Here is a 143,263-nt window from a genome sequence, read left to right as displayed (position 1 = left end):
TCAAACTGAAAAGAGTTAATGTATTATTAAAAAATTGTAAATACTAATGAGCACTTAATTAGAATTTTTTTTTCCTTCTTTGGATACCTATGCAAACACCAAGCTATTAGATTCTTAGAGTAATTTTATCATTTCTTTTATAAGAGGGGACCAACTTTTAGAAGACTCCTTTTTCTTCCTTCTCCGTTGTCATTTTTTGTTTTTTTTCCCGATACTGTTTCATTGTCATTTTTTCCTCTCCCCATGGCAACAACATGACTTTTGTCCTTTTTTTTTTTTTGAAGAGATAACTTTCATAATACTACCTCCGATCCTAATTATAAGAACCAGTTGACTAATTTGAGGAGATTAAGGAAGTAAGTTGAGTTAGTTATTTATCCTAGATAGGTGTTGTCTTTCCTAAAATATCCTTATTAATTAAATGTATTGACTAGAATTATCATTATTAGAAGGGTTACTTTGGAAAAAAATATATAAATATGAGAGACAAAATAAATTGGGATCTTATATTTAAAACCAAAATAAAAGTCAAACAGAGTCCTATATTAAGGACTAGAGGTAGTAATATAGTTTTTGGCTCACATGCCTTCCGATAAAAGTTGATCCAAACAACATGGTGGAATTTTTTTTCCTTCCTTAATGTGACTTTACTGCTACTCCAAAATCCAAATACACCCTAAATTGCTTTTGCCTGAAAATTCAATTGAATTAAAAGTTGATCCAAACAAATGTAAAGAAACCACTGGTGCATTTTGAAATTTTGCCCCACATTTGGTATTAAAATTTGCACCACCTGCCGACACCACCGTGATATAGAGGCATGCAGGCAAGGTCCGATCCCCACCTGCAGCCAATAAGCTTGCCAAACAAAATTGTACTTTGATGTTGGTTACTAGAATTGGATCCTTGCTTGTCAGTAATAAGCAATAGGCTTGCCAAAAGGAAAAATTTGCACCACCCGTCTTCTATACCGCTCTTAAGCTCCCCTAGATATAATACTACCTCTGCTACTTAATATTTATAATAAATAGATGTTCTCTTTTCTATAGTATTTTTATTAATAATGTGTATTATCTACCATTTAATGGACCCTTTTATGTATAACTATTATAAGAATTATTTTAAAATAAATAAATAAATATAAGAGATAAAATAAATTTAAATGTTATATTTAAAACTAAATTAAATGTTAAATTAATTATATATATATATATATATATATATATATATTAAGGAGCGAGGTAGTATTTTCTCTTTTTCTGTGGCTGCATTACTCAGTTTTGGGCACAAAGCATTTGAGCCCGTTTGACAGGGTACATGGCACCAGGGAACTGCTTTAGAGTTACTAGTGGACCCTTTGGGCATTTGAAACTCCCTACAGCACCCAGTGACATCTTGATCAATTTGGGCTTTCGAAGTCCGAGATTTTGGGTGGGGTCCTCACCATCGTCCACGTGCCGAAAGTCTTCTCTCTCTGTTGTGCTTTCTTCTCCGGCGACGGCAATGGTGGTCGCTGTAGCAGAACCGTGCTCGGTTCTCCATTTCTTGGTTCAGTGTGGCCGTGGGTTTTTCTCGTGGAAAATCCATTTGCATCAAAGTTGTTTCGGCCTTGAAGGTACTTGTGTGTTTTGTCATTTCCTTTGCATATTGTGACTACCATTCTTTTAAAACCCATTTAGATCAAAATTTCAATTTATTTGAAAAATTAACCATAATAGAAAAGAAAAAACCTTAAAATTTTAAAATCACTATCATAGTTAAAAGAAATAAACTTATATCACGAGCACATCGATATTTAACTTGGGCCTTAGACTTTCAAAGTCCAGAAATATCATTCCACCCTTAGCCCAAACAAAAACTTATACTTTCAAACGAATGTCACGTGCAACATCTCAGAGGCTTCTGACTTTCTAACAGTTCTCTCATCAATTAGCAATAATCAAATGTATTACTCCCTCCGTTCCTTATTATAAGAGACGAATAACCGAATTACGTTGATCAAAAAAGTAGTTAAAATTAGTTAAGAACAATCAATATAATTTTTTTTCCAAAAATGCCCTCATTAATAAGGAGAGAGAGCATGAGAGAGAATAATTAAATTATTGAAAGAAAGAGAAGTGAGAGGGAGAGAGAGTGTGAGTTGGAGACAATAAATATGGGTAAAATAGGAAATCAACACAAAAAAGTAGAGACAACTTTTAAGTGTCTCTTATATATAGGAACATGACATAAGCATCAAATGTCTCTTATAATAAGGAACAGAGGGAGTAGTTCACAACAACAAAATAGATGAGCCCTATGTGGCAATATATAATAAAATAACACATAAGACAGAAGAGGGGAGGCTATATAAGAAAAACTTGGTCCGCTATCTTCCCTGACAGAACAGCCTTAGAGCTATTACCTGAAAATGTTAAACTACGAGGGTGAGACAAACGCCTCAGTAACTAACTTTCCAACTCATCATACATACTAACATGGGCTCGTGAGGTGTCAAATGGGACAATTATTAATTCTCGAGAAATATAGATATATCCATAGAAATATAATTTCAATCATCCAAACCCTCACTATGGGGGCCAACACACAAGCCACATAAGTCTATCCCTCACTATGGAGATCAATCAAACATATGGGCCTATCCCTCACTTTGGGGGACGAATAAGAAGCCACAAAGGCCTATCCCTCACTATGGGGGACGAAGGAAGAAGCCAATCAATGTGCACCAATGGTGGCCTTACCACGTGGTAGGATCGAACTCAATCCAAAATCTAAATAACAACCAAATCATTCATAATATAACGAAAAATGTCTCAATCTTTTCTTAGTATAATCCATAAGATATAAATCATATATCTTTTCCAAACTTCTCAATCACAATTCCAAAAATCCCACAAGACAATTTTCATAGCTCAACAGATATAATATATCCATTCGAGTTCCAAATAACAAATATTATTCAAAAATAGAAAAATACTCACAAACAACATATTAGCACATACAACAAGTGGAAAGTAGTTACCTCTCGCCAAAGTAATAGAAGGATTACCACAAGGTCAATCCTTTGCTCAACCAATAATTAATCTACACAATTAATATAACCACATATTAATATAAACTAATTAATTAATTAAGCTTATATATTAGTTAAATTCCTAATTTAATTTAATTTTCATTCTAAATTCTCACAACTCTTATAACCCAAAATTAAGTACTTTAGAACTAATTGATAATTTTCTAACAAGCCAAATTATTTATTTACATCCTCCAATTTATTTACTTTAATAAAAAGAATTTTCTAAAATTTCTAAATATGAAATTAGTATATTCTAAATTCTAAAAATCTCATTTGAAATTTAAACCTCAAAACCGAACCATCAAAAATTCAATAGTATCTCAAATATTTATATATATAAATAATCTAATCAAAATTTTAATGGCATATATATATTTTTTTCATAAATAAGAAACTTTAACTACAATAATTATTTTAAAACCTCTAGTCACCCAATAAATAAAACTAAACCGATCAAAATTTTAATAATATGTCAAACAACCCAAATAAATTATTTAACTTAATTTTAATCGGTATAAATATGATATATCTCATAAATAACATATTTTTTTAATTAAAAATTAATTTTTAAATACTAAAATCAACAAATAGACAAATCTAAACCGGTAAAAATGATCTACTATAACAGATCTACAATGCTGTGGTTAACACTCATCAAAACTAAATACTTGCTCTGAACTATATATCAAAAATTTTCTCTAAGCAATACAAAATTACTATCATTAGATAGATCTGATTGAGTAGGACAACTTTCATGAAGGAAGTTTTGTAATTAGAAGTAGTTTTACTTACCAAAACTATTTGAAACGATGAAGAAAGAAGGGGGAGAGATGAGCGACGCTTCGAGAGGAATGAACGCGGAGAGAGAGAAAGAGAGAAAGAGAAAGAAGACGGGAGAAGGTAAAAAGAAAACACTTGAGGTAAAATGAAGTTAAAGACCCTAGGTAAAATGTAAAAAACAACAGTTTGAACCCTTTTTTTTTTTTAAAATATCTAAATCCTTAGAGTAGAATTTAAGATGTTACACATATAGCTTGCGGAATTAGACCGTCCAAGTGGAAGGAATATGAGCACCTTAAACATCATGTCCTAGGTTTTATTTTTAGACGGTATGTATGAAAAAATACTGTTGGGCTGGTCCGCTACGCTGCCTGATTACCGAACGCGGGAGGATACTCTGGCCAACAAAAAAAAAAAAAAGCTTGCAGAGTTAGGGTTCCAACTTTGCCGGTCTTGTATTAATAATAAGAGAAAGCTGACGCGGGCAGAACCCTTGCCCTGTCTCTCACAAGTCGTATCAATAACACTAGAGATATTGCATTTCTATGTTTTCTATGTAGACATAGCTGTTTCCTTGATAATTCTCTTGATTTTTCTTCCCATTTTAGATGAAGTGGCAACGCTTCTGTTTCTTACATTTTCAGATTCATATGTTAAACGAGGAAAGAACAGGGCAGGGTAGAACGGGGTGGGGGCAGTGGCAGATAGTGAATAATCCCTTGTTTCTCACCACTTGCCATTCCTAGTTTGAAATCCCAGTTGTTTTGTGTAAGTATGTTCCTCCGTAGATTGTTTTTGGTGTTGATCTTTGAATTGCGTGGCATATTTAGGTTTTTCAACTTGCCTATTGAGCTGGCCTTTCTGTGTGTTTACATAGTTGCTCATCGTAAATTTTCAATTTTTGGTTCTCCTTCTCGTTTTGAATTTGTGTGGCCTGCTACGAGAATTTTTGTTATATACGTGATGGGTATTCAAGTTCCTTAATAGGGTACCATAACTTAACGACATCCTGATGGGGAATAGCAAAGAAAAAGGAGAAGGGGAAGAAGAAAACGGGAGAAAGATAGAGAAATAAGAGTGAGAAAAAGGAAGCTGGGGGAGAAGCAGATTACAATGACTGGTCTGATACTTCAAATGTAAAGGACTAAATTGATAATAATGAAATTTGAGTGATCAGTGCATTGAGAATTGGGGATTTTAGTTGGATTGTATGTAAATTGTTGTTTAAAGATTTGATAAGAGCTTGATTAATGCTTGTATATGTTTGAGAATAGAGTTTTGATACCAGAATACTTGTTTCATGATGATTATATCAAGTGTAAACTAGATGTTTGATAATATGCTTGAAAGAAAATAATTATAACATTGTTGGTAGCTTATTGTGATAGTTCCCAACGCAACTTTGACTTGACCTTAATTGATGAGATATCCTAGCTCCTTATTAGTATAATATGTGATGCCAAAGCAAGTTCAATTTCAGCAAACTTGGGAATATTATTGGCCGGCAATATGATATTTTTGAATAAGATGCTCAAACTTAACTAATATACCATCATTATATAATAATCTTGAAGCAAAACAACTATAGTTAAAAATAATTGTTGAATTCATATATAGGTATGTATAAATTGAATATACGATCTTATTCATCTAAGTTGGGTTGGTTTTACACTCAAATCTGTATTAATACTGCTAAATTGATCTTTGAAACTTGACAGGCATGATTCAAGCTCAATGAAGCAATATGCTGATTCAATCCAAATGATACCAGAGTCCAGCAATAGCTTAGTTGAATCTTGTGTTCTGCTCCCTTAACATGACCCCTCCCTCATCTCCCCAAATGCAATTACCAACAGTTTCATGGCTTGGCGCTATTTCTTCCTGGACAGTATTTCTAGTCTCAAAATGAAACCCTCCAAAACCCTGACCTTACCAATCTCTGCATCTCATTCTCTTCCTTGGAACCCTAATCTTGATCTGGTTAAACTCTATCTTCCCCGCTTTATTTCTCCATTTTCCACCTCCTTCCTTCCCACTAAATCCCCTAAAAAGTTTAAGAAGAAAGGCAAGAAGAAAGAGAGCCCTCGAACCAAACTCATCCAAACCGAGGCCAATCGTATTTCTTACTTGGAACACATTGTCAAACGCGATATTGAGTTCAAGTTTCTCATCAAGTCTAAACAATTCCTATCCAAGCAACCTGAACACGTGCTACGCCTTGATGATGCTGGCAAGCTATACCATGAATTGGGATTTCCCCGTGGTCGGAAGGTTTCCTGCTCAATTGGGCGCCATCCTCTGATTTTTGAGACTTATAGGCACACTGATGGGAAAATGTGGTTTGGCTCGGCGGAGTTTATGGAAGAGTTGCTTTCTGAAGAGCAATCAATCATGGATGCCATGGAGATGGATCGTGTAGATAAAGGCATTTTGTCATTGGCCGTGTAAAAAATGGCTTGATTTGAGAGACGAAAGGTCAGCCTCTTGATACAGGGATACTTGTGGTGGACGTCAAATGAAAATATTTGCCATGTAACCTCGCAAGCTAAGATGTTTCTACAATTAAGGTAACACGAGATCTCATCAAAATCACGTCGTGAGCTACTAGGCTTATCATTGTGATATAGCCTTGGGATGATATAGTCATGGCCCTTACTAATTTATTTGAACAAATACTTGATAGCTCTTGACTGGTTTGTCTTTTCGACATTTAAGCGACCTTGGAAGAGCCACAGCAATTGAGCATTGTACAGCACGACATATTTGTTGTTCAACAAAATTCCTTTCTTTGTTGTTGTTCTACTATTATTTCTCCTACAGTATGTGGGATATCCCTCGTCGTCTATTGTTGTGTGTGGTACATATCTTCTGGGTAAGCACTTTGAGCACTTTCCATCTTTTATGCAAGGTAATTTTTTATTGGAGCTACCACAAAGTCCGTGCAACATGAAATTGGTGACAAGCTCGAATAGCTTCGAGTTTGTGTTATTGTCAGATATCTCTGCTAAGATGATTCTGTTGACATCTTTAGATGTTTTTGTTTTCTCATCTAGCTCTATGAACATAATGATTTGCGTATGCAGCAGCCCTCTATTTTGGAACTTAATTGTATATATCTCTTAAAATCCACATATCAGCATACGATGGGGTGTATTTCCAAATTACAAAAGTAAATGTAAGAATGTAACTATAGGTTCTGTATCAGTGAGATAGTTGGGATATTGTGCTGGATGGTTTTTGAAAACGGATTCTTTAAGTTCCACATACTTTGTGGAGAGGAAATTAAAGAGAAGTTGTATTGTTATTTGCTTTGATGGTATTGAATATTTTTTTATCCTTAACGCATTTCATCAGTTTTTATAAGTTTGAGGTTGAATATCCTTGTCAAAATGTTAGGTCGATTATATGTGTTGAGGTTATGTTTCTTGTAGAATCTTGTTATCTCAGGTTATGTTGGATTACAGGTGAAAGTTAAGAAGATGTCTAGGTATCCTGCCCATCTGCATATCGTCATGGCGTCTTGTTAGTTATGGATCATGTATCTGGTGCCTTCGGTGAAAGAAGAAGGTAGGATTATCCTCTTTTCTGTGTTAGCGCATCTATCTTGCCACTTGTTATTTCATCAGTGAGTGCTTTGTATAGGTCAACTCTGAGCTCTTTTTGGTGTCTCCTTACGTAGTCAAGCCTCTCATTCTCTACCATTGCAAAGCCGTCTGTAATGAATTGCTATAATAACTTCTTTGAGTGCAGTAATGCAGACTCCTTTATGTTTTTGTCCATCAGTATGAAAGCTAGGTACTCTCATATTGTCATATTCTTTTTCTTCTTGGTGCTAATAAGGACTACCTCATTGTGTTCTGTCTTTGGTATGAAACCGTTGTTGTTGTAGTGGAAGATAAGGGGATATTAAAGCTACAAGTATGACTTGTGTAGCTCATGGATGCACATTAGGGAGCTTAGGTTTTTTTCTTCTTCTATGATTATGTCTTTGTTGACATGTAATTCATTGAAATCTCTGACTATAAGTGGGTGTGAACACCCAATTTTGCCCCGGCCCCACAAAACAATATTAAATGTAAATAAAATTTAAAAAAAGGGACATAAAAGAATAATAAAAGATTAATATCCTTCTTGATTTTTTTTAAGAAAGTTTGAGAAATTCACCATGTGACAAATCAAAAAAGAAAAAATAAATAAGAATATCCCTCTTACAATAAATGACAATAAAATAAAAGATAAGAATTAAAAGTCAATTAACCTATAATTTAGGAAATGTGAGGTAGACACATTAAAGGAAAAAAAAATCAGAAAATAAAAATAAAGATTTCTCATTTAAGATGATTGGCTCTTCAATTTAGAAATATTTTTTGGAGTTATAATTGTGAAAATTTTAAAAAAAATGAACATTAAAATAAAAAAAATCAAAATTTCATGATGATTTGATGTTTAAATAGGAAGTTACATTATGAGTCATAATTGAAAAATTTTTTTTTAAAAATTAGGGAAAAATTAGAAAATCTTAGATGGAGCTTATAAATAAAAGAGTAAGGGTTAAAGGAAAGTATTGGGAATTTTCTAGTGAAAAAAGAGGCAAGATAGATTTCTTTTCTATCATCTTATTTCATGACAATGAGTTGGGTTGAAGAAAGAAAGAGGAGACTTAACTAGAGAAAAGTTCTTTGTTCATCTTCTTCTTTCTTCTACCTAAGGAAAGCTTATGCTCTTGTGATTGTTATTACACTTGTAAGCTTGAGTAGTGATGTCTAGAATGTTGAATCAAATATGATTTCAGTTAATTCTCACTACTCCCTTTCTCTTTGATTTATTCGATATATGTCCTTATCAATCTCCCATATGTACTTACTTTGATACCTACTTTCTTCTTCTTTTATTTTCATTTTATTTCATTTATTTTATTTTTGTCCATGACATTTTGCTAATATGTGTATATAGTTTTTTTATTATTGGCTTATTATATAATGTATTTTTTTAGCCAACTGATAAGTGGGGCATCAAATATGAATTTTCATTCTTATCTATTATGTTTAACTTAAGTTTCTTGTTGAATTACTTTTGAGTGTTCTTTCTTTTCATTTTCAAAAGCACTTCTTTTTTTTTTTTTTTAAATCTATACCATGTGAGGTTTTCAGAACCTCTACAGGTATCTAGATTTATTGGTAAATCATGTGAGACTATGAGAGTCTTTGCAGGATTGCCAATGTGGTTGTGCAAATTTACTTTTTGAAACAAAAAGAAAGAAAATAATTTTGGCCCCCATGTTTATAAATAAATAATAAAATAAAAAGCCCTTTTTAAATATGTATATATATAATCTCAAAATGTTTTTTAGAGTTATGTAAGGTTTTTAGAACCTCCACAGGCTCGATCGATTATTCTCTCGTGTGAGGTTATAGAGATCTCCATAGGGAGGGTAATCCAAACATTCCTTCAAAAAATGTTTTCTAAATAGAAATAAAAATTATTTTCATCTATTAAAAAATACCAATCCACAAAAAACCTTTTTTAATTGGATAAATATTTTGTAAAAATTACCAACCAAGTAACGTGCAATTTTATCCCCCAAACTATTTGGGGTTTAATCCCTCTAAAAGGTACGTAGGCATTAGGTTTTTATTCTAGATCAAGTCCAGCTTTGTAAATAATTTCTTTTTTCTTTTTGTAAATAAAAACTTTTCTTTGTTTCTATCTTTATTCTTTTAGAATAATTAAAACATGATAAAAAGGCCATATTAATTTTGAGTAGTTGACTTAAGGTAATCATTCTCTTGAACCGGTGTTGTGGGGTGCCTAACACCTTCCCCACACACAATCAACTCCTGAACTTTATTCGTTTTTCATACACCACATTTCTTTTAGGTTTTCGAAATTAACCTTTTAAAATTTTAGTGGTTACTCCTCTTTCTTTTTTACAGGACGACTAGGATTCGGGCGCAATAATGGGGCTACCTCCGACGCTATGGGCAGCTCATAATTTTTCTATCTTTTGATTCTCTACGGAGCCGTAGCCTAATTTTGACAGTCTTGTCTTGTTAGAGGATGTATGATACCATGCTATATTTCTTGACTAGGGCGTTACGTTGGTGGAGGCAATCCTTAATGTCCATAGCAACAGCTTCATCAATACTTGATTTGTCTAGATGGTGCCTGCAATTCAAAGCAAAGGGGTTTATTGTGAAGTATGCTGTAGAGGCAACATGATGATGGAGGACGTAATTAGCATGAAGGGGACATACCTGATCATTGCCATCTGATTCCTTATTTCTTTGTTTGTGTTGTAAATGAGCAGCTGTGAGTACATGTGGGGACATCCTTCATGTGGCAATAAGCTTCCCAAGAGATGATGATTTTGGCCAGACATGATGAAGGAGTAGGGGCCATTCCCACTGGCATTGAAGGAATGGTTAATCTTTCCTCCCATTAAGTTGAAGTAGAACATATTATTGTAGGCTCTGATGCTTGTCAATAAGTTTTTAGATTTTAGATGTTTTTTTTGGAAGAAAAGCTTCCTGAATTGTTCTGTTGGGGTTTGGAGGTAAGGCACAACAATCTTGCCATTACAGTAGATTGAGAAAAGCGAGTATTTAGCAGAAGAGCATCACTTGTGGTGCTCACCGAACCAAAACAACGTACTGCAAAATTGATACTTGTAGACGGGTTCTTCATATGGTCTAAGCAGCCAGTAGCAGACACACAAGGCTAGGTGTATTTAGTAGCAACGAACATTTGGCTGCCAGCCAGATGGAAACTTCTATGCTAGTGCCTATGTGCAAGGTAGGGCTTCAATCAACTTTTTTTCTTTTGGGCATCATTACTATATTATGGCATTATCGGGACGGAGGGCTAATTTGTTTAAATATCTAATGATTAAATGTTTGGGGAGACTGGGGTTCTTTGTTGCCTATTGACTTGTGGCACTACACTATGCTGTAGTTTGTGTTAATTTCTAATGGTATTATTGTTTCTGCAGTGGGATAATGCCAATGAATCTCTGATCCAACTAAAATAAATCAAAATAAATTATGTGCTTATTTGTGTACAGTGCAATAATTCATGCGTCCACGGGAAATTATTTATTATTATTTCAACTGATTATGCAGGGGGAATAAAAAAATAAGTATGCCAAAATATACTAGCATAAGGGCATAGCATTTCTAAATTGGCCGCAATTTATTATAAATGCATATTATTTTATTTGAAGGCGAAATGCTGAAATTTCATATTAAGCATAAGAAGCATATAATGAGCGCACAAAAATGGAGTTACCAAAATAACGCTGCTTGTCTTAATGGGGGAGAAATTTAATTATAATTGTCCAATATTTTTTTAAGGCAAATTTATTAAATTTCAAATCGCTTAATTGTGAACAGTAGACTAATACGACGGCATACGATACTCAACTAAACCATTCTTTATGTCCCCATGCTGAATTAATCTCTACTGTTGATTCTAATGATGATCCCCCCTTGACATATGTTTTTCGTATGAAAATGAAAGCCATTATTGACACTGGATTTTATTTATCTTGAATTGCTGATCATGGATTTTATTTGTGAACCGTTAGAATTAATAACAAAACTGGTCTTGCCCCTTAGCTTGAAAGTTATAGTTTTTCATTAAAATAATTTATTTACATGGTATCATAGCCTTTGTAATATATGCAGTTACAAGTACGATCCTTGCTGTTCCTATTATCATTGAATTAAAATTTGTTAATCTCTGGATCAGAAGATGGAATGATTTTGTCCGCATGTTCAAGCATGCAAAAGGTTCTATCCTGACTACTCTTTTAGATTTATGTTCAGTACATTTTAGTTATGATATTTTTTCTTCTATTATGAACTGTTATATGCAGACTAAGCTTATGACTTTTTCCATGTTCATCCTGCAATCGCTTTCTGTACTAGAACTTGATAAATAAATGTCTTATAATACATCTGATGCAAGCGTGCATGTGAATATTGCAGGGCCTGTAAATAATATTCTCGTTGTTATAGAAAACAGCTTTACTCAAGCAAGCGTATGTCTTCAACTTGACAGTCATGCTTAAGAAAGCAGCTGGGATTTTTATTACCCTTTGAATATAGAAATGTTAAGCCATAGGTGATTTATCCGGCAAGTTATTAGGGCAATTTTGCTTCGTGTCGGTACTTTTAAGTTTTGATTATACTCTTCTGATACTATTTATAAGTAACTTCCAACATGTTTCACATAAATCAAGAAAAACCTTAAATTTCATTAACTTTCATTTAAAATTAAATAACTTTTTAATTTTATTCCTATTTAATATACATTATACCTCATGTAAACAAAGTTAATACAATAATAAATGAAGGGTAAAATTGTACATCCATGTGAAAAATTTCTTTCAATGCCCTGTAAATAGTACCAAAAAATGTCTTCTCTCTCTATCCTATAAATAAAACCAATGGAGTACATGGGTTTTGGATGGGCAATTGAATGCTACATGTAAGCGGTGAAATGTTCGTCGTTTGTAGGAAATACTTGACTGAGCTTGTGGCAAATTGGAAGGGAAAACAAAGGAAATGGGATGACAAATTTTTGAACTTCATTAAGGAATTGAAATTCTCTCTACAGCATATTTTTCTGTCTATTTTCGCAACGCTACTCATCTAAATGGTAATGATTTATGTTAGTCGCCGTAGTCGCAAAACTGAATTTATTTTTGATTGGGAAATTCACCATTAATTCATTGAATTGGTTTGTTCGATCATGTAAAATTAATTTCTTCCAACTGATTGAATCACTATCGTCCGTCTCACTATATCAATGATGGAGTTAATTTCTTAAGAAACCAGGGTGAACATTCAGTTTTTCAGTTCGGTTATCAATGATAGCTGAATTAACCGAATAATCGAATAAAACAAATTTTAAACATCAAATTGAAACCAATTAACCGAACTAACTGAAATATTTTGATTTGGTTAACCGATTAACCGAAATACATAAATATGAAAAGTGATTTTATATTAAAAATAATAATAAAACACAATTACAACCATTAATTAATAAATATTTCATCATTCAATGTGATTTATTATAATAATATTTATTATAATAATATTTATTATAATCATATTTATTGAATATAAATATATTTAAAGAGTTCACATAAACCCACATATATATTTATTATAATAATATTTATTAAATATAAATATGTAATATATTTTTTCTGTTTTTCGGTCATAACCGAAATTTTTTTTCCTACTAACCGAACACCGAAACCGAATTGTTTAAAAAATTAAAACCGAATATGTAACCGAAAACTGAAATAACTGGACCGAGAAACTAAAATTGAATTCAGTTTGGTTCGGTTTTCGGTTACGGTTCGGTTTTGCTTACCCCTCTAAGAAACAGTTAAAACTTAACGAAATAAATACTCCTCTGGTCCTAAATATAAGACCCACTTTGTAATGTAATGTTTACATTACATTACAAAGTGGGTCTTATATTTAGAACCAGAGGAGTATTTCCATTTCATTTCCGATGAACTGTCTACTAGGACCTCGATGTATAAGAAGATTTTTTTTCTATATTCGAGTAAAAAAATAATTAATCTTTATTTTTTTCACCATAAGTGAAAAATAATTAATCAAACGAATATTTTGCCTGTAAGATGATAAAAATAACATCCGGGGAGGATGACATTTTCAAAGGACCTATGAGAGAAAGCATTTGGCTCACAAGACATTTTGTTAGGGCAAACTCCCAACAGATCATCATAGATAAGAGTGAGTTTTATTAGTTAGTTTTCATATTTAGTAGTATATAATTATAAAATTGGCAAAAAAAAAAGTATATAATTATAAAAAATAAAAAATAAATTCCAAATAATGCATTGATGTTGCGGGAAAGATAAGACATGTGAGAAAAGAAGAGCGTTATTGAAAACGTGAAAAAAAAAAATGTCAGACAAGGGACGTGTGGAGGAGAGGATAGGAGCAATCAACATCCCTAAATTGTGAGTCACCACTAATTAGTTAGCTTTGACAATATGAGCTTTCAAGATTTCCAAACGAAGCTTCTAGGGCTTTTTTTAATAATTTTTTTTGGACTGAATTTTTTTTTTTAATTTATATAAACCATGATGAAACATGTTGCAAGTCAAACGATTTAACAATGTTCTTTATTTTTACTCATCATGTTCAATCCTCATACGTAAAACATGATTTATTAAGAATTTATAATGAAATAATGTGGGGATAAGATCAATCCCCACACCTTTAACATGTTGATGTGAAAACATATTTACAGGATAGAGAGAGAAGACATTTTTTAATTCTATTTATGAGGTATTGAGAGAAATTTTTTATATAGATGGATAATTTTACTTGTCATTTATTGTTATGTTAACTTTATTTGCATGATGTATAATGCATATTAAATAGGGATAAAATTAAAAAGTTGTTGAATTTTAAAAGAAAATTAATGAAGTTTAAGATTTTTTTTTTGGAATTTGTATGAAAGATGCTTGCATTAATTAAACGTGTTTTGCAACAAATCATGGTCGTTACGGTCAAATGATGTACCATTCTGTTTCTAAATATAAGTCATTCGCATAAAAACAATTAACTAATAACAAATTCATTTAATTTGTCAATAAATAATAAATCAAAAGGTAAAGTATAATAACTAATAGCATTTGATCATTTTTCTTTTAGATAATACTCCTCCGGTCCTTAATATAAGACCCATTTAACTAATTTGATTAGATTAAAGAAGTTAGGTAAGTTAGTTAATTATAAGAAAAGTGACACATTTTTCCTAAAACATCATAATCATCTTTCTTAATACCTCCTCTCCATCTTCTACTTGATTATGGTTGAAGGGATATCCATAGGGGTAATTTAGAGAAAATTGATAAATATGAGAAATAGCTCTTATATTTAGGACCAAAATCAACTCAAAAATTGGGTCATATATTAAGGACCAGAGGAGTACTAGTATATTAATTGATGTGTCGTTCCGTATCTAAAGGTACTGGCTTTGTCATATTCGAAACAAAAATTAAAAAAAAAAATCATGTTTTGTTTTCATCATGGTCTAACATTATTTTTTTATTATTATTTCTTATACAAAAATACATGCGCTTCCACACATATTTTGGGTTGTGTGTTTTACTTATCTTTTTATAGAAGTTTTGTTTTTAAAATATTTATACTATTAACAATTACAATTTTGGAGGAAATGGCAGCGTGCTCCATGCTTCTACAATGATATAACCCGTCTGTTATCAAAATAGAATGATATTATCTTCTCTCTTAAATATAAGAATTAGTTGAAGATTTAATTTAGTTTTAAATATAAGACTTCAATTTATTTTGTCTTATACATTTATTTTTTTTCCAGAATAGTCCCAATATTGACTGCATATATAAGAAGAATTTCATTCTAATGTACATAATTAATAATAATATTTTAAAAAAATAACACTTATTTATTACAAATAACTAATTTAATTATTTTTAAATATTAATAAATTAATTATTTAATTTTTATATTAAAAATTGGAGGTAATATAGTAAGTCCGCCACTTAGAAGGTCAAGGAGGGTCATTACTCTAGTTAATTTAATTTTTGGATTACGACTCCAATTGGGAAACAACATAATAATAAACAGATTAATGTTTAGTAGCATCTAAAATATTTTTTAGTAGCATCTAGTATCATAAATTATTTTTTGATGCATTTAGTACTGTAAAGTATTTTTCTGATAGCCTCACTAACTAAAAAATAGGGAGAATACAATAAGATCCCAAACAAGGAAAACAATTAAAAAACAAGTCCTAGAGGTTGTCATTTTCACTATAGGACTTGTTATTATAGGCTGTTGAAGTTGTTATTAGGACCTTTCAGTAATTATTTCTCTTCTGTGGGACTAGGTTGTAATTCCCCCTAAAAAATACTCTGGATACACTGAAAATTAATTAGTCTAGAATAATAATTGTTACTAACAAAATATTTTAGACTATTGGATACAAATTAATCTAAATAAATAAAAAATTAATGAGAAAAAAAAGAGGTGGAAATCATCTCAAATGGTGCTTTTTACACTGTGTTTGGCTTGACAGAGGGGAGGGGAGGGGAGGGGGGAAGGGAGGAGAGGGATTTTAATAATCTCCTATTTGGATTGATTAGAATGGAGGGGAGGGAGCAATTTTAGTAATACCTTATTTTGTATTAATAGAAAATTAACTATTTTAACCTCATAAATTTAAATGAATTTTCTCACTTTCTTATTTTGTTAAGATATAACTATATATATAATACAATTCACCAATTTTGATTTACAAGACACAGTCACATACTTATAGGATATTAAGATAAAAAGTCATGAGTGATAGATTTCAATCAGAGAAAAGACCTTGAAGGTGAAAAAAAATACCGACGGCCTCTTGGAATTAAAAGAAGAGGGGGAAAAAAAGGGTTACAAATGCTCACTAATTTTGGAGACAATTATCTCAATAACTTCTTGCTAAATGCTTAAAAGAACTCTATTATGTAGAAATATTTACGACTGATTAGGGGTTAACAAATCGAAAAGGGTATATGAGGAATTAAAATATTATCTCTCATATCCTCTTAAAAAAAACCTCACTTTTGGAGGGGAGGCTAGAAAGAAAGAGGAGGGAAGAAGAGTTTCTCCCCTCTTTAAAAAATATCTTAACCTAATGAGGGGAGTTGAGTTGCTTTCCTGCTCTCCTAAAAAATTGCACCAGCCAAACAAGAAGAGGAGAGCAACCTCTCTCCCTTCCCCTCCGAAAGCCCCCTACCAAATATAGAGTTAGGGGATGAGCATGCCATGCTGAGCAATCCGGCCGAGCCTCACAATCTCCATCCTATGAAAGCTGACCTAATGAGTACCCCAGCTGCGGAGGTTTTCAAGTATTTAAACCAATCAAAGTAAATTGCAATATTTCTGTTTGCTGTTATTTGGAGAATTATATTTATCTTAATTTTCTTATGAATATCTTATCATTTAATCAAGAATTTTTTTAAATTTTTATAAAATTATATTTTCTTTCATGATATGATTTATCTCATTCTTGATTGGAGAATGAGAGAAAAAAAAAAGGACACAACCATGTTGAACTAGAAAACTTGATATAATAGACATAAAAAAAAATAATGTGAGTATTGTCTTATAATTGACAAGCCATGTGTTAAGATAATGTTAAGACCTCATTGATAAAAAAAATTATAAATATATGAGTATAATATATTGACCACTCTTTTGTTTTACCTAAATTACAAAAAACCCCTTTTTTTATTTTCAAAAAATATATAAATCTTTCTTGAAATTAAAATGCAAGTTAGACAACACCATTTTATGTTTGAGATTTTATTTCTATCCATCCATCTATTAGTTGACCATTAAGTTTGACTTTTAAACTTTTTTTGGACAAAAATATCCCTCCTTAACATAAATATTATTTAAACATTTATATCTATAAAAAATAATTTTTGATACAACAAAAATAATTATAGTACATGTATTTTCAAAATTTTTAATATGTTATAAAATTAATTAATTTTGATTATATTATAGAATTATATAATTTTAATTCTTCATGACATATGGAATTTTATTTATTTAGCTTTCTTTTAAATGGCTAAAAAATGTTTTAAATGCATATTTTTTATCATATAATATAAATTATGTGAGTTTGACACATTATATAAATCATCTAAATTTATAATTTAAAAATTTTAAATAAAATTTTTTATTTGATCAATTATATATTCATGTAAAGAATTAATCAAATCTTCATTCAATTTTTTATGTTTACATTAGCTAAATTACTTAGTTTTCTATCCCAATAAGATCAAAACATTAAACAAATAACTATTCATTAAAATAAAAAATAAAGTTAATGTAAAGGAGAAAATTTAAATTCTTTAAAATCGTTTAAGCTAAAATTTAGAGATTTAGTATTATGAAGGGTAAATTAGTAAACAAAAAGTGTTTCAATATAATTTTAATCAAAATATAGCTTTTTAAAATATTTTTAATGGAGTTAAGGGTTTGAACTTAAATATGTATTTTCAAAATAAAAAGAAAGTTTATATAATTCGGACAAAATACAAAAGAAGTTAAAGTATTTTACTCTTAATATTTTTATAAGCAAGTTTTGAGATATGTTGTAATCGTAATAACATCAACTTACTAATCGCTTGTAAGGAAAAATAGAAATAACATATAAATTTATTTTAAAAAGTTTTACTCAAAAGTGATGGGTACTCAGAATTTTTTTAGATATAAATTTATTTTAAAAATTTAAAATCACAATAATAATGTCCATTATTATTAAAAATATTAACGGTCAATATCACTATTTTAACAATTAATATTAGTTTTTAATGACAAGAAGCAAGATTACCATGATTTCAAATTTTCGAAGAAAATTTGCGTGAAAAACACTTTCAAGTGCCAGTACTTTTAATTTAAAATTTTAGAACAAATTTACACCTTAGTGAAAAAAAAAAAAAACAGTATGATTGTATCCTGAAAACGCAAGGAACAAAATTTTAAAAGGTTGTACGAAAGTGAAAAATGTGAGAAAATTTCATGCACTGTATTTTGACATATGAACCTCAGAAAATGATCCATGCTTTTGTGGATATAAATTGAGATGATCCAGTAAAATCTCGTTTCTGGCTCACGTCTCTTTCCATGCCTTTGTGGATATAAATTGAAAATGTCCCTCTCACTTAATCTGTGATGTCCATATTATTAACCATCACCGGTTTAAAATTTAATATTTTATTAAAAAATGATTGAAATATTAAAATTTAATGTGATTTTTACACAACAACAAGTTTAAGAAAAAACCATCTCGAGCCACATGTGCTTTTTTTTTTAACCCTACATTTTTTACTCAATTAAAATTCGATCGTGAATATTTTTCATAGCAATTCCTTAAATTTTAATTTACTGCAATCCAATATCTATAACTTTTACCTGGTCGTAGCTTAGTATCTGAGTTTTATTATATTACAACTCAATCCATGTATAATTTTAACCAATTAAAACTTTAATTTCTATATTGTAAATGGTTACAATTATAGTCATTGATTTAGAACGAGTCAATATATTTAGAAATCGAGTTACAATTTAATCAAAATTATGGGAACTAATAAGATCAGTCCTCCCTAATAATAATAAAATAGTTTCCGTGAAACATTCATTGGCAAATCATGATTCCTTTTTCAGCAATGATTTTTAAATTTTTAATATAACCGCAACATCTGTCATACAAATTATTTTCTGCTACTCCATCTCCTCGAGAGCTGACAATTGCTTTGTGATGATATTTTTGGAAGTGCAGATATCTTGATTTGATTAGTTTCAGATGCAAACTAGTTCCGGATCTTATAGTTAATTATATTTTGTTGTCCATTTTATTATATTTTTTCTTAATATATATTGTGTATTATATATTGAAGGGTACGTAGATGCAGAAATTTGATCAAATCAATCATTTATATTCTCCCATAAGGCACCTAAAAAAAAAACACATCAATTATATATATATATATATATATATATTATATTGTCCCCCATCTCACGCGATGAACCAAAATTTTCTCATTTCATTTACTGAGAACAAATTAAAGAGGCTCTTGTTTCACTTCGAATCCCTGTTGTATTAAAAATTAGGTTTGATCGAGTGCGATATGAAAAGAATTAAGTCGATTATATTAGCGATAATACTTAAATATTTTGAAATTATCCACAAAGGAGCCCTTAGTATCTGAAAGCTTTTTTGGGCTCTTATATACCCTGAAAGTTTATTTTCATGGCAAAAATATTATGATCGTTATTCACTGTTAAGTTTGATTGTTAAATTATGTGGGTTGATCGATGTCTTTAACGATCAAACTTAACTGTGGATAACGGTTCAGGACAGAAATGCAACAAAATAAAATTTGCAAGACATATAAGAGTAAAAGAAAAAAAAAACTCAGGTATTGAGTGTTTTTTTATAGATACTTTTAGGTATTTAAACATCTTATTCCATTATATTATTTTTGAAAAGGGCAACAAAGGTCATTGTACATAGTATGTTAATGGCGTTTTCTACGCAACATCTGCAATATGTCACATTTTTTAATATAGGTATAGATTCGTCGTATGTTTCGAAGAAAGGCAGAATCATTGATAAAGACACATCATGCGGAGAAATGGAGTAGAGTGATCTAGAACCTATAAGCTATGTATAAGTCTTAACTTTGTCAAATCATCTTAGAATTTTGTAATAATATTGCCAAAGGAAAATGTACGATGCTGGCCTCTTTGTCAAAGAGCAAAACTGGACTTATATTAACGTAGGGACGCCTCTTTATGTATGCTTATATTAACCTAGGGACGTCTCTTTATGTATGCATCATGATTTAACTAAGATGAATGAGACATATGTAATTATGGAGTTATTTTAGAGGAAACATTAGAAATTTGAGAGATAAAGTAAATTAAGATTTTATATTAATATTTAAAATTAAATATAATTTTTAATTAATTCTTATATTAAGAATCAGAATTATAACACTACAAAAAAAACATGCTTTTAGTGATGGAATTTAGTGACGGATTAGTGACGGAATTTGTTTCGTCGCTAATTCCTTTGTCGCCAATTGATTAGTGACAGATTAATGACGAAAATTTTTGTTGCTAATTACTGACGGAAATTTCCCGTTGCTAATCCGTCGCTAATTATTGACAGAAATTTTCATCACAAATTAGCGACGGAAAACTTCCGTCGCTAACCCGAATTTTTAAAAATAAAATAAAATGTCATGTGTCACCTCTACCAATTGTCATGTCATCACCAGGGACCACTTCCACGTGTCACTGCCACCTTACCTCCGCCTGTCACGTGTGCTGCCACCTCACCTCTACTGTCACATCACATGTCACCTTTGCCTGCCACATGTCACTACTACATAATTCTCTCCTCAAAGTGACTTCTCCATAGCTCGAACCCAGGACCTTCTTTGTGCGTGTGTGCAGCTTTACCAGTTGAGTTGCAATGAACCTGCTGATTTATTATGTAAAATTAAATATATAATATTATTCTACACAAATAATTATATATACATGTATATTATTAAAAACTAAAAATATACTATATGATAATTTTAATCATAACTATTTTAATGAAAAAAATAATTTTTAAATATTTTTTATAATTTTTATTTTAAAAAATATTTTTAATATAATTTTAATTTCTAACTACACTAATTTTGAATTTTAAATCATAAATAATTTTTTTATAAATATTTTTAAATTTATTTTGTAATTAACATTGATAAGATATACAATTTAATGATATATATATTATATTACATTATATCATATTATCTATATTTTGTTTTATATATTTGAAGAAAATCATTTACAATTAGTCAAAAAATCTTGTTATTCAAAAAATAACTACTATAATAAAATCTAATAAATTATTCTATATAAAAAATTAAATGATTTGAATAAATTATGAGAAATAGTATTCTCATACTTGTGTATATATCCTATGTAATTTATTTTCTTAAAATTCTTTGTATATACCATTTGTTTTTATATTGAAGATCAAAATCAATCTATATCATGGGTATCAATTATATCATGATTAAATTTTATTGTTTACTGATTGAAATTCAAAATTCACTTCAATATTAATTTGCATTCATATAAATTTATGAAATCGTTTTGAATTTCTATTATATATTATATATTTCAATATATTTTACATATGATAAACTTATTTCTTTCTTACATCAGTTTGTATAAGAAAGTTATTAATATTCTTATTAATAATCAAGAGGAATTTATTTTAAACAAAATATAAATAAGTTTTCTAAGAAATTGTTTTTCTATTTTTAGTATATACATAATGATGATATGAATAATGACGATATCATCATTAACACCAACTCCACAAGTATATAAATTTATTTTATAATTAAAATTTTTTTAAATCATTATATTCTTAATTGTTATTATATAATTTTTGTAAGATTATAATTTAAAATAAAAAAATTTAAAATTAGTGACAGATTAGTAGCGGAATAGAATTAGTGACGGAATTAGTGACAAAAACTTCTGTAACAAATAATTTAGCGACGAAAATTTCCGACCGAAAGAATTTCCGTCGGTAAATATTTATTGATGGATTTTCTGATAGATGAGCGACGGAATTTAGAGACGGACAGAAATTTAGTGACGGAATAATCCGTTGAAAAAATTAGCGATGGAATTTCCGTCGTGATTTCTGTCGCTAATTCCGTCAGAAATTAGAGACGGAATTTATTTCCGTCTCAAATTCCGTTGCTAATCAGCTGTTTTTTTTTGTAGTGTAGTTATTTAATTCTACTTTATTATCACTTTTAACTCACATTTACAGTCTTTATTTTCTATCACTTCATATTTAACGTCATGATGATGATATTTTTAACATGTTAGATCACACATAAAAATAGGACACTTCATTTATAAATTAAGATATTTAAGGATATTTAAGAAAAATACGATAGTTTGTTCTCATGTGTGTGTATATAAGGCACACACACGCACACTTCTCTCTGTAAACATTAACTAATTTTGGTGAGTTGGTCGTTAAGTATATGCTTTGTGGATATGATTAGTCAAACCGTTTCTCTGTACATGAATCGCATATCCTGCCAAGAAATATGTACGTGAAAAATTATCAACTCTTATATGTTTACGTGTGAGGAGGCAACTTGATTGATATTCTAGAAACTACTACCTCTGATGTTTAATATAAGCTTATTTCACATTTGGTTTGATCTTAAATATAAGATTTTATTTTATTTTGTTTATCATATTTATCCTTTTTTTTAAGGTTGTTCTTATAATAGTTGTATATGTTAAATATTTCATCATATAATAATTTTAACTGATACACATGATTAGCAAGGGTATTTTAAAAAAGATAATACCTATTTATTATGAGTCATTATAAAATTTATGTCATTTTCAGTCATTTTATATTTAAACTTATTTTTTTATTATCTATCCAAACAAGTTTCAATTTATTAAACTGACTTTTATAAAAGTAAGTCTAAACATAAATCACATTACACTAATTGCCTTTTATCCTAATTTATGTTTGCAAAAGTAAGATGAAATAAAAGTTATTTTTGTCACTGCTAATCTAAACACATCCTTAATTAATTACGTCTATTTATATATATATATATATATATATTCGTATTAAAGAAGCCGAGAAAGTTACGCGAAGATTGTGACATGGTGTTTGTGTATATGTAGGAACCGGTTTTAGTCGTTGTAGTGATTAGCACCATAATACTCATCAAATCTTAACTATTCAAATTTAATATGAATAGTTGAGATTTAATATTTGATATTTTAAAAAATACTTTTCTTTTAATAAGTATATAATATATAATAAATGAAATCTCTCAACTGTAAGTTTTTTAAAAAATAAATTTTTATTTAAAAATTACTAATTGAAATTTTAAATCTAGACCATTAAAACTGATTTTAAATGGTTTAGATTTCACTATATAATGATGAGTATCGTGGTGCTAATGACTACCAAGGTACTGAAAACCAGACCGGTCAATGAATCGGTCAAGACAGTGGGTCAAGAGTCAATGGGTCAGACCGGAATCAGACCGAAGTCAGACTGGTGTAATTAAAATAATATAATTTTTAATAATATAGTAAATATTTTAGATAAAATAATGAGAATAAAACATAATATAAAAGTAATTTTTAATTAATAATAAAAATATGTCGCAATATAGATTAATATGATCAGATTGTTAAACTTTTTTCAAATCTATAATATACATAGATTCAATATTACTTTTAAAATCGTTAGAAATTAAATCAAAGCGCAAAGAAATAAATAAAAAAGGAATTATGAGATATATATACAATTATTTTTGCACTAGACTTCAATCTATGGATTTAGCTATGTGTCGGAAGTTGGGAACCCGTGATTTGTGAGCTTTTCAAAGCTTTGTTTTCTCCCAATGCCCAGACTTACTCCATCTTTCCACGCAACCTCTCACCCTCCATAACTTTTCTCCTTCTTCAGTTCCACTTTTTCGTCCTTTTCAGCTTCAGTTCGCTCTCTTCCATCTTCCATCTTCTCTTCAGTAGTTCAACTGGGTATTTTATTCTCCTCGCATCAATGGTTGTGTTATCCTCTCCATTAACATCTGATCTATTTCAAACTAGGTAATTTCTTTCATCATTTTTTTAATCCTTTTAAGATTTGTTCTTCCTTGTAACATTTCTCTCTCTCACTCTCTCTCTCTCTTCATGCAAGCTTCTTTTTTTTCACCTTTAATGGCGTCGTGCCCAGTGGGGAAGACGAAAAAGGTAACCCAAGCAACCCATTCAACCCAGTGGGTTAGCCGGTTTATGTCCGAGTCACACCAGTTCAAAACGGTTCAATCCGGTTTAGATCTATTCCGAGTTAATACAAGAACCGGATCGGACAAGTGCCGGCGAACCGGCCAGTCCGGTCCGGTTTTTAATACCATGATGATTACCATGAGTATTAAAAGTGGACCCATGTGTATATATTCACTTTCCAAATATAGAAAATAAAAAATTGGGTTCGTGGCTGCGAACCATTATAGATAGGGGCCAAAGGGGCCAAAGCATATCAACACAAGCATTACCAAGTTTTGCAAAGCGTATTGAAGCCCAATGGAGTCCACAGCTTTCTTCTCCTTCATTTCACCATTTTGGTTTTATGCCATGATCTTCATAATTGCTCTCTTCAGACTCATTAAAACCCTAAAATACCGTCGCTCTACCCCTCCATTGCTCTGCAAACACAAACTCCCTCCAGGTCCCAAACCATGGCCTATTATTGGCAATTTACCAGAACTGCTTTGCAGCAAGTCTGCGTCCAATGGATACACCAGCTTGTGAAGAACTTAAACACTGAGATTGCATGTATCAAGTTAGGAAATGTCCATGTGATTCCAGTGATCGACCCTACTATAGCCTGCGAGTTCTTGAAGAAACAAGACGATATTTTCGCTTCAAGGCCTATCAGCATGTCCACTCATCTCATCTCTCGTGGCTATTTAACTGTGGCCGCCGTGCCCTATGGAGATCAGTGGAAGAAGATGAAGAAGATGATAGTGAAGGACTTGCTTTCTCCGGCCAGGCATAGGTGGCTTCATCACAAAAGAGTGGAGGAGGCTGATAACCTCGTGCGCTACGTTTATATGAGTCAGAATAACAATGAAGGAGGCCTTGTGAATGTGAGGATTGCTGCTCAGCATTTCTGTGGGAATGTCATCAGGAAAATCATCTTCAATCAGAGGTAACTTGTATGCATATATTAGTGTAAATAATAATAATAACCTAGTACTCCCTCCGTCATGTTTTTATAAGAAACCTTGGACTTACCTAAACTTTTACTGTACAAAAAAAAAGAAAAGAAAGTTGCACATTAGTAAGAAGTGAGTAGACTACGGCTTCATGAGAAAAGAAAGAGATAATTTTAGAGACTGCAATCAAATATGCATGCCTTAACAATTTGTTTTATATTTCTGTACGTAACAGGTGTTTCGGAGCTGGTGGCGAGGAGGGAGGGCCAGGGTTGGAGGAAATAGAACATGTGGGTGCAGTGTTCATAATTCTCAAATACCTGTATGCCTTCTGTGTTCGTGCCATGTTTGAGGGGATTTGACTTGGATGGGCAAAAGAGACAGTTGAAGAACGCTGTGAAGATAGTGAACAAGTATCATGATCCCATCATTGAAGCAGGAATCAAACAATGGAAGGATGGCACCAAGACGGAGACGGAGGACCTGCTTGATGTTATGATTTCTCTCAAGGATGCTGATAATAACCCCCTATTATCCATGCAAGAAATCAAAGCTGAAATTACAGTTAATGCTCTTGTCTACTTCACATATCCTTCAATTTTTTTAATGCTTTTTAAGAAGGAGAATTTTAGAGAACATGATTAAAGCAATCACAAAAATGAATCGGAAGAACTTTATTTATTTTGCAGGATCTTATATGTGCAACAGTCGACAATCCATCAAACGCTGCAGAATGGGCACTGGCAGAGATGATGAACCAGCCAGAGCTTCTTCGAAAAGCCACTGAGGAATTGGATCGAGTAGTGGGTAAGGACAGGCTTGTTCAAGAATTAGACATACCAAAACTCAACTACATCAAAGCCTGCCTAAGAGAAGCCTTTCGCCTTCATCCGATTGCTGCATTCAACGTCCCTCATGTGCCTATGCGTGACACAGTGGTTTCCAACTATTTCATCCCCAAAGGCAGTCACGTGATTCTGAGCAGACAGGAGCTAGGAAACCCCAAGGTTTGGGAGGATCCTCTTAAGTTCAAACCAGAACGACACCTCTCGGACGATGGTTCAGAAGTGTTCTTGTCAGAAACAGATCTGCGGTTCATAACCTTCTCTACAGGAAAACGCGGGTGTCCCGGAATGATGCTTGGGACCGCTCTCTCTGTTATGCTGCTTGCCAGGTTGGTCCATGGGTTCACTTGCAGTGCTCCACCTCACCAACCAGTTGAACTGGTTCAGTCCGAGACAGACCCCTTCATCGCGCAGCCACTGTTGGTCATTGCAAAACCAAGGTTGCCTCATGAGGTTTACCTGTTGGGTTAATTTAGCCAGGGTAATATAACATTACTACAATCTATTAGTATGATTTTAGTTGTCTCGTTCATCTCGGTACACTATATTATAGTGTACGTAATACTCTGATTTTTAATATAAGATCTCGTTTGATTTTTATTTCGGTTCTAAATATAAGACCCCAATCTATTTTGTCTCTAATATTTATGCTTTTGTTTGCCACAAAAAAAAAAGAAACAATATATTGAATGGTTTTCGGAATTCAGGCGGTGCCAAATCCAATATTGCAACCCATTAATTGTTTGGCCTAAGTATATGAAAGATTAATGTCCCCACTGATAAATAATTATTGTCGGCGGGTAAATAATAAAGGTCAAAATCGAACCACAAGAACACGGACGATCGATCGCCGCGTGGGTGGATAGAAAAGTTTATGCCTTCCCCGTCGACAAGGGCGTCCGAGCTGCAGGTCACGTCATTCTATGAATTTTCTGTCTTTTTCTGGGCAATCTACAATTACACATGCAACTATTACTTTCTATCTTAATTATAAGAGCTAATGGACTAATTTAAAAAGATTAAGAAAATAAGTTATATTAGTTATTTGTAATAAATATGTGTTGTCTTTCCTAAAATAGCCTTGCTAATCAAGTGTATTGGCTACAACTACCATTATTAGAAGGATCACCTTAGGAAAAAATATTTAAATATGAGAGACAAAGTGGATTAGGGTCTTATATTTAGGATTAAAATAAAAATTAAATGAGGTTTTATATTAAGGACCCGAGGTAGTATCATACCACTCTTGATAATTTTTTTTTATGTTTTTATTTATAAATCATGATTAATAATTTTTGGGTCAAAGTGCATCTAGTATCTTAAAATATTTTTTCGAGTCCATCTAGCACCTTAAACTATTTTGTGGTGCATCCAGCACCCCAAAGTATATTTTAGGAGCACCCAACGCCTTGAAATATTTTTGCCTTGGTGCTGGATCCACCGACAAATATTTTTAGGTGCTAGACACACCTAAAAAAAATATTTCAGAGTATTGGATGCACAACAAAATACTTTAGGGTTTTGGATGCAACCGAGAAAATATTTCAAGGTGTTGGATGCACCACAAAATACTTTAGGGTATTGGATACACCTGAGAAAATATTTTAAGGTGTTGGATGCACCTTAACCCATAATTTTTTTTTCAATAATACTATCAGTGTGTTATGTATACTGTTGAGTAATGATAAAGTAGAAAGGAATTGAGATAAACAAGCAAGGCTGAATTAAAAAATCGCATTTGAGGAGCGTCATATTGTGAAAAGATGGGATTTATAAACTATTCTTAACTATCTTAATTCATGTAAAATATATAGTAGAAAATGACTCATAAATAATTAAACATGGAAGGAATATTGATCTAATGATCTTTTATTCTTAATACTGCCCCCACTCCTAATTATAAAACTTAGGTTACAGTTTACAAACTAGGTCTTATAATTAAAACCGAAAGTAATGTTATTTTATAACAAGCCAGATGCTACACTTTTTGCCCTGCAGCAGCACTAAGTCATTAGCTAACCCCTATGAATAGCCACGAAGCGTTTATATATATATATATATATATATATATAGTAGTCACAGGCTCAACAATAATTTCCATTCATCTCTTATGGTGTCTACAGCCTAATCCCTTTAGTTTTCAAGCCATGGAGTATTCTTCCTTCTGCCTCTTCTCAGCCTTGTGGTCTTATTCCAAGCTCTTATCCCAGTGACTAGCCCAGCTACTGCGTGTGAGTTCTTGAAGAAACAAGACCTATGGGCATGTCATCTGATCTCATATCAGCTGGTTATTTAATGACGGAACTTGGAGAGCAATGGAAGAAGCTGAAGAAAGTGATAAGCAAGGACTTGCTTTTCCCATGAAGCATCAGTGGCTTCATGCCAAAAGAATGGAGGGAGCCAATATCCTCATGCATTACGTCTATAATCTTCAATAGAAGGTAATTAATACTTTGAATAGCTTGTGAGCAATACATGATGCGATATAATAAGGACCCATTTGAAATGGTTTATAAATAGCTTCTTAAACATGATTTAAAGAGTATAAGGTAAGTATGTAAAAAGAGTTTTATCTCAACTTGTATGAAAATGCTTATAAGTGTTCTGCAGCATGACCAAACAAGCACTAAGATGGTACCAACTTCAAAAAGTTTACAGTTGTCATCCATCCCTTATATATTGCCATAATAGAAGCTAAGAAAAGCATGGCGGGCAGTACATAATGTTTAGTGGAACTGTTTATAATAAGTAATAATAATAATTGTTGATAAAAACTGGTTATGGAATTATCCTAAATTAAATTAGAATTATGAGTTCTGATGCCAATTTGTTATGTTATGCGCGCTATATATTGAGGCATTATTTCTCGATGCAGTTCGTATTCTCATCCATTATTTTCACTGTAGAGTACCATCATTTTTCTCTATGCACCTTCAATCTTGCCTTGGAAAATAAGTATTGGTCAAATATTTGTGAACTGTATGAACGTGACCATAATAAAAGTTTATTTCATATGGATCTTTGCATTTTTTAAATATGATGAGTAAATAGTAATAACTTAAAAATTTTTATTTAATTTATCGAGTAACCTATAAGTTTATTCTATTAAAAGTCGATTTTTTGTTATTTTAATTCATTAGACAGTGCACAATCCAATTAGCTCTCCCAATCCAATTTTACTACTAAACTAAACTTAACTGATACTAGAACTATGAATTCGGATACTATTCAAAATATTGGGATGAAAAGATGTGTGGGCCGACGTCAAAATTAGCAAGACTCCAACATTTTCCCAAGGATACCATTTTCTGTGAAAACAGAAATGTTTGCAATTGACAATTTCGCAACTGGAAACCTAAAAATCAGTCTTTATATTCACATTTCTTTTTAGTGTTCTTTAGGGGGCTTCATAAAGCTAAAGAAAGAAAATCAAAGTGCTCTCGCTACGGGGAGCTTTTCTCTCATACTGAGAGTGTAAGGTACTGCCCGTAGTGGTAGTGGAGTGTACAGAGTCCACCCACTGGGGTCTTCCGCTCTAAGAGTACCCTGGTTTCCATTAGTGAAGCCGAGGTACTGGTGTGAGAGAGTCTGTGTGAGTAAGAGTTAGAGTGAGTGTTCGCTGTTTCACCTTCTTAGCTCCTAGTGCTAATCAAGCAAGTGTTTGTGATTTAAGCCTGAAAGGAAGGAGGTAGAAGCTACGAAGCTACAAAATGAACGACCCCGAAGGAGGAAGCCACCGAAGGGGCCGAAGGGTAGAAATGGTATGGAGAAACCAGGAAAGATCGAAGAAGAGTACTATGCTCATTGGCAAAGTCATTTCTGTCTGAAAAAAGGGTTAACAAGAAAGCTGTTATAGCTACGATCCGTAAAGGATGGAACCTGAACGAAACGGTAGATGTTGTTGAAATGGGTGAAGATGCTTTTATTTTTACGTTCACAGAGATGAAGGAGAAATGCAGACTAATGAAGGGACGACCCTGGTTAATACAAGGATCTCTCATGAGTATACAGGAGTGGTCAGAATTCAAGGTCCTGGAGGAGGTCTCCTTCGACAAAACCCCCTTCTGGGTCCAATTCCATAATGTCCCTCTAGGAATACTAGAATGTGAAGAAAACGTTTGGAGCATGAGCAGCTCAGTGGGAGATTTAGTCTGGTATGAGAGGCTGAAGATTGAAGGAAAGTTTACAAGAAGCTTTGCTCGTGCCAGAGTGCTGATCGACATTAAAGGCCCTTTAACTTATGCTTTTGGATAGCGAGACCCGATGGCTCAGAGGTTTGGATATCGGTGAAGTATGAATGCCTACAATCGTATTGTTATAAATGTGGCTTCATAGGTATGATGGAAGAACGTGCAAGAAGGACCTTATGGTCAATGAGAAAGGAGAACGAGCTTATGGGCCATGGACAACGACTGGAGCAGAGAGAGATAAGGAGGAGGCCTTAGTTCAGTTTGACAAGAACTGGCATAAGGGGGACTGCCGAAAACGGCAGGCGGCGCGTGAGCAAGAGCAAACGAAGGAGAGTGGGGGGAACCCAAAAGCAATCTGGTATGACTATGGGAAGGAACGTAGCCGTCATTCACCTAACAATAGGTAGGAGTAGATGTGGGAAGGGACTGCTACTTCGGCGTAAATCAGACTCCTACCCACCACAAAGAGATTGATTTCCCAGAGAGCTGGATTAGAGCTCATGAGAATCCAACGAATCCACTGGCTGCAAATATCACTGAGGGTTCTGGTGGCTGTCCATCAACAGCCACCCAACAACCATGAGTATCTTATCCTGGAACTGCCAAGGCTGGGGAAACCCTTGGTAGTAAAGAACCTCAGCAAGGAGGTAAGGAAAAACAATCCCCAAATTGTTTTCTTAATGGAAACAAAAAAACAAACCCGTTATATGGACCGTATTAAGCATCGATACGGATTTGAAGAAAGCTGGATAATTCCACCCTGCGGTCAGTCAGGCGGCCTAGCCCTCTGGTGGCTAAATTCAGTAGTGATTAACATCATCAGCAGCTCAAAGAATATTATACATACAAAAGTCTCCTCTAATTCAGTAAATCTACCTGAGTATATTTCCTTCATTTATGGCCCACCCAGAGAGGGAGACAGAAGAAAAATCTGGGACCAAGTACGACACATTGCCTCCTCTATGTTAGCGTCGTGGCTTTACGTAGGCGACTTCAATGATATATTATCACAAGATGACAAATGGGGTGGTAACCCCCATGTTCTTCGCCGAGTGCTGAATTTTCAACAATTTATCTCTGATTGTGAGCTACTCGAACTGATAGCTAAGGGATCAAGATTCACATGGTGTAATCAGCGAACTAGGGCAGACCATGTCAAAGAAAGAATTGATCGCGCTTTTGGGAACCTCTGTTTCAAGGAAGCTTTCCCGAAGGCTCTAGTGCTCCATATTGAACCTATAGCTTCGGATCATCATCTTCTCCTGGTGGAATTGTGCTACAACGACATGATAACTCCCAAGTCTTTCAAGTTTGAAGCTATATGGGTAACCCACCCGGACTTCCTGAATATAGTCAGAAACTGTTGGTCGGAGGAAGAAAGGTATCCAGTGACTGGAATCCAAGTATTTGTGGACTATCTGAACAATTGCAGAAAGGCGCTCATCCAGTGGAGCAAAACAGTGTTCCCCAACAACAGGAAACTGATCAACTCCCTAATTGGTCGAATCGAAGAGCTAAAGAGGGGAGTGTACACAGAGGAGATGAAACACAACATTGACTCTCTAACTTCTGAATTAGAGAGTGTTTGGCAAAGGGAAGAAGTGTACTGGTGGCAGAGAAGTCGTACTAATTGGCTCAAAGCAGAAGACCTCAATACTAAGTACTTCCATAGATCTACTCTTATGCGAAGACAAAGAAACCTGATTGTGAGAATTAAGAATCAAAATGGGGAATGGGTTGAAAAAGAGGAAGGGGTTGCAAACTTGATAGCAAATTTTACAACTCTCTTTTCAGAAGTTACCCAGCTTCACAGTTAGACCCAGTTTTTCTACACGCAACCCAAAATCACAGAACAGCAAAACAGGTGGCTCACTCTCCCAGTGATAGAAGCTGAAATCAAAGAAGCCACTTTCCAACTTGGGCATTCAAAGCCCCCAGCCCTGATGGTTTCAATGGCCACTTCTACCAGTTCTCATGGGACGAGGTAAAATCTTCTCTCTTAATCCTAGTTAGGGGTTTCTTTGAAAGGAATAGTTCAATAAATGCCTTGAATGAAACTAACTTGATTCTTATTCCTAAAGTGGACACCCCTGAATCTGTCTCCTAGTATACCCAATAAGCTTGTGTAACTGTGCTTATAAAATTGTGGCTAAATTTTAGCCAACAGATTGAGATTAGTGCTTGATAGTTGCATTTCTGAAAACCAGAGGGCCTTTATCCCCAACTGACTAATCCAAGATAACAACATCATTGTTCATGAGGCCTTCTACCTTAAGAACAAAAAATCTGGGATAAATATGAAGTGGCAGTAAAACTGGACATGAATAAAGCTTATGATCGCATAGAGTGGGGTTTCATTGAAGGGATGATGAAGAAACTAAATTTCTGTGATACATGGATTGCCTGGATCATGGATTGTATTAGTAGTGTCTCATTTAATATCCAGCTATCAGGGAGGAAAATAGCTCAGATTAAACCCCAAAGAGACTTGAGGCAGGGAGACCCTCTCTCCCCCTATCTGTTTATTCTGGCATCCGAAGTCTTCTCCTCAATGCTCTCTATCCACGCCAAACATGGTAACTTTAGGGGTATTAATATCACCAGAGGCGGCTCGATGCTTACCCATTGCCTTTTCGCTGATGATACCATTATCTTTATGCAAGCCGAGGCTCAAAATTGCAGGCTGTTCATGGAAATCCTCCGAGAGTACTGTAAATGTTCTGGACAAAGAGTCAACTATGATAAATCAAGCTTGTTTTTCTCTCCTAATAGGTGAGGAGTCAGATAGCTTCTTGTCTAAATATCCAAGCCACCTCTGATCCAGGGAAATACTTGGGTCTACCAATTCTGTGGGGATCTTCGAAGCAAGCAGCACTGGCTTATGTAAGAGACAAAATGGGAAGGAAAGTTCAAAACTAGAAGAAGAAATGCCTCTCTTTCACTAGTAGAGAGGTCATGATAAAGGCAGTGGTTAATGCCATTCCTATCTACCCTATGTGCTGTTTTAAATTCCCAAAACAAACCTACAAAGCTCTAGACCAACTAGTCTCAAACTTTTTCTGGAGCAATTCTGAGGGAGGAGGGAAAATACATTGGAAAGCATGGAAATCACTCTCAAGGACCAAGAAGGAAGGAGGAATAGGATTTAGAGACTTTATGGGCTTCAACGACGCCCTACTCGCTAAGACAGAGCATGGCGTATCCTACAGTCTCCAGAGAGTCTTTGGGTTCGAATATTGAAGAGTATCTACTTTCCTAATTCCTCCTTCATGGAGGCAAAAAAAGGTCCCAAATCTTCTTGGGTATGGGATAGCATTCTCACAGGACGTAATTTCTTGAAATAGAATCTATGCTGGCAAATTGGTAATGGGCACTACATCCAAATCTAGAAAGACCCTTGGGTTCCTGGAGCAGATAAATTCCTCCTTCCTAAGAAAGATGATGAGGAGGTTAATGAGGATTTGTTAGTCTCGAGCCTAATCAGTGAAAGACAGTGGAATCTGGACCCTATAAGGGAGCAAGTTGAGAGCAAGTACTTGAGCCTCATTTTAAACATACCTCTTCCCGTATTGAGTACAGCTGATAGACTTATTTGGGCAGCTTCAAAAGACGAAAAATATACAGTAAAAGCCGGATATAGAGCAGCCTTGACTAAGGTCGATTTAAATCTAGCAGTAACGAAAGCTACTCCATCACTAAAAGTTGATACTAGAATCTGGGCTGCTGTGTGGAAACTCAAAACTGCCCCAAGAGTAAAGAACTTCATTGGAGAATTCTAAACAGGGCCCTAGCAACTAAAGAAGCTCTATACCGTCGCAAAAGTGCTCCTGATCCTATATGTCTGATTTGTAGAGAAGGAACAGAAACTCTTGAATATTTGTTTCTGCTATGCAACTGGACGAATTTTGCCTGGTTCGGAAGTCCGCTGGGAATCATAGTAAACCACTGCAATGTCCGGAGCATATCCTTTTGGATGGAAAACTTTCTCTTGCATGAATTGAAAGATTCTGAATATGGGAAGGCCTACCTAGCTACTCTATGTTGGTTTATATGGAAATTCATATGCAAGTTGGTTTTTGAACAAGAAACCCCAAACCCTACCTTGGTCATTGAAGCTGCCAATAAGATGATGAGGGACTTCTGGGAAGCTAACGAACTATTGCCCACTAATACAGAAATGGCACTGCCTAAATCTGCTACTAGGTGGAGGAAGCCACATTTTGGGCGTGTGAAGTTAAATTATGATGGGGCCTACTATCGAAAAACAGGTAAAGCTGGCATTGGTATAATCTGTAGAGACTCCTATGGGCTGTTTTTGCGAGGGTGGTCAAAGGCTGTAGTGGCCTCTTCAGCGCTCCATGCTGAAATCTTGGCTTTGACTAAAGCTATCTCACTCTCTGAAGAATGGGGGCTCTCGAATGTCATCTTGGAAGGAGACTGTAAAGTGCTTATTGATGCGATCTCTGCTCAGTCCCCTTCTTCTTGCCCTTGGCTGCTACAAGGTCTAGTCAACGATATCATAGATCAGATTGCATCACGAAGTACGCTGACTTGTTCTTTTATTTCCCGTGCGGGAAACTGTGCTGCCGACTTTTTGGCCGCTTCTGCTTCAAGGGAGGTGGGACCCCACGGTCTGATACTTGTACTGCCACCTCCTCTAGCTTCCATTCTACTTCAAGATGCAACTGATAAGCACAATCCGGGGAACGACCAGACCTCGCTTGAAGCTGATAGGGAAGGCGTTGGCTGAAGTTTTGTTTCTTCCTTGTTCTAGTTTCTTTGCGTGTGTTTCTTTCTTTTCCCTTGTTGTACTGAACTCGTTGTGTTTTGTTTCTGTTTTTATGGATGTTTTTTCCCCTGGTCAAAAAAAAAAGGTGGCTTCATAAAGCTAGGGTTTGAAATTGATGGGTTAGACGACAACCTCGTCCCTTTATCAGCAACTGGGGAATCAGGAGGCTTTGTTTATGTTTGGACGTTGAGTTTGGTGAGCCAAGCAACTGGGATATTGAGAGATCATTATCTTTTCCCGCAATGCCACATGTTAGCGTTGTTGGATGCTGTGCAACTGAAGTGTGTTAACCATAAGCGTCTCAAGAGTGAGTTATTATGTTGTTCTATTAACTTCCCTACATAATTGTGGACAGTAGGTCTAAGATGGTGGATTGAAACATTTAATGCTAAGATTTAGAGAAAGAGTTGGTTGAATACTTGTATATCAGGGTAGGCAAAATTTGCGAGCATCTTTTCATTAGTTGTGAACTGGATCACTCCCATACTACTATTTCAAAACTTGATGTTTTTTTTTTTTTAATTTTCAACTTGACAATCATTTCTTTACCCATACAATTGCTCAATTCTTGTGGGAAAGAACTGGTTTTTTCCCCTGGAATCAGGAGAGTTGGGGAAGCGCAAATGTTTGAGTACGGTCAGTGAGTCCAAAACTTACTTAGTGCAATGTAACGTAAAAAATCACTCTTTCGCTTGCTTTGTTTTTAGGTCCTCATTTTGTAAGGTGCGTATAAATTAATGTGGAAAGATTTATTCAACCGGCATATGTCATTTTGTAAGGTGCGTATAAATTAATGGAATCAGATTTATCAAACGACATGAAGTAATATTTTAGTAAGATCTTCATTTTGTAAAGTGTAGTAAATTAATGGGGAAAGGCATGCTCAGTTTGGAGGTAAAATAACAAATAATGATACTTGAGCTCAATCATCAATATGTCGCCCGGGCAACTTTCGCATTTAAGTTCGTCATTCTCACATAAAGGTTTGCAACCACATGAGCACCCATCATGAGTCCACCCATAAGCAATCTCAACCTTCTGGATGGAAACCTTGGTTACAACCTCACATAGCTCTTTTCAAGAAATAGACGTCAACAAAGATTTCATGATGACAATTATGTGTGGAAGGTATGTGGAAGGGGGAAATTACATTCACCTTCAATTGAGAGTACAACCCTCTAAAATCAATCAAATATGATATATATATATATATATATTATATCAAGGTGCAATGTTTACTTTGCATGTAAAAGGCGGACATTCAAAGTTGGCTCACCATAGAATTAGCGTGTTCTCATGACCTGTAAACCTGTTTTTCCATAATCAGGTATTGTGAGATTTCATATTAGAAGTAGATAGATAGATAACTAATTTAATTAATTTTTTAAGTAACTCAAACTAGTTAATAAACTTTTTATGCTATGGGCTAGAGGCAGTAGGTTTTCTAGTTTAATTTGTAGAATATTTGATAACATTCTACATGGGAGCCACACCGTGAGGGATGTGCATACCTGTGGCCATAGGAGCATCCTTGTGAAGCTTTCATGGACTGGTATCGTAAAATTTCAAATGGGAATTTTCCTCCAATTTTCCCTAAATTTTATTATTTAATTTTTTTTCTTTTGTTGAATATTTTTATAAATATTGAATTATTAGGTCTTTTGGAGTAGTTGTTTTTTTAGTGAAAGCAAAGTGGGACCCACTTCAAAACTCTTCTCTTTCTTGTCATAGTCATTTTTTCTCTCTCGATGACAAGTGAAAATAAACCAAATCATGGTTTGGAGAATAGCTTCTGGAGAATAGATGAGAATGTTTGGATGGAAACCAAACCATAGTTTCAGAAGTGATTTTACGATCTACGAGGTAAATATGTGGAGGAGTTTATCTCGATTTGTGGAAAAGTGCTTCTGAGAAGCACTTTTCAAGGTATCCAAACACCCCCTCTGTGAAAAATAAATTTTGTGAAAAAGTGATTTTGAGAAGTAAGAGTATTTAGATAGTTGTTATTAGAAGTACTTTTTATATATACAAATTATGATAACTACATAAAAGATAGATTTTATGATAGATTTTAATTTGAAGGAATAAAATTGTCAATAATATATTTTTTACCAACATAATTAATAATACATGAGATAATATAATTAATAATTAATTAATATGTGTATATATATTTATAAGATATAAGATTAAATATGTTTATAAAAAAATAATTGAGGGATGTTAAAATCATATTATTGTTGAGATCTACTTTGATAGGCACAATCATACTCTCTAATTTGAACCAAAAGTAGAATGGATATACTTCTCCTGAAATCATGGTTTTGGGCTCCAAAACCATGGTTTTTGCCCAAACCATGATTTCAGATTATTTCTCCAAAATTGATACTATTTGAGTGACATGCTACTCAAACTATGGTTTTACCTCCAAACCATAGTTTTGGAGAGCACCCAAACAAACCTTAACTTATACTTTTAAGGGTGTATTTGGATTATTAGTAGTGATAAAAAAAAATTTTTATTTCATTTAACTTAATTTTTAAGTTATAATAAAAGTTAGTTAGCATAATATGATTTATATTTGAATTAGCTATTATAAAAAAAAAAGTCAATTGGACAAGCTAAAACTTGTTCGAATGATAAATTTAAAAATAAGTCTAAATGTAAAATGATTAAAAATAAAATTAGTTTATTAAATACAAAATATATTTATTGATATGACCATATAATTGTGTAACGTCCCGAATTTTTTGACTTAACAAAAAAGGAGAATGACAGAAGAAGCTAAAAATTGCAAATCCCACAGTAGGTTTCGTAACACAATTTTATTTGGTATTGACAAGTTTGAATTTGTAAATAACAATAAATTTTTATTGACATTCTTTATCTGGTATTTACAAAATTTTAATTTCTTTTTTTTTTATTGTCCCTAGAAAAAATGGAAAAGAACATTCATTGAAATTATTTAGTGTCTAAATAAAACTGGAAAAAATTATGAAATATTTATTTAAAGACCTACGAATATTTTGAAAAAATTCATTCCACAAAAATGGCTTAGATAATTTTAAAAGTTAATTTTCAAAACAAAAGTGGTTTATCTTCTTAGAAAATTCTGAGAAAAATACCTAGAGTTTTATATTTGATTTGGAAATTTTAGAATCATTATTTGATGAAAAAAAGGTGCTAATTGAGGTATAAAATCTTTAGAACAAGCTAAGAATTAATTTATGAAATTAAGGACTATTTGCTTAGCAAATTCAAGAAAAAAAAAAAGTTAGGAGTTAATTTTTGTCCCAAAATTGTTAGAAGAATTATTTTATGGGTCAATGAAGTTAATGGATAAGAAAAATCCATATAAAATACTATGGGTTAATCTTTAGATTTATTTTACAGTTTCATAGTAGTAGAGAAAGGATGAAAATAGAAGTAAGGAATGAAGTGAAGCGCATAATGGTAATTTCGCACGCCGATACCCTTACGCTCGGAGCTCCCGAAAATAGAGTGACCGAGAGTGAGAGTAGAGAGAGAACCAGAGATCGGCGAAGCTAGAGGAGTGACAGGAGGTGGTGAAGCTTACATGCAATTGTAATTTTAGGCTAAGGTGAGCGTTCTGAGCACTCTCCTACCCTTCTTTTCTCCATTCTCTGTGACATTTAAGAGTTGATGGGAAAATGAAATTTCTGGGTTACGAAGAAATGGGGGAAAACAAACGAAATAATGATGGAACAAGTAGATTAAATCTTGTGTAAGTGAGTATAAGTGTTGCCTTTTGATAATTGTGGTTGCATGTGGATTTCCTTGCTCTGTTTTTGTCGACCGGAACAGGGGTTAAAAGATTAATTAAAGTGGCATCGAATTGTGAGGGTTGAAGGAGAGGATACACACACAGCCACTCACTCATAAACCAATCGGCTCGCATGGTCATCGATATATGATACTAGCTAAGCTCCTTAATATAAGAGTTAATTGACTACTAATTTGAGTAGATTAAGAGAAGTTAATTATTCATAATAAATAGGTGCTGAATTTTCAAAAATATCTTTACTAATCAATTGTATTGGATAGAGCTACTATTGTTATAAGAACTATTTAGAAAAAAATAGATAAATATGAGAAATAAAATAAATTGAGATATTATATTTAGAATCAAAATAAAAATCAAACAAGCTGTTATATTAAGTAAAAGAAGTAGTATACGTGTATGTGTGCGTGGTTGATGTTAAGCCAAGGAATTTTCGAATTTGGCTTGTTGTTTTCGGTGCTGCAGCGTCAGATTCCACAGTGGGGAATGGAAGAAAGCTTACATGATGAATATGTGAAGTGTAAGTGTGGGATATGAGAATTTTCTGGAAATTAGAAGGAGGTGCCGTCCAAATTATAAGAGAAATTAAGGACATTATAAGCTATGAAGGTTATATGTGTCTATTTGTTTAGGCCTTTGTGGGAACTAAAAGAGGAAGTTTGAAACTTATCAAGTATTCCCAAGGTATTAAAATGTGATTAAAGTTTCTAAAGTGATAATTAAAGATGGTGTAATGGTTGGAAATTTTAGAGATTGGATGGTTAAGTTGAATTAAACTAATTAGGCTGTAGTTTATATTGCTAAAAGTTGAATGTAACTTGTTTATGCCGTTAAATCAAGTTTGAGGGCATTTCAAGGGTGACTAGGCATTGTTTTAAATCTGGAAATTTTCCAGATTTGAGTAAGGGGTTGAATAGAGGAGTTGCATAAAATCTTCATGGGAAATGTAGCATAGGTTATGGTACCATAATGTAAAACCGTGTGAGGATGATAGTTGGGAAAGCTGAAACTTTTGTGTAGCTTACTGTTGGGTTTAAGAACGTTAATCTTGAAATATTATAGGGGAATTAGATAATAATTAAGCTAAAGTTACTCAAGAAAATAGTGGGAAACTTATGTCCTATTATGAAAATTGAATAAAGGAAGGAAGGAGTTATAGATAAGATAAAGCTAAGCTATAATTGATTGGTGAATTAATAAGGAGTGAGAGAGGGGGGGGGGAGAGTGTGTGTGTTGGGGGGGGGGGGGGGTGATGATTTTCGAAGCTGGAAAATAATTTTGACATTTAATATGAAGTGTTAATAGAAAATATTCTAAAGATAGGAGACTTGTATGTGTGTGCTCTTGGAAGTTGGGAAGTTCAAATAAAGAGTCAAAAGAAATGAGGAACTTATTGATCAAAACTTGGACTTTTGAGCAAGTATTTAAAAATGTTGGAATATGCTTTCAAGTGTTAAGACATTGTTAAAGATTAAAAGTGTTATCAAGTGGGGTATGCGAAGGAAGCATTAAATGTCCTTAACTATATTAGATAAAATAATGTTATTTTGACCAAATTAACTAGTTATTAAGTAAGGTAAGTGATTGGGGTTATGGAGAGAACAAAAAACATTTGACAAGGCATATTATGATAAGAAAAGTTGTCCAAGATGATCAATTATTAAGTAAGGGTAAAATTGAAAAAAGTTAAAATTATTTAAAGAAAGTTATTTAACTTATAGATTATAATTGAATCAAGCAGTAACCTACCCTTACATACGTAATAGGTTTTGATATTTGTATAAGCCCACCAAGGACACAGCGCAAAAAGAAGAAAGCCAGTTTGATTTGGAAGCGGTCTCCCCAGGCACTAGTTCTTTTGTATCTTACAATTGTGATATGATTGCTGCATATCTGTTTGTGCCATATTGCTATTTTAAAGCATGAGAACATGTAATCTTTAATTTCTTGAATTGATTATTTAGCTGTGATCACATGTAGCTGATAGACATGGGGCAGTATTTGCCAATTATTTGCGCATTATTTATTCAACTTATCTATTTGTCATTACACATAAATACTTAACTACATTAGCTTACAAGTTGATGTTTTGTTTTGACATGTTTTGCATGTTTTATGTGATTTGCACTTTTATTTGATAGAAATTACTACTAGGGAATTCGTTAGAATCTCACTCTCATTTCCGTGTGATATAACTAAGGGAAGTGGTAGCAAAGGAAAGGAGATTGTACCACGAGAAGAAAGTGGGCTATGAGAAGAGTAGGAATGCCTGCCTCTTTATGTATAAATATGCAAAATATTTAATTATATCTATATCTTAGTTATTTTAGCAAGTAGCAATTATTTGTTATATATATATATATATATATATTACACTTTTGTACCCTCCATAAGGAGGTGTATACACCACTGAGTTCAAGTAAGTGTTATCAGCTGAGATGACCGTTATGTTTAAGCATATTAATAGTAGTGAGTCTGAATATATATGCTTATTATCTGTGAGTTGGGACCTATTGGTGTAAAATCATTCCTGGTCTCTTATTATTAGTAAGTTATAGGTAGGATTTGATTGTGATGATCTAGACAGGTTTTTGAAAGTTTTGAATTTTTTAAACAGTGAATTCTAATATTATTTACAGGTTCAACCCCTATATGAGAGTTTGATTTTTAAAAGTATGAGTTTTGAAAAGTTATTTAAAAAAAATTGGCTGATTTTTTCTTAGATTAGAAACCTGGCAGAAGTGGTTTACAGCCTTGATATTAACCTAATTAGTATATAAGAGTTAGGCGTTGCAGAATGGATTAAATTTAAGCATTATCAGAAGGGATATATGTTATGTTTATATAATTTGATAGCTTTAAAAATATTAAAATTATAATTATCAAACTAAAAAGAGTTAATGTATTATTAAAAAACTGTAAATACTAATGAGCACTTAATTAGAAAATTTTTTTTCCTTCTACGGGTACCTATGCAAACACCAAGCTATTAGATTGTTACAGTAATTTTACCATATCTTTTATAAGAGGGGACCAACTTTTTAAAAGACTCCTTCTTTTTATTCCTTCTCCGTTGTCATTTTCTGTTTTTTTGTTTTCCCCGATACTGTTTCATTGTCATTTTTCCCCCTTTCCATAGCAACTGCATGACTTTTGTCTTTTTTTCTGAAGGGATGGCTTTCATAATAATATAGTTTTTTGGCTCACATGCCCTTCCGGTAAAAGTTGATCCAAACAGCATGGTGGAACTTTTTCCTTCCTTAAGGTGACTTTATTTCTTGTTTACTGCTATCCCAAAATCTAAGTACACCCTAACTTGCTTTTGCCTCAAAATTTAATCGAATTAAAAGTTGATCCAAACAAATGTAAAGAAACCATTGGTGCATTTTGCAATTTCAGCCCATGCCAGCATCACCGTGATGCAGAGGCGCGCAAGCGTGGTTCGATCCCTACCTGCATCCAATAAGCTTGCCGCCAAAGTTGCACTTTGATGCTAGTTGCCAGGTTTTTTTTTTTTTTTGGGACTCAATGCTAGTTGCCAGGATTGGATCCTTGCTTGTCGGCAATAAGCAATAAGATTGTCAAACAAAAGGAAAAATTTGCACCAACAGGGTTGGGTCTAGCAGAAGGAGTTAGTTCCTCACAACATGGTGAATTAAGATTCGAATTTCCACTGAAAGAGGTATTCACATTTAGTACCTAACAGTACCTCAAATATGATTGCATTTAATAGGAGGATACCTATACTTAAAAAAAAAAAAACAAATTGTGCCACCCGTCTTCTATATAGTAACGTTCTTCAGCTCCCCTAGATATAATCCTACCTTTAGTACTTAATATTTATAATAAATAGTTCACCCAAAAAATATTTATAATATAAATATTATCTTCCCTACAATATTAATCTTGTGTATTAGTTAAACTATTATTTAATAAAAATTAATATGTATAATTATTACAAAGATTATCTTAAAAATAGATAAATATAAGAGCTAAAATGAATTAAAATATTATATGTAAAAGTAAATTAAACTTCAAAACCGACGTAGTATTTTGTTTTTTTTTTCTGTGGCTACATTGATCAGTTTTGGGCACGTAGCATTTGAGCCCGTTTGCTTTAAACTTCCACTAACAGAGCACATGGCATCTGAGGCCTGCTTTAGGCTTCGTTTGGATTACCGTCCCAAACGCTAAACGGCCCTAGGAAATTGTGAAACCAAGGTTTGCATCTGAATTGAAGAAAAATGATTGTTTGGCTGGGACAATTAACGCAACCAGCTTCTGAACCAAATGGTAAACGCTGGAAACGCAGCTCAGAGCTACTTTTGGAGCATTTGAAACTGAGATATACCGTTATGGAGCATTAATTGCATCTGAAAAATATGACCTACCAGTATTAACCCTCACTCCATTTCCCCTCCCCGAATCCACCTTCATTTCCATTTCAGGTCAACCCTTCGTCCGTAGAGCTCACCCCCAGGCTTTCATCTTCACCGTCACCGGCTGCTCTCCCTCCGTCCCTCTCGCCGGCGCTTCTCCGTCCGAGACTGTCACCGTGTGATTCTCCCTCCTTCACTCTCTCCATTTTCTCCTACACGGCCGAGCGTTCTCCCTTGCTCTTCTCTCTCACACTCTCTCGTGTTCTTCTTCCATTTCAGGTGGTCCTCCGGTTGTTCGATCGAGCTCGCAATTTCGTTTACTGTTGGATGTGCCAGAGATCAGCCGAAGTCGATTTGCTGCAGATCGGTGTGGTCTTCTCCCAGATCTTCATTTCATCCTCAGTTTTTTAGTTTCACCGGATCTGTTGAGCTTCACCGTGCTTCCCGTAGATCCAGCCATCTCTGCTCCATTTGATTTCTGCTTTACTCGATTTACCGTGGCTGCCTCAACTCGGACACAAGTCTTCAACTCTGTTCTGCTCCACTCGATTTGCCATGTCCATTGAAGTCGGCACTTCTCCCTCCGTCACTCTCTTCTGCTTGGGGCTGGTTGAAGGTCTTCAACTCGCAGCTCCAATTCGCGGCTCCGATTCGCAAGTAAGGTCACCGTGTGTGATGCATATATACATATATATTTGAGCTGGACTGATTGTTGTTCCAATTTAGCTTCAACTCGCAGCTCCCAGCTCCAATTCGCAGCTCCAATTATGTTTGAGTTCTGATTGTTGTTCTCCTTTTCGTTTAGATACACTGTGAAAGCAGAGGGAAGTTTTGTGCCTTTCGATTGCTACTGCTTCTGTCCGTTTAGCTTCACCCTCCTTCGAACTTGTCTGCTCCTCTGACATTGGTTTGTGGTTTTAATTCTCTTGTAGTATCTGATGAATTTGTTAATTTTTGTGTCCTGTTGTTTGTGATGAATTTCCCATTTTTGATTAATCTTGAATGTGATGAATTTGCCATCTGTGATGAATTTGCTTCACTCTCCTTCAACTCGGTGCTACTGCTTCTCTACGTTTGCCTGTGTGTTGACTTCTGCTTCACTCAAAATGCTGCTAGGAGCCATTCTAGGAATATAATTCAATCTTGAATGTCATATTTGTGCCCGGGGTTTAACATCGAATTTGTTTTCCTTTTTTAGAATATAAAATAGTTTTTTTTTCTAATTTGTTTTAGCATGTTGTAAATTCTGTTATTTTCAAAATATCATTCTTAAGAATATGTGAGACTTATTATTCAGGGGTTTCATTTAGAATTTTGTGATCTTGGTGAAGAGGGATGTGGTTAGGCTGCCCTATGGTGAATAAAGTGGATAAGATATATAAACATTATTACTTTAAAAATGTATTGATTGATTGCTTCTAAACAGAAAGTTTAAGCAGACACTGTTAATTGTGGGTTTATTCCTGTGTGTTACTGCTTGATTCTAAACTTATTGTGGATTTGATACATTTTTAATTTCATCAAGAACAATGAGTAACGATAGAGGCAAAGTGCATTGGGATGTAAGCACTACTGGTGTTTTTCTCAAAATATGCATGGACACAATTTATAGCAAACATCATCAAGGATCCTCGTTTACAAAGCAAGGCTGAGACATCATTCACAAAACATTCAATGAAAAGACAGGGAGAGGATATGAGAAAAGACAGTTGAAAAATAGGTTGGATAACTTGAGAAAAGAGTGGAAGGCATTTGAGTAGCTAATTGGTAAGGAGACCGGTATAGGGTGGGACCCTGAAAGGAACACAGTGGTGGCATCTGATGAGTGGTGGGAGAGAAAGAAGCGGGTATGAACTAGCTTCTGTTAATTTTAAGCAGTTAATGACTTTTGAAAATAATTTAACTTTTGTTTACTTTTGGCTTTGCAGGAAAATCCAGCATACGAAAAGTTTAGGCAGCATGGGTTAAAGTTCCGGACTGAATTGGAAACTATATTCAAGGGCACTGTGGCATCAGGACAGGATATGTGGTCACCTTCTTCGACCCAGCCTGAGCCACAGAGGGCTGATCAGCCAAATGATTACCGACCCACAATGGATTGGGAAGAAGGTTCAGGGGACAGTGAAGAGGGCTGATAGGTGTTGACACTGGACGCCGTGCAGGAGTTTCGGATGATTTGGACGGTATCAATTTAACTGCAAACACATCAAACACTGCACCCAATATACCTAGTGGTTCAGGGAGCCAAGGAAAGAGGAAGAGAGGTGGAGGGTTGGATAAGTAAAAGAAGCAAAAAATGCCAGCGACAAAAAGAATAGCAGATGCAGTAAGCTCGATTGAGAAGGCTTCCATTAGTACAGCAGCGGCAATAAACAAAATCTCTAATAGTGATAACACTACTGAGCTGACTGCTGATTTGTTGAGTATGGAGGAAATTGTCAATAACACTCATCTTTGTGTCATGTGTTGTAATCTGCTGGCAAACAAGACTTTCAGGGACATATATGCTGGTCTGAGAGAAAATCGGAAGGTATTAGTGGCTTGGTTGAAGCACAATGCTGAAAATCCACCGCCGTATGCTGCACCTAAGAATCCTTGAGTTGTGCCAGGGGACTTGTTATGACTTCTGTTTTTTCTACCTGAATGTTGTATTATGTATTATGTTTATGACGATGTATTTAATGACTAGGTTTAAGTTGTGTGTTTCGTGACTATGTTTAATGACTAAGTTTAATATTGTATGTTTCATGACTATGTTTAATTATTATGTTAAAGTTTAATGATAATTGTGTATTATCTTTTCTTTTCTTTTCTTTTTTGTGAAAATTTTTACTTACCTTTAGTATTTATCTATTCACAGGTAACACACATTTATTATGTCTGATTCAACGGAGGGTTTGGGGCGAGGGTTGGGGGATGATGGGGGAGATGAATGGTCTCAATTTTTCCCGCTTTACATGACAGAAAACACATTATCAGAGCTAAGTGTGTTAATGGGTCAGTATGTGACACCTTTTCTGTGCAAACAACCATGTAGAACTAGTGAACAAACTGGTTATTTGTGGGTTCAAGAACTTTTAGACGGGCATGAAGGACGGTCTAAGGATATGTTCGAATGGACATAGAGACATTTCATCAATTATGTTCTAAATTGGTTGAACATGGGTTACAAAATACTAAGTACATAGGTGTCCATGAATCTATTGCCATATTCTTGATACAATTGCGCATGGTCAGTGTAATAGGATGATCAGGAAAGGTTTCAGCGTTCAGGAGAAACCATCAGTCGGCATTTTCATAGAGTGTTGGCTGCTTGCCTCAATTTATCTCGAGAAAATATCAAGCCAACTGATCCTACATTTTCCTATTGTCACCCAAAAATAGCAAATGATCCACGATACTTTCCATTTTTTAGGGATGCAATTGGAGCAATTGATGGTACCCACATAAATTGTAAGGTTAGTCAAGCTAGGCAAGACAAATATATCCATAGGAAGGGATTTCCTAGTCAAAATGTCATGGCCGTATGTGATTGGAATATGTGCTTCACATTCGTGTTGGCGGGCTGGGAAGGTAGTGCACATGATGCTCGTCTTTCATTCTGCTATCTCAACTCCATCCATGAATTTCCCTCATCCACCTGAAGGTATATTTCTTTAATTTCCAAATTAATTATTTTTAAATTCAGCTTTACTTGTATTATTTTCACCTTAACATAATTGAGTCATGATTTTTTAGGAAAATATTATTTGGTTGATGCTGGTTATCCATCACAAGTGGGATACCTTGGCCCGTACAGACGTGAGCGCTATTATCTCCCAGACTTTAATCGTCACCCAGGATTTACAAATCAGAATGAGGCCTTCAATTATTATCATTCAAGTTTGAGATCCGCTATTGAAAGAACTTTTGGGGGGTGGAAGAAAAGGTTTGTAATCTTAAAAAATATGCCCAGATTCAAGTTTCAAACACAGGTCTGCATATTGTGCAACAATGGCTGTCCATAATTTTATCAGGCAAAATTCTCCAACTGATGATCGCTTTATAGAAGCTGAACATGGAAGTGTAATAGATGAAGACAATAATCATGCAACTGGTGAGGCATCCTCGTCAAGTTTAACATCTGCCGCACAAATGAATCGTGTTCGTGACTCAATTAGGGACCAAATTGTGCAAAGCTTACTATCTAATTAGTTATGTGATTTCATTTACTTTAATTAGAGAACAAATGAATTTTAATTTATATTCATTTTGTCCATTATATAATTCATTAATTATCTATGATGTGTTTTAATTTTTCTCCGTATAATAATATTTTATTTTTATAATTCACAAATAAACTATTTTGTTTTATCATAATAATTTTATATATTTTTTTTTAAACTATTATCAACTTAAAACATAAATTTTAAAAACTACTGTTCAATAAAGTCCATGCCCTTTTCAGTCATTTTACAACTAAACTAACTTTTCTATTAATCATCCAAACAACTTTCACTTTTTTAACTGACTTTTTAAAAGTACCTATCCAAACATACTCTAACTGACTTTTACTCTAACTTTAGTTATAAAAATCAGTTGGACTAAAAGTCAGTTTTACTCAACGCCAATCCAAACATTCCCTTAGACTTCCACTAACAGCACCCAGCGACGTCTGGATCGGTTTGGGCTTTCGAAGTCCGAGATTTTGCGTGGTTCTTCGCTTTTGCAAATCTTCTCACTCCATTGTGCTTTCTTCTCCGGCGACGGCACCGGTGACCGCTGTGGCAGAACCATGCTCGGTTCTCCATTGCTTGGTCTAGTGTGGCCGTGGGTTTTTTTCGTGGAAACTCCATTTGCATGAAAGTTGTTTCGGCCTTGAAGGTACCAGTGTGTTTTGTTATATGTGATGTCTTTGATAAAAGCTGTGTGAGAGACCTGTAACCTGGAATTCCATGATTAGTTGGTGGGTTAAAAGAGGGCTAGCAGACAAGGCATTGGATCTCTATTGGGAAATTGAGGTTGAGAAAGTGAAGCCAAATGAGATCACAATGACTGGGATGGTTTCTTCTTGTTCTCAGCTGCAGGATTTGACTCTTGGCCGGAAATTTCATCAGTACATCAAAGAACACAGGCTTGATCTGACAATTCCACTTTACTACTGCTCTTGTGGACATGTGTGTCAGTTGTGGGGATCTTATGGCAGCAAGACTTTTATTGATAATATAGCACAGAAGACCCTCATTTCATGGCCCAAGATGGCTTTGGGATATGCCAGATTTGGCCTTTTTTTTTTTTTTACTATTGCTCGGGGACCTCTCTATGAAATTCCGGAGAAGAATGTTATCCCATGAAATGCAACTCAGTAATATAAAACCGGATGAAGTAACCATGATTAACTGATTGTCAGCATGCTCATCCCATTAATCCTATGTCCATTCAAGCTGGGTGTGAAAAATTCTCTCGCAAAAGCTAGGTGTTTTTTTTTTTTTTTTTGGCTAAAGTATGGGTATCCTCCTAATAGAGGCAATCCGATTTGAGGCACTGTCAAGCACTAAAGATGAATACTTCTTCCGGCGAGAATTCAAACTTGGTTGGTCACATTGTGAGAGACTAGTTCATTCTGCTAGATCTAACCTTTATAACTTTGTAAATAGAATACCTCATTGAGCGGCCGATGTAACTCTCTGGAACTTGGGACATCACATAATAAAGATCTCCATATCATCAAGTTCCCCTATTGCCTTGTCATTTTTGAGTTTGCTATGAGGAGCTTATCATGTGGCCTATTTTGATATGCTCCAAGGCTTTGACAAAGCCATTTGGTTAGTTTCATCATAAATAAATCGTTTTGCCTGGACTCCAGAATGTTGTAATTAATTTTTTTGATAATTTTTAATTTGGAATATTTTTCTGCTCTTATTATTGATTTATTAATGATCATTTTTCTAGCAGCTAAATATCTGCATGTTGCCCCAGTAAGTAGCAAGCTCGCGAGTTGGTGATGAAATCTAACCAAAATGCATTGGAAATTAGATTATATTGCAGATTAGTGTATTTGAAGAAGTGATCTGAGAAGCTTCTGGCTTTCTGCTTTGCAATTATGAAGAATGTTCATAATCATACAGATTAACTTTCCCCTTTTTGATTATTTACAGTTATATATTTGTAAATAATATGTGTAGTTTAATTTGTTTGTATGGAACTTTGAAGTTTTAAAGTGCTTTTCAATGCTGTTCTCTGTGATGTCACCAGCCCTCCTTACTCCTTCTTCCTCCTATCGTTGTCTTTTTTTTTTTTTTAATTTGATTTGAAAATAATATTGAATATTTAACAATTCCCCTTTTTTAATCTGATTTTATTATTTAATTTATTTAAAAACCCACAATTTTAAGATACATTATCTTATTATTTTAAAATTGGCTAAAGAAGCATCTAACACCCTGATTTTATTTCCTATGTGCACCTAATATGCTACTCCTCGGTTCTTAATATAAGACCCATTTAACTAATTTGATTATTAAATAAGGAAATTAGGTAAGTTAGTTAATTGTAAGAAATGTGACACGTTTTTCTTAAATACCATAATATTTTTCTTAATACCCCTCTCTTCTTCTACTTGATTATGGTTAAGGGAGTATCCATAGGGTAATTTAGAGAAAATTGAAAAATATGATAAATGAATCTTATATTTAGGACAAAAACCAACTCAACAATTGGGTCTTATATTAAGGACCGGAAGAGTATTAGGGTGTTGGTGTGCAATCAGGTGCTAAATGCCTTTACCCTTTAAAATTTGATTTGAAAATTGATATTTTATGGTTAAAAATATTTTAAATTCCTTATTAATTCCGTTAGTAAACATGAATTCAAACTTAGTTATTTGATTCCTTATTTTATTATTTGATTGATTTAAAAATTTGCAAATTAATCCATTATCGTTTTATATTAAATTTGTTCTGAAAATGGTGTGTTTTTGTAGTTAACAAATATTTGTAAACTTTGTTTTTGATCCATTTAATAAACTTTTATTCAAAATTTTAAATTTCTTATTTAATTAATTCTCCTTGTTTTTTTTGCCAGCTTAATTAATTCTTCTTATTCTTATTTTACTACTTCATTTCTAATTCATTAAAAAATCTTCAATTTTCAGATCCAATTTGAAAATAAACATTCAATAGTCTATAATTTCTCCTTCTTGTTCATATTTTAAACTAAAATACATATAAACTTCTCACTTTTAACTCATTTGCATGTGGCCTCCCTCATCCCTAAAAATTTAAAAATAACACCCTGCTGAAAGTTTAGATCTTGAGCATCAAATCTCTATTGTTAAAATGATCTTTAAATTTAATAGAATGTAAGCCACCGAGATTACCTAAAATTACTTGGTAGATGACATGTAAATTTTTTATATTTTAATATTTTTATTATTTTATTCTAAATTAAAATTCAGAATTTAATAAAAGAATAATTCCATAGTTCTACTGGTGGTAATAATCCCCAATTGTCAAAATGGGGAACATACTGAGCTGAAAAAGAACTTTTTGGGTTACAATGGGCTAAAAAAAATCATTTCCTGTATTTTGTTCCATTTTGATTGGGCCTAACTCACATATGGGCCCAACCCAGTGGTTACGTGGATCAGGACGAAGTAAAAGACAAGACTGCAAAAATATCGCATAAATGTGGAGAGTGGGATTTGAACCCACGCCCTTTCGGACCAGAACCTTAATCTGGCGCCTTAGACCAACTCGGCCATCTCCACGTCGGCGCTAAGTGTTTGTTACGATTTTATATATATATATACTTACATGACACCCACCCGAAAAGATTAAGTTTGGACACAAGGCGATTCAATTCCACTTACACAACGATTTTGAAATTAACTCAGATTTTCCTAAATAATTCGACTGAATTTCAATTCATAAATGTGAATTTTAATTACACTTTTGTCAGGTAGTTTTTCTGCTGCATCAAAACTTAAATGGCTAAAATTTCTACTCGAATCCACGTCCATTGATGATTGATTGACGACCATATGATAAATAGAATTAAAGTGTAGATTTGTTTTGAAAGTTATTATTTAAAAGTACTGTGCATTTGAAAGTTTTTTTTACAAATTTATTTTGAAAGTTTAAAATAGTAGTAATATTACTTTTTATCATTAAAAAAACTAATATTAACATTAAAATAATGACATTGTTCGGTAATTTTTTAATGATAAATGATATCAATATTATGATTTTAAATTTTTAAAATAAATTTGCATTCTAAAAAATCTTCTGGATTCCCAGCACTATTGAGTAAAAACTTTTTAAAGAAATTTGGACCTTAGCCAGTTAACCCTAATGAGTAGTAATGAATATAACTTCAATAAATTAATATATCAACTATTTCCATGTTAGCGACAATCATATGTACAATGCATCTTATTGTTTACACAAAATAATGAAAACTGATGTGATTATCTTGAGAGTTTATTCACCCATATCATGTTATTCTTTTTAAAAAAGAATAGTACTCTTCCAGTTCTAAATATAAGATTCATTTTGTAGTGTAAATGTAATTTACACTACAAAATATATCTTATATTTAGGACCGGAAGAATATTATTTATTTTGAATTCATACAATATTTGGTCCTTAAATTTTCCCTCATTTGTATTTTGGTCCTTTAAGTGTAGAATGGTTCAAGTTTATATTGAATTATAGAGACAAATACTTTAAATGAAAAGAAATTTGAAAAACCAAAACTTATCATTTGAAATTTAAGGAATCAAGAGCAAAATAAGGATAAATTTGAGGACCAAAAATTATATTTTTTTCCATTTATTTTTATTCAAAATGACGAAATTAAGAATTGAGAAATTTTTATGAGATTAGAGGGGCCGAAAACCTTATTATTGCTGATAATTGTTTATGGAATATAATTATACCCATATGTATAGACTTAAATTAAGATACATGATTTAACTTTCAGATTTTGTTATAGAACTGATCATTAACTGAAATTGTGTAGTTAGCCCTATATATTTTAAATTAGGATATCCCATTTACCTTTTAGAATTTGGATTTTAATTAGGAAATATGACTTGACTTTCAGATCTTTTTATGCATTCATAGTTTTAGTTATAATCTTTTTATAAAGAAGGCAGTGATGTTAGGGCTGTTTATTTAAAAGTGAAAAATAAGTAATATTTATTTTTTCAAAAATTTTTTTATGAGTATCATAAGTTATTTTACATTTTAATTTTGGGTTAATATAATTTTTGGTTCTTCAAGTTTGTTATTATTTTGGTTTTAACCCCTCAAATTTCAAACAATAAGTTTTGATCCTTTAAGTTTCTTTTTATCTAAAACATTGTTCCTTATAATTTAATAAAAAATTGGATCATTTTGCCTATTGAGAAACCAAAACTTATGGTTTAAAATTTGAGAGACTAAAATCAAAATTCATGCAAACTTAAGCAACTAAAATCTGTATTAACCAGTTTTATAATTATAAAAATCACTTTTATTTTTTTTTGTTAAAAAAAATCCGATTTTCTCAGTGAAAAAAAAAATGTTCTTAATCCGTAACAAAAAATACAAAAATATTGCTATGTACTAGTTAGTTTCCATTTTTGCTGGGAATTTAGACTAATATCAAAATTCATGCAAACTTAAGCAACTAAAATCTGTATTAACCAGTTTTATAATTATAAAAATCACTTTTATTTTTTTTTTTTTGTTAAAAAAAATCTGATTTTCTCAGTGAAAAAAAAAATGTTCTTAATCCGTAACAAAAAATACAAAAATATTGCTATGTACTAGTTAGTTTCCATTTTTGCTGGGAATTTGGATGTGCCCCATGTTTCCTACCTATTGGGATGACTTCTGATTTATTTAGAACATAACCCCCCAATCTAAGCAACTAGATATCTACTGTTTGGATAAGCAATATTTACTTGTAATCATAATATAAATCTAAAATATACAATATGTTCATATAATTTTCTCAATCAATAACAGTTTAATGATTAGATGTTCGTGTAAATATATCAATATGATTTGACAAAAATCATTAACCAAAGAAAAATATACAGAAAGTCACAGGATTTTATTAAAAATCTAAACCACATCACATCTGTATCATCTCAACATATCTAATCTTCCTGGCTATCACATATATCTTTTTGGATAGTTAGAATTTAAATATTTAACTAAATAAGAGCCCTACCATATCCATCCAATATAAAAACAATAGCCCTTTTCATCACCCAAAAACCATATTATATGTTCGTGGTTTCCCATGAAGAAGATGAAGATGGCAGTAAAAGAAGCCATTGTTCTACTATGCATAGCTCTGATAGCCATAGCCAAAGCAACAAATGTGTCACATGATGGAAGAGCTTTCACCATTGATGGCAAAAGAAGAATTCTCATCTCTGGTTCCATTCACTATCCTCGTAGCACTGCTCAGGTCAGTATAATACTATTATCTGGTATCCAGTAACTTTTCCAAATCCTATTACCAGATATCCGAGTAACCAAATAATCTTTATGTATGTTTTTTAAGGCTAAATTCCATATGAACTCCCTTAAATTTTACGTCAAGTGTATATATATAGATAACTTTCTTAAAAGTTGAAATTTTTTTAGTGAACTTGGATGTATAAGCATGTAATTCAATGAAGTTTAATATATGTTATTTTTTTCCCCAACAGATGTGGCCGGATTTGATTAGAAAATCAAAAGAAGGTGGTCTTAATGTAATTGAGACCTATGTTTTCTGGAACGCCCATGAGCCTCAACGTGGCCAGGTTCTTAATTAATTATATATTATTGTCATCTAAGAATTCATTTAATGAATTTATTTATTTATTATTTATTATTTATTTATGCAGTATGATTTTACTGGAAATCTCGATCTTGTGAGATTCATTAAGGAAATTCAAAAACAAGGGCTATATTCTTTACTTCGAATTGGTCCTTATGTTTGTGCCGAATGGAATTACGGGTAATAAATTAAATTTATATTAAATAATGTATTAATCTATCTTTAATTAATTAGATAATTATTCACATAATGTAATTAAAATTATACCTATTTTTTCCTCCTGTTTTCAGAGGATTTCCAGTTTGGTTGCATAATATTCCAAACATTGAGTTTAGGACAATGAATAAACCATACCTGGTAAGCATATATATTATTCATGTGATAATTAATTTCAATTATGCTTAACAATTTTATTTTATAATTTTATTCACTTTTATTAAATTATATGTATAGGATGAGATGAAAAGGTTTACAACCCTCATCGTGGACATGATGAAAAAAGAGAAACTCTTTGCCTCACAAGGAGGACCTATTATTTCTGCCCAGGTTTTAATCATAAAATATTTTTTATGTTAATTAATTGATTTTAATTTTTGAACGTAAAATCTCATTTTTAATTATTAATTTTATATTTTTTTTGTAACTTTAAAAGATTGAAAATGAGTATGGAAATATTATGGGTCAATATGGTGAAGCTGGAAAAGAATATGTGAATTGGTGTGCTCAACTGGCGGACTCATATCATATTGGTGTTCCTTGGGTAATGTGTCAACAATCTAATGCTCCACAGCCTATGGTAAAATTTTAAATATAATTAAGTTAAAATGTTTTTTAATTTTTTTTAAATGATTCAAAGCTAATTATTCATTAATTTATTTTTTAATTGAATTCCTAAATTAGATTAATACATGCAATGGTTATTATTGTGATGAATTCACTCCCAACAACAAGAATTCACCAAAGGTGTGGACTGAGAATTGGACAGGCTGGTAAATTTTCTTAATTTTATAATTTTCCCTTTGATTAATTTTTCTGATTTATGTATAATTATAATAAAATTAATACTATTAAGTTTGTTTAATTGAATTTTTTTAATTATCAGGTATAAGAATTGGGGTGGTCAAGATCCTCATAGAACTGCAGAGGATGTGGCTTTTGCTGTTGCAAGCTTTTACCAATACGGTGGCACTCTCCAAAACTACTATATGGTAGTAACTAAATTAAATTAATTAATTTATTATTTATTAATTTTTAATTAATTGTCTGATTAATCTAATTAATTGAATTTGGTTTGGTTTTTTTAATTACAGTACCATGGTGGGACCAATTTTGGTCGAACTGCAGGAGGACCATATATCACCACTTCTTATGATTACGATGCCCCTCTCGATGAATATGGTATATACATAAACATAAAATATAGAGTATATATTTAGTTTCGTAATTATTATATTACTTAATTAATTACTCAAAATTAGTTAATTATGATAATTAATTGACAAATTTCTTAGGAAATGTGAATCAACCCAAGTGGGGTCACCTCAACCAGCTCCATCGCATCCTTATGGCATCAGAGATGGCTTTGACCTACGGCAACCGAACAACTACTGATTTTGGAAATATGGTTACTGTAAGTGATTTTTTTATAGTGATTATTGATTATTATATAATTCTTCTATACCAAATTCTTCATAGATTAATTATTGTTTTTAATATTTTATAGGGCACATCATATGAACATAAGGAACACTTAGTTTGCTTCCTGGGAAATAAAAATGAGACCAGTGATGCCACTGTAACCTTCCGAAATAAGACTTACACTGTCCCTGCTTGGTCTGTTACAATCCTCCAAAATTGTTCCAGAGAAGTTTACAATACTGCAAAGGTAAGAATGCTTCATATATTCAGGATATTATATATATATATATATATATATTAATACCATTGTTAGTCCTTATAGTTTGATCAAATTTTGGTTTTGATCTTTCTAGTTTTGTAAAGACTTGGTCGAGATTAAGTGTAGAGACAATTAAAAGCATGTGGATGTACGTAGATCAAAATCAAAATGTTAGGACCAACAAGAATGTTAAACCTCTATACATGCGTGTGTATGTCTATATATGATAATAGTAATATTAACCAAGATTTTCAATGAAAGATTAGGGTTTTGTGTTTAATTTCATGTGAATGCATGTAGGTGAATACTCAGACGACTGTGATGATGAATTGATGAATGGAGAATGAAGAAGAAGAAGAGAATGAAATGGGAATGGAGGAATGAACCGCTAGAGAATAAGTTTAAGGTTAAGACTATGAAAGCTTCACAGCTTTTGGATCAGAAAGTGGTGACTAATGACACAAGTGATTACTTGTGGTACGCTACAAGTGTTAATGTTAATAATCAAAGTGATCCTCTTTTGGGTCAAGATGTTTCAATCAGAGTCAACACTTCTAGCCACCTTATTCATGTTTTTGTCAATGGCCTCCGTGTTGGTAGTCTCTCACTCACAGCTTTGACACACACACGCACACACACCCCCTTCAGTCTCAGATATAGAAACTAGATAAAGAATTTATTTTGATCAGCTTCAATCTACTTTGTCTTGTAAATGTTTAGTTTATCTCTATTGATTGTACGTATTAATATGGTTTTCATCAATGAGCAATTTCAATACAGATAATTAAATAGTGTAGTTTAGGAAAACTGACACATGTTTGTTAGAAATAATTAACTTAGTTAATTTTCTTGATATTTTCAATTAATTATCTAACTCTTTATTAGGAATCAAGGTAGTATTTCTTAATTAACTGAAAACCCTAATCATATATCATATTGTGGTTGCCAGGTTCTCAATTTACTGAGAATGGACACTATCAGTTTCAATTTGAGTCCAAGATCAAACTGATCTTGGAAAGAACGAGATTGCTCTTCTCAGTGGCACTGTTGGATTACCAGTAAGTGATATAATAATAAACAGATTAAGATTATTGATGATATTACATACAGATATATATATATAATTAATCTCTCTGAGAATTTGTGTTTCTGTGTTGGATGATGAATATATAGAACTATGGAGCATTCTTTGACAATGTGAAAGTGGGAATCCTGGGACCTGTTGTGTTGGCTGCAAATGAAAGTGGTAAAGAGCAAATAGTTGATATCTCAAAGAATCAATGGGCTTACAAAGTGGGATTGCAAGGTCAGCTTGATCAACTCTATAGCCTTCCAAATGCCATCAAGCCTTGGCTTATTTTTGGCCTTCCAAAGGACAAACCCCTAGTTTGGTACAAGGTAATATAAAAACAAGACAACATGTTCATAAACATATATTATTTATAGTATATTGTTATTGTCTGTTTTTTCTGTACATGTTATTAATTAAGCTAACTCTAAGTTATATATATATATATATATATATATATATATGTATAGACATGGTTCAAGAGTCCAAGTGGGAGAGATGCAGTGGTGCTGGATTTGAAGGGATTAGGGAAAGGAGAAGCTTGGGTTAATGGGAATAGCTTAGGAAGGTATTGGTCAAGTTATATTGCAGGTCAGGATGGTTGCTCAGCCTCTTGTGACTACCGTGGACCCTATAAATCTAACAAGTGCTTGACCAACTGTGGCAACCCTACTCAAAGATGGTAATTAACCATTCTTCTCAATTCCTAGCTCTATATATATATTTATATATATATATATATATATTCAATTTTTATCTTCAACTCCACGTAGATCACATGTGCGTAGTTTGAAGCCTCCCGCAATTTTCATGTGCATAGGATTCTCTTGTTAGGTATAGAGGACATTTGACATAATAATGTTAAGTTGATTGATTAGACATCTTAGGGCGTTTTACGAGATATATACAATTAGATATGTGAAATGAGTATTATCTTTTAAATTGTAAAATTAAAGCACTTATTTTAAATAACCTTGTTAATATGTTTATTTGGAGATAATTCATATAAATATCTATTCATAATATCTTATGACTAGCACAACTTACCAATACACAACATGAGGATCCGAGTCAAAAGAGAAAAAGATGAAAAGGTCTCGGAGGCCCTATGTGTCTGACTTATGGGATTCTCTCTTTTCATATGTACTATGTCCATTCGAGGAGATTTTTTTTTTTTGGAATTAAATGGGTAAGTACTAATCAAAACCCGTGATCTTCCTCGTACAGAAAAGCTTTCATGCTGCTACACTATAAAGTCATTAGTATTTGAAGAGAACTCTTTACATCTTATAAACAATGCAACTTTATTATTAATAATTCTTTTTTTAGGGTATTGCAAGGCTGAAATTATTTCGTTAAAAAAAAAATCTACTAACATATTTAGTATTTGTATTTTCTTTTTCTTGGTGATGATTAGGTACCATGTTCCAAGGTCTTTTCTGAACCTTGTAGGACTGAACTCATTGGTAGTGTTTGAGGATAAAGGAGGGAATCCAAATGACGTGAGGATTGGAACTGTGATACCTGAGAAGATTTGTGCCAATGCTTATGAAAACCACAAGCTGGAGTTAGCTTGCAATAAAGAACAAGTCATCTCTGAGATCAAGTTTGCCAGCTTTGGCCAATCCTCTGGTTCTTGTGGATCCTTTCAAAAGGGTTCTTGTGGATCCTTTCAAAAGGGTTCTTGTGAATCCCCACAAGCGTTATCAGCCATCAATAAGGTACGCTATATAAATTAAATAAAAATCAATTCATGAAAATTATTGGGGATTAATTATAATTAATCACATTATTTAGAGTAATAATGGTTTTTTTTTTTAAATTATTCTTGCAGCTTTGTACTGGCAAGCAAATGTGTTCTTTTGATGTTACTGAGGAAGTGCTTGGAGCTAGCGGGTGTGGCACAGACAAGGAGAATAGGTTGGCCGTGGAGGCAATTTGCAAATGAAAAAAAATAATATATATATATTTTAAGTGAAGAAAGTAGATTTTTTAGTTGGGGTCTTTTCTATTTTCGCTTCTTGTTTTTTTTCCTCAAAATTTTAGCTAGTTTCTTTAATTCTTCAATTTAGATGTATGTCATTTGATCTTTATTACTCGATGAAGTTTAGTATTATTTTTAATATCTAAATTAGTCATATTATTTTTGGCATTTTACTCTAGCACTTCTTACCTTGGGTAGGGTCTATTTTATCCAATTTTTTAGACAAAAATTAAAGCAATGGCGCACATTTGATCATTTAATTTTATACATGATTTTATTTTAATCTCTTAAATTTATAAAGTATTTTTTAGTCCTCTAATCCTAATATCATTAGTCTCAAATAATAAATTTTGATAATAATTATTGTTATTTTAAAAATTAAACTTGATATAAACGTAGTTGAGAATTTTTAACATTCAAATTAAATATTAATTCAAGAGCAAAAAGTAAAGCTCAACCTTAAAAATCCTTGACATTGAGCCAAGTATATTTATAGAGAGTTGAGTTCAATTCAAAATTAACCGCAATGAATAGCTCCTATTTATTTTTTGGGATGAATATAGCTCTTAATATTTTTAATTAATATACTTATCATGATTACCAATATCTAGTTACATGCGCATTTAATTTCAAAGAGAAATTAAATTGGATCATCAGGTTTTATTTATAAGATAGAGAGAAAAAAATTTTCAGTTCTTTTTATAAGTTACTATTTTGTCCTTTATTTATTATAATATAGATAGTTAATTTTTTTGAAAGATATATATATTAAATAAAAATAAAATTAAAAAATTATTATATTTTAATGAAAAAATTAAAGCGTGGTTTACAAATAGGATTGGTATATACTCCTCCGATCCTTAATATAAGATCCAATTCTTGAGTTGGTTTTGATCCTAAATATAAGATCCATTTCTCATATTTATCAATTTTCTCTAAATTACCCCTATAGATATTCCCTCAACCATAATCAAAAGAAGAAGGAGAGGAGTATTAAAAAAGATGATTGTGGTGTTTTAGGAAAAATGTGTTACTTTTCTTATAATTAACTAACTTACCTAATTTCATTAATCTAATCAAATTAGTTAAATGGGTCTTACATTAAGGACCGGAGTAGTATTATCAAGTCTCAGAGCCACATTTTGATTTTGCACTTTAATGACTGAAAAATAAAATATTAGATACCAATGATTGCTACTGAGGAAAAAAAATAGTATCAACTATCAACTATCAAATTCTTCATTACGGCGTAAAAATACTAATATTTTTTCGTTGAACACAATTTAACGTTATAGAGATTTATTTTATTTTTATTTTATTTTAAAATATTTTCGTTTTTCAGATAATACATTATACATGTAAATATAAATATACCCATAATGAAGATACTCATGACATTTATAAAAATCTATTTATGTTAAATATTAAATTACATTACTTTATTTTTTAAATATTTTTGCCAAATTATGACGATTTTTTTTCAACTTACGAAGTGTTTTTCAAATTATTTCTTTTAAAATTATTGTTATCATTATATTAGAAAATAAATCACATATATTTTCATGTTATAGACAAAGAGTAGTGATTTATTTTGACCAAAAACAAATATTACTGATCAGAACTAAGGAAAAAATACAATTTATCAGTTAATAATTTGTTCGAGTGGCACAGAAAAGGACAAAAAGCCAGGACGCTTGTGTGTGTGTGTGTGTGCGTGTGAGAGAGAGAGAGAGAGAGAGATATATATATATATATATATTATAATAATTTTTCATCGAAATTCTATCCCGGTTGAAGGCACTTTGCAAGTTCATCGTCGTCAACCCAGTAATGAGCTGTATTTCTGAGCCATTCCCACGCAGAAAATCAGAGGGGGAAAGGACGTAAACAGAATTCATTTTCTCCACCCAGAATCTAGTTCCAGGTAGTTTTTTTGGGTTCGAAATTATTGTCGTCATTTTTTGGTTGTGTTCATATATCTGAGATTTTCGTTTTCATTTCTTCCCACAAAATCTCAGGTGAGGGTTTTGATTCTAATCAATTATCCCTTAAACGTTCTTAATGCAAGTATAAGATCAGCGTCTGCTTTTGTTTCGGAATTACTCTTGGAAATAGCTATTGAAGTATGCCATGCATAGTTTTGTTTGCTTTTGGTGCTATGCAATCAGATTTTCATATTCATAATTCTTTTCCCTGGATTTTTGTGGTTTCCAAACGAGAATGATTTATGAGTAGGAGGAATCTTGAAAATTTTGTCTGAAATCTTGATTTACGTCGGTTACTTTGAAGAGAATTTGGAGGGAAGGTTCTGGTTTGTTTAATGGAGGTAATTGTATGTATTGAAAGATCTTTATTGTGGCCGACAGAACTTCCTGTTCGAGTTTCCTTCTAGTCTTTGTCTCTAATTCCATTAGAGCTACTTTTACTTGTATTTTGGAATGTAAAACCTGTCACCTGTGAGTTGTTATAATTTTCTTGGCACAGAAACCTCAAGAAGAGATAAATCGGAGTTACGCAAATGTACCAGCCTGTGGGGTCAGCCACAACCCGAGGTGGATTGCCGACTGATAATGGGGATTCCATTGTGATTTTAGATCAGATTCCACGATGGGGTGATGCCGAGCATAGGCCTTCCTTGGAGTATGACAATGGAGATCCATCGTATTCTTGCTCAAATTTTCCTGACCCGTTAACGTTTACATCAGGAACACAGGGGGGTGGCTTTGGGTCAGTGGCAAGGTTTCCGGTTGACCATGAAATTAATTCAAAGATTTATTTGTGGAGGGGGGATCCCTGGAATCTCGCAGTGGATGCTGTAGTAAATTCGACAAATGAGGTATGTTATATGCATGCGCACATGTATGTGTTATGTGTATATATGTTCCTTATCATCTGATTTGAACTTTCTATAATTGATAACGGTAAATTCTAGTTGCCATAATCATGTTTTCTGTTATTTGCAAAGAATATTATGGACTGCCAAAACAAATTCGCATGTTGGAACTTATGTTTTGTTTTTATATGACTTTATGTGGTAGTGCTTTAGAAGACAATTGATTGTAGAACTTTCCTGATAAAATTATAAATCCAATTTTTTCCTGTTGGGCGAAGCTAAAGTGAAATCTGCTTTATTGACTTCTGTTGCAGTGTGCTGGGTGTTTCAGTCCGCAATAAATAGATTAAATGTTCGTTATGTTTCTCTGCTTATTTTTTCTTGTACTTTTCTTGCTCGATAATAACCCTTGAAGGGGTACTGGGAAACATGTTGGAAGTAGGGGCAGAAAGGGCACCAATGCATTTGTTCTGTTATGTGAAATGACTATTCTGTTTAAGGGTTTTTGATAATATACCCACCTACCATGAACTTAAAAATATATTTTTTGTCTGGGTCAGTTGTATGTTAGGGGTTCCTGATTTCTGTTCTTTTGCATAGAGCTAACCATTTTCTGTTGTTACCTTTTGACTTAAGCCCAAAAGCGTCTGGCAATACTAAACTGTCTGGTGTCTGGAAGCAATGAAATTTTTGGTTAACGATGATTCTGTTGCTGAATAAAGCTATGATATGTAGCCTAATAAGAGTTATTTTGTATTAATATGTCTCTATCTATGAAAAAATGGCAAGAGTTATTTTCCCCCAAATATGTGTGTGGCACTTAATGCTATGAGCTATCTTGTGTCTGCTTGCTAGCTCGGGTATTATATTACATTGGAAATGCTTTTTATCCTTACCTTGGGTCCTGTTAATAATATTCTTGTGGCCAAACATTTTAATCACCCTGATTGGTGTCATCATGTAATATAAGGTAACTATTGAGCAGGGGCTGTCCTGGTGGATCCACTATATGGACTCGTGAGAAAATGCCCCCTATAGTTTTTGCAAATTTCTATTATAGGTATATATTGATTTTCATATTGCGCCTGCTACATCTCCAATCGCCCCTTTTATTTGTCTCAAATTGTGTAGCTAGAAATTGGAAAGACAATGAATATATTTCTTTGACATGACAGCTACAAAGATGCAGAAATTACCTTATTCTTGTGAACATCATTACCAATGAAGAGATAATTTCACTTGCTTCATAAAATTGTTATAAACACTTAGGTGATAGAGTTTAGAAGTATGCATTTATTGTTCCTTCTCTGTACTGACTGAAATATATGTATTTGCCACTGCTATTAAGCATGTTGAACTGAACGTGTAGTAAATAAAATGGACCTTACCAGCCCATATTTTTTTAACCAATTATTTTCTGGGTCAACAGAACTTGGATGAAGCACATAGCAGCCCTGGGTTGCATGCTGCAGCTGGACCTGGTCTTGCAGAAGAATGTATGACACTGGTATGGTTAATCATATGTTCTTTCTAATTGCTTCAGAAAAAAATTATACTTTATGCGCATAATTTTGATAGTATGTGAGCCTGGGGCATTAGTTATGAGTTTAATACTTTTTATTACTTATAATTTTTTAATTCTTTTGTGAATTTAAGGTTTTAGTTCGAATATTAACTGAGGTATTGTTGTTGCATATATGTGAACCTGTTTGTTTCCAATAAAATTCTCTGATAAATTGTGTTGTCTCAGTGGCATGAGTTATGACAAGTTTTCTAGAAGTGACAAGTTCAATGTCGGCATATACTGATTTTGTATCTTTATTCTTGACAGGGTGGATGTCGAACAGGAATGGCTAAAGTTACTAGTGCATATGACCTCCCCGCAAGGTTGGTATTTGGCCTATATGACCCTCTTTCATGTACTTATTAGACCACTCCGCTATGCAAACATGGCTTTTGCCCGGAGAATGGACACTGACAATTCGTTTTCATTTCAGTCAGAGTGTTGCATTTATTACAAGATGCTTTCTATTACTGATTTTGTGTCATTTTGGATGTTTGGTAGGGGGTGTGGGATTTGCATATTGTAGTTTGTTAAATGGTGGATGCGTTTCTGCAAATGCTAAGCTGCATGCTTGTTCTTTTCTTGTAGTTTGGATCTAAGATTGTTAATTGTATCTTGCTGCACTTTTTATGCCATTGTTTTCTACCCCTTTGTCTCATGTGTAATTCTTCCTTAGTTACATGCAATTTCTCAGCAATAAGCTGTATTTCTTGTATACTAAGTTTTATTCCTTCTGTAAATTTTGTAGGAGAGTCATACATACTGTTGGTCCTAAGTATGCTGTGAAGTACCATACTGCTGCAGAAAATGCTTTAAGTCATTGCTATCGTTCGTGCCTGGAGCTTCTGATTGAAAATGGTCTTTGCAGGTTTATTTAAACATTTCATATCATTTCATCCTTGCAAAAGTTTTGGTTTTGGTGCATCTCCTATATTGTTTCTTATGATCTTGGGCACATATGTATGCAGCATAGCTACGAGTTGTATTTATACGGAGGCAAAGAATTATCCCCGTGAACCAGCTGCGCATGTGGCTATTAGTGAGATATTTTTTCCTTCATGATGTTACTTTTTCTAATATGATTCCTGTGATAGTTACCCTCACCTTATAAATCATATAGGATAACATTAGCAACCTCAGAGAATCAAAATTGCCCCAATCATTTTGAGACGTGTTATAACTATTTCATTACAGTTTTCCATATGAAAGGTAGCTGCTGTAAAGGCTTAATATAAAAAAAAATGTTTTTATAAAACTAAGGGTTGACAGGGAGGTGCATTATTAGAAGGAAACCTTAATGCATATTAGGAATATCTATATGTGCATAATACTTACCATAATGCACAATTCTTAAATACATCTGAGAGTGTGGTGCATGCTTCCTCTGTTGTTAAGCTAGCGGTTGATTTCATATTGTTGAATAACAGTGGCTAAATCACTGCCTTCTTATTTTTGTTTCCCTTTGTCCCCTTTTTCTTATTAATGTCTGTTATACAGGGACTGTGCGAAGGTTTCTTGAGAAGCATAAAGCCAACATAACAGCTGTTGTCTTTTGCACTATCAGCACAACTGATACTGAGATATATAAAAGGTATTTTCAAGTCTTGTGGTTTTCACTACTTGCACTGTTATGAGTGAAACTAGTCTTTGAAAGTTATCCAATGTTGGTTGACTTTCTTACCAATCTTACTTTTGCATACTTTATTCCCTATCGACTTGTTATTTTGAAACATTCTATGTAGGTTGCTTCCGCTTTACTTTCCTCGTGATAACCATGAGGAGGAGGTGGCTTCAACAAAGCTTCCTGCAGATGTTGGAGATGAGAATGGTGAGACTGCCATTGACGAGCGTAAAATCAGAATTAAGCCTTTGCCTAAACAGAATGTTGTAAAATCTCCTGAAGCTTCAGTTGATGTTCTGATCGGTGATGTTGGCTCGATACGCAGGTTAGTTATAGTTTCAAGATTTACAAGTTTTTGCTTATATCTTAATTGTTTTCTAATTTTTCCCTCTCCCCCATCTCTGTGTGTATCTAACATACATCTATGTTGAAAGTTTGGGAGGTTTAATATCTACATAGTTTTTACTGCTAGATAGGTTTGAGGCTGCCATTGCAAAAGCCTGACAATTCAAACTAGCTAAAGAAGTCCCAAAAATAAAAAAAGAAAAAAGAAAAAAGAAAAAGAAAAGAAGTCACAATATGGATTTCTTCATTAATGCTGGAACACTTGCCCAAATTTTCCTTTCAAATAAAGTCATTAGCACAAACATCCAGAACTATAGTAAAATATAAAGGAGATGAAGTCTCTTGCCTGATTCCCTTCTGGCCATGGTACCAGCATTTATGTCCCATTATTTCAACCACAGAAAATGTGATCGCTGAAAGGAAACCTTGAATCTACTCTTTCTTACTTGAGCAAAACCAGTTTCTTGCAGGAACCTTATCTAGAAAGCCCATACTAACTCAGCGATGTGCTCTCTGAAAGTCTAGCTTAAAAGCAAATCATTGCTATCCTATCCTTATTCACAGGAGCAACAATTGCGATTTTTCTACTTGAAATAAAAAGTATTTTTAATATATGGAATGTGTGGAAATTCAGGTTTCAAGAATCCTTTAAATGTATTTAATTAGATGAAAGCAACATTGCATTGGTAGATGATAGAAGAGAGATTTAAGCTCTGATAAAGTCTATCTAAAACAAAATATTTAAAATAATATCATATTAATCAAAATGGGATGGGTCTAACCATGTCGAAATCAAGCACTATAACTAATCCTAGAGGAGAACAATGATGTCCAAAAATAACTAAAAAATGTCATCCTTAATTAAAATGAAAACACAAAATAAGTTAGTTGAAATCAACTATAATTTCCAACAAAATTAACTATGGTTTCCAACGGAATGTATATGTCATTATTAATTGCCTTTTGATTCATTTGCTTAGTATTTTGGACTAATGTTCGTTTGTGATGGAGTGTTCCTGATCTGTGTGGCTTATACAGGACTTCGTCATCATTAGGTTTGTTTCTGGACCCTGCTTTCATGTCCATAGTAAAAGATCCAGATCAAAGACGTCAGGAGCAGTGGGAGAAAGCTGCTGAAGCACAAAGAGGCTGGAATTTAGCTAAAATGCTAGGATTTGGTGCTCTTGTCACGCCTCCATTATCTGCTGCTGAAGAATATTCTCTTCACTCTAGATACCTTGCTAAAGCGAATTCTCTAAGTCTTTCCGAAATTGCAGATATGAAAATTGTGTAAGTATCTGTACTTCAATCTCAAGTTTTGCTCGCACAGTCAATTTAGATATGACTTCTAATCTCTATTTTACTTCACTGTTATGACTGGTGAGTCATGCTAGTTGGTGGTCTTTGCATACCTGGTAGAGAATGGTTTGCCATCTTTACAAAAATAGAGAAGTTGAGTGTACTGAAATAGTTTCGTTTGTGTTATCATGATATGGTCATTCTCCTTTTGGGAACTGAATAATAAAATAGTGATGCAGGATAATACAATTCTTCTATATTATAATGTTTATGCTCTTTAAAATTTCGGACAAGCTTATTTATTTTAACTGATCAATGTGAAGGCTTTTTGCAATTGCTCAGATTAATCTTTTCTTGTAATGATCAATGTAATATTATTTTCAGTTATCGTGGTGGAGTAGACAACGAAGGTCGTCCTGTTATGGTTGTTGTGGGGGCACACTTTTTGCTCAGATGTCTTGATCTGGAGCGATTTGTGCTCTACGTGGTAAAGGTAATATGCTTATAATCTACTTCTTGACATTTATTTAGGTTGAGCATAACATTGGTGATTATGAAATCTCATTTCCTGGATGTTGGCAATGCGTGCTGTTGAAATTTATCATTAAAGCATCGATACGTTGAATGAGAAACCTTGATCATTTGCACACATATATTCAGGCAGCAATCTCGCTTTAAACCCTTCTAGTCTGTAACACATCCTATAATAATTGATGAGTCTTATAACCCTGTCCATATTCCCTCTTTGTAACTGATTTCTAGCAATAAATTCTAGTTTTTATATTTCCTATTTCCTGTTTACTTTTTAAATGTAATAAATCATTTTGGCGTCAAAATTTCAGGAGTTCGAGCCTTTAATACAGAAGCCTTATACGATTGTTTACTTCCACTCTGCTGCATCTCTGCAGATGTAAGTTTTATATGATAAAACTGTGCAGAGTACATATTAGCAATTTCTTTTAAGCAAATAGTGGTTTCTTATATTCTTAGGGCTGTCCATCTTGAAAAAATTGTCAGTGCATGTAGAGGAAATGGACTATCTGTAGACCTTCATTTGCCAACTAGTTGTTATGTTTTTTGAATTATGTATCCATTTAGAATATATTAAAAACACTTAGTAGCCAAAATTAGGGTAATTAACTGTTCCCCATTCAGTAAGCAAAAAGGAAATGGAAATTCAACCATCGAGATGCGATAAATATGGTTTAACATAGATGTGTATGCTTTTGTATAGATCTGCAATAGTATTTTGGTCACCGGATATCTTGCATGATATCCACAGTAATTTGCGTGATTGTTAGGAAAAAAACATTTACTTATCTGTTGGCTTCGTTCATGTTTTTGCATCTGGAATTCACTTAATCATATGTCCCTTTGTTGAGAGTACTTGATACATTGCTTCTTAATTATGTGGTCCTTTGCTGAAGATGGTTTTCCTGGTGAGGTTAAATGCGTTGATGCATTGTTATTCCTAGCTGCATTTTAAAGTGGCAAACCAAAATATAAATACAAAAATGAAAATGGAGAAGATATACAGGAAGAGAAGCATGTTTTGAACGTTAATGAAGAATATTTTATATAAGCTTGTTGTTTCATGATGTATTTACAAGTAACTTCTAACATTGGTTGCTCTAGATTTTTGTTGATAAAATTTATATCTTTACTTCTCTTCGCCCTACTATTGGAATATATAGGCAACCAGACCTGGGTTGGATGAAAAGATTACAGCAGATACTTGGTCAGAAGCACCGGCGAAACCTGCATGTATGCACTGTGCAGAGATAACCTTGATACATGACAGCTTCATGGTCTCTGTTCTGATCTTTCAGTTTGATGTATGTAGGCAATTTATGTGCTTCACCCAACCTTTGGACTAAAAACGGCAATATTAACGCTTCAGTGGCTTGTGGACAATGTGGTATGTTAGAGATTGCATTTTATGCGTGGAAGTTGGACCTATTTGAGGAGCTTACATTTATAATTATTATTTGCAATAAACTTTCAGGTTTGGAAGAAAGTGGTGTATGCTGATCGACTTCTGCAACTCTTTAGATATATACCTCGTGAGCAGTTGACCATCCCAGATTTTGTGTTTCAGTTGAGTTTCTGTTTCCTGTTTAGCCATGAACATTTATTCTCATATTGTATTCAAGGGTTTTGAGCAGTTGTTTACATATGGGAGGGCCTTTCCATTTGTTTAGTAAAGGGGTGTCCTTGCAGTTGTTGGTAGATAAGAGGGGATTTTCAATTTCTTCAGTAAATATTGCCATTGCGAAACATAATTTGTTTGATGGGTCAACTTATAGAACCCCTTGTTGGTCCAAACACTTCATGCCCACTCAACCCATGGGCCAAAACAGGTTTGTTATTGGCTTAACCCAATTGAAGTTTAATTTGTGCATCTTATGATATTATTTTATGAAATACATCTATTCATTGATGTTTATATTTTCTTCCATGAAATATTTATCCGGAAAGTTCTTTAAATAAAACTTCTGTTAAGAAAACCAAATGGACTTATTTAAGTCGTAGCCTTCATGGGATGGGTTGAACCGATGGATGGTGCCCCAACAAAAGTTAGTTCTCTAATGTTCTGTTGATGCAGGCATGACTTGGAAGTCAATGGAGGAAAGGGTGTTCGTGCGGATCACAGAACAAAATATGTATATTAATCAAAGATCTTGAGCTTTATATGGAATTCTACCATCTGTTGGTTCAAGAGCATCAATGGCTTTAGTTTCTCCATTATTTTTCCCCCATTCTCACCGGTTAGTAGATAAGGGCCTGTATGTGTTTGAAATGTAGTGTGTAAGAATCTTTCTTCTCTCTGCGCTATTTTTTGGTCTTTGATCTATTAAGCATTGATTTGTTTCTCTGTAGGTGAAATAAAATTCTTTTTCCTTTGTGATCTCTTTATTGAGTTGTCAGCAAAATTTAATGTCGTTTTGGTCACTGTTGAATCTAGACGGTTGCCTTTGTACAGTGGCTTGTAGATGGTAGACGAGAAGATTTGAATCAAACTAGTTTAAAGATTTTTCATGTATATTTCCTTCCATCTTCAATTGCACGAGTTTTTGTGTCCACTTAGCTTCCCTCTTTAATTGCTTGATTATAGTTAGTTTTAGCATGTGTAAATTTGAGTAATGTATTTATGGATGAACTATTATATTTTTAAGTTAATAACAAACCAAGATCAATGGCAACCAAAAAAACACAATGCTATGATCGAAAACAAAAATATTGTTAGCCAGATGAAGTTGGGCAAATTTACTGTATCCCCCCCCCCCCCGGGGGGGTGATATAAGATGTGAAATTTTGCCTTTTCCTTTGGTTATCCATTATCCAGAGCAATGTATTGGTAGATTCATTTAAAGACCAAAACAAATTAATAATCAGTGATATCAATATATGAGCTTGTTTGGAATGACGATTAGAGTTTTCAAAATCAGTTTTTCAATTGATTTTGTAAAATACGAAGTATGTACCGAAAGTTTTAAATGAAAATATTTATAAACATTTATATTGAGCAGTGGATTCATTTTTCATACAGTTATATTGCTTATAATTGGCTTATTTGCTTTTTTCCCTCAATTTGTTCGGCCTAATAGTTGTTATTTAAATCATTTTGTTATGGAAAGAGCAAAGTAATTTTAAAGAAAATCCAAAACACCACTAACGGTATGATGATGCTAAAAGTTTGTTAGTGTTTTACACCAGTGTGTATTCTTACTCATCTCTTCATTTGTTTTATCTTTGGGGTAGAATTTTGAATTTTATTACCCATTGGTGTATAGGAGATAACATATTCCAATAATTTGGATCACATTCATAAAGTGTATTCTGAAATAAACTGAGACCTATGGCATGTTTGTTTGGTTTGATTTCGTGAAACAAAATTATATGTGATCTTAATGTGAAGAGTTAATTTAGATGCTTGGTTGGGCTTCTGCAATGGGAAGGGAATTACATTTTGGTTGGCAAACTTTCTTAAAGTATGATTACATTACTAAGATTCATGAATGGAGCTAATGGCATAAAAACTTCCTTATAAGTGTTTGTGATCTCAAATCGTTAGTGTCAATAAGCAAAAAGAGACTCATGAATGATAATACATACCTACTGTAATCAAGCGTAAAGGATATTATCAGCTGATGAATTTCGGTATGTTTTTCAGGTTTTGAAAAGGGAATGAATCAATGGACATGAATATCTAAACATGGATCGGTCCTTTTAGACTTTCTTTTCTTTTAAAATTGAGGAGCAAATTTACCTATGAAATATTTTGCCATGGGCATTAACATCATAAATTTTTGGATTAAAAGTAAAAAATACCTATAAATTTTTACCAAAAATTCACCAAACACCATGAACTTTCTTTGGGTTCAAATCTACCTATCAAAGTTTAAAAAAAGGTCAATAATACCAGCATCATTAACATCCGTTTTTTTAGCCGTGGGATTCATGCTTTTTTAATGAAATTACTACAATACCCCCGTTCAAAACCAAAAAAAAAACTAAGGGTAAAAAATACCCATGGGTATTTGACCCATAACTTTTTGTCATTAGGGCTATTTTTGGTATTTTTATTTAAAAAACGTGGGTCCCACTACTTAAAAAAAGGGACATTAATGACACTGGTATTATTGACTTCTTTTTAAACTTTGATGGATAGATTTGAACCTAAAGAAAATTCATGGTGTTGGGTGAACTTTCGGTAAAAGTTCATGGGTATTTTGGATCTTTAACTTTAAATTTTTCTTAGGTCCAAAAGTATACATGAAGTTTTTAGGGTTAAGGTACAAATTTGTCACAAAAGTTTTTACTTATAAACACTAGGTACTTGAAAGTTTAAAATTGTAACAATATTATTTCTTATTGTTATAAATGTTAATAGTCAATATTACTGTTTTAATGGTTATTGTTAGTTTTTAAATGGTATGGGGTAATATTGCTACGTCCTATAGCAAATTTGCATCCAAAAAAATTCTAGGCATCCAGTGCTCTTAAATGAAAACTTTTGAGATAAATTTGCATGTCAACCCAAGTTTTCAAATTGAGGCAAAAATATCAAAACCTATAAGTAACTAACAATAATCATTTAGCCAATATATAGGTCAAGAAAATAATAGAAAAATACACATGAAGTTTCTAAAATGATGCAAAAACGTTATGGTTTTTAAAAACTTTATGTATGTTTTTGCATCACTTTGGAAATTTCATAGGTAGTTTTGTACTATTTTCTTAGTGGAGAATACTTAGGTCAAGTTCATTATGTCAAGTTTGTCCATTTATCCAATTATATTCTGCCACATGTATTATTTGGCCTCATCACCATTTAACCCCCACAATCCATTTAATCACCGTTAGTCTAGAAAAATTATTTTACAAAAAAAACATAAAAACAAAACCTGGGCGTCGTTTATGCGATCCAACAAACCAAGGAAGCGATGGCCGGTGGGCGCACAAAGGGATTTTGTGGGTAAGAAAGACTGCCACATGAATGGTATTGCTTATGTGAGATTCTTTTGTTTTGATTTCTCGAGGCTTCTTTGATTTTTGATTGGGAGTAAAATTTTGCTTTTTAGGTTTTCGGGGAGATGAACATATGGAGTTAAATCTGCTTCATTTACTTCATGTTTTGTAAAATATTTATATAATTAATATAAAAGTATATATTAAAAAAGAGAAACAACAAGGAAAAAATATATGGGATAAACAAAACAAAAGGCAAGTGATTATATTCACCAGCCATGGGTGATTTGAATGTCTACAGTGGAGGAAAAGGAAAAAATATGTACGCAGTTGGCTGGATAAAAAAATTAAAAAGCAAACAAATTAATAAAATAATTGTTATAGGGAAGCTATATTGATTTCGACATACTGGATATCAAAAAGAACTTTGGCGTAGTTCAACGTCTTTCTCAATAAAATAATTAAAGAAACCCCAAGAAATCAAAACAAAAGAGCCGCAATATCTTCAGGCAGCATGCTTTCTCACCCTTTGCCGTAAGTGCTCTTCTTCGCCGCCCGTCGCATCCTTTGTTCGATGGATCAACGATGCTCTATTGTTTTTTGACTTCTTTTAAAAAAATAATTTTTCTAGACTAACGGTGATTAAACGGATTGTGGGGGTTAAATGGTGATGGGGTCAAATAATACATGTGGTAGAATATGATTGGATAAATGGATAAACTTGACCTAATGAACTTGACTTAAGTATTCTCCTTTCTTAGTTGACATGTTTGTTAAACTATCAACATTAATAGCTATGATATTTTTATATCATTTTGAAAACTTCATACACACTTTTGCATCGAAAAAAAGTTTACGGTGCTGGTGTCTCTAGCAAAATACTTCATAGGTAGATTTACACGTGAAACTCCTTCTAATAAAAAGATAAATTACGTTAATAAAAAAGAAATAAAATTACAAGAGAGTTCCAAGCCTATGAAAAAGGGAGGGCAAGCTAACACATTGTCGTTAGATACATAAATGGAAATAGAGAGAAGTCGTGAAGAAAATTAAAATGTCTTGCGCAATGATGGACTTAATGAAATTGGATCAAACTAGCTTTTATTTTTTTTAATAAAAAGACAATTTTATTCAATATAAGAAAAACAATTATATTAAAAGGCCGGCTAATCACATTCGGTTAATTTGAGTCAAGCCCAAGTGAACCAAAGCAGAAGGCAGGCCTAAAATGTCCGAAACATGGAAAGAATAGACAAAGAAACGATTGGCAAAACAAAAAGCTAATAACAAAAAAACATAAAAACACGTGCAGTAACATATACTGCATCATCGATCTCATGATGTAATGTCAGTAAGAAAAAAACCAAAGTACGAGCTACAGCTCATAATAGTTAAGACACTGTCATCTGTGACACTTCAGAGAGTCCCATACCCTGGCAAGATGCACTAGAGAGCGAGGTTTTGGCATGAAAGCCAAAGTAGGGGTGTGCCAAAGAACAAACAGCAAGGCTAGTGCTTGAGTAAGTAACCGACAAGATCCATAAAGGAGCAACATCTGCTGGAAACGAACAAACATGGGAACACGAGCAACATATGCCGCTTATTAACAAAATACAACAACCAGAAAATAAAAGAACATCAAGAGACAAAAGGTTGCAGCACTGCTTGATGGACCTCTAAATGACTGTTGAATAACTTAGAGGTCCCCTACAGTATCATCCACATGTGCAAAGCCTTTTGACAAAGTTCCGGCAGAACCCAAAACATGCTCATCCCATGTGTGCTTCCTTGAAAAGTAACGATGCTAATCTTGACTAGCACAACGTAACTCTGCAGACCATAATCAACACGTAGGGAAAGATTGTAGTCGCCACCTTAGACTCCCAAGACAAACAAAGGCATGGGAACGCTTTTGTTTCCTGCAAATTCATGAACGAGACATAAGATGATCATTGGTTTTTAGAGAGATAAACTTGGTGTGCTTGGAACAAGGAAAATATTGTTCTAGACGTTTTCTCATGACAGCTTAACTTTGTGTCAACTGAAGAAAGGGTACAGGAGGCACCGACCGCTCTCTTTTTTGTTGTAATATTTTTGGGTGTGTCAAAGAAAGGATCTTACATTAATTGGGAATATGGGAAGATAAAAACAAATTGAGTATTAATTGTGAACAGATTTTCTTATTATTATTAAGAATAGGAAAATCAATTGTTAAAAGGGTTTTCATGTCATAAAAGGATTTTCAACGCATTAAGGAATTTAAAAGTGGTCCACTAAAATCTTAAACCGAAAAATCTTTTAATGCATTGAACCATTCAAATTGCTGACCGGAAATTCTCTATAACTGTCTAAGGCTTAGAACGGTTTGAAATCCAGGTGCTTTAACCATGTTTTAATGTGTTAAATGATGGCCATGAATTTCAAAATGGAGTAACGTCTGAAATGTTTAAAGCGTTGGTGCGGTTTTATTCCTTTTAATATATTAAACAATGATTATGAAACACAAAACGGAAGCGTTATGTCTTTGCCTCCAACCGTTCACATTATGCAATCAAATCCTTTAATGTGCAACGTTCAAAACTGAAATTTGATTAGCTTTAAGAGGCAAGCAATATTCAGATCATGGAGGCCTATAAAAGGGTGCTCTGGTCTAAGGTTCAGTATACACAGCTCTAGAGTTTTCGAGCCCCTCTCTTCCCCCTCTTGTCTGCTCTCTTACTTGCTGAGTTTACTACTATCTTCTGCTGTTCTGCTCACCCTGTTTTACAGGAAGGATCCGTTTAATCCTGGGGAGTGCTGCATCCTTATCTACCGGTGGTTGCGGAATAGCTCTTAAGGACAGCGTCCTTAGGACGTGACTCGGATTAACTATTTTTTGCAGGTGCTGCCGCCAACAATCTTAAGAGCTATACCCATCATGGAACAACCCCGCAACACTGCTGCTCAGAATAACCATGATGCTGCCCCAGTCACTGTTGTTCCAACAACAGTTCCTATTCCTAGGCCGTTCCCTGACACTTCAAAAATAGAGACTTTTGATGGAAGGAATTTTAGGCGGTGGCAGGAGCGAGTTTACTCTGTCCTTGACATGCATGGAGTAGCTGCTGCTCTTACTCAGTCCGAACCAACCCCAGATGTTGATCAAGCCCAGAAAGATATCTGGACACATGCCAATAAGGTTTGCAGACACACTCTTATCAGCACTTTATCTAACGATCTGTTCGATGTGTATTGTGTCTATAAGGAAGCACACAAAATATGGGAATCTCTTATCCTCAAGTACACTGCTGAGGATGCTGGGAAGCAAAAATTTGTAGTGGGGAACTTCTACAAATGGGAGATGACCGAAGAGAAAGACATCAAGCTGCAAATCAACGAGTACCACAAGTTGTTGGAGGAGCTACGTGCTGAGAAGATTAACCTGCCAGATGAGTTCGTAGCTGGCATATTGATCGAGAAGCTACCAGAAACATGGAGTGACTACAAACAGCAGTTAAAGCACAAACAGAAGCAGTTGTCCCTGTCAGATCTTATTACCCACATAATAATTGAAGACACAAACAGAAAGGCCATACAAGCCGCAAAGGGAAAGGAAATAGCTGCCAAAGCAAACTTAGTGGAATCGAAACCGCGCTCCAAGAGGTATGATCCCAAAAACAAAAATAATAAGAATAAGAAATCTGATTACAAATCCAAGGACTCTAACCCCAAATTCAAAAGGAAAGGCAATTGTTTTGTCTGTGGAAAGCCAGGGCACTATGCGGCACAATGCAGAAAAAGGGCTACTCAAAAGGATGATAATCCTCCTAAGCCAAATGTGAATTTGGTTGAAGGAGATGATGGCAGTGATGATGAAGTCATAGCTGCAGTGGTCTCTCAAGCCCTTATTGTGACTGATGTGAAGAAATGGGTAGTGGACTCAGGAGCCACTAAGCACATCTGTGCAAATAAAGAGATGTTTACCTCCTTTGAAGAAGGGGAAGACCACATCTACCTCGCTAACTCCCGAACTGCCAAGGTTCAGGGAAAGGGAAAAGTGGTGCTGAAACTCACATCAGGAAAAACCCTGGCGCTGAATGATGTGCTGTATGTCCCAGATGTTAGGGCAAACTTAGTCTCTGTGGCGCTGCTTGGGAAAGCTGGGGTTAGAGTGTCGTTTGAGTCTGACAAGGTTGTCATGACTAAAAACAATGTTCTCATTGGGAAGGGATATTGTAATCAAGGTCTGTTTGTTTTAAGTGTTGCTGAAATCAATGAAAATGCATCTTCTTCTGCTTACTTGATTGATTCTTTTGACATATGGCATGCTAGATTAGGACATGCTCATAAATCATATATAAAGAGATTGCAAAATCTTGGGTTAATTCATGGAATTAAAAGTAATGATTTTAACAAATGTGAAGTTTGTGCAGAAACTAAATTAACTAAGAAGCCACATTTTTCTACTCAGAGAGAAACTGAATTGTTATCTTTAATTCATACTGACTTAGGGGATTTAAAACAAGTTCAAACTAGAGGAGGCAAAAGATATTATATCACTTTTATTGATGATTTTTCAAGATATACTAAAGTATATTTATTGAGAAATAAAAATGAAGCTTTTGAAATGTTTCTTTTGTATAAAGCAGAAGTAGAAAATCAACTGAATAAAAAGATTAAACGAGTTAGGTCAGACAGAGGAGGAGAATATTTATTATTAAATGATTTTTGTGAAAAAGAGGGTATAATCCATGAAGTAACTCCTCCTTATTCACCTGAATCTAATGGTATAGCAGAAAGGAAAAATAGAACTTTAAAAGAAATGATGAATGCTCTGCTTGTGAGTTCTGCTGCACCTGATAACTTGTGGGGTGAAGCCTTGTTGTCTGCTTGTTTTTTACAAAATAGAATACCCCATAGAAAAACTAAAAAGACACCTTATGAATTATGGAAAGGATTTGTGCCTAACCTCAAATATTTAAAAGTGTGGGGGTGTCTTGCAAAAGTTTTATTACCTGATTCTAAAAAAAGAAAGATTGGTTCTAAAACTTCTGATTGCATGTTTATTGGTTACGCTCAAAAAAGTGCTGCTTATCGTTTTCTAGTTTTGAAAAGTGATATCTTGGATCCTAATATAATTGTTGAAACAAAAGATGCAGAATTTTTTGAACATATATTTCCTTTGAAAGTTGAGCGTGTCCCTAAAAGAGTTGAAAACTCTTCTTTGGAAAAAACTTCAAATGATAGTTTGAGTGAGAATTTAAGGAGAAGTAAAAGACAAAGAAAAGAAACATCTTTTGGAGATGATTTTTATACTTATTTAGTAGAAGGGGATCCGAAAAATTTTCATGAAGCTATTTCTTCTCTGGATTCTCAGTTTTGGAAAGAAGCTATTAAAGCTGAAATAGATTCTTTAAATCAAAATAAAATATGGATTTTGGTTGACTTGCCTCCAAGAGCAAAACCTATTGGGTGCAAATGGGTTTTTAGGAAAAAATATTTTCCAGATGGATCAATTGATAAATATAAGGCTAGACTGGTAGCCAAAGGCTTTACTCAAAAAGAAAACATTGACTATTTCGATACATTTTCTCCTGTGACTAGGATTTCTTCTGTTAGAATCCTGATTGCTTTAGCTTCGATCCACAAACTTTTTATTCACCAAATGGATGTTAAAACAGCCTTTTTAAATGGTGATTTAGAAGAAGAAATTTACATGACCCAACCTGAGGGGTGTGTAGTTCCTGGACAAGAAAATAAAGTTTGCAAACTTGTTAAGTCTTTATATGGTTTGAAACAAGCGCCTAAACAATGGCATGAAAAGCTAGACCAAGTTTTGTTGAGTGGTGGCTTCTCTACTGTTGAGGTAGAACGTTGTGTTTATACAAAACTTATAAATGGTGATTGTGTGATTATTTGCTTATATGTAGATGATATGCTTATTTTTGGTACTAGCATGAATGTTGTGTGTGAGACAAAATGTTTTCTTGCTTCAAATTTTGATATGAAAGATCTGGGTGAAGCAAAGGTTATATTGGGCGTTAAAATCATAAGGAGTGAATATGGTATTCTGCTTTCTCAAGAGCACTACATTGAGAAAATCTTGAGAAAGTTCGAACACTATGATGTTTCTCCTGTTAGCACTCCTTATGATTCCAATATGCATTTAACAAAACATGAAGGAGATCCAGTTGCTCAATCTAGATATGCACAGATCATCGGGAGTCTGTTGCATTTAATGAACTATACCAGGCCGGACATAGCCTATGCTGTGTGTAGATTGAGCAGATACACTCACTGCCCAAGCAGTAAGCATTGGGAGGCTCTGTTGAGGGTATTGAGTTACTTGAGAGGTACCATGAATTATGGTATACTATATAGTGGATTTCCTGCTGTATTAGAAGGATACAGTGATGCTAGCTGGGTTTCAGACTCAGATGAGACAAAATCCACTAGTGGCTATATTTTCAATCTTGGTGGTGGTGCAGTAACATGGAAGTCAGCCAAACAAACTATACTAACAAAATCCTCAAGGGATTCTGAGTTTATTGCAATGGAGTTGGCTGGTTCTGAGGCTGAGTGGTTGAAAAACTTCTTAGCGAATATTCCATTGGGTGAAAAACCAACACCATCAGTGTCTTTACACTGTGATAGCCAATCTGCGATAGCTACGGCTAAAAATAAAACCTTTAATGGTAAAAGTAGACATATTCGATTGAGACATAATATTATAAGGCAGCTGCTAAAAGATGGAGTAATCTCAATCGATTATGTGAGGTTAGAAGTGAACCTAGCGGATCCGTTAACAAAACCTCTAGGGAGGAAACAAATTTATGAAACATCGAGGGGAATGGGACTGAAGCCAATTTGAAATTAACAGCGATGGCAACCCAACCTTTGTGATTGGTGATCCCATGAAGAAGGTTCAATGGGTAAGAACAAGTCGTTTGTTAGTTCTGCTAGCACTAAATAAACCAGTAGTCCCTTCCTATGGTGTGTGAGAAAGTGCTAGAATGCATTTTGGTGAGGCTGAGTGGAAGCTCTTAATGATTTCATAGTCTCACGAGACGGTGTGCTCATTGCAGGTATACTTAATGAAATCACCTCTACGAATGTGGAGTGGGGCCGCTCCTATGAGATCGTGGCAAAATCTCTAGAGCATTCGTTATGCACCAGGCACGCGCATGGCCGTTTTAACGCGCAAAAACGCCGTTAACAGCAGAAATGTGGGGGTACAGTCTGACTATTAATACCTCTAGTACACACCTAGAGATGTTGGTTTTAAGTTCATAAGAACCACCGGCACCTCTGTGTGCTAAGTATTATTGGTCTAGGTCTGGTTTTAAGTTCAAAGGACCACCAGATACAATGGGTGTACTCGTGTGTGTAACTCAGCAAATGGTATTTTCTTTGACACATGTGGGGGATTGTTGTAATATTTTTGGGTGTGTCAAAGAAAGAATCTTACATTAATTGGGAATATGGGAAGATAAAAACAAATTGAGTATTAATTGTGAACAGATTTTCTTATTATTATTAAGAATAGGAAAATCAATTGTTAAAAGGTTTTTCATGTCATAAAAGGATTTTCAACGCATTAAGGAATTTAAAAGTGGTCCACTAAAATCTTAAACCGAAAAATCTTTTAATGCATTGAACCATTCAAATTGCTGACCGGAAATTCTCTATAACTGTCTAAGGCTTAGAACGGTTTGAAATCCAGGTGCTTTAACCATGTTTTAATGTGTTAAATGATGGCCATGAATTTCAAAATGGAGTAACGTCTGAAATGTTTAAAGCGTTGGTGCGGTTTTATTCCTTTTAATATATTAAACAATGATTATGAAACACAAAACGGAAGCGTTATGTCTTTGCCTCCAACCGTTCACATTATGCAATCAAATCCTTTAATGTGCAACGTTCAAAACTGAAATTTGATTAGCTTTAAGAGGCAAGCAATATTCAGATCATGGAGGCCTATAAAAGGGTGCTCTGGTCTAAGGTTCAGTATACACAGCTCTAGAGTTTTCGAGCCCCTCTCTTCCCCCTCTTGTCTGCTCTCTTACTTGCTGAGTTTACTACTATCTTCTGCTGTTCTGCTCATCCTGTTTTACAGGAAGGATCCGTTTAATCCTGGGGAGTGCCGCATCCTTATCTACCGGTGGTTGCGAAATAGCTCTTAAGGACAGCGTCCTTAGGACGTGACTCGGATTAACTATTTTTTGCAGGTGCTGTCGCCAACATTTTTTGCATTCGAATAAGAATATTTAACCCGTTTGGCTGACCATGAGAACCGACTTTCGTTACATAGTCTCTTCTCCATGGAGACAAGGAGAGATGCCACGTTTGCCTTAATGTGACCCCTACTCTTCTCATTAATAATTGGATTCTTTTTTTGTTTTTTTTTTTGCTAAAGTATAGGTATCCTCCTATTAGAGGCAATCCTATTCAAAACACTGTTGGGTACTAAATGTGGACACCTCTCCTAGCAGGGACTCAAACTTTGGTTCGTCACATTATGAGGGACTAATCCCTTCTGCTAGACTCAATCATCATTGGTTGGATTGTTTCTTTCTGAACAAGCCGAGGTAATTAACTCTTTAGAAGCCCCAACAGTTAAGTGTATGTTTGGACCTCCGTTTTGACATCCAAACATGCCTTGGAAAATGTAATAAGTCAGTTGGCAGGGTTCTGAGGGTAAACTGATTGTTTGGATAGGTAGCTTTTCAACCTGACTTCTGAAAAAAAGCTCCTTATTTCTCAACGCTCCCAGAAGCAACTTTTTCACTGTTTCAAAATGCATTATACCGTTAAATTAATGAATTTAATTTCTCTCACCGATCCTACCGGACCCAGCTACCTCTCTTCAAAGCTTCACCTATCTCTACCGACCTAGCTGCCTCTCTTCAAAGCTTCACCATTCCAACCTCAGCTCTACCGGACCCAAGGCAAAACACTCTGATCCCTCACTCTTGGCACTCGCCTGTCTCTACCCGACGGAGCTGAGAAGTAACTTCTGAGAAGGGCATGCATAGCATTCGGCCATGTTTCAACTCCCTCACTCTCTCTTCGTTGCTCTTGCCGGCGTCTCCATCTGTCGGTCTCTCTGGCGCCTCTGTCTGTGGGTGTTGATGGCTCTGCTCCCCCTCCATCAAAACAGATCTGGGTGTGGCTGCATCTCCATCCGTCGCTCTCTCTGCCGTCTCTGTCTATGGGTGTTGATGGCTTTGCTCCCTCCATCGCTGAAGGTTGTTCGTGCCATCGCTGGTGTGTTTTTCTTCTCTTCTCTGTTCGACTCTCAACTCCCTCCACCGTTGAAGGCTTCATTTTTTTTCTTCCTTCTCTGATTGTAGATGTTGTTTGACAGACAATAATATGTGCACTCCCTTAAGCTATTACTCCTTCTTCGTGCTGAATCGGTTTGTGTGTGCATATGTGTGAATGTGAACTGAATGGCTGTAATTAATGGTGTATGGTGTTGGTTTATGGTGCAAGATTTATGGACGTGTGAATGCTGTTTTGACCGAAGCATATGGGTTTTTTTGCTCCTCTTTTTGTTGATCGGAGAATTTTATTTTGTTGACCGAAGCATATCAGAGTTAATGAATGAATGAATTAAAATGATGGGAAGATGGGGACGAATGAATGCGTGAAGCAAGGGGGAAAAGAAATTATATATTTGTTGAAATTGCCTTGGTTGTCTGCATTGAACAATAGTTTGGCCTTAATTTTGTTAGATATTATGTTATATTGCGTGGTTGGAATTTTTGAGTTAAAGGAAAAGAGTATTTTTGGTGCTATGGGCTTCACATATCATGATTGAGAATGGGTGGTGTAATTGTGTGACCCGAGGAGGGGCTCGCGTCTGATTAGCTAGTTGGTGAGGCAATAGCTTACCAAGGCGATGATCAGTAGCTGGTCCGAGAGGATGATCAGCCACACTGGGACCGAGACACGGCCCAGACTCCTACGGGAGGCAGCAGTGGGGAATTTTCCGCAATGGGCGAAAGCTTGACGGAGCAATGCCGCGTGGAGGTAGAAGGCCTACGGGTCGTTAACTTCTTTTCCCGGAGAAGAAGGAATGACAGTATCTGGGGAATAAGCATCGACTAACTCTGTGCCAGCAGCCGTGGTAAGACAGAGGATGCTACCCGTAATAACGAACTTGCAAAATGAATCTGTTTATCATAAAGGGATTCGTTGTTCCTCCAAATATCGATAAGTTTCTATTTTTCTGCATGTTTGTAACGTAAAGCATAGGTCCGCATAGTTTGTGCAACAATGGCTATCCATAATTTTATCAGGCAAAATTCTCCAACTGATGACCACTTTATACAAGCTGAGCGTGGAAGTATAATAGATGAAGACAATAATCATTCAGCTGGTGAAGCATCCTCGTCAAGTTTAACATCTACCGCACAAATGAATCGTGTTCGTGACTCAATTAGAGACCAAATTGTGTAAAGTTTACGATCTAATTAGTTATGTGATTTTATTTACTTTAATTAGAAACCAAATGAATTTTAATTTAATTTATATTCACGTTTGTCCATTATATATATTTAATTAAGTACGATCTAATTACTTTTATAATTTCATTTAGTCTAATTAGAGACGAAATGAATTTTAATTTATGTTCATGTTTGTCTATTATATATATTTAATTAATTATCTACAATGTGTTTTCAAATTTTTCTCGGTAGCAAATATTTTTATTTTATAATCTCACAAAAAACTTTTTTTATTTTATCATAATAATTTTAGATATTTTTTAATAATTATCGCATTAAAAATATCAAACAGTACTATTCAATAAAATATATGCCCTTTTCAGTCATTTTACAACTGAACTAACTTTTTTATTCATCCAAACAACTTTTAACTTTTCTAACTGACTTTTTAAAAGCACATATCCAAACATACTATAACTGACTTTTACTCTAACTTCAATTACAAAAGTCAGTTGGACTAGAAGTCAATTTTACCCAACGTCAATCCAAACATACCCTAAATCTTTCGAAGTTGGGTCCAAACCACATGAGGAGGCCTAAACTTGAAGCCTGATATGCCTCTAAGAAGAATAAGAGGAATTTACGAATGACGTGACCAAACCATCAAATTGAGAACTATCCTCGCCTTGGACTGGAGCAATGTCCAGAGGCGTAATCGAACCAGCTATTCAAATAATGATTTATTAGTAATCTACCCTATTTTATATAAAATTAAAGAGGTAATACATGAATTGATTTTGGTCATACATATAAAATTTCAATCCATTTTGTTTCATAAATTTATATCTTTTTTTAAAAAAATTTCTTGTTAATTTTTCATATCAAGGGAGTTTTCTATTACAAACTATAAGAGATGAAAAGAAGTAGAAGAAAATAAATATATATTTTTTTTCATAAATTAATAAATTAATTATTTTTTAATTTTTATAAATTAGAATTTTTTTTGGATAAAAACTAAAATGATACAGTAAGAAAAGGCCGGAAATTAATTATCTTCTCGATACATTTTACATTTAAGACAAGAAGGAGTACATCAAAATAAGAGCTTTGTTTGGTTCAATGAAAGGGAAGGGATGAGAGGTTAATCAAGGGGAGGGGATGGGAGGTGAGAGGAGGTTACAAGTGCTCTTTGGCTTAAGGGGAAAGAGGGGAGGGGGGAATGTTTCATATTTGGTTTGGGAGGAAAGGGGAGTAGAACTAATCATAAGTTAATAAATATACCCTTATCTTTTTAGTTAGATTTTTTTATTATTTTATTGCAATATTTATATTAGAATTATTATTTTCCAATTTATGAATATAAAAAAACAAATTACCCCACATATATAAAATATTTACATATCCATAAAATATAAACATATCATACAAAACATTTTATTATCATTATCAAATATACATATCATGAAGAATATATACTTGTCATATTATGGATGAAGGCATAATAAATGAAGACGTCGGAAGATGTAAAAGCAGTTGGCAATACCAATAGCGGACTGGTGGAAGAGTAGACGCGAAGCAAGCAATTGGAGAAGAATAGCAATTGAAAAGAAATAGAAGTAAAAAAAGGTAAATTTGGTATATGTAAAAGGTAATATAAGTAATTTAGTCAGAATGAGACACAATATTTCTCTTCCTTCCAAAAAATCTAAATTTAGAGAGGAGCAGAATGAGAGGAAGGGAGCATTAAAAGACAATTTTTGTCCCCCCGTTCTTTTCTGTTTTTCCGAACCAAACACAATTTTTCATTTTCTCCACTCTCTTCCCTTTGAAAACTTTCAAATCATACAATACCTTGGATTGGATAAAAAGAATAAGGGGGTGTTTGGGTTCCAATCCAAACCATGGTTTGGGGACCCAAACCATGGTTTGGGAAAAGGTCTCCCAAACACCCTTAAAAAAACCAAAACCATGGTTTTGAGTTAAAACTATGGTTTTGACTCCAAAACCATGATTTTGGGAAAAGCAAAAATTTTTTGCTTTTGAAAAAAAAAAGGGGAGAGTATGAGAGCTTATAAGATATGTATCTTGTTGTTTTTTTTATAAACATATTTTTTATAAATATATTTAATCTTATATCTTATAAATATATATACATATTAATTATTTATTAATTATATTATCTTATGTATTATTAATTATGTTAATAAAAAATATATTATTAAAATTTTAGTTCTTCAAATTAAAATATATCATAAAATATATTTTTTCTGTAATTATCATATTAACTTATGCCTTTTGTAGTAATTTATACATGTAAAAAGTGCTTCTCGTAACAACTATCCAAACACTCTCACTTCTCAGAATCACTTTTTCACAAAATCTATTCTTCAAAAAATCTATTCTCCCTAGAATCTATTCTCCGGAAGCTATTCTCCAAATCATGGTTTGGTTATATCCAAACACCCCCTAAGTGCTCCGATGCTCATATGGCAAATGTATTTTCCTATTATATATTGACATAAAAAATAGGAAGGATGCTAAAAACAAAAATTAAAAATTATGAAATTTTAAATTATAATACTGACTTTACAAATGACAATAAATTTTTGTTAGATATTTTTTATTTAGTATTTATAAATTTTTAACTTTTTTTTTGTTATTTTTCTTAAAAAATGTTTTTTTAGACTTGCAAAATCAAGCTTCCCTTTCTTTCGCTTCATTTCATATTTTTCCCAAGATAAATTAGAGAAAAATCCAACTTCTGGACAGTAAAAATTCGGCAAAATCAGCTTCTGATTATACGAGCGAATTGGGAAGCATTGACGGAGGATGGAAATGATGTTCACTCCTTCGACTTCAAGCAACAATTCTGTGAGGCCAAAATCTCTTTCTGGAAATCCATAGTATCTTCCCTGACCTGGTTTCTTTTCTACTATTTATTTATTTGATTATTTGAATTATCTATTGGTGATGCTTTTTTGTTTCCTGGGAGAATAAAAACTTTTGGTTCAAGTGATTACTCACCTACTCTTTAAGTTTGGCCACTGTCTGTCTCCGGCGAACAGGAACCCCAGTATTGTTGCTTTCGAAGCCCATCTTTGGTTTTCCGTAAATTAAGACGAGACTCATATCTTTTACTTTCGTTTGTGATCCTTTGTATTCCTAATTTATAGCTCTGAATTTGAGGGATATTTAGCTAATTTTATAATTTTATTTGACATATTGGAAACATTAACATGCATGTATTATTGATATTAATGAAGGCTTTCGGTGTAGTTGCAGATCCAAAGATTACTGTAAGAGTAGTTCCTGGGTTCTGCTTTCCTTCTTCTGGGTGAGAAATTATCACTTGGCTCTAAAAAAATGGTGGAAGGTGTGTCACTTAGCACTCTGATAACATGTGGAAAGAGCATGCTCAGTGGACCATTCGCTTCTTGGAGGGCAGGTTTGAAACCATATAAGAAGTTTCAAATCACATCTATGTATGAGAGACATTGGGCCTGGAATCATAGTGTGAAGAGGTTGTTCTCAGATCCCTCTACATCAAGGCATAGTGATTTTAGGGTGGAAGCAGGGTGGATGTTTAGTGGTGGTGAGCAAGATTTGGGTGCACGTGTAGAGCGTAGTGAAAGTGCTAATGAAAATATTTTAATCTTCTTTTTCCAGCTAGATCTAGCCACTCGAGTACAGGTATAGGGAATTTTAGTTTTTACTCTTTTACAAACATTTTGAAGTATTATCTTCTGCTCTGGCAAATATGTGCTAAAATCTTATTCCTTCACATTTTGAGCTCATGAATGGCAGTATGCTTTAAATATAGAGCAGTATGACATTGCACAGGAACTGAGAAACAAACTTACAGAGGTTAGATAGCCCATCTTCTAACCACTTTTGTATCTAAATTTTGGTGAAAGCAACTATGCACTTGCATGTGTTGCTATATTGCCTCTTCAGGTTATTTAAGATTTAAGTGGACCATTAAACAACTTGCAGCGTGCTTGATGAATGTTATTTTTGGAAGGTTGAGGCAGAAATCGTTAGGCAGCAAGATGCTAAAAGGGGATTGTCTTCAAAAAGTGAAGCTCAAGATGCAGCTCTGCGAATAATATCTCTTCAGTGAGTATATTGCATCTTGTTGACCTTCTAACTACATGGTCTCCATGATTAATTGACCTCTTTTGTTAATGTAATGTGCAAGTGCGCAAGTCAACTAGATTGATGAGGGTGACTGATATTTTTCATTCCAGGTCAGATCTTCAGGATGCTATCAAGAGTGAAGATTATGCCTTGGCAGCTGAATTACGCGATGAAATTTCGAAACTTGAAGCACAATCTCTGGAGGCATCAGCTAAAGCTTTGGCATATGAAAATGTGCAATATTCATTCCGTTTGGGCCAGAAAGTGAAGCATAGAGTATTTGGTATATAGTTGTCCCACTTCCCATGGTATATGACAGATTTCATTGGGATCTGCACCAATGCATCGTGGTTTTCAGTTATATTAGTAGGCTGTACTCTGAAGAGTTTATCTAATATAACTGTAGAAGTGATGATTCTGTTGGGAATTTGATATTTCCGGATTGCTAAAAGTCTTCAAGCACTTGGATTTTAAGTGTTAAAACCCAATCTATGGGTAACCCATAAGTATGTAGTCACAGGTGCAGCTATCAGTATTTCACCCCTTTTAGCTATTTAATTTGTTGATATATTTTTCAGGCTATCGAGCTGTGGTATGTGGAATGGATCCAGTATGCTGTGAATCAAGTTCTTGGATGGAGACTGCACAGGTTAAGAAATTGTCTCGTGGTTCTACTCAGCCATTTTATCAGGTTTGATTTCTTGTACCACTGGGATTGCTGCAAATATTTCTACTTTCTGTTAGGAAAGGGAGCTTCTTTAAATTGCTTTTCTTTCTATTAAAAAGCCATTTTTTTATTACAAGATGGTTTTCTAACGACTTGCATGTATGTGATAAGATGATTGTAGATGTCTAGTTCATGGATTTAGTGCTGGCTCGCATTGACTCGTTTAAGGGGAAAATGCAAGTACTTCCCTACAACTTTGAGCCATTTGCTGATACCTTCCTCAACTTTGAAAACTGTCAAATACATCTACTGTATCATCCTTCAAGATTGGAAACGTTCGATCTATTTTTCCGTTACCCAAATACTACCTCCGGTCCTTTATATATATATATATATATATATATATATATATAACCTGGTTTGACTTTTATTTTGATCCTAAATATAAGACCGCTATCTACTTTATTTCTCATATTTATGTATTTTTTTTTTGAAAGTAGTTCTTCTAATAATGGTAGTTCTAACTAATATATTTGATTAGTAAGGATATTTTAGAAAAGACGATACTTATTTATCACAAATAACTAATTAAATTGATTTTTTTAATCTACTTAAATTAGTCAACTAGCTCTTATATTTAGGATCGGAGGTAGTAACATATATTCCACTTAGTTTTGTCACTTGTTTGTTTCTAAAAGAATGTAAGCATGCCATGTGACACATGATGTAGTTTGAAGTGACTTCTCCATTAACGGGCGCTCAGTAGAAAAACAAGCAGAGGGTTATTTTCCAATTTTCAATGCTCAGAGGGATAGTGGCATTCCCCTCTTTCTCTAATATTTAAATTTGTGTTTCTTAAGAGTTGTTTTGGTCTTCCGCCAATTCTTTTATTTTGTCATTGTCCAGGTTCTAGTTGACGTCCGTGCTGACGTCCGTGCTGATCCAAACATACTGGTGGCATATGGTACATCAGCTACTTTATCCCCTTAGGATGCATACAAGTTTTTTTCTTTTGTTTTTTTTTTCCTTGTAATGTTAATGTTGATGTTTTCCTATAGTCTTTCATTTCCTTTCTTCACACTAACAAATAATTATTTTCTTTTTCTTATCTGCACATTTGACTGACCATTGTAATGAATTTCATGATCTTTTCTGCAGTTGCAGAGGAGAATCTATTAGCCCCTGATCAGCCAGACAAAGTTAGTTGATTTATACCTTAACATACAATAAGAATTCCATTAATTTCATCACTTAAATTATTCTCTTAACTCTGTCCAGGGCAGTTTTGATCATCCCTATATCTCCTTTTTGTTCTATGGGATGGATACAGCTGGGGATTTCATCCCAATCAAGCAACTCCGTGAAAAGTACAATAGACCACGACATGAAGTACCTCTGGATGATGAGGATGGAAATGGAGTGTAAATCATCAAATATATATATGTAAATTGTAGGAATCTGTATTATTCATTAATCATGAATACGAATGCATAGGATCCACCCTAGTTTCTAAGTAAAAACCTTTGTTCTGGGTCTCTTTTTCAAGATCATTTGATCGGATTTGGAGGACTGAGGCAAGAAGCATCTATTTGGGTTCTTGTGCAAGGATGGTTACTAGTAGACAAGATCATTCACATAAATTTCGTGTGATCTTCATTTTTCTTACCATGGGCATGGTAGTACTGCGAATGGAGTTAGAAGATTGCACATAATCGCCACTGATCATTGGTCAACGGATTGGTGTGATCCTTACTATGTTTAGCAGTAATTTCATCGACTTCTTGGAAAACTTAGGGGAAAATAAAGGATTAATACTGTTGTTGGTATTTAGCATGTGATCGGATTTTGGTTTTAGTTACTATAGCTTCAAATGGTGGGTTTTGGCCTTTATAATTTCATAAAAATTTAAAAGTTAATACCAAGTTAACACTGAATGAGGATCAAAATTAAAACTCGTTAAAAATGCATGAATCAAAACTAAAATTTGCGTGGTCCTTGTATAAATCTTGGTTTTTGTATGTACTTTTAACGAGTTTTGATTTTGGTCATTATATTTAATGGTGTTAGTTTAGATGAACATGAAGATGACGATCACAAGGTAGTTGGTATGATAGATGATGAAGACAAGATGATAAGGAAGATGACAACACAGATGAGCACTTCAAGCATGTTATTTATATGGAAGCTAGATACTAATTAATATAAATTAAAAAAATAGTTATTGGTTTATCTAAAATATATTTTTTAATTATTTGCATTGAAAACTATTTTCTTAATACATGCATTTAGGTAAAAGCTAAAAATTTGGGTGATAAAGTAAACTGGGGTCTTTCATTTAAAATTAAAAGTAACCTTTCTGTTAGATCTTATTTTAGAATAAGTGCAGGTAATTAAAAAGACTGGGAGGAGTTGTTCCAGCTTAACCAAAAGTCATGGGTTCAATCCTTTAGGAATGCAACAGTATAGGTGGTAAGGTTGCCATAAATATAGGTCCTATCATGGCCCGATCCGAATTAGTTTGGTTTGTAATTCTTTAAGGGGTTGGCTAGAATACCGGGTGCATATAAGGAAAAAAAAGGACTATCTGGTGCATCGAAATAGTCTCACGGTAATTACTAATCCAAAGAGATAATAAGGTGTGATTTAAAGATGTTTGAAAACACCAAATAAGAAAAATCAAAAAATTGAGAACTTTGTGTTCGTTATAAATAAATAAGAAGTGCGAAATATAAATTTTATAATATTCTTCATATTTCACAAATAACACGTGTAATTCATTAAACTCCTGTAATATTGGAGCTTTGATCTCACATCTACACCACGTAACAGTATGATATACACAAATGATTTAATTAATTAAGAATATTACTTGCAAAGCTTTAGATTGAAAGCACAAGAGAGTTCAAAACAATACAAGCAAAACACAGGAACTTGTTACTTTGACCATAGTCCCCATAGCACTTTTGAAAGGCATTATGAATGAAGGTAACTCGTTTTCTTTGTTGTTACTTGTTGATGTTGTTGGTTTTTAGTTATTAATGATAGTCTCAGTATTTATTCCAAACAGAAACATGAGAACACCGTAAGAATCCCAGTAGTAACATGCCCACAACTCTCATATTCACTCTGGATTACAAATTACAAGGACAAAATATCATCCACTTTCTTCAAATGCAATTTTGTTACCCAACTCTAGATTTCTATTTAAACACAGTGCTCTCAAAACTCCGTGTTTAACTCATGAAAGTTCACATGTCTTGAAGTAAAAAAAAAAAACAAAGAAAGAAAAAAGAAAAAAAGAAAAAAGCATCCCAACTGATGCAGTAGAAAGGAAAGTCTCGTATTGCCTGAGATTGAGGAAGTCTCGGGAAGTCTCATAATTTTGGGGTCAACTTGCACATCCCAACAGCAAAAAGCCAGTTTTTGCTTTTTAATGATGTTTGGATTGACATTTTTTGTGTGACTAAGCGCGCGTTTGGATCTCGGATCAAACTTCTATACGCACCTGGAAAAAGGGGAAACATGGCTTTTTGGGTGGTAAGCTAATACCCATCTTTTTGGCATAACATTTTTCCAAATGAACTTTTGGTCACATCGTGCATTGCGAAGAAAGTTGAACTTTGGTGAGTTAGGAAAAAAGTTCATTTATGCTGCGGAGGGAGAAAAACATGCAATAATAAAAAGATAAAATAAGACCTACCTTGCATTATTTAAAAGAGAAGATAAAATTTTAGTAAAACAAACTTAGAGTATGTTTAGATTGGCATTAGGTAAAACTGACTTCTAACCTAACTGACTTTTGTAACTGAAGTTAGAGTAAAAGTAAGTTAGTGTAATGTAATTTATGTTTGGATAGGTACTTTTAAAAAGTTAGTTGAAAAAGTTAAAAGTTGTTTGGATGATTAATAGAAAAGTTAGTTTAGTTGTTGAAAAGAGCATGGTGTAGTGTTTGAAATTTTATATTTTTAATGTGATAATAGTTTAAAAAAACATGTAAAATTATTATGATAAAATATAAATAGTTTATTTGTGAAATTATAGAATAAAAATATTTGTTACGGAGAAAAATTTGAAAATACATTATAGATAATTAATTAAATATACATAATGGACAAATATGAATATAAATTAAAATTTATTTGGTCTCTAATTAAAGTAAATAAAATCACATAACTAATTAGATCGTAAGCTTTGCACAATTTTCCTATAAGTTAGTTAGAAAAGTTGATCTAGATTGCGTTGGATAAGTCAGTTAGAAAAGTTACTTTTTTCCATAAGTCAGCTAGAAAAGAAACTCCATCCAAACAATCTTCTGAGCTACAATAAATCACAAACCTTAGTTTCATGTTTTTCCGTGTGTTTTTATCATTTGCAACAGCAATCCAAACGAGCCCTTAACTTGTTGGGTTTAATGAGCTTTTGGGGTAAAGCAACTTTTTGTTGCTTTCACATGTGTGTTTGTATTAGTAGTGACAAAATGACTTTTGTTTTATTTGACTCAAACGTAAGTTGGGATAAAAATCTATTAGAATAACGTGATTTATATTTAAAAGTCAGTTTAACAAATTAAAACTTATTTAGATAAGAAAATAAAAAAATAAGAGAAATATTAAAATCAAAATTATAGAATAAAAAATAATTAATGTGTTATTAAAAAATTTGAAAAATAAGAAAAATTTGGAGAAGTTCCTCCATTAAAATTTTAATTTGTAAAAAGGATTTAAATTAAAGGTGTGTATAAAAATTTAATTTGCAAAGTGCCCCTACTCTGTGTGTATAAAAATTTATCAAATCTTTCTTAACAATTAAATTTTTAATGAAGATTTTTTCTAATTTTTTTTCAAATTTATAAACATATATAATTATTGAGTATTTTTGAAGTAATTTTATATTTTTATTAAAGTAAAGTAACACTCGTTTTAAAACAATTATCTTGTCTCATGATCATCATTTTTCTCTCTTCACGTGGCTTTTGTTTAAAAGTTACAAATTTTTGCTTTTACTTCAATGTAGCTTTTTCTCAAAAACTCATTTACTCTAAAATTAATCCAAATAATATCTTACCTTTAAATAAACTACCAACTCACATCTTCCTCTTCTCAAGGCACATCCCCCCCGGAGGATAGTTTGAGGAGGCACGGTGCGGTAAATAAAAGCTGTAAACAAGAACTAAATGCATTTTAAAATTTTCACCCACCCATTATTTGCCTCTCCTTCTATACGCTTTATCTTCTCCTTCGGTGGCCGAAGAAACAAGCACAGCGTCTCTTAGAATTATATGAATTTATGAGATTTAAATTTAGTTCAAAAATTCATGAGTACTAAATCTCACATTGCTTAGTACTTGTGTGTGTCAAAAGAAAAATCTCACATTGCTTAAGATTAAGGACGCTTTAGTGTCCGTTTGGTATGAAGAAAAAAGAAAGAAAGAGAGGGAGGGAAAAATTTTAACAAGATCAATTTGAAAAATTAAAAAAATAGGGTTAAAAACTTTTAATTAATTTTTATTACTTTTTTTATATTACTTCTTCTCTTTATTAAAATTTCAAAACACCACTTCTTCAATTTTTTAAATAGAGCTTATTAAAAATTTTCTTCCCCTTCTGTCTATTTCCATCAAACAGTATCTTAATGAAAAGATCAAGAGGAGGAATGGGTTCGCAGATTCGACAACAGGCTGTAGTTGAAATTTAGCAATTTTCCCTTTACGTGCTACTTGAACACATTATTGGGTGTTTTTACCTTTTCTTTTGCATTTTTATTGTTCTATCCCTGTAGTGTATTTTATAGGATGAATCCGTTTAATCTTAAAGAGTTGCTACATTTTACCTGCAGTGGAATAACTCTTAAACACAATATCATGACCTTTAAGGACAATATCGTTGAGTATGACTGTAACTGGACTTTCTACTGTGCTACCAACACTTTATATTCAATCAAAGTTTCAGTTGCAATGATTGATCAGCTAAAGCAATGATTAATGTTACTAGGGGAGACCTGCCACCAGATTTGATGGATACTGTTGGTGTTCAATTTAACAATGCACCAATGAACTATGAATATAGATAAATGACTAATTTCTTGTCTAGAACATAACCAAAGTGAGAGATACAACCAAAAGGACAGCACAAACCAGTGAACCTCCCGAAAAAGATCTATATCAGAAAGAAGAAAACCAGATCCATGAGGTCCTTCTTTCTCAATTACATATAGGGAGAGTTTGAACATCTAACAGAAGTATGAAAGACAAATTTGGGCTTGCAGTTTCTTTACCAAGGGTGAATTATAATAGTACAAGGCAAAGTTGTGTGTGAGAAAATTTCCATCACTTTTACTTTTCTGCAGCCTTCTGCTTCAACATGGCTATGAATTTGTCCCTCTCATCTGGAGACATTCCTTCTGCTGAACAATCCCCTACTCCCCATTCCGCGCCGCGTATACAGTACTTGTCTTGAATCTCTCGTCGGTTCCTTCAGATCATATTAATGTAATTAAATTAGCATTTGAACAAAAAACCGTCTTTTGAAATAGCACTTTCACAGAAATAGCAAAGAGATTACTTTTCTTTGTTCAACTTGGATTGCTCTAGCAGCTTTTTCAGCAAGGGAGAAGACTTGAATCTTTCATCGAACTCAGCATATTTCTTCTGGTTTTCTTCTGTAAGTTAAGAAAATTGCAGACTCAACTTTAATTTCTTGTGATTAAGCTTCACAGAATCACAGCATGGCTCACAATGTCACACCATAATACAGCTAGTTTCAAACCGTTTAGACGATTCAGAAAGTCGATTTGAGGAAGCTGAGGGCCAGGAACAGATTCTATTCCTGAGAATCCTGACATTAGCCCTGCATATGCTGTCATAAGAACAAATGCTTCAGCCATTAATGAGGTTTTGTTTATCGCAGCAAGAAAATGAAATGCATACTACTGCAAAAAAAAAAAAAAAAAAAAGGAAACTCTTAAACAGACACATGAGTAATATGAACATTTAAGAAAACTAAGGCCAGAAGGTTGTGAGGTTGAAAAGTTCAGTATTCATATAGACTCTATATTGGAGCCAAATATTTACATTTTACAATTTTGTCATAAAACCCCGAAAGTTTCTGCTATCATGCATCTCATACCGTCCGGGAGAGGAAGTTAGAGGGTGAAATTAAAGACAGTGAAAGCCTATGAGATATGAACTGTTAAGGGAATTATAACCCGAAAACTAATTCACAACGTTGGAGAGCAGAATGTAGAAGCAAGTCGCATGTTAGAATAGCATCATAATGAACAAACCCAATTGCAAAGTACGAGACTTGAGGCTCATTTTGGAACTTGGAATTATGAAATTTCCAAAGTGGAAGTTAAATTAATTATCCTGGGGTCGCTATGATTCCCTGAATGGTTATATCAGAGACCCACGTTTCAATTAAATCTATATCTGGCATAAGTTTTTGTAGCTATCAATGAAATGTAAAGAAACATGTGCAGAGACAGAGAAAGAAGACGAGAAGTTACCAGGGGTCGACCAGAGGAGGATAGCAATTGAAGCAGCTAAAGGAAGAGACTTCCGAAGAATTCCATGAGAAGGCGAAGAAGAAGAAGACGAAGAAGACCAAGAACAACCAATGGGTCTTGTGGGCATTCTGATAAGAAATCTGTGATGAGGGATGGAGGGTTTTGGAGAAATGGAGAAGTTAGTGGAGGATGAAATCTGAAAGGAAGAAGATAGCGAGGAAGAACCCATGATTGGCCTCCCTTCTTCTTCTTCTCCTCCTCCTCCTCCCTTCTTCCAAAACCTCTTTTATGAAGCGAATGAAAAACTCGAGAGAGAAAAAGGAGATAAGAAAGAGCACAGACAGACACGGCTCATACTTTGCCACCGAAATATGGAATCATGTCAACTATGAATTGGAAAGTCTAATGTCACCATGTCTCCATCCAGGCTTCCACCATGAGTCCATGACTCGTCTAATTCAGCCTATTTTAAATTTATAGTGTGCATTAATATCGATTATCTGGTACACATTAAAAAATTTATTTTGGTGATATAATTATCAATTGATAACTGAGTTTTTAAATGTATTACACTGTTACACACTTAGAGAGTGTTTAGTTTAACTTTTCAGAGGTGATTTTACAGTGTTAAGATAAACATATGAGAATAATTTTGTCTCTAGTGAAAATAGTTTTCTAAATTCTTTCAGAATATTTCAGACGCTTCCCTTTAGGTAAAAGTAAAAATATGTCTCACATCGTATAAATTATCGAAATGCCGAAGTTGAATTTTGAAAGTATTAGTAATTAGTTACATATATTTTTTTAATTATACGTTATCGTTAAATTTTACATTCAGCACTTTACTAGCGGCATATTTCGAAGCTGTCAACAATACATTATAGTTAAATGAGGAAGTCTTTCTAATATGTCAATAAGAGTTGATCTAATTAGTAAAGAATTAATTTATAACCCACAACTTCGTAAGAAGTGAAGATCTTATCAATGGCCTCTCATTATCAGTTTCTCACGGCAATTGGAATTGATACATGTTATGGCGCCAAAAAAAAATCGTTGCTCTACTCTTAATTAAAAAAATCACTATTTTAATCACAATTTAAACATAACCCTACCTTATGTTAAAAACTTGATTTCATATTTGGTTTTGCACTTTTTTCTTAATTCATTATTTTTAATTAATAGAATACTAATGTAAAATAGATTAATATTAGAAAAATCCCAAAACAATATCTCTTGAATTTCAAATTTTCAAATAAATCTTATTTATTATATTTTAATAGCAATTGATTACATTTAAAAAGTAAATAATAACAAAGATAACTTAATCAGAATTTGTAATTTAAATTTTGAAAGAATTAAAAACACAATAATATTTTTAAAAAAAGTAATCTTTTCAAAGAAGAGGTTAACATATTAGCTTGATCACCTGCTGATCCACATTAAGCGGGTTCAAGCCGGCTAAATACCAACTCACATGGAGGCCGACCTTTTTAGCGAGTCGGTCTGGATTCCCACTCCAAATTTGATGTCATAAATCTGACGTCATAAATCGCTAAAACTTAATTTAGTGCACTGATGTGTCCTTTCAGATCATTCAACGTTATCTTCGCGGAAAATGCGTCCAGTGATCTCTACAAATACTCTCGGATAAGCAGAAGACGATTTTTACAATGGAGGTGAATGAGAAGTCCAGAAATAAGTGGTATTCCCATGAATTAGCTCAGCTGTTGGCACAAGCCATAACTTACAAACAAAGCTATTGGACGTTCACCCCAAATAGAAAAAAGAAAGGGAGGGGGGGGGGGGCGTGGATAAGCAAACAAAACTATAGGGGATGTTTAACAAAAGCCTTTTTGCTTCCTTAACTTGCTTGAAGGGATGATCAAGGCTCCGACGCATTCCGTGAAGACCTCAATATTCCATTCCTTTCTTCTGCAAATCTGAACACTAACAGCTAGAGGGGCAATCAAAATATCCACCGACTTTTTTCTAATATGTTCCTCATCTTGTTTATGTTTATAACCAATATACCTATATTAATATATTAACATACAGTATAAAATATATAACAAGCTGTTAATTTATAAATCATAAACAATTCGGACTAATTCCTCGAATTTCATATAATGTATGAGAAAACAAATTTAGATAGAGGAATCAAATACCAAGGAAAACCATGATAAAAGAACCATGAGCAGAGTAATTTCCTTTTTGATATTAGTTGTATAAAATAACTATTTATCTCGTCGGAATCTCAAATAATTTTTCAACAATATGAACACTTCTCCAAGATCCGTATACAAAACCGGTCTTCAGTATAATCCCTCTTCATTCACACAACATTCTCCTCTCCTTCAAGAGTCCCACAAATTACCTTCAAAGTTTTATTCCTCAAGCATGGTCTTGGCTGCATCTACCAGTGTTGGTCTTAATTCACTGGAAGCTCGACCAAGCACCGTATATCCTTCCTTATCCTGTGCATCTACATCTGCTCCATGTCTTATCAGAAGGAAAGCAACCTGGAAAAAACCCCAGAAGGCAGAAGCCCTGGTAATTATGAGATCCGCTGCAATCTACTCTATCTATATAGACTCCAAGCTCGAGATAAATTCATATGCAAATGCCATGACCGATTAATAAATAATCCCCCAAGGTTCACATCCAAGTACAGTCAAACAAGATTCAGACCTCTATTGTCAAGTCAACAGAAAAATTGCAAAAAGCCAAATGCACTAGCATAGTACAGAAATATATGGGAAAGCTGTAAAACAAATTCATCAACCTGACGACTTAACAAGCTTACCTCTTTGTTTTGGCAAATCACAGCATTCATTAATGGGGTTTGACCAGCTCTATCAGCTGCATCAACCTCTGCTCCTTCTTCAATTAAAAATTCACACAGTTCAGAATTTCCAGTGCTCGCAGCACGATGTAATGGGGTGCTTCCAACCTGATTAAAGTTAAATCACATGAACAGTCACTTATATCAGCGGTCCTGAAAAAGGTGCTCTAGTAGATAAAACAAATACTAATAATCCATAAATATCTCAAGGCGGTCATTCTTCATAACCTTATCCTTAACGTTGATCTTGGCACCATGGGAGATGAGAATTTCAGCAATCTTCAGCCAACCTTTGCTGGCAGCATAGTGAAGTGCAGTTCGGCCCCCATTATTTTGCAAATTAACATCAGCTCCTGATGAAAAACATTTGAAATAATTTAAACATTATAAATGAAATATACTGAGAAATCCAGAAGTCTTGCACAGTTTAAGTAGGGGGAGTAAGACACATTTAGGCTTTTAAAAAATAAGATTATAGTTGATATAATGAATAATTTAAAACAAACCCCTCCGATATCACTCTCTAATACAGCAAGAGCAGTGACAGGAACGATTCCAAATTAGCAACTAGTAAAATATGAAGCTTGACAGCAGAAAGATAAAAAATTTATGAAATATGGACCTTTGTTCAACAATGTCTCAACAATTTCCAGATTCCCAATGCTAGCCGCAGAGTGAATCGGAGCCCATCCTTCTTCATCGATACTATTAATCACTTCTGTAGACCCATCAGCAGATGCTAGGATCTTCACCACCTGATTTCATATCAAAAGGGCAAAGATAAGATAAAATTTCCGAAAATGACCGCCCAAAAACAAGGACCTAGGGCTGCTCAGAAGCGAACAGCCACCAGGACTCAATTCCTCAAAGGGAAACCAGACAATTGCCAATACAGTTCAGCTCCGGTAATTCCACTCACAGATTCGAGGAAAAACAAAGAGAGGAATCGGATAATTAAGAAACACGAAGAAAGACAGACCTGAGAGTGACCGGATGAAGTGGCGACGTGAAGAAGGGAACGTTCATCCTCATTTCGAAGAGAGAGGGCCTTGGAGAGATTCTCCGGAGAGAGAAGCTGGAAGGTTGAGACGTCGCCGTTCTCGGCCGCTTTGAAAAGGTCCGCCGCTTTGACTACTTGTTGCTGCTCTGGTTTTGGAGGATCCACTTCCTTGTCCATTTCGTCACAATCAAAGGTACTGTAGTATCTGTTATGCCCGGGGATTTATTGCCTTCCCGAAATCAGGATTCTCGCTTAGGGTAAAATCGGAATTTGGCTTTTTGAAAAAGAAAAAAATTATTAAAATAAAAATAACCAGAGAAATTAAAAATTGTCAAAATTATTTTGGAAATTCTTCATCCAAATTCTCAAATTTTAACTTCTTGACATGAGATATCTACTCATCCTCATCTCTCTTGTTGCATTGATCTCTCTTCAAGGGAGACCATAATAATTGTCATTCATACATTTCCATACGAATGAATTACTCGTTACCAGCCATTGCATGTTCTTAAAAAAAATTTCATTTGCTTTTGTTTTGAAGCTGTTGTCTCGTCCATCGATATTGCCGCCGCCACCACCCAAGTTGCCGTCACGCCCTTCGCCATTATTGATAGTGGGGGAGGAAGTGCGGTCGCGAGGATGGCGCTTGTTTGGATCACCGTTTCAAATAGAAAAAGTTTATAAAAAAACATGAAATTGCAACTTATTTAGGGCCTGTTTGGGTGCTCCAAAACCATAGTTTCAGAAGCACTTTTGCAAAACAAGATAACCTCCTCCACATATTTACTTCGTAATCCGTAAAGCACTTCTGAAACCATGGTTTGGTTTCCATCCAAACACTCTCTTAGTGTGTTTGGATGAAACCAAACCGTGGTTTGGAAAAGTAATTCTGAAGAATAGATTCCGGGAAGAATAGATTCTGGAAAGAATAAATGTTATGAAAAAGTGATTTTGAGAAGTGAGAATGTTTGGATAGTTGTTATCAGAAGCACTTTTTATATATACAAATTACTAAAAAAAAAGACATAAGTTAATATGATAATTACAGAAAAAATAAATTTTATGATATATTTTAATTTGAAGGAATAAAATTGTTAATAATATATTTTTTATTAACATAATTAATAATACATAAGATAATATAATTAATAAATAATTAATATGTATATATATATTTAAAATATAAGATTAAATATGTTTATAAAAAAATATGTTTTAAAAAAAAAAACAAGATACATATCCTATAAGCTCTCACACTCTCCCTTTTTTCTTCAAAAGCAAAAAATTTCTACTTTTTCCAAAACCATGGTTTTGGTCCAAAACCAGTGGATGTTTGGGTGACTTATCACCCAAACCACGGTTTGGGGGTCCCCAAACCATGGTTTGGGGTGTCACCCAAACGGAGCCGAATTCTTAGACTAAGGGGGTATTTGGATATAACCAAACCATGGTTTGGAGAATAGTTTCTGAAGAATAGATTTTGGGAAGAATAGATTTTTTGAAGAATAGATTTTGTGAAAAAGTGATTCTGAGAAGTGAGAGTGTTTGGATAGTTGTTACTAGAAGCACTTTTTACATGTACAAATTATTAAAAAAGGCATAAGTTAATATGATAATTACAGAAAAAATATATTTTATGATATATTTTAATTTGAAGGAATAAAATTGTTAATAATATATTTTTTATTAACATAATTAATAATACATAAGATAATATAATTAATAAATAATTAATATGTATATATATTTATAAGATATAAGATTAAATATATTTATAAAAAAATATGTTTATAAAAAAAACAATAAGATACATATCCTATAGGCTTTCGCACTTTTTTTTTTTTTCCAAAAGCAAAATTTTTTTGCTTTTTCCAAAATCATGGTTTTGGAGCCAAAACCATGGTTTTGACTCAAAACCATAGTTTTGGTTTTTTTAAGGGCGTTTGGATGATTTTTGCCCAAACCATGGTTTGGGGTCCCCAAACCCTGGTTTGGGTTGGAACCCAAACACCCTCTAAATGGTTGTTTGGATGGGCTAAAAACTCAACCAACTTCTGGCCTTCAATCTCAGTTGAACTCAATAGAGGAAAATCTGACTTTTTTCATTTCAAACTGCAGTTTCAAACGGTAATCATTAAAAATATACCAACTCATATTTACCCTCATATTTTCTCTTCTATCTCATTTCCTTCGTTAGTATAATTAGCTTTTATTTAGACTAAATGAATTTTAATTTATATTCATGTTTATCCATTATATATATTTAATTAATTATCTACAATCTGTTTTTAAATTTTTCTTGGTGACATATGTTTTTATTTCATAATCTCACAAATAAACTATTTTTATTTTATCATAATAATTTTAGGTATTTTTTTAAACTATTATCACATTAAAAATATAAAATATCAAACAATATTATTTAATAAAGTCCATGCCTTTTTTAGTTATTTTACAATTGAATTCATTTTTTATTTAATTATCTAAACAACTTTTAACTTTTCCAACTGACTTTTTATAAACACCTATTTAAATATAAATTATATTATACTAACTGATATTTATCTTAATTTCAATTATAAAAATCAGTTAGACTAGAAGTAAGTTTTATCTAACGTCAATTCAAACACACCCGTCGAATCTTGATAGGAAGGGCTTTTGCCCCCCCTCCCTCTTATTGAGGGGATATTATGGTCTTTTACTTATTTGTTTATTTTCTTACAAGAATTTACTCGTTCTTCGAATTGAAACCGTACGCAGACCGCGTTGCGCTTTTCTGGCGAGAGAAGAGGGAAAGACAGCGTCGTGCTTTTGCGCATCGTCTGGGGAGGGGAGAGGGATAGAGTCAGAGAGAGAACCGATCTAGCAATCTCTCCTTTTCTCTTCCTATTTTTGAAGTACATTTTGATTGGTTCGGAAATTCTCTGTAAAATCACGTTAGATTGGGTTTCAGATCCTTCTACTGCTGATATTTAGAGGTACAGATTTATTTGTCCCATTGATTTGCTTTTGGTCCTTAACTTCTGTACTAGATTGGGTTTCAAGTCCTTTCAGATTTATTTGTTCCATTACTGGCTTCTCATTGGCAGAATGATGACTAAGCTAGACTTATTACTAGACTCGTAATATAATTAAAGTGCTCTCGATTTGTTGAAGAGCTGTGAATCAATAAGCAAAGTTGTTTTCCCAGTATAGAATCCATATTAATTTGTGGCCGTTTTTTTTAGCCTGAATCTTTTGATTACGTTTGACATGCCTTGGACATCAAAAGGAAATGTTGTTTAATTCCAAATCTACACTGACTGGTTAGAGAATAACTTGTTACCTTGTTGATCAGGTGGCCTGATTGGAAAGGCTTGGTTATAAACAGCGGAGGACTGATTGTCAAAAACCAGTTTCATGACAGTGTGATCGTGTCGGACAATGATCGACTGATATTTTTGTCGTTGATGCTGTTTCCTTAACAAAATTGCTTGTCCTTTATAATGTGGAATTTTGCTGCAAATCCATTGGCAAATATTAGAGTGAAAGGAAACTCTAGAGAGACAAGCCAAACTTGTTCAGACTGCTCAGATGATGAGGTCTTCTCTAATGCCAGCAAAGATGAAGGGTTGGAATGCCCCATATGCTGGGAATCTTTCAACATAGTTGAGAATGTGCCTTATGTCTTGTGGTGTGGACACACTCTCTGCAAGAATTGCATTCTGGGACTTCAATGGGCTGCTTTGAAACTTCTCACCCAACAAATCAAGATCCCACTTTTCGTTTCTTGCCCATGGTGCCAACTATTATCATTCCGATTGGTTTATAATGGAAATCTGAAGTTTCCTTGTAAGAATTTTTTCCTCCTTTGGATGGTTGAGAGCCGGAATGGTGATAGATATAAGCTTGTTTCTTCCAATGTGAATAGCCAACCAATATGTCCTCCCTTGAACAACTTTCTTCAGGGAAATCATGCTTCTAATTGTAACCTTAGGAGACGCTCAATTAATCTTGGTTCTGGGCAAAGGGAGTCTGATGGCAATGATGGTAGTAGGGATGGAACTAGACGCCTTTTTTCCCTTTATAAATCTCTGGATTTCTTCATTCATATTATGTCCAAATTCCCATTGGTCGCCATTTTTCTTGTGATCGCCTTTTTTGCAGTTCCATTTAGTGCTGTTAGTTTATCTGTTTACTTGTTACTCACCATAGTTTTTGCTGTCCCTTCTTTCCTGGTATTGTACTTTGCATACCCTACTCTGGAGAGGTTGGTCAAAGAAATAATTTCTTGAGATATGGCTTGACTTTATTATTTTTGTTCACTTGGAGGTTTTTGTACTTTTATGTTTCTTCTTCTTTTTCTTGGTAATGTTCTTCATAAATCAACTTGGGGTGAATCTTCTGTGAGCAACTCACTTCTGTTGAACAGGGAAATTGATTGTGATTCCTTTTACCAGCTGAGGACAATTAGTTAATGCATAAGAGAAATTTTAAGTGATGAAAATTTTCATGTGCCAAAATATTGAAGTTATGTAAGTTCAGAAATTTGTTTCATGCCTCATGCTTAAGTGCATTTTAGACTTAAACGGAAGACCAAGGGTCTACATGTATTGGTTTCCACTTTCAACCCTCCTAGAGGTTCCTTTTTCAATGTATAAAAAATTGTCAAATGTCCTTTCTCTTTCTGTGGCTTAAGTTTTTAAGGTTTGGATTGGACATTTATTGTGGCATTACTTATTGTAGCCATGTTATCATACCATTTTTTAAAAGCCTTTAGAATACTTAATGAAAATATATAGGGATGTAAGAAGCTAATAAAATGTCGTGGAAGTGGTATTTTAGGTAGTAAGGCCAATTAACATTCATTTTTATGAATTTTTATTAGCTTTTTGCATCAAAGACGACCAGGGAGAATGTATTTATGTTATTTTAGTCTCAGACACCAATGGCACCTATTGGATAAAACGTTTGCTTATTATCATATTTTTCCTCTGAATATATCCTCTAGCATCTTAGAGTAGTAGTGAAGGTAGGTGAAAAGTAATAGTCTAATGTGCTACTTAACCAAGATCGCCCTGAGTGATCCTTCGTTTATGAACATCTTCAATAATTTTGGACAGGAACTTCTTTCTGTGGAATAGGTGCAGCTTCTCATACAGTTTTTCATAAATTTTGTGGATTTGATATAGTTTAGCGCCATACATGATTTTCTTAAAGAGAGGGAAAAGGAGAGAATTATAGATACAATAATTGAAAGAAACATCTACTGATGGCCCCAAGCGATAGATATAATAGTTATCTCAGAAACAAGAGCATGGTCCCCGAGGCATTCCTGTTGTTCTGATTCTATTTGCCTTTTCTCTTGCTTTAAGCTCTTCCTTCCTTCGTTTTGCATCTGCTTGTTCTCTTGCTCCCCTTGCAATTTGATCAATACGGTCCACGTCATCTCGGAATTTGTCCATCGCTTTCAGCCTTCTTTGCTCCAGCTCACTCTGATATTTCAGAAAGATCATAAGCACACACTATGCAATATCATTGTTAATCATAAAGTTCGAATGAGTAAAACCTCTTGCATGTTCAGCTTGCGTTTTGCTTCCTTCCTCTTCTTGTTTTCCCAGGAATCTATTGTCTCTTTCAACTTCTCATACCTGACAATAATTTTTATTTAGAGTATGAAATATGAAAACCTATGCAATGTAAAGACAATGCAGGAAGCAAGGTATTTGCAGTGTATATTCAAGGAACTTCAATATGACACTACTGTCAAGTACTTTTGTTTGATCTTTTCAAGCTCAGCTTTCTCCCAGGCATCTGCTTCTGTGTCCCTGGTGGGTGGTATTGCTGAAGTTGGCGGCCTAGAAGATTCAGATTGTGCTGGTGCAGCAACTTTTGGTTCTGTGGTGTCAGATTTTGTCTTTAAGAGCTCTCTAAAACTTAATGTCTTCTTTGATGGCACACTGGCCATGGCCTTTTCATCTCCAGCAGGTGATGTTGGCTCCTTCTTCCCTTTTCCATCTGTGAATTTGAATGAATCTGCATTTGATTCAAACTTGTTAATCTAATTTATTTACCTTCCAAAAAATCTCTCTCTCTCTCTCTCTCTCTCTCTCTGTTTTTTTTTTTTCACTGGAAAAAACTTTTTGTCCAAGCACTGTCCTTAAGGTTAGGCAAACAAGGCTGAAGTTGGATAGTCCTAGTGATTGTTGTGTGTTCTTATCTGTTTACCTGAGAATCTCTTGGATCCACCAGTCTTCTGTTGTGGGATTTCTGAAATTTCTTGGTTGCTAGCTGCATATGCGGCGGCTGCTATAGCAGTGACATGTTCCAAGTCTCCAGACTGGTCATCCCGATTCATTTTCCTTATGAACTGTCTCTGAAACCAATTCTGACCCTTCTTCTTTTCTGCGAAAATTCCCCACTAGAATATGTCAACATTAGCCTCACTGATTGTTTGATCAGGCAGAAAGGAAAAGAACATAAGAATATGATAACCCCCCAGTTTTCTCTTTCCTCAAATAGAAAGTTTTCTATATTGGGACATGAGCAAGTGTTAATTAGTAGATAACAATTTCTTCCCTTCTTTTTAGCCCCTTATCTTTGTTAAACAATGTGGAAAAAAATCTTTTTTTTTTTTTGGGTTCAAGCAATGATACTATTATTTTTTACTCATACAAATAATTAAGTTCATAGAATAAAGAAATTTCTTTACCTTGATGAGATTGGGTTTTCTGCATTGATGTCTTCTGGTCTCTGCCGCGACTCAGATCACCTTTTTTCTCTGGTTGTGAACCGTCAACACTTGACCTAACCAACGTGCACAGCCAAAAAGATGATAATTATGATTCTCATATCAGTGTTAGTTCCCCACTAAACCCCAATTTCTGTTGCTGGAAAATCCCTTTATGATAGTAAATCTGATTGAACAAACCATCCTCGGTGACACAGATAAAGCAATCTTATTGGCATACCCGCTTGGTAAGACGATGCAAAATATATACAAGAATTTTTTTTTGTCTGGGATTTGTGCGTGCTAGAAGATCATGCAGTCTAGAATACTTGTAAGGAATAAAGATTCAGAATTACTAACCTTGTTAGATTCATGAATTTCTCCATAACCCTACACCAAGAACTTGTTCTGAAACCCTTTTGTAATCAATGGGTCATGGCTTTGTAGTAATAAGCTAGGTGGCGTTCATGAGAAGAAAGAGCGCAGAAGAAAAGGCGAAACCTTGTTTAGGTATTGCCATAGGCTGAGGTTTGAAAGGAAAGCAAGCAAGGTTAGATATATACTTGGCATGTATTGTCTGGTTTTCAGAATAAAAAGAAAGTGTCTTTTGGATGAAGATTGGTATTTTCTTTCCTTTCTTTGGAGGCATTCTCGTTCAATGTATTATTTGATCTGCTCCACCATATATCAATATTAATCTAAAAAGTAAATTTTATTATTTGAAAGTTTAATATAGCTAACTTTTCAAATTCTTTACCATGCCCAGTAGGTTCGCTTTTTGATGAATGTAAAAAGAACTGTTGAGTTGAGAATAAAATTAGATTCTGTCTTTGGCTTTAGCAATTCAACTGATATAACTGTGCAAAGATTCTATTGCACCCTGAGCCAAATATGGAATAAGATAAAGCCATAAAAATTTGACCTTTTTTTAAGAAAAAGAAGGGGCCGTCTGGATGTCACTGGTATCTATTCTCATTTGTGACTCGTTTCCTCCATAAAGAGTGATGATTAAACAATGTGTTTTGATCTGGCTAAGGAAGAAATGTAACTTGAAAAGGAATTAAAAGCAGAGAATAAGAATATTTTTCGCATCCTATACCAAATTTGAAAAAAAAAAAAAAAAATCCGTTGCATCTTATAGTGGAAGACAGATTTCTTTTTGGCATTGTTGTGAAAGACAGCCATGAAGAAAAGACTCCCACAAAGAGATGAATATGTCCACTGAAACATAACATGTATTGTAATGAACGATTGTCAAACAAAAGCATTGAAATATACAAATCGGCAATAGAATTAAATTTAAATATTATTACCCAAAGAATCAACCAATAAAGAAATCGATTCTACAACATTCAATCAATGCAATGAAGATACAGTATTTTGAAACTAAGCATAAGTGAGTGCGACAAGCATCCATGTTGGTGGGAAAAGAAGGATCCACGAGCACCAGTTCTATAAAAGGAATATTACAAGGCCCAAATCCAATATAATCAGCATGAAGTCGCTTTAAATAGTTTCATCTTTGAGAGTCAAATGGTGGTACTCCCAGGGCTATTCCAAAAATACCTGGTCGAGTCTAGCTTTAAAAAAGCAATCCAAACAAAAAATCGAGCTGGACTGCACCGGGTTGGACGTCAGGTTAGATTGGGTTTCGGACTGACTCAGACCAAATGGTCTGGTCTGACCTGACCCAGTGCTTACATTTATTTTCTTTAATTTATATTTTTTTAACCTAATCCTTCTGCCTCATTTAATTATTTCTGATAGTTTTTATTTTATTTTTAGATTAAGGTTGGTTTATTTTGTATACATGACATGACCGTCTATTATAAGTGAAAAAATGGCTACCAAATTTTTTTTAAAAAAAAATACATGAATGGCAAAGCAACCTGGACCTGTATCAGGCCTAACTAGACTAGCCCTTAGACCAAAATTTTCAGCCTGATTATTTTTCAAAATAAACTTTGAGATGATATCTTACCCAGTCCAGTTTGATCATTGCTCAGCCCTAGCACTCCCTCTTGAGTTTGAAACTTATTGGTTTGAGCACAGATCATGTCTAAATTAACGGTCGCTTTGAAGGTAGTAGAATTCAACATATCTAGTAGAAACTTATTATTTCTATGACTGAATGGAGCTGACCCTTGGAGCAATAAGCGTATGCACACAAATATGGCGAGCATTCATGTTACAGAGAGTACTTTCTTTTTTCTTTCGAGTTGGCAAACACCAAAATGTTTGTAGGTGCCGTTTGAACCCGCAATGTTAGCATCCCAAGGATGCCACCTATGCCCCCTGGGCCAGTGTTCATCGGCTTCTAGGGAGCGCTCGCCGCAATAGGGTTCTATTCAATAAGACATTGATCACGTCCAATAACTTGCTTTCAAGACACATACAAGTAACCAATAAAAGCTAGGAGCACAACAAACTAGTCTCTCATGACACAGTGAACCAAAATTTGAACTCCTGTTAAAAGATGTACTTATGTACTTATATTTAATGCTTGACAGTACTTCAAATAGGATTATCTCTATTAGGAGAATACATGAGCCTAGCAAAATAAAAAAATAAAAACACACACACACATGTACACACACAGTATACAAAGTAGCTCAAACCAAAAGTCACATCCATAATAATTTGGGTTAGGAATGGATGACGAAGTGTTAAGCAAATAATAGTTTCCTCTAATAAGTGTTTGTCTGCAATAAACCTTGTCATTAAATGCGTCATGCCCAATTGATCCAAATACCTCGTGTTGATTAGGAAATACATTGAGTAAAGTTCATAAAATAAACATTTTTACCTCAAATTCACAAAATAAGGAGAGCAAGGAATTGAAATTAAACGAGAGAATAATTGAAGGATGACCGAAGGCCATGCACAAAAATATAAGACCTCCACTATTAAATAAGAATATCAACATACTAAAAGTCATAATATCTTTAATAAGTTAAATTATCTAGTTTTCTTCATATAAATGAATATCACTATCAAATTAATAGTTATAAATTTAAGTTGCAAATCAAGTAAAATAAGTATCAAATTATTGGAGGTCACAAAAATAAAATTTTCCCTCTTCCTTCATAAATAGACAATATCACTTGCAAATTAGTAGTGAGAAAATTGTAAATGAGAGAACATGACTATTAAACCATGATAAGTCATGGTATCTTTAACAAGTGAAAATTTTCATTTTCTTTTATAGACAGACAAATCTCAGTTACAATAATTAATAAAGAAGAGCATCAAACCATTGAAATAGCCTTCAGTTCTGATTTTGGTATTCTCAAACTTTTATCGCCTTTTTAAGGTGAAAATAAAAGGAAGAGTTGATTTTTTTTCCTTCTTTAATGATTCGACAGACACCAGAACCTCAACCAAAAATGGAATTAAAAAAGGCATAAAAATAAAAGGCATAAAAATGGTTTTTTAAAAGAAATGAAAAGAAAGTTGTCTGGACGTCTGGTGCATCTATTCTCAATGTAGAATTTATTTATTTTGTCCAAAACAACTACAAAACAATGTGCTTCTATCTCACCAAAGAAAAAATAGGCACAGGAGTAAAACTGGAGACTGTACAGAGCGCATCTGGTATCCTACACCAATATTCATTTATTTATCTTTAGGAAAAAAATTAAAGGAAATTGATGGAGACATTTCTCATAGAATACAAGCTGGCTGGTTAAAGTGGAGGAAAGCTACAGGAGTTATTTGTGATAAGAAGGTACCTGAGAAACTTAAAAGAAAATTTTATCGGACTGCTATAAGACCAGCTATGATGTATGGTAGTGAATGTTGGGCAATAAAGGGAAAACAAGAGCACAAAGTCGGAGTAGCAGAAATGAGGATGTTGAGATGGATGTGTGGTCATACAAGAAAAGATAGGATTCGAAATGAAAAGATCAGGACAAGAGTTGGTGTGGCACCTATCCAAGAGAAAATGGTTGAAAATCGCTTAAGATGGTTTGGACATGTGCAGAGAAGGCTTTTGGAGGCCCCGGTGAGAAGGGTTGATCAAACAAGATGGAGTCCCATAAAAAGAGGCAAGGGAAGACCGAGAAGAACGTTAAATGAGGTCATTGAAAAAGACCTCCTAGTCAATAACATATCTAAGGATTGGGTTGTTGACAGAGTACGATGGCGTCGTGTGATTCATGTAGCCGACCCCACCTAGTGGGATAAGGCTTGTTGTTGTTGTTGTAGGAAAAAAAATCATTGCATCTTATAATGAAAAACATGCTTGTACAAATAGGCCCCCCACAAACAGATGGGCATATCCATTAAACGTCACAAATATAGTAATAACTAGTCACGAAACATAACAAATATATTGACAACATAAATTGCGGATGGAAAATTATAATCAATGGAAAGAACCAACAATCGATTCTAAGACAATCAATTCAATACACATACACAATATTTGACCATTGTGAAGCTAAGAAATCTAAAAAAACACATGATGAGCGAGAACATAAGAATAGGATCACTGCTAAACACAGGCAGGTGCATTAAGGTTGTTGAGACGAGCAAAGACAATGGAATCAGCAGCAACATTAATTGAAGAAGAAGGATCCACAAGCATTGGCTCCATGGAAGGAATATCTTGAGACTCAGTCAAACTCAAAACTTTCCCATTCAGCAACACAATGTCGCTTTGAATATTCCCATCCTTGGGAGTCAAATGGTACTCCTCTCTCATATTTGAGTCTGAAACTTGTTGATTTGGGTACAAATTCATGTCCATATTAACACTAACTTTAAAGGAAGTAGAATTTGACATGTTTATCAATAGCAAGCTCACAGCAGCCTAGAAAAATACAAGAAGGTGTGAATTTTATCAGTGGAATTTGGCAATAGAGAAAAATGTTTTATTATTTTTGGAAATGAATGCACAGAGCTTACCTTATTCTTAGAACAATGAGCATATGCACGCAAGTATGGAGAGCCCTCATTATTAACAGAGAGTACTTTGGTTCCCATAAGCCGATGCCATAACAAGGCTCTATTAAACAAAAGATATTATTAATAACATACCATGGCTTTCTTTTAAGATGCACACGTGTTGGAATCAAAAGCCTTACCCATAATAATCTGGGTTAGGGATGAATGATGTAGTGTTGAGTAGACCATAATTTCCCCCAATTAGTGTTTGTCTACAATAAACCTTGTGGTTAAAGGTTGATGTCATTCCGAGTTGATCCAAATACCTGTTTGTCAAAAAACACATCAAGAGAAGTTCATAAAAAGGGAATTTTCAAGAAATATGAAAAAAGGAGAACTAGAAAGGTGCTGATATTAAACAAGAGAATAATTGGAGAATGACCAGAAGCCATTAGCAAAGGTATGTGACACATCTTTGCCTCCACTATTATAAGTTCCTCCAGATTCCCCAACCCATGCTTGGGCCCATGGTGCATACTCTTTCACACTTGTTGATATGTCCTTGAATGTTTTAGCAACCTGACTTAGGAAAAATGGGTCTTGCACCTTATTAATCAAAGTCTTATCCACACCTACATTCATGGTATGAATGGAGTGTTAGGCATTTTCTCAAAAACCAAACACAAGATTATGTTTTCATTTTTCCTCTTTGTGTTTGTAAAAATGCTCAAAATAGAAAAGGAGAGAATACACAAAATGGTTAATTAATTCATATATGTGTGTGTGTATTTGCAATATCAAAAAGTCCATATATTTATACTTTTCAAAAGCTTAGTGGCAAATAACTCTTTTAAAAGACGTTAATTTCATGGAAAAATTAATAAGAACTAGAGAATAATAATGTTGCTCACCAGCACCCAGATTGTAAATATGATGAGTGACTCCATCAATAACATTAGGTGCGGTATTCTGTAAGAAGCTATCAAACCACTCTTTCTTGTAAAAACCACCAGGGGCTAGCACTTGGGGTCTTGTATCAGGTTCTGGGTAAAACATATTCACTAATTTTCTGAGTTCAGTGATATCTTTTGCATATTGCACACTTTCTATTCTTGCACCGATACCATCACCACATAGCTCATTTCCTACCATGAACAGACTTGTATCAGAAATCACATACGACTCACATTAATATACTTGGAATCGAAGTTCAAAGCAAAAAAGCATTGCCTTACCTAATTCATATGAATCTATTTTGTATCCTTTTGAAATAGTGTAAGTCATAAGGGTAGCAGCATTATGTGGGTTCCAATTACCTAGCCAAAGAATTTTGTCCTCCATGGATCTCCTCTTTCCATGGAGAGCATTCAACCCAAATGTGAGTTTGACTCTGCCACAACATCAATGCTAGATTATAAGAATATACTTCAAACAACACATATAGTTGCTGAGATAATGAGAGATCATGGTTTGGAATGATACATGATAAGAGTGTAAGATACCCGGTTTTGTTGAAAAAGTCATTGATTTGATCCCATCTAGTATGATTAAGGCATCCAGAGCTAAATCCAAACAAGCCACCTAGATTCTTTGTGAATCCTGTGCAATTTTTTGGATGTCTAAATCTATACACCACTTGATCTTCTAATGAACCTCCTAATCTGATTCTCAAGGAGTTAAATGCTACATGAACGAAAGCAAATACATATGAATATTTATTTGAATCTTTGAATGTAAATTAAAGTAGCTAGTTTTTGGCTATTATTGGAAGGAGAAGGGAAAATGTGATAAAGAAAAAATAAATTTTTACTTCACCATATTTTTACTGAAAATTCATAAATTGAAATTAAATTATAAAAAGAGGACAATTTCACAAAAGTTTACAAAAGTGCAAAAACACTAGAGAGAAAATTCTCGAATCATTCTTGTCCTTTTTCTTAATAAAGAATGAGGGGTATTTGTTCCCCTCCCCCGCAAAAAAAAAAAAAAAAGAGGGCCTGAGGGGTACTTGTGCAATATTAATATCAATGAAGGAAACTTCCTAAAATTGAAAAATATTCAAAATCACTAAGCGCCAATGACGAAACTTTCTGTGCTATGAATTTTTGTAAAGAAAGAAAATATTTTACCCTTTATAGCATTTATCATAATCTTGTTATTCAAATCCTGCCAACATGAAGAGAGCAAAAATAAGATACTAGTATATCCATGATATTTAATAAAAAATTGACGGAGAATTGTAAATTAATATATGTATGTATGTACCAGATTGAGAATGCCCGCTTGTCCCCAAGGACATTGACCATAATCACATTTATCAGAAGGCCACCAATCCAAAGTTGCACAAATGAAATTTTCATCTGTATTTGCTATTGGTGTTATCACTTTTACATCAAGTTTCACGTCTTCTGAATGGGTTACAGAAAACAATGAAACAAGAACACACAAGAAAGCTAATTTTGCTTCCATGATGGAAATTTGTAAAACAAGAAATGGGAGGGAGGAAGCACGAGAAATTAAGAAATGTTCCCTACATTTATATAGTCAATTGGGTGGTAAAATTCTTCTCTTTCCTAATCAGATGGATTTGATTTAGAAAATACGTTCCAAGTATATTTCCATTTGCTGTCAAAACAACATAACTATACTAATTGACAGCTAAAACAAACTAAAGAATGTATCAGTAATGCCTCCTTTATGAGCTGTCTCAACAAAAATGGGTTGGAATTTGGGAGAGAAATTTTACCTCTTATTCGATGTTAAAATTGACTTTTTTGGCATTAGTTACCAAAATTAGTATACCCTTAAATACCACTGCCAGATCTAATTTGTATTTCGTATATCAAGAGGTAATTCAATTGTTAAAAGATTGGGTTCTGGTTTGGTAGATCAAGTCTAGTCCAATCCAATCTTGGGTTATTACTAGACTTGACCAAATTAGGGACTGTCAAATCCAGTCCAACCAAAAAGTAGACTAGTCTTTGGATTGGGCTCTGGTTTGATTTAGTGTGTCCATTGTGCAGTCTTACTTTGAGACATCATCCTATCCTTCTATTTGCTAGCCTTAACTAAAATTCCATGTAATACAAAGTTCTCATGTTATGTGTCTCATTGATTGAAATTTTGGTTTCATTTCTTAATGTTTTCACGTCCATTTAATTCATTTTTGTGATGTTAGCTCTAAATAAATAATGTCAGTAGCAGTGACATCCACGTATCGATTGCGGGGGCTTGATAGGCAAAATTCTAGGAAGATTTTCTTTTCTTTTAAAATTAATTCTCATGATTATTATCGTTGGACATAGAATGGGGAAGGAGAAAGGAGAGGGATAGAGATCAAGAAGAGCGGACAGAGAGAGAATTGGAAAGAGAGGAGAAAATTCAAAGAGAAAGCAAATGCTATAATAAACTCAATTAATTCAAAAGGAGTATACTGAAAATAATTCTTGCTCTATTTATAAAGCTCTAAGCAACCTAATCCTAACTAATTAATCTTCAAATAAAAAAATTACAAAAATTGGAAACTCTATTAAATAGGACATAAAAGAAATTGCAGAAATAGTAAACTCTGCCAAATAGTAAATAATCTCTCATGCATCTAAACATAATCCAAATTATTTATTTTAAAGATAATTTTAATTAAAATACCAATATTTCAATATCATATTCCATCGTTTTTCCTCTTATTGAAAAGAACCCTCCTCTGAAGAGATAAAGAGCTGTTAAGACTCGAGCAAGGTGGGATTGATTTGGCGAAACTCTTTTTCAGCGAGCCAGGACGCATTTGTATTAGAGTAACCTTTCTAATGAACAATATAGCAGTGAACAAAACCACCAGAGATGAGAATAGATTCCTCATCCATGATAGTATCAATCACTTCCTTAGCTTGTGGACAGGTTGGTAGTGGCAGACTAAAGCACTGTGTTGCTTGAAACCTGTAATGACTTTTGAAAGATGTTAATTTCATGGAAAACTTGATAAGAACTAAGAGTTATGTTGCTCACCAGTATTCAAGTTGTAAATATGATGGGTGACTCCATTGACAACATTAGGTGTAATATTTTGAAGCAAGCTATCAAACCATTCCTTCTTATAAGAACCACCTACGGTCATGTAAAAGGATTTGGGTAAAACATATTCACTAATTTTCTCAATTATGTCCTTTGCATGTTGAACACTTTCCATTTTGTCATCAATGCCATCACCACAGAGCTCACTTCTTACCACAGATTAGCCTTTGATCATAAATCACAATGGCTAAGATTAGCTTTTTACAATGTATCACTTGTTTCACACTATGACAATGTATATGAGGAGAGAGGGATCAACGTGTCTAACAGTGAAAACTTCAGAGAATTTTATAAAAATAAGTTAAAGCGCAGGGACTAATTTATGAATTTGATAAAACTATAAAGACAAAAAAAAAAATATATGCACAGAACTAATCAGTATTTAAATGCTGTTTGAATCTTGAATGCTGAAAAATCTATTGAATTCAACCGCATTATTATGTCATCATAATATTAGGACCAGGTCAGTAGCTTTTCTTTCTTTTCTTCCAATTTTTAATTATTTGGTTGCAGCATTGCGCTAATTAGTCTTATTTGTTACTATAAAAAATAAGTCAGCCTTGATGTCCAAGAAAGTAGTCTTTCTACGGCTTCTTCCTCACTTGATTCTTTTCTATTATGATGGTATCGTATCATACTATAACATTATGTGGTTCTTAATAAGATCACGTAAATTAAAGCTATGTATTCAACACAAACGGTGAATGAATGGCTAGGAGTACCAAATAAACTATTTTGTATCTAATAAAAGAAATGACACACTTGATTTGTAGTTATATTTTTTGAAGGATTCAAAGGTGATATTGTAAAATATTTTGAAAGCAATTTTCAGATGGGCCCAAATCAATATTTTAATGTTAAAATTTTAAACGCTGAAATGTCTACTGAATTCAACTTTTATTTAGTTATCAATTACCATCTTGATTCTTAGTATAAAAGTCAGCTTGACATTCAATTTAATTTTAAATATAAAACCCAATTTACTTTGTCTTTTATATTTATCTATTTTCTTTAAAGGTAGTCCTTGTAGTAGTTACACATATTAAAAGTTTCATCAAATGGTAGTTCTAACTAATACACATGATTATTAAGGATATTTTAGAAAAAGATAATACCTATTTATTACAAATAACTAATTTAACTAATTTCTTTAATTTACTCAAATTAGTTAACCGACTTTGATATTAAGAACCAAAGATAGTAACCAGGACTTTGTCAATATGGTATTCTTGAAATAAAATAATGTCTTCTTGGCTTCTTGTTTAGTTGCAACTCGCCTCGTATGGTCAGTCTTTGCCTGTTAATGTAAAAAAAACTATATATATATATATATATATATATATATATAAGAGACCAACTTTTTTGTCTAAAAAAATAAAATCACATATTCTTTAGCTTCCTCCTCAAGAAATGCACATGGACCAAGCAATGAAGAACTTCTATAAAACCCCCCTCAATGTAGTTGCAGTCTAATCAACCATATATGTACAAAATAAACAGAAACAATTATTGATAGATGGAAGAGGAAGTTGGCCAAGTTGTGCTTTTAGGGCTATGGGGAAGCAGCCGGTGCACAAGGGTTGCATTAGCCCTTAAACTTAAGGGCATACCCTACAAGTATGTGGAGGAAGATTTAACAAACAAAAGTGAATTACTGCTGAAGAGCAATCCGGTGCATCAAAAAGTTCCAGTGCTCTTACATAATGGCAAGGCAATAGCTGAGTCACTTGTTATCTTAGAATATATTGAAGAGACTTGGAATCACACTTCCAAACTCTTGCCTCACGATCCTTATCAAAGAGCCAAGGTTCGCTTCTGGGTTAATTACTTTGATCAAAAAGTAAGTGCGATTTCCTTACTACCTTTCCTTATGGAAAGCAATTGATTATTTAGACATCAGTAAAATAACATCCAACACCTTGTTGTTATTTTTCAATAGCATTCAATATCTTAATTTTATTTACGATGCCCAATATCCTGATACATCTAACACCTTTTGATGTTATTTTTCAATTATATTTGGCACTTTAATCTTACTTATAGTTTAGGATACTGGATGCACTATAAATAAGATTAAATTGTTGGAAGCACAAAACAAAATTAATATCAGGATCTTAGATGCACCATAAATAAGATTAAGATGCTAAATGTAATTGGAAAATAAAGTTAGGGTTCTAAATGCTATTTTATTCTTTAGAGATTCTAATAAAGATTGATTTTGTTGATCTTAGATTGCTTCAGCCTCATACACCATCTTCTTATCAAAGGGGGAAGAGAGAGAGAAAGAAATTGAAAAGATGAGTGAAATTATTAGGGTTTTTATTGAAGGAGTGAAGAGAGATTTAGGTGACAACTTCCCTTATAGCAAGGGCAAGTCCTTGGGACTCTTGGACATTGTGGTGGGAACACAAGCTTGCAACTACAAAGCTGCTCATGAAGCCTTGAAAATGGAAGTGATTCATTCCCATATGAATTCAGAGTTCTTGTCATGGGTTGATGCCCTCAAAGAACATCCTACAATGAAGGAGACCCTTCCTCCTCATGACAAGTTGGTGGCCAACTTGACAGAGAAATTTGGTCCTCTCAATTAGATCTTGTTTTAATAACAAAATTACTATACTATATAAAGAATATAAATATAGTGCTTTCGTGTTCCATTTTGCATATTCTCATACTTGATGGTTTGTTGTAAAATAAAAATATGTATTAGCAATTGCTACTTTATATTCATGAGAGTTGTTCCTGCAACAAAATAAAAACTTGATTTGCTCATTGTATGATATGTCTGCTTTTATTTTGGAATGGATAAAGTTTGATTGAATCGCCTCCATTTCTCCCCCAGAAATATTTTTTTCCCCAATTTGATCTTGAAAATTATAATTTTATTCTTTGACTCTAATTTTTTTCTCAAATATTATGTCATAATATGCTCTTGTAGTGATGAGTTAATTTTATCAACATTCATAATTAGCAGTAGAAATAATTTGGATTCCTTGAAGAACTTAACATGCATCGTGAGAAAGTTAAATTCAATTCTTGGAAAATCGAACGAGACCAACCGTTATTCTGATTGTAAAATCGACGACTTAACACCTGGTCCTGTCCAAAATAATAGTCAAAGGGGGGTGGGAAAGCAAACCCGTATGACCTAATCAATCCAATTTTAAATTGATCAGAATCGGCAAAACTAATGGATTTGTTGGTTTGGTTAGGTTAATAAAAGGTTGAAGAAGAATGAGGAAAAATGAACATGGCCATAGATAATCCAATTTCAAATGACTCGCTTTGGGTTAAGGTTGTTCGTAGTAAATATGGCTGTGGTGATGATATTGCTCTCCATAAAGATATCCAAAGTAAGTTTTACCACTTGGAGAGGCATTTGAAATAATTAGACACATGTTACCACAAGTTTACAAGAATTTCGGGACAAGCCCCAAAGTGAGAGATGAATTTTAATAATGTGAGCCTTCCCATGAATTCAGAATGTATTTTGTGCATGACATAGAATGTCTCTGGAATAAGCGAGTTCCTATTCAGTGCTCATAAGGTGATGAGCACCCAATGCTCATCACTTGATGAGCAATCTGGACCATCCTGATCTATTCTGGACGGTCCAGATTTAATATTATTAAATAATTATTTTAAAATAGAAAAGATTATATTTTCAAAGAATAATAGTTAAGAAATTATCTTTATTTTTTATCCTATATCTATTAAAATAATTATTTTTAAAAAAATAAAAATAAATCTGGATTGTCCAAATCTGATTTAAGAAATATCACAGAAGAACAAGAAAGGAGCCAAAGTTAAATAGGAGAATAATTGGAGTATGACCAGAAGCCATTGGCAAATGTATGTAACAGGAGAATAATTGGAGTATGACTAGAAGCCATTGGCAAAGGTATGTGACACATCTTTGCCTCCACTATTATAAGCTCCTCTGGATTCGCCAACCCATGCTTGAGCCCATGGTGCATACTCTTTTACACTTATTGATATATCCTTGAATGTTTTAGCAACTCGACTAGAAAAAATGGATCTTGCACCTTGTTAATCAAAGTCTTATCCACACCTACATTTATCACATAGACATGGAGTGTTAGGCTTTTTCTTAGAAACCAAACACAAGATAGGTGTTCAATTGCCCTTTTTGTGTTTGTGAAAATGTCCAAATTTTAAAAAAGAAAATAGACAAGAAAAAAAGTTACTCAATTCACATATGTATATTTCCAACAATATCAAAAGGTCAATATATTTTATGCCTTTTGAAAGCTTTTAGTGTTAGATAATAAACTCTTTTTAAAGATGTTAATCTAATTTCATGGAAAACTTGACAAGAACCAGACTTATGTTGCTCACCAGCACCCAGGTCGTAAATATGGTGGGCGACTCCATCAACGACATTAGGTGATGTATTCTATAAGAAGTTATCAAACCATTCCTTTTTGTAAAAACCACCAGGAGCTAGGACCTAAGGTCTTATAGAGGAGTCTGGGTAAGACATATTCACTAATTTTCTAAGTTCAGTGATATCCTTTGCATATTGCCTACTTTCTATTCGGGCACTAATGCCATCACCACATAGCTCGTTTCTTGCCACAAATTTGACTTTGATCATATTTCAAAATGCACATTAACAAACTTTGACTTGAAGTTCAAAGCAAAGAATTTTGCCAAACCTAATTCATATGAATCTATTTTGTATCCTTTTGAAATAGTGTAAGCCATAAGGGTAGCAGCATTATGCGGGTTCCAATTGTTGGCGGCAGCACTTGCAGAAAACTGTTAGTCCGAGTCACGTCCTACGAACACTGTCCTTAAGAGCTATTCTGCGACCACCGGCAAATGAGGAAGCGGCACTCCCTAGGATTAAACAGACTCCTCCTGCAAGAATAGGGTAAACAGAATAGCAGAAGAGAAGATGAAAACCTTAGCGAGGCAGAGAAAATTCCAGAGGAGGGAAAGAGATGCACGAAAGCTCGAGTGCGGGATACTTGAGCCTCTACCCCGAAGCGCCTTATATAGGCCTCAACCCACTGCACCGTTAAACACAGATTAATCACGTTTAAATGTGATTAATATCGCCGTTTCAGATGTTGCAGTAATGAAGGTGCATGATGCAGCGGTTTCTGAACGTTGGGTGATTAAGGCACGTTAAAATTAGTTTAAACAAAACCGTTTCTGCAATTAAAGGATAATCCGTTTAGGTAACATTAAGGCTTTTACGTTTCTGAAGGTTTTAAAATTCAAAAGGCACTAAATCATGTTTCCAGGTAAGCTCTGAAATTATTAAAATTCATTTTAGATTTTGTAAAAACGTCTAAACAAAAAGGTGCCTTATCCGCTTTTAACTCGCGTGCAGGAGGGGAAATCACCAAATTTCCACTGCGTTTGCCTCCAGTGGCCCATGCTTATGCGCGCGAGATCCTCCTTCTCTTCTAGGCCCATTCACTAGCCCAAGAACACAAGTTTGTATTTATGGACTTGTGCCTTCACTCTCTTGAGCAATGTGGGACTTGTCCTTTTGACACACCCACACAATTTCCAACAATCCCCCACATGTGTCAAAAGGGACGCCATTTGCTGAGTTTCACACATGGATATAACCGTTGTATCTAATGGTCCTTTGGACTATGAACTAGACCTAGACCAATAACACTTAGTACACAAAGATGTTAGTGGTCCTATGGACTATGAACTCACACCTCTTGGGCGTATACTAGAGGCATTATCAGTCAGGTTATACCCCACCATTTCTATTGTTAACAGCGTTTTTGCACTTTAATATGGCCATGCATGTGCCTGGTGTATGACGAATGCTCTAGAGATTTTGCCACGATCTCATAGGAGCGGCCCTACTCCACATTCGTAGAGGTGATTTCATTAAGTGTACCTGCAATGAGCACACCGTCTTATAGGACTATGAGATCATTAAGAGCTTATGCTCAGCCTCACCAAAATGCATTCTAGCACTTTCTCACATACCATAGGAAGGGACTAACTGTTTATTTAGTGCTAGCAGAACTAACAAACGACTTGTTCTTACCTATTGAACCTTCTTCAAGGGATCACCGATCACAAAGGTTGGGTTGCCATCGCTGTTAATTTTGAATTGGCTTCAGTCCCATTCCTTTCGATGTTTCATAAATTTGTTTGCTCCCCAGAGGTTTCGTTAACGGATCCGCTAGGTTCACTTCTGACCTCACATAATCGATTGAGATTACTCCATCTTTTAGCAACTGCCTTATAATATTATGTCTCAATTGAATATGTCTGTTTTTACCATTAAAGGTTTTATTTTTAGCCGTAGCTATCGCCGATTGGCTATCACAGTGTAGTGACACTAATGGTGTTGGCTTTTCACCTAGTGGAATGTTCTTTAAGAAGTTTTTCAACCACTCAGCCTCAGAACCAGCCAACTCCATTGCAATAAACTTAGAATCCCTCGAGGATTTGGTTAGTATAGTTTGTTTGGCTGACTTCCACGTTATTACACCACCACCAAGATTAAAAATATAGCCACTAGTGGATTTTGTCTCATCTGAGTCTGAAACCCAGCTAGCATCACTGTAGCCTTCTAATACAGAGAGAAATCCACTATATAGTATACTATAATTCATGGTACCCCTCAAGTAACTCAATCCCCTTAGCAAAGCCTCCCAATGCTTACTGCTTGGGCTATGAGTATATCTGCTCAACCTACACACAGCATAAGCTATGTCTAGCCTGCTATAATTCATTAAATGTAGCAGACTCTCAATGATCTTTGCATATCTAGATTGAGCAACTGGATCTCCTTCATGTTTTGTTAAATGCATATTAGGATCATAAGGAGTGCTAACAGGAGAAACATCACAGTGTTCGAACTTTCTGAAGATTTTCTCAACGTAGTGCTCTTGAGAAAGTAGGATACCACATTTGTTCCTTATGATTTTAATGCCCAATATAACCTTTGCTTCACCCAGATCTTTCATATCAAAATTTGAAGCAAGAAAACATTTTGTCTCACGCACAACATTCATGCTAGTACCAAAAATAAGTATGTCATCCACATATAAGCAAATAATCACACAATCACCATTTACAAGTTTTGTATAGACACAACGTTCTACCTTAACAGTAGAGAAGCCACCACTCAACAAAACTTGGTCTAGCTTTTCATGCCACTATTTAGGCGCTTGTTTCAAACCATATAAAGATTTAACAAATTTGCAAACTTTATTTTCTTACCCAGGAACTATACACCCCTCAGGTTGGGTCATGTAAATTTCTTCTTCTAAGTCACCATTTAAAAAGGCTGTTTTAACATCCATTTGGTGAATAAAAGCTTGTGGATCGAAGCTAAAGCAATCAGGATTCTAACAGAAGAGATCCTAGTCACAGGAGAAAATGTATCAAAATAGTCAACGTTTTCTTTTTGAGTAAAACCTTTGGCTACCAATCTAGCCTTGTATTTATCAATTGACCCATCTGGAAAATATTTTTTCCTAAAAACCCATTTGCACCCAATAGGTTTCGCTCCTGGGGGCAAGTCAACCAAAACCCATGTTTTATTTTGATTTAAATAATCTATTTCAGCTGTAATAGCTTCTTTCCAAAACTGAGAATCTGGAGAAGAAATTGCTTCATGAAAATATTTTGGTTCACCTTGTACCATATAGGTATAAAAATAATCTCCAAAAGAGGTTTCTTTTCTTTGCCTTTTACTTCTCCTTAAATTCTCACTCAAACCATCATTTGAAGCTTTTTCAAAGGAAGAATTTTCAATTCTTTTGGGGACACGCTCAACTTTCAAAGGAAATATATTCTCAAAGAATTCTGCATCTTTTGTTTCAACAATTGTATTGTGATCCAAAAAATTGCTTTTCAAAACCAACAAACGATAAGCAGCACTTTGTTGAGCATAACCAATAAACATGCAATCAGAAGTTTTCGAACCTATTTTTCTCTTTTTAGAATCAGGCAATAAGAATTTTCCAAGACACCCCCACACTTTTAAGTATTTAAGATTAGGCACAAATCATTTCCACAGCTCATAGGGTGTCTTTTTAGTTTTCTTATGAGGTATTCTATTTTGCAAAAAACATGTAGACAACAAAGCCTCTCCCCACAAGTTATTAGGTGCAGCAGAACTCACAAGCATAACATTCATCATTTCTTTTAAAGTTCTATTTTTCCTTTCTGCAACACCATTAGACTCAAGCGAATAAGGAGGGGTTACTTCATGGATTATTCCTTTTTTTCACAAAACTCATTTAAAGCTAAATATTCCCCTCCTCTATCTAACCTAACTCTTTTAATTCTTCTACTAAGTTGATTTTCTACTTCTGCTTTATACAAAAGAAACTTTTCAAACGCTTCATCTTTATTCCTTAACAAATATACCTTAGTATATCTAGAAAAGTCATCTATAAAGGTAATATAGTATCTTTTACCTCCTCTAGTTTCAACCTGTTTTAAGTCTCCTAAATCAGTGTGAATTAAGGACAGTAGTTCAATTTCTCTTTGTGTAAAAAAATGTGTCCTCTTTGTTAATTTAGTCTCTACACATACTTCACATTTGTTTTCAGTATCACTTTTCAGTTCAGAAATTAGACCAAGGTTCTGCAATATTTTAATATATGATTTATTAACATGTTCTAATCTAGCATGCCACAAATCAAAAGAGTCAATCAAGTAAGCAGAAGAAGATGCATTTTCATTAATTTCAGCAACACTCAAGACAAACAAACCCTGATTGCAATATCCCTTCCCAATGAGAACATTATTCTTAGTCATGACAACTTTGTCAGACTCAAAGGATACTTTAACCCCAGCTTTCCCAAGCAGCGCCATTGAGACTAAGTTTGCCCTAACATCTAGGACATACAGCACATCGTTCAGTGCCAGGGTTTTTCCTGATGTGAGTTTCAGCACCACTTTTCCTTTTTCCTGAACCTTGGCAATTTGGGAGTTAGCGAGGTAGATGTGGTCTTCCCCTTCTTCAAAGGAGGTAAACATCTCTTTATTTGCACAGATGTGTTTAGTGGCTCCTAAGTCCACTACCCATTTCTTCACATCAGTCACAATGAGGGCTTGAGAGACCACTGCAACTATGACTTCATCATCACTACTATCATCTCCTTCTACCAAGTTCACATTTGGCTTAGGAGGATTATCACCCTTTTGAGTAGCCCTTTTCTTGCATTGCGCTACATAGTGCCCTGGCTTTCCACAGAAAAAACAATTGCCTTTCTTTTTGAATTTGGAGTTAGAGTCCTTGGATTTGTAATCAGATTTCTTATTCTTATTATTTTTGTTTTTGGGATCATACCTCTTGGAGCACGATTTCGATTCCACCAAGTTTGCTTTGGCAGCTATTTCCTTTCCCTTTAGGGCTTGTATAGCCTTTCTGTTTGTGTCTTCAATTATTATGTGGGTAATAATATCTGACAGGGACAGCTACTTCTGTTTGTGCTTTAAATGCTATTTGTAGTCACTCCACATTTCTGGCAGCTTCTTGATCAGTATGCCTGCTACGAACTCATCTAGCAGGTTAATCTTCTCAGCACACAGCTCCTCCAACAATTTGTGGTACTCGTTGATTTGAAGCTCGATGTCTTTCTCTTCGGTCATCTCCCATTTGCAGAAGTTCCCCACCACAAATTTCTGCTTACCAGCATCCTCAGCAGTGTGTACTTGAGGATAAGAGACTCTCATATCTTGTGTGCCTCCTTATAGACACAGTACACATCAAATAGGTCGTTAGATAAAGTACTGATGAGAGTGTGTCTGCAAACCTTATTAGCATGTGTCCAAATATCTTTCTAGGCTTGATCAGCATCTGGGGCTAGTTTGGACTGAATAAGAGTAGCAGCCATGCCATGCATATCAAGGATGGAGTAAATTCGCTCCTGCCACCGCCCGAAGTTCCTTCCGTCAAATGTCTCTATTTTAGATGTATCGAGGAACGGCCTAGGAATAGGTACTACTGCTAGGACAATAGTGACTGGGACAGCATCGTTGTCATTTTGACCAGTAGCGTTGCGAGGTTGCTCTATGATGTAAGATAGCTCTTAAGATTGTTGGCGGCAACACCTGCAGAAAACTGTTAGTCTGAGTCGCGTCCTATGAACGCTGTCCTTAAGAGCTATTCGGCGACCATCGGCAAATGAGGAAGTGGCACTCCCCAAGATTAAATGGACTCCTCCTGCAAGAACAGGGTGAACAGAATAGCAGAAGAGAAGATGAAACCTCAGCAAGGTAGAGAAAATTCCAGAGGAGGGAAAGAGATGTACAAAAGCTCAAGTGTGGGATGCTTGAGCCTTTATCTCGAAGCGCCTTATATAGTCCTCAACCCACTGCACCGTTAAACACAGATTAATCACATTTAAATGTGATTAATATCGCCGTTTCAGACGTTGCAGCACTGAAGGTGCATAATGCGGCGGTTTCTTAATGTTGGGTGATTAAGGCACGTTAAAATTAGTTTAAACAAAACCGTTTCTGCAATTAAAGGATAATCCATTCAGGTAACATTAAGGCCTTTATGTTTCTGAAGGTTTCAAAATTCAAAAGGCACTAAATCATGTTTCCAGGTAAGCTCCAAAATTATTAAAATTAATTTCAGATTTTGTAAAAACGTCTAAACAAAAAGGTGCCTTATCTGCCTTTAACTCTCACGCAGGGGGAAATCGCTGGATTCCCACTGCGTTTGCCTCCAGTGGCCCATGCTTGTGCACGTGAGATCCTCCTTCTCCTTTAGGCCCATTCACTAGCCTAAGAACACAAGCTTTTATTTATGGACTTGTGCCTTCACTCTCTTGAGCAATGTGGGACTTGTCCTTTTGACACACCCACACAATTTCCAACACCAATTACCTACCCAAAGAACTTTGTCCTCCATGGATCTCCTCTTTCCATGGAGAGCATTCAACCCAAATGTGAGTTTGACTCTGTAGCAACATCAACCCTTATCATAAAGGACATATATGGGACAACATATATATATAGATGCTAATATACTTAAAGATAAAGGTGTGAAATGTCACGTTATGTGATAAAAATTAATTGAATATACTTGGTTTTGTTGAACAAGTCATTGATTTAATCCCATCTAGTATGATTAAGACATCCAGAGTTAAATCAAAACAAGCCATCTGGATTCTTTGTGAACCCTGGGCAATTTTTTGGATGTCTAAATCTATACAATACTTGATCTTCTAGTGATCCTCCTAATCTGTTTCTTAGAGAGTTAAATGCTGCACCAACAGGAGAATTATCTGTATAAGTAATTCGATCTTTCAATGCACAACAACTAGTTCAATTTGCGGTAGCTTTTATTGGAAGGAAAATGGAAGAGAAGAAATCTAACAGAAATGAAAGAAAGAAAGGGAAAAAAAATGAATTTTAGGTTAACAATGATCATTTTACTTAATTTTATTAGATTGAAATTCCATACATCGAATTTGGAAGATTAATTCATAATTTCTTCCAAGGTGTTTGGATAAAACCCAAACCATGGTTTTAAAAGTGATTTTATGGTATATGAAGTAAATATGTGATAGAAATTACCTCAATTTGTGTGAAAGCACTTTTGAAAAGTGCTCATGGGGTTTGCCAAACAAGGAGAAAATATCATAAATCTTTTTCTATCTTTTTCCCTTTTTTATCGATTTAGTTGATGAATGAGGAGTACATGGGAACATATGAATGAATAAGAAGGCCTCCAAAAAATTCACAAAAAAAAAAAGAGCAAAGACTGAGCATCAAGGATGAAACTTTCATATGGCCATGTAATTTCATTGAGGTCTTACCTTTCATAGCATTTATCAGAATTTTGTTATTCAAATCCTGTCGATATGGAAACAACAAAGGATAAAATACTTATGATTGTTTTTTATAGCAACAATAATTTCAAAAGAAATTTTAAATGGTTATTTACCAAATTAAGAATGCCTGCTTGTCTCCAAGGACATTGACCATAATCACACTTATTAGAAGGCCACCAATCTAAAGTCGCAAAGATGAAATTTTCATCCGTATTAGCTATTGATGTTATCACTTTCACATTAAGCTTTACATCTTCTGAATGGCACACTAAAAACAATGAAACAAGAATAATATACAAGAAGACTGATTCTGCTTTCACGATGGAAATTATGATGAGAGAAAAGAAGCACAAGAAAACTAGGCAATGTTTCCTATATTTATATGTTCAATTTAATGGTAAATTTATTCTCTTTCCTACTCAGATGGATGAGATTGAGATCATGTTCCAGGTATATCTCCTTTTGTTTTCAGAATATTATAACTAATCATTATTGATTGTTAAAATAAAGAACGCAACGGTGTTGTCTGTTCCCGAGTTGTTTTAACAAAAAAGGGTTAGAAAAGAAAATCCGTTCTATTCAATGCTAAACTGGACCTGTCACTTTAGATATTAATTACCAAAATTAACTTACCCTTAATTATCACTGTCTTGGAAAAAAATTATCAAAGCCAGCTGATCTAAGTATAAATGACAAGGAGCAAATTAATCTTAAAAATATTATTTGTAATATTAGTTTTTGATATTGTCTCACTATTTGAAATGTTGAATTTTATTAATTTAAACAAATTCATAATTAGATAATATAATGGGTTAAATGAAAATTTTTCCCTCAAAAACTTTTCTTTTTCCGTTAGCTGGTCCTAATGGTATCATAAACCTTTGACTGGCTCAATGTTTTCCTAAAAAGTTTCAAAAATGACACCTATTATGGTATATGCGCACGCTCACGCCCTCAATCCTCTTAGATATATTCCTCCACCATCTCTGCACTTCTTCCACTTGAAAGAGATGCAATCCGCCATTTATGGTGGCTTGAGTTAGTTGAAGTTCAGAGTGAGCTTTTGTATTCATAAAGTCTCCCGATCACAATGCAAAACTCTATTCATAAATATTATTCTATGCAATAAGAGCTTTCCAATAATGTAGGATGTGTTTAAATTAGCGATTAAAAAAACTTTTATTTCATCTAACTTTTATAAATATGAGTTAGGGTAAAAGTTATTTAGCGTGTGTTTGATATTACTTTTGGGCCTCCAAGTTTGGGTGCATTCCAATTAGTAAAATTTACTTTTTGGTTAAAAAGGATGTTTGGTTAGCCATTTTTGGGATCTGACTTTTTGGATCCAAATGAATTTTTAGGGGAAAACTCCTTTGGGTATGTTTGGATTGGCGTTGGATAAAATTGACTTATAGTTTAACTGACTTTTGTAACTGAAGTTAGAATAAAAGTCAGTTAGTGTAATATGATTTATGTTTAGATAAGGTGTTTATAAAAAGTCGGTTGAAAAAGTTAAAAGTTGTTTAGATGATTAATAGAAAAGTTAGTTTAGTTGTAAATAACTAAAAAGGGCATGGACTTTATTGAATAGTAGTGTTTGAAATTTTATTTTTAATGTGATAATAGTTTAAAAAATATGTGAAATTATTATGATAAAATAAAAATAGTTTATTTGTGAGATTATAAAATAAAAATATTTATTACGGAGAAAAATTTGAGAACACATTGTAGATAATTAATTAAATATACATAATGGATAAACAAGAATATAAATTAAAATTTATTTGGTCTCTAATTAAAGTAAATGAAATCACATGACTAATTAGATCGTAAGCTTTTCACAATTTTCCCATAAGTCAGTTAGAAAAGTTGATTCAGATTGCGTTGGATAAGTCAGTTAGAAAAGTTATTTTTTCCCTTAAGTCAGTTAGAAAAGAAATCTCATCCAAACAATTTTATGAGCTATAAAAAGCCACTAACCTCAGTTTTACGCTTTCCTATGCGCTCTTGGCTTCTCCAACTACAATCCAAACATAGCCTTTATCTTGCTTTTATCGTAGGTAGAGTGACGGAGCAGTGAATATTATCGTTTAAATCTTTTATCTGCCCATTTGATCCTCGTTGTTCACTCCTATCTTCTCCACTTGTGGCTGATGGAAGAAAAAAAAGGGCAAGGACTGAGCCAAGCACGCCATCTTCCTTCCTCTCCCCCTTAGGTTCTTTACTTAGGTTAAAAATACTGCATTTGTATTATTTTTAATTTATACATATATATATTTTTATCCATTAAATATATTTAATAAGTATTTTAGTACTTTGCAATTTTTTGTGATAATAAATTATTTTTATTTTTTAATATTTCTTTTACAATTGTCACATTATATACATATAATACTAAATATGCATTACTTGATAAAATTCATGTCATCAAAAGTTGCTTTTTCATAATTATCCAAATAAGTTTTTATTAGTTTATCAAACTAACTTTTTATAAAATTCAATCTCATACTATTTGACTTCTACCCCAACTTGAGTTTGCAAAAATCAAATTAAAAAAGAGTCACTTCTGCCACCACTAATCCAAACATATTCTTAATGTAACGTGATTTATGTTGGGATTAACTTTTATAAAAAAAATTAGTTTGACAAGTTGAAACTTGTTCAAATGATTAATAAAAAAATTAAATTTAAACATAAAATTACTAAAAGGACATGAATTTTATTGAATAATACATATTCATATTATATGTTTATAATGATAATTCTTAATTGGCAAAAAAATGATAATTCTTAGAAAATAATTAAAATTAAATTTTTAAAAATATAAATAGCACTAGACACTGATATTCTGTGTATACAAAATTTGCAGAGTACCAATGCTCCATGCGTGTAAAAATTTATTTTTCATTGTCATCTTTTTCTCCCTCAATAGTATTGATGCAAAAACTCCATCAAAGTGACTTCTGCATTGAAGTAGCTTGTTGCCCAACAATTAATCGGGAAAAAAAAATTAATACAAACACATGTTCAAGCTTAAGAGCTTGTTTGGAGCTCTGTTCAAAACTAACTTTTAGGTAAGTTTACATAAGTCAAGACAAAACTCTCCTCACATACTTATCTCGTATTTCGTAAATCATATTTGAAAAGTTACTTATAAGTCAATTCAAGTAAACCCTAAATCTTGTGACATTGTGCTTTTAGCGATTTCCAATGCATTTTTTTGTCCAGAACGTCAATCCAAACACTGGCATAATTATTTTTAAACTTTTAAGAGAAATAGCACCAAATGAAAGTTAAGTATATAAAAGGAAAATTTTGAAGGCAAATGTACTCTTTAAGCCTTATTCAATTGTTTTGAATTTTTAATAAAATATTTATTAAGATTCTCTTGTCTTATGTAATTTACCTTTATTATGTTGCCTTCATTAGTATTCCTTGTGGTTTTTATAAGAACCCTTCCAGAAAATCTTTATTATAAAAACTACAAAATTTGATAGAGTACAATTATTTATTTTCACAGACACTCTTCGTAATTTTAACTATTTCTTTCTCTTTAGGAAGAGAAAATAGGGATACATGTTGGCTTTTATTAAAAGTACTTTTGAAATGTTACATAATAATTTTTTTTTTTTTATTACTTGGCAACTTTGCCCCCTGCATATAACCTTCTTTCCTCCCTCTTCACTCTCAGACTCGACAGCCTCCAACTTGCTGACTTCTGGTGATCGCAAGGTAGGTCGGTGAATGACGCGAAGGCAATGGAGAAGGGAGGATGGCATTGCTTTCTGCAATCTCCCGAGTTCTCCTTCCAGATCTGTCACCTTCCAATCATTCAAAGTCTTTCGGCCTTCTTCCAGTCATTCACTTGCAAGTCAAAATCACTGCGTCCTCCAGATCTGTCTTTGATCTCACCATCATCCTCCATTCAAATACTTGGCGTCTTTCAAATTTTACCCACAGAAGTCACGTCTTTCAGATCTTATCTTTAAAAACAGGATTAGATTTTTGTGGTTCTTTACAAATCTGGGTTTGATTGTGATAAACTGATAAATGAGCTTGTAGTTCTTGATTGTTGCTGAGTTTGATTTTATCGGGAAGGGGAAGATTTTCTAATAATGGAGTATCTAGGCGTTAGCTATGATGGCAATCTTCAACTCCATCTCCCGCCGATGGAGATGAATGTTGTCCCATTTTAGAGCATAAAATCGACGAATCAGTTAGTGAAAATCTGTGGGGTGAGTGTCGTTTTCTGCCTCTCCATCGCCTGCGAAACCATCTCGCTCAAGTACATCCCAGTGTCGTTTAATCAGGCCCTTGGAGCAACCACTCCCTTTGCACCATTTGGTGAACAAGAAAAGGGAAGCTTGGTTTACTTACGCCACTCTCGTGCTTGTCATTGTATGGGTCATCATAAGCCACTGGGGTAATAAGATTTTCATCCTTTGTTTTGGATTTTGAATCATTTCATTACAAATTGACACTTAACCTCAATTAACTTGTTCCGTCGAAGAAAACCTCTGGGTCCGCTAGCAAAAAATGGGATAGAAGATTGAACCCCCTCTCTTGCTTTGAATCAATCGACCTTTGGCTTTAAAACAAAACAAACAAAATAAATTAAGTTTTGAGTAAGCGAAAAAAACATATCAGCCACCAAGTAGGATTTTTTGGATCAAATTTGAGCTGAGTCATGGGATTATCAACATAATGTTTATGTTAACATAGGATATGGGTACACCATTTTAATTATTTTAGGATACTGAATGCACTAAAAATTACTTTAAAATACTAAACGTATCTAAGAAAATAGTTCGAGATGTTGAGTGCATCTTAATCCTAAAATTATTTATGAATTATATATTATCACTTCTAGAGTGTGTTTTCTGTAAAAAACCGAATGAACAGCACATCTTAACTTCCAATCTCCCAATCTGAACCTCAATTCTATATCCCATACCTAGTCAAATCTACTCACACTAAGTGCGACGTTATCAACTAAAGCAACTGTTGAATTTGCTGGGCTCTCGTGCAATGCCTGTGAATTAGAAATAGGATTAACGTGCAAATCTGCCTCCAGAGTTACCGTTTATGAATAATATTGCCTTGAAAGTTTTTTCGAGTTTAATGGTACTTCTAAAGTTTCAAAACGTAACAATGTTACCCCTTTTAGTTAAAAAAAACCCAATACAGATTATTAAAAAATTAATGTTGACCGTTACATTTTTAATATTGGCCACTAATACTTTCAGGACAATTTTGAATCTAAAAATTTTTTTGGGATAAAATTACTCTTAAGCCAAATGATCTGCAATTGTAATAAAAAAAAAAGTTATGGTAGTTGAAGAATGATGGCCGTTGCTGGTTAATAAGCAGATGTAAATCCCCTTCTTATAAAGGAGATTATGATGTGGATGATATGCAGTATTCCGTTCCAATTTCTCTCAACCTTCCTCTATTCTTCTTCCTCTCTTTGTCTCTCTTCCTCTGTTCCTGTCTCTTTTCCCTTTCTCTCTCATCCTAATTATATTTTACATAACATAAAAACTTTCAAAACAAATTTATTCCTTAACTCTTAATAAGTTAACATGCTAGTCGATTAATGAATATAAGATCTCGTTTGCAAACCTTTATATGCAAACCTTTTAATACATACTACCTCCGATCCTTAATATAAGACCTCATTTGACTTTTATTTTGATCCTAAATGTAAGATCCCAATCCACTTTATCTCTCATATTTATCTTTTCTTTTTTAAGGTAATCCTTCTAATAATGGTAGTTCTAACCAATACACTTGATTAGCAAGGATAGTTTAGGAAACACAACACATATTTATTACAAATAACTAATTTAACTTATTTTCTTAATTTCCTCAAATTAATCAATTAGCTTTTATAATTAGGACCGGAGGCTATAGTATTTTTAGTACTACCTCCGGTCCTAATTATGAGAGTCAGTTGACTAATTTGAGGAGATTAAGGAAGTAAGTTAAGTTAGTTATTTGTTATAAATAAGTGTTGTCTTTTCTAAAATATCCTTACAAATCAAGTGTATTGACTAGAACTATAATTATTAGAAGGACTATCTTGAAAAAAATTGAGTAAATATGAGAGACAAAGTAGATTAAGGTCTTATATTTAAGACCAAAATAAAAGTCAAACAAGATTTTATATTAAGGACCAGAGGTAGTACTATTTTTCCGGAAGTGTAAGGTTAAAATGAGCGAAAACTTTTAACAAACTCAATAAGATGTATTTTACTATTTTTGGGGAAGTTGACTTTCTGTGAGCTCATATTTGGTGAGGATTTTGAGATATAAGGTGAAGTGTATTGTTTGTTGGGGAAAAAAAAAGATGAAGTGTATCATTTATAATTTGCATATCAATAATGTTTTTTTTTTAAAATATTGTTTATGCATCCAGAGAGTAAAAATTTTATTTAGGCGAAATAGTTTGTAGTACCTGTCACCTTGGACAAATCACAGCTAAACAAAATCACAGCTAAACAATCTAGATATTACTTAACTGAAGCTGTTTATCAATGGCTCTATATATATTGGACAAAATTAAATACCGTACAACTTGTAGTCAAAATGATGGAATTGGAAGAAGGAAATCGCATTTTCAGACTAATATATCAAATCAAAAATAATTTTGCATTAAAAATTGGGAAAATTTTAATAAAACCTGACTGAAATACCTGAACTGAATTAAGACTTACATTTTTAACAAATTCTTAATCAAGTCATGAGGCTCAATTTAGGATTTCTAAATATTGTTAAATGACTAAAATACCTCTCTTTACTAGAAAAAATTGATTATTTTACTCCTTCTAAATAATCTCTTATCTCTTTTGGTGAAAAATAATCTCTTATCTCTTATGATTATTTTTTAGAACAAGCCCAAGTAATCTAATAGTATTCAAAATTTGTATATATACTAAGCTTCAAAAATATTCTAATAAAAAATTTTAAATTAAGACATAAATAGCCTTAAAATAAATATTTTTTATTTTTTGTTTGTCTCTATTTATTTTAAGATCTTAAAATAATTTAATTACATGAAATATTTTAATATTATATTGTTATAATTTACTTTAAGTTTTATATACTTAAACGTTGGATTCACAAAATAAAAAATATTTATTATTTTATTCCGTTTTGAAATATTATTTATATCAATTGCAAATATTTTTCTTCAAAAGGTTCTTATTTGATTAAAATAAAAGAATTTATAATTTAAAGTACTTAAATTATTTGATCAAAAGGTACTTATTTTATAATTTAAAGTACTTAAATTATTTGATTAAAATATTTTTGAAGGTTTTAGTTATTTATATACAAATTTTAAACATGATAAAAATTATTTATGTGTTTTTAAGTCTCACAAAATAATCATAACACATGAAAGACTACTTAAAAGTAACAATCATAAATTTCTAATGAAACTGCATAGCTTGATTAGAAATTCATTAAAAGTATAGGCCTTCATTTGAATTTAGATATTTCAGCTGAATTATATTGGGATTCTCCCTTAAAAATTTCAATAAAGGAGCAAAAGACATTAATAATTTAACAGACAAAATAAAATTATTTCATGCATGATACTTACGTCAAATTTTTTATATTCATTATATCAAATTCACCTATCACATATGACTATGTGTCCTATTTTATTTTTGAAATACTAACATTTAGTAATACTTAATTATAAATTTAAGTGAAACGAAAAAAGACACATAGTTATGTATGATTAGAGAACTTGACTTAATTTCTCTATAAATTGTTTGGTGTTAGAAACTGAAAAAAAAAGTTGCAAATTTTATAAACTAGTAAAAAATTGTAAAAGATAAGCATTAAATCATACACCTATATTTATTAGTTAAACTTAAAATTTTTTCTAAATAAATTAAAACAGTTTTTCTAATTTTTCAAAATTTGACATTGAAATGTAAAAGTTTAATTGATATTCTAATCTTGACTTGTTACTCAAGATGATGGGATTCTTTAACATATTGAAAATATAAAAATATAGTCATGATATAGAGAGCATATGAGCATTTTAGAACCAAAATGCTCATTTAAATATTAATGATTGTGATTATAAAAATTTGAAAATGACTTTGGATATTAAACAAAGCACAAACATGATGACTCTAGTGATAATAAATGGTGTTGAGGTAGGTGGAGATAATGATGGATACGAGATTATTCTAAAGAATTTGACAATAGAGATTAGTATACATGCTTAGACCATAGTTTCGTTCTTAGGGAGTATGCTTGTTTGGTCAATCATAGACTCACACTTACTAGGAGATTGTTAGAATGTGTATATAGTGTGCACAAAGATTTAGAAATGAAGATATAATCATAATGCCAAAAACTTAAGCCGATATCAAACCTTAAGAATGGAGTACTTACCTTAGACTTGGCCTCTTGTCCGCATGACTTTGGTTGCCACATGATCAAACCTAGTCCACACAATACTCGATACGTTCTATTTCCTTGCTCTTAAAGGAGGTTTGGCCTCAAATCTTGTAAAGGAGGTTTGGCCTTAAATCTCTCTTAACAAAAGTAACATCAAATCTGTACAAGTTTTGATATCAAATCTGTACAAGTTTTGATATCAAATCAAAGAACGAAGCACTAAGCATTGTACCAAATGTTTAAGCTGACAGTAGAGGCTTAAACACCCCTCAAACCAACTTTAAGTATTACTTGGCCGAACATAATCCACACCCCTCAGACCCCTGGATGCATCGCATCACATTACTAATAACATGATGGGTGATCAAACCTTAAGAACGAAACACTAACCATCGTGCCAAGAGTTTAAGTCGATAGCATAGACATATGCCAATTCCTTCAAGTAAACTCAAACATGGGCCCCCAGTCTCCACGGACTTTAGGTACCACTTGGCCGAACCTAATCTTAAGAACAAAACACTAACCATCATACCAAAAGTTTAAGCTAATAACATAGGTGTAAGCCAATTCCTTTAAGTAAGCTCAAGCATGGGGCCCCCAGTCTCCACTGACTTTGGGTACCACTTGGCCTAACCTAATCTTAAGAATGAAACACTAACCATCATGCCAAAAGTTTAAGCTGATAGCATAGATGTAAGTCAGTTCCTTTAAGTAATCTCGAACATGGGGGCTCCAATCTCCACAGACTTTGGGTATCACTTGGTTGAATCTCATCTGCACCCCTCAGATCTGGGACATATCGCATCGCATTGGTGATAACATGATAGCTGACTCTAAGACACCAAAATAAAATTTACCACTTACCTCCTTACCTTGTTGATGTTGTCACTTATAAATGTTTATTAGTCAGCCAGGATAGAATTCTTCCTTATATTGCAAGAAACTAACTGTTAGGCTCAAACAAAATTCTCACAAAATTATTGAACTTTTGAACAAGTGAGCAAACTAAAATTAGAACAAGGTAGGATACAGCCTATAATAAGCTTAGCACAAGTTAAACCCTTAGAAAAGATATCAATAAATATGAGGTTTTGTTATGAAATAATTGAAGAGGAAGGTTTACCATATAAAGGGAAGAAAGCGAGTTCCTTTAAGTAATCTCAAACATGGAGCCCCCAATCTCCACAAACTTTGGGTATCACTTGGCTGAACCTCATCCGCACCCCTCAGATTTGGGACATATCGCATCGAGTTGGTGATAATATGATAGCTAACTCTAAGACAACCAAAATAAAATTTACCACTTACCTCCTTACCTTGTTGATGTTGTCACCTATAAATGTTTATTAGTCAGCTAGGATAGAATTCTTCCTTATATTGCAAGAAAGTAACTGTTAGGCTCAAACAAAACTCATGAATTCTCACAAAATTATTGAACTCTTGAACAAGTGAGCAAACTAAAATTAGAACAAGGTAGCATATACCCTATAATAAGCTTAGCACAAGTTAATCCCCTAGAAAAGATATCAATAAATATGAGGTTTTGTTATGAAATAATTGGAGAGGAAGGTCTACCATATAAAGGGAAATAAGAAAGAGAACAATGTCACTTCACTCTAAAATTAGACATCTAGGTTTATAACTACTAAATAATATATATCATAACTAATGGAACAACAAAATTTTAAAAAAATAGAAAGCGCAATAAAATCAATGATTAAATTGTTTCCTTTCTATCATAAAAAGATTGAAACATATACTAATGTGGACATAAACAATTACTCTATGGATATTGTTATGGCGATTAACATCATCATCTAGCCATATAGAAAAAAATGCCAACATGATAAAACAAGCACATCCAATAAAACGAAAACAAAAAAGATGGGGTATCATTCCTTAGCCAGCCAACTTGTGAACCAAAAAGAATTGAAAAGAAATCTGGCTAAACCCCTTAGTTATGAATAACTCATCAAAAACTTAACTATCAAGACTAGAGATGTCTTTAACATTTAAAAACACGGAGAAAACAAAAAATGCTAGCAAAATTGGATATTATGATGTAAATGAAGTCATATGCATTAAAGTGAATCTAAAGTGTCAAAAATATAAAATAGTTCAGAGGCTTGTATTCTTATTAAAGAGTAAGTCAAATACCACAAAATATGACATTCACGATTATATAAAATAAGCAAATATTGTATCCAAGTTTCTAAAAGTTCTCCATTTCATTCTGCATTTCATGAAATATCAATTTTTTTAAGGTAGAATCAATTGGAAAAAATATGTATGATCATACTACATTTAAAAGTAATCAATGACAAGCTATCATTCAATATAAGCCAATTATTATCATCTGAAATTCACCAACCTTAAATAGCCTTGAATAATCATGTGTTTGTTGTCTATAATCACATTTGATATGATAAATTGTGAATACAAGTAGTGCTTTATACTTTGGATCATTTTGATGGTTGAGTTAACAAAGTGTTTCATGTCACGAACAAAATGAGCAAGATAACATGTTTAGATTGTGAGATTTGAAAGAACAAGAGAAATACAAACTAAACTCACAGGAGAGAATTCTAAATAAATAAATAATAAATATATTAACTCATCATGGCATTTCTTGGAAAAACTACCCATGATATTAGAGGTATTCATTCTAAAGGTATTTTCAAACATATTTCCAGACAAATTTGTATGTGTGCTTGTGTAACTTAGTAGGAAGTGATATATCTTGAACAAAATAAAAATAGAATTGAAAAGAAAGTCAGCTAAAGCTCATATCCTATGACATCATATCATATCATATCAAACAAAAGTCATCTGAACCCCTTAGTTATGAATAACTCAAAAGGTTAATTGTAAAAATTATAGTTATTGTCTTCAATATTTGAAAACATGGAGGAAACAAGAAATACCAGTTCAATTTGCAAGTTTGTAGAGAAGCAATAAAAAAAAATTTAATATTACAACATAAATGAAGTCAAATGCATCAAAGTGAATCCAAGACGTCAAAAGTATAAAGTAGTAGATGATTGTATTCTTATCAAAGAATGAGCCAAATATGACAAAATAAGAAACATGAGATAACTAATAGGAATTATATCATCTAATATATCACCAAGAGCACACATTTTAATCATTATTTTGGGTTTCTTTTCCTTCTTATATACCGATAAATGTAAACAATACCTTCACTAATAATAAGATAGGACTTAAATGCCCAAAATAGTTGGGCATGCGAGAATAATTGCCCAGCACGTGAATTGTCCTGCAAGTAGCAAAATAATTATCTATCTACATAATTACATGCATGCAATGAAAATCCAAAATAAGTAATCATTTGGTTGCTTTCACAGGTCAAGAAGATAAATGGTAAAGAAAGAATATGAGGTCTATATGAAAATTAAAAAAAAAAAAAATTAAAGAGTTCATTGTAAGATTGTTTCTTGATCATGGATCTTAAGGAAACTATACTAACAAATAAACATAGGTGCCTCAAATAACCAAATTTTTTATCAGAACCCCTTTTTGTAATTAGATGTATATGCAAAGAAAAATTGCAGGAGGACCAAGAAAGAGGCACCCAGAAGAGAAACCACATTAAGTCTTAATAATGGGGTCTCTCAGGTTCTAGTATTTCTTTTGCAAACGCAAATAACATTTAAGTGTTAGCATTTCCTTTGAAGGTCGACATTTGATCTCAACAAGCGTATGTGTAAACCTAAAGGCATATAACCTTAAAAATGAAGTATTAGATGCTTTTTTGTTTAGAGAATTTATTAGCAGCAATCTTCCACAAGATTATAATTATTGTCCAAATGTTTCAAATGAACCTTAAAAATGATGATGTCACGATTATATGAAATACGCAAGTATTATATGAAATATCAATTGTTTTAAGGTAAAATCAACTGGGAAAAAAAATGTATAATCAAGCTACAGTTAAAAGCAGTCAATGACAAGCTATTATTTAAGATGAGCCAGTTAATATCATCTGAAATTCACCAACCTTTCAAACACATTTCCAAAGAAATTTGTGTGTGCGTGTGTAGTACATACACGTGGTTACGACATCTGAGACAGTGAAATCCATCAACTAAGACAGCAAAGAATATATAAAAGCAAAAGAGCGAACACTGAAATATATACATATTAGTGTCAGTTAAGAGAAAGTTACAAGGCATGACCCTGTCCTTCTGAAAAAATCATTTGAAAACAGTATAAATAACAAGCAGATGTAACAATGGAGGTCAATTATGAGGCGCGTTAGCTTCCTGTTAGCCCTCATTACTAACTTGTTCTTTTTCTTTCCTTATCACATCAACCCCTCAACAATTAACAACTCAACAACTCAAACAAAGCCAGAACAACTTTTATCTCTATATACCCAATCTGCCACATAATTTAACTTAAAACTATGATTCGACTAAATCTCAAGTGAAACCTACTCATTTGTAGCTTCAATTACTATAAAATGTTTCCTTAATAGGAAGCTTTGGCATGCCGAATAATCACAATCACAAGAAACAGCGCTGAGTGTAAAACGGTTTAAGTTACATAAAGAGAATTAAAAAACTTATCAGTATCATACTCTGGAAGAGGCCCTTGGATCTAGAAAATAGTGAGCCAATTGTGTTGAAGGAATTCGATAGATACTTGTGGGAATCTTGTTCATCATGCTGAGAATAACTGCAAGAGATGATCTCATAAATAAACTATTAGAGTTGTTAAGATTGTATTACTACAAGCACAAACCTGTTCAGGCAAGTGTAACAGTGGAGGCCATTCTGGAGCATTAGGAATTGCACAAGTTGTAATTGTAACTAAATCTGATGGCCATCTCTATTTAGTACAAATGCAACCACACCTTTTTCCTGGTTTATCCAGATGCCGTCACTAGCCAAGATGATGAACTCAGTGTCCTCAGTAATGTTTTGAACCATCACATCTGTTTCTGCAGTAATGCCGTCTTTCCACATAAATCACAGTTACGGATAAGGAAAAAAAGGTAGTATCGGTTATATAAATTAAAATTACTGACCAGGATTATAATGATCATTGAAAAAAAATGTAAGTTGAAGAGAAATATGCATTGATTATTTGTTCTTCTAACATGTCAACAAAATTTGCAAGAAGTTGACAATGGAAAAACACAAAATTTGCAAGAAATGTTGACTAGTTGCAGAGGACAAATGGGAATAATAAAATGAGAGACGTATATTTATCTCTACATTTTGTTTCTTTAAACAAAGATATATGTGCATTATTGTCAGACAAAACCCACAAAAAATATATTTGCCCAAATGGCATAAGTTTAAGAATGAGGTGTATCTGTTTCAAACCCATCAAATTGAAATAAATGCTTACCAGACTCTAAACAAATCTACATAAGAATCATGGAAGAAAATATGTGTATTATCATCAGAAAGACCCACAGAAAATATATTTTCCCAGACGCAATAAGTTTAAGAATGAGAGTTATCTGTTTCAAACCCATTAAATTGAAATACATGCATACCAGACTCTAAATAAATCTACATGTAAGAATCATGGAAAATATGTGTATCATCATCAGAAAAAACCCACAGCAAAAGTATTTTTCCAGACGCGATAAGCCTAAGAATGAGAGGTATTTGTGTCAAACCCATCAAATTGAAATACATGCATTCCAGACTCTAAACGAATCTACACAAGAATCCTGGAAGAAAATAATCCCAGTTTCAGTCGATAGGTTATGAACTTATGAACTTATGCTACAATCAGCAAGGCTGCTTCAAAAACCATTGTATCCAAAGTTAACATATGGCAGTTAAAAGCTCTGAACGAGCCTCTGGATTTACAATGTTTAGACCAACAGCTTCGTTTAGAGTCCCCAATGAACATGAAAAGTTAAGAAATGGAACAGAGGGAGGGAGGGAGAGAGGAACCTGTAAAGCCGAGTTTTTCTGAAGGAGAGTGTTAGCGTGAGCCCAGAAGCTCGCAGAGCCACTAGGCAAATCCGCCATTGATGACCGTTATATTCAACTGAGTGAGTCAGATTGCCGGATTTGAACTCTCGAAGCAATACACTTCCAACCACCAAGCCATAAGTTTGATAAGTGACCATTAAATTCAATTAGATGGACGCTGATCGTCTTGAGATATACAGCCGTTTGCTTACAACGATCCGAAATTTGAATTTTCATTTTATCAATTTCAGTGTGATCAATTATTACCCATCTCAATCAAATAACTTCCCAATCACAATTTAATGATAAATTTTTCTGTTGGAAAAAATTAATAATTTTTTCCGTCCAATTCCTTAAATATATGATTTTTTTTATACAACAAAAAATAAAGCAATTATTATCAACCTCAATCAATTAACCTCCTGATCACAATTTAATAATAATGTTTTCTGTTAGAAAAATAATATTCCTCCTTAGCGTAAATATAAGACTCACTTTATAATGTATTGTACTACAAAATAGGTCTTATATTTAGGACCGAGTAATAAAATTTTCCATCCAATTCCTTCAATATATGATTATTTTTTGAGAATAAGTTCGCTAATTTCAAATAAATGTAACCGTAATTGTAGGGATTTGCACGAAACATATTTTAACTGGAATTCTCGAATTAATACATGTGACTTGCATTTATTATTGTTCCGTTGGATAATTTGGCAATTAAAATTTTCAGATTTTAGAAATAAAAATTTATGTTGAAAAATTTAGTTATCTTTCATTTAAAATCTAACAATACCAAATTTAAATTGACTAATAATAATTTTAAATATTAAATAGGAAAAATCTCATTTAAAGCTAACTGAAATAGAAAAATTTAGTGCCTAGATTATATAAATTTTACTCCATTGGAGTGTTTATCACTCACGTGTGTGTATTGGACAAAACTGAATGCCGTACCGTACAAATATAATTTAGGATTAAAAATTGTTAAAATTCCAATAAAAGAGAAAAAGTCATTAATAATTTAAGAGTAAAATACATTAACTATCTTTCTATTTTACTTAAATTATAAAAACCTTTATTTTATTTTGAAAACATATATAAACTTCTCTTCAAATTAAAATATACGTTACAAAAACCTTCCTTATATTTTTAAGATTCAATTTTTATCTATTTAACCGTTAGTTGACCGTTAAGTTTGACGTTTAAATTTTTATTTTGACCAAAATATCCCTCTTTAACATAAATATTATTTAGACATTTATATTTCTAAAAAATAATTTTTGATACACAAAAAGTAATTATAATACATGTATTTTCAAAATTTTTAATATGTTATAAAATTTTTAATTTCAATTATATTATAGAATTATATAATTTTAGTTCCTCATGAAATATTGAAACTTAAGATTTTTTTTAAATCGCTAGAAAATATTTTGAATGCTTATTTTTTTATCACATAATATAAATTATACAAGTTTGGAAACTTATATAAATCATTTAAATTTACCTTTGTATTCACTAAATTACTTAATTTTTTGGCCCAATATGATAAAAACATTAAACAAACAACAATTTTTTAAAAATAAAAAAAAGTAAAATTAAGGTAAAAGAGAAAATCTTAAATTCTTTGATATAGTTTTAACCAAGATTTTGGGATTTAGTATTATGAAGGGTAATTTAGCAAATAGAAAGTATTTCAAGATAAATTTGAATGAAAAAAAAAATCTTTTCAAAATATTCTTAATGGAGTTAACAGTTTGGATTTGAGTGTATGTTTTCAAAATAGATGAGAGGTCTGTGTAATTAAGACAAAATATAAGGGAGGTCAGAGTATTTTACTCATAATTTAATGCACAAAATAAAATAATTTAACTACCTACTTCATAGAAGGTTTGATGTCAATAACTGAAAAAATAGTTGCTGATTAGGGTTATTATAACTTTTTCTTCTTGAAATTTGGTCTCATTTTGGTTTTAGTCTCTCAAATTTTAAATTCATCGTTTTAGTCCTTGAAATTAAGTATGTCTGAAAATGTTAGTCCTAGTATGTGCATGCAGCACTTTTGCCATTTGCTTACCTACATCTTTATCCATTTTTGTGGTTCTCTCTAGCAAATAGTCTGACACTTTTCTTCATGCACTACAAAAAAACATGTATTTTGTAGTAGTTAAAATATGAATTTTCTAGGGGTTATAACTTGAACAAATAATATTTGTAGCGGTTAGACAAACTGCTAGAAAATCAAGTGCTAGAAAGAGATTTCTAGTGGTTATGGGAACTGCTACACAGTATGATCAAAATGCCAGAAAATTTCTAGCGGTTAAAATAACTTTTAGAAAAAATAAGTAGCGGAACAGGAGTAATACGAAATTTCTAGCCGTTTATAACCGCTAGAAATTGCTGATAAATTTCTAGCGGTTAATTAAACGCTAGAAAATTCTGAGCGAAATTTCATTTTGCCGGTAAACAAAAATTTTCATTTTGGCGCCAAAAATTTCTAGCCGTTAATAACCGCTAGAAAGTTCAGAGAAAATCAAATTTTGCTGGGAATCAAAATTTTGGACTTGGCGCAAAAAAAAATTTCTAGCGGTTCATAACCGCTAGAAATATGGCAGAATATTTAAATTTTACGAAATTTGTCTCACTTTTTTTTCATTTTCTAGCGGTTTGGGAACAGCTAGAAATTTTATTCTAGGCCAAA

General features: G+C 33.4%; 11 protein-coding genes, 1 long non-coding RNA gene, 1 other non-coding gene and 3 pseudogenes across 22 annotated transcripts; 10 read left to right on the top strand and 6 right to left on the bottom strand.

Moving 5' to 3' along the window:
* Window positions 1–1,425: 1,425 nt before the first annotated feature.
* Window positions 1,426–6,661, top strand: LOC114758770 (uncharacterized). 2 transcript variants are annotated; one of them, XM_028947862.1, is made up of 3 exons: window positions 1,426–1,615; window positions 4,501–4,624; window positions 5,575–6,661. In XM_028947862.1, the coding sequence occupies exon 3, from the start codon at window positions 5,717–5,719 to the stop codon at window positions 6,302–6,304; it is 588 nt and encodes a 195-aa protein (XP_028803695.1). In that variant the 5' UTR covers window positions 1,426–1,615; window positions 4,501–4,624; window positions 5,575–5,716; the 3' UTR covers window positions 6,305–6,661. The 2 variants fall into 2 exon arrangements, with proteins under 2 accessions (XP_028803695.1, XP_028803696.1); XM_028947863.1 differs by lacking the exon at window positions 4,501–4,624 and having other exon boundaries at window positions 1,428–1,615.
* Window positions 6,662–24,601: 17,940 nt separating this feature from the next.
* Window positions 24,602–30,335, top strand: LOC114758741 (isoleucine N-monooxygenase 2-like; annotated as a pseudogene).
* A 423-nt stretch (window positions 30,336–30,758) lies between these two features.
* Window positions 30,759–35,191, top strand: LOC114758781 (uncharacterized). Its single transcript, XM_028947876.1, has one exon. It carries the CDS (start codon window positions 34,245–34,247, stop codon window positions 35,019–35,021), a length of 777 nt encoding a protein of 258 aa, XP_028803709.1. The 5' UTR covers window positions 30,759–34,244; the 3' UTR covers window positions 35,022–35,191.
* LOC114758739 (uncharacterized mitochondrial protein AtMg01250-like) lies at window positions 32,592–33,047 on the top strand. Its single transcript, XM_028947831.1, has one exon. The coding sequence runs from the start codon at window positions 32,592–32,594 to the stop codon at window positions 33,045–33,047; it is 456 nt and encodes a 151-aa protein (XP_028803664.1).
* Window positions 35,192–50,907: 15,716 nt separating the features above from the next.
* Window positions 50,908–50,988, bottom strand: TRNAL-AAG (transfer RNA leucine (anticodon AAG)). Its single transcript has one exon. It is a non-coding gene; the product is annotated as a tRNA-Leu (tRNA).
* A 2,540-nt stretch (window positions 50,989–53,528) lies between these two features.
* LOC114758738 (beta-galactosidase 15-like) lies at window positions 53,529–58,955 on the top strand (annotated as a pseudogene).
* A 1,832-nt stretch (window positions 58,956–60,787) lies between these two features.
* Window positions 60,788–69,736, top strand: LOC114758768 (protein GDAP2 homolog). 3 transcript variants are annotated; one of them, XR_003741845.1, is made up of 16 exons: window positions 60,798–60,915; window positions 61,476–61,827; window positions 63,254–63,331; window positions 63,656–63,711; window positions 64,137–64,256; window positions 64,357–64,427; window positions 64,886–64,979; window positions 65,131–65,334; window positions 66,393–66,644; window positions 67,038–67,146; window positions 67,496–67,563; window positions 68,348–68,417; window positions 68,497–68,571; window positions 68,659–68,750; window positions 69,259–69,421; window positions 69,534–69,736. XR_003741845.1 is itself a non-coding variant. In XM_028947860.1 (15 exons), exons 2-15 carry the CDS (start codon window positions 61,510–61,512, stop codon window positions 69,323–69,325), a joined length of 1,674 nt encoding a protein of 557 aa, XP_028803693.1. In that variant the 5' UTR covers window positions 60,788–60,874; window positions 61,476–61,509; the 3' UTR covers window positions 69,326–69,736. The 3 variants fall into 3 exon arrangements, 2 of the variants coding, with proteins under 2 accessions (XP_028803693.1, XP_028803692.1); XM_028947860.1 differs by having other exon boundaries at window positions 60,788–60,874; window positions 69,259–69,736; XM_028947859.1 differs by having other exon boundaries at window positions 69,259–69,736.
* A 15,586-nt stretch (window positions 69,737–85,322) lies between these two features.
* LOC114758724 (clp protease adapter protein ClpF, chloroplastic) lies at window positions 85,323–89,187 on the top strand. 3 transcript variants are annotated; one of them, XM_028947818.1, is made up of 9 exons: window positions 85,323–85,426; window positions 85,838–86,245; window positions 86,360–86,419; window positions 86,577–86,671; window positions 86,803–86,975; window positions 87,271–87,383; window positions 88,266–88,323; window positions 88,518–88,558; window positions 88,638–89,187. In XM_028947818.1, the coding sequence occupies exons 2-9, from the start codon at window positions 85,919–85,921 to the stop codon at window positions 88,782–88,784; spliced, it is 1,014 nt and encodes a 337-aa protein (XP_028803651.1). In that variant the 5' UTR covers window positions 85,323–85,426; window positions 85,838–85,918; the 3' UTR covers window positions 88,785–89,187. The 3 variants fall into 3 exon arrangements, with proteins under 3 accessions (XP_028803651.1, XP_028803649.1, XP_028803650.1); XM_028947816.1 differs by having other exon boundaries at window positions 85,832–86,245; XM_028947817.1 differs by lacking the exon at window positions 85,323–85,426 and having other exon boundaries at window positions 85,514–86,245.
* Window positions 87,083–105,853, bottom strand: LOC114758725 (remorin-like). 3 transcript variants are annotated; one of them, XR_003741842.1, is made up of 7 exons: window positions 105,774–105,853; window positions 105,396–105,490; window positions 104,912–105,088; window positions 104,458–104,719; window positions 104,253–104,334; window positions 103,547–104,178; window positions 87,083–87,092 (listed from the first exon to the last, which is right to left on the bottom strand). XR_003741842.1 is itself a non-coding variant. In XM_028947819.1 (6 exons), exons 1-6 carry the CDS (start codon window positions 105,797–105,799, stop codon window positions 103,987–103,989), a joined length of 834 nt encoding a protein of 277 aa, XP_028803652.1. In that variant the 5' UTR covers window positions 105,800–105,853; the 3' UTR covers window positions 103,035–103,986. The 3 variants fall into 3 exon arrangements, 2 of the variants coding, with proteins under 2 accessions (XP_028803652.1, XP_028803653.1); XM_028947819.1 differs by lacking the exon at window positions 87,083–87,092 and having other exon boundaries at window positions 103,035–104,178; XM_028947820.1 differs by lacking the exon at window positions 87,083–87,092 and having other exon boundaries at window positions 103,035–104,178; window positions 104,458–104,701.
* On the bottom strand, window positions 93,393–95,216 carry LOC114758728 (uncharacterized). 2 transcript variants are annotated; one of them, XM_028947823.1, is made up of 4 exons: window positions 94,863–95,216; window positions 94,124–94,213; window positions 93,920–94,016; window positions 93,393–93,829 (listed from the first exon to the last, which is right to left on the bottom strand). In XM_028947823.1, exons 1-4 carry the CDS (start codon window positions 95,089–95,091, stop codon window positions 93,691–93,693), a joined length of 555 nt encoding a protein of 184 aa, XP_028803656.1. In that variant the 5' UTR covers window positions 95,092–95,216; the 3' UTR covers window positions 93,393–93,690. The 2 variants fall into 2 exon arrangements, with proteins under 2 accessions (XP_028803656.1, XP_028803657.1); XM_028947824.1 differs by having other exon boundaries at window positions 94,124–94,204.
* LOC114758727 (26S proteasome non-ATPase regulatory subunit 10) lies at window positions 96,927–98,909 on the bottom strand. The gene is made up of 5 exons (XM_028947822.1): window positions 98,684–98,909; window positions 98,327–98,459; window positions 97,933–98,057; window positions 97,666–97,812; window positions 96,927–97,381 (listed from the first exon to the last, which is right to left on the bottom strand). The coding sequence occupies exons 1-5, from the start codon at window positions 98,879–98,881 to the stop codon at window positions 97,247–97,249; spliced, it is 738 nt and encodes a 245-aa protein (XP_028803655.1). The 5' UTR covers window positions 98,882–98,909; the 3' UTR covers window positions 96,927–97,246.
* Window positions 101,456–102,994, top strand: LOC114758726 (uncharacterized). The gene is made up of 2 exons (XM_028947821.1): window positions 101,456–101,682; window positions 102,042–102,994. Exon 2 carries the CDS (start codon window positions 102,190–102,192, stop codon window positions 102,976–102,978), a length of 789 nt encoding a protein of 262 aa, XP_028803654.1. The 5' UTR covers window positions 101,456–101,682; window positions 102,042–102,189; the 3' UTR covers window positions 102,979–102,994.
* Window positions 104,594–106,144, top strand: LOC114758730 (uncharacterized). Of its 2 annotated transcripts, none has more exons than XR_003741844.1 (2): window positions 104,594–104,671; window positions 105,632–106,144. It is a non-coding gene; the product is annotated as an uncharacterized LOC114758730 (long non-coding RNA). The 2 variants fall into 2 exon arrangements; XR_003741843.1 differs by lacking the exon at window positions 104,594–104,671 and adding an exon at window positions 105,416–105,541.
* Window positions 106,145–109,908: 3,764 nt separating this feature from the next.
* LOC114758722 (heparanase-like protein 1) lies at window positions 109,909–112,769 on the bottom strand. The gene is made up of 9 exons (XM_028947814.1): window positions 112,566–112,769; window positions 112,430–112,466; window positions 111,803–111,983; window positions 111,536–111,690; window positions 111,212–111,445; window positions 110,743–110,932; window positions 110,501–110,626; window positions 110,322–110,421; window positions 109,909–110,226 (listed from the first exon to the last, which is right to left on the bottom strand). The coding sequence occupies exons 1-9, from the start codon at window positions 112,767–112,769 to the stop codon at window positions 109,909–109,911; spliced, it is 1,545 nt and encodes a 514-aa protein (XP_028803647.1).
* A 3,081-nt stretch (window positions 112,770–115,850) lies between these two features.
* On the top strand, window positions 115,851–117,197 carry LOC114758784 (glutathione S-transferase U10-like). The gene is made up of 2 exons (XM_028947878.1): window positions 115,851–116,211; window positions 116,603–117,197. Exons 1-2 carry the CDS (start codon window positions 115,888–115,890, stop codon window positions 116,960–116,962), a joined length of 684 nt encoding a protein of 227 aa, XP_028803711.1. The 5' UTR covers window positions 115,851–115,887; the 3' UTR covers window positions 116,963–117,197.
* A 1,056-nt stretch (window positions 117,198–118,253) lies between these two features.
* Window positions 118,254–140,616, bottom strand: LOC114758737 (heparanase-like protein 2; annotated as a pseudogene).
* Window positions 140,617–143,263: the final 2,647 nt, after the last annotated feature.

Source organism: Neltuma alba, unplaced genomic scaffold, assembly GCF_004799145.2.
Source record: "Neltuma alba isolate B1F8T4 unplaced genomic scaffold, ASM479914v2 tig00010746_pilon, whole genome shotgun sequence".
In the NCBI taxonomy this organism is placed as follows: domain Eukaryota; kingdom Viridiplantae; phylum Streptophyta; class Magnoliopsida; order Fabales; family Fabaceae; genus Neltuma; species Neltuma alba.
This window is presented reverse-complemented; position numbering and strand designations above follow the sequence as displayed.

What these genes read in the sequence shown, in the direction of transcription:
- LOC114758770 (XM_028947862.1), top strand. Translation starts at nt 5,717, where the DNA reads ATGGCTTGGCGCTATTTCTTCCTGGACAGTATTTCTAGTCTCAAAATG.
- LOC114758739 (XM_028947831.1), top strand. Translation starts at nt 32,592, where the DNA reads ATGAATAAAGCTTATGATCGCATAGAGTGGGGTTTCATTGAAGGGATG.
- LOC114758781 (XM_028947876.1), top strand. Translation starts at nt 34,245, where the DNA reads ATGGAAAACTTTCTCTTGCATGAATTGAAAGATTCTGAATATGGGAAG.
- LOC114758768 (XM_028947860.1), top strand. Translation starts at nt 61,510, where the DNA reads ATGTACCAGCCTGTGGGGTCAGCCACAACCCGAGGTGGATTGCCGACT. An exon ending in ATTGCAGATATGAAAATTGT is followed by an intron (nt 66,645 to 67,037) that starts GTAAGTATCTGT and finishes TATTATTTTCAG; the next exon opens with TTATCGTGGTGGAGTAGACA. An exon ending in ATCCCAGATTTTGTGTTTCA is followed by an intron (nt 68,751 to 69,258) that starts GTTGAGTTTCTG and finishes CTGTTGATGCAG; the next exon opens with GCATGACTTGGAAGTCAATG.
- LOC114758724 (XM_028947818.1), top strand. Translation starts at nt 85,919, where the DNA reads ATGGTGGAAGGTGTGTCACTTAGCACTCTGATAACATGTGGAAAGAGC. An exon ending in ATCTAGCCACTCGAGTACAG is followed by an intron (nt 86,246 to 86,359) that starts GTATAGGGAATT and finishes CATGAATGGCAG; the next exon opens with TATGCTTTAAATATAGAGCA. An exon ending in CCCCTGATCAGCCAGACAAA is followed by an intron (nt 88,559 to 88,637) that starts GTTAGTTGATTT and finishes AACTCTGTCCAG; the next exon opens with GGCAGTTTTGATCATCCCTA.
- LOC114758728 (XM_028947823.1), bottom strand. Translation starts at nt 95,091, where the DNA reads ATGGGTTCTTCCTCGCTATCTTCTTCCTTTCAGATTTCATCCTCCACT. An exon ending in CCTCCTCTGGTCGACCCCTG is followed by an intron (nt 94,214 to 94,862) that starts GTAACTTCTCGT and finishes TTCTTATGACAG; the next exon opens with CATATGCAGGGCTAATGTCA. An exon ending in TCCAAGTTGAACAAAGAAAA is followed by an intron (nt 93,830 to 93,919) that starts GTAATCTCTTTG and finishes TATGATCTGAAG; the next exon opens with GAACCGACGAGAGATTCAAG.
- LOC114758727 (XM_028947822.1), bottom strand. Translation starts at nt 98,881, where the DNA reads ATGGACAAGGAAGTGGATCCTCCAAAACCAGAGCAGCAACAAGTAGTC. An exon ending in CTTCATCCGGTCACTCTCAG is followed by an intron (nt 98,460 to 98,683) that starts GTCTGTCTTTCT and finishes ATATGAAATCAG; the next exon opens with GTGGTGAAGATCCTAGCATC. An exon ending in TGATTTGCCAAAACAAAGAG is followed by an intron (nt 97,382 to 97,665) that starts GTAAGCTTGTTA and finishes GGTTTTTTCCAG; the next exon opens with GTTGCTTTCCTTCTGATAAG.
- LOC114758726 (XM_028947821.1), top strand. Translation starts at nt 102,190, where the DNA reads ATGTGGAATTTTGCTGCAAATCCATTGGCAAATATTAGAGTGAAAGGA.
- LOC114758725 (XM_028947819.1), bottom strand. Translation starts at nt 105,799, where the DNA reads ATGGAGAAATTCATGAATCTAACAAG. An exon ending in AAATTCATGAATCTAACAAG is followed by an intron (nt 105,491 to 105,773) that starts GTTAGTAATTCT and finishes CACGTTGGTTAG; the next exon opens with GTCAAGTGTTGACGGTTCAC. An exon ending in GCAAGCTGAACATGCAAGAG is followed by an intron (nt 104,179 to 104,252) that starts GTTTTACTCATT and finishes CTGAAATATCAG; the next exon opens with AGTGAGCTGGAGCAAAGAAG.
- LOC114758722 (XM_028947814.1), bottom strand. Translation starts at nt 112,769, where the DNA reads ATGGAAGCAAAATTAGCTTTCTTGTGTGTTCTTGTTTCATTGTTTTCT. An exon ending in TATGATAAATGCTATAAAGG is followed by an intron (nt 111,984 to 112,429) that starts GTAAAATATTTT and finishes TCGTTCATGTAG; the next exon opens with CATTTAACTCCTTGAGAATC. An exon ending in AATAGATTCATATGAATTAG is followed by an intron (nt 111,446 to 111,535) that starts GTAAGGCAATGC and finishes TGTTCATGGTAG; the next exon opens with GAAATGAGCTATGTGGTGAT.
- LOC114758784 (XM_028947878.1), top strand. Translation starts at nt 115,888, where the DNA reads ATGGAAGAGGAAGTTGGCCAAGTTGTGCTTTTAGGGCTATGGGGAAGC. An exon ending in TTAATTACTTTGATCAAAAA is followed by an intron (nt 116,212 to 116,602) that starts GTAAGTGCGATT and finishes TGTTGATCTTAG; the next exon opens with ATTGCTTCAGCCTCATACAC.